The sequence below is a fragment of the Triticum aestivum genome, chromosome 6B, assembly GCF_018294505.1.
Source record: "Triticum aestivum cultivar Chinese Spring chromosome 6B, IWGSC CS RefSeq v2.1, whole genome shotgun sequence".
NCBI classification, from domain to species: Eukaryota; Viridiplantae; Streptophyta; class Magnoliopsida; order Poales; family Poaceae; genus Triticum; species Triticum aestivum.
In genome coordinates, this window is record NC_057810.1 from 566,895,092 (window position 1) to 567,012,609 (window position 117,518).

Here is a 117,518-nt window from a genome sequence, read left to right on the forward strand (position 1 = left end):
AGCCCCCTTGCTTGGGGGGCAAGCCACCCCTCCCTGGCCGCCGCCCCCTCTAGATCCCATCTAGAGGGGCCGGTCCCCCCTTGCCCCTTCCCCTATAAATGGAGGGGTGAGGGGAGGGCAGCCGCACCATAAGCCAAGGCGCAACCCCTCCCCTTCCCAACACCTCTCCTCCTCCACGTGCTTGGCGAAGCCCTGTCGGAGTGCTGCTTCTCCACCATCATCACGCCGTCGTGCTGCCGGTGGAGCTGTCTTCCTCAACCTCTCCTTGCTCCTTGCTGGATCAAGACGGAGGAGACGTCGCCCGTACCGTACATGTGTTGAACGCGGAGGTGCTGTCCGTTCAGCACTTGGTCATCGGTGATCTGAATCACGTCGAGTACGACTCCATCATCACCGCTCCCTCGAACGCTTCCGTACACGATCTACAAGTGGTATGTAGATGCAAACTCACTCCCTTGACTCGTTGCTTAGATGAACTCATAGATGGATCTTGGTGAAACCGTAGGAAAAATTTTAATTTTCTGCAACGTTCCCCAACAGAAATTACCCACGATGAATAGGTACAACTGCGGTTTCAGGAGCTCGACGCCCTTGAAGAGGGGTGGCTTCATGCCCTACAGAACCTAGAGCTTTACCGCCAGAATATGGTGAGAGCTTACGACAAGCTCGTCAAGCAACGCGTCTTCCGAAAAGGCGAGTTGGTTCTTGTGCTCAGGCGACCGATTGTCATGACGCACAAGATGAAGGGCAAGTTCGAGCAAAAGTGGGAAGGGCCATACGCCATCGAGCAAGTCTACGACGGGGGAGCATACCAGCTCGTCGATTCCCATGGAATCCGACCTATGCCCCCAATCAATGGAAGGTTCCTCAAAAAATATTTTTCTTAAAATTTTGCCTCTTTTGCTGCCTTTTGGATTTTCATTGGGGAAACTTTTTCTGTGGGCTATCGGATCCATGATGCATTCTCCTTAGCATTTCGTGGATATATCTAGTTTTCCCCAATTTTTACGGACTAAGTCCAACAAAAAAATGGCTTCCCCCTATCGCACTATGTTGTTGATTGAAGTTTAGGCTACCCTAGGACTTGTTGGAGGGCGGCACAATGTGTCGATTTGCAGGTGGAGCGGCTCCTACACCCACAATGCACGACACGTACCAGGTGTATGCTTCCGGAGGCAGCGGAGATGATTACTTGGGCACTTCTGAGTATTGAGACCCCGCGCTCTTCATGTTTCCCGGCATGCCTCATGTTCACAGAGGCTCGCACTCCAGGGAAGACCATAGGAAAAGATCATGGAGGGCTGCCTGACCCAACACAAGTTGTTTCGGTGCGTAGTCACATGGCAACCCTGGGGTGCGCTACTAGAAGCCCCAGATAAAGTGCTAGAGGGTTTTTCCTAGTCCACGGAGGTGAACAGTTTCCTTCCAAGTTCCCAAGGTGGGTCCCAAAGAATCCTGGAAGAAGAGCCCCCAAGAAGTTCGAGCTGAATGTCAAAAAAAAGTCCATGAAGTCCGCGGCCAATCAATCATCCGTGTGAGCAATCAAGATGAAATTCCGAAAGTCCAAGAAGCAAATTCAACAAAGAAAATCCCAACAGTCCAAGAAGCAATCAAGTGGTCCCAAGCAGTAAGGGACCCACTGGAAGGAAGGCGGGAGGTAGCTGTTCACCACCCCTCAGTATGCATGAAGAAAAATCATCAAGCTATTGTCCCAAAACCATTTACCCTAAACTTATCACACCCAAGTCGCTGGGCTCATGGGGCGTGTGCAGGGGGCATGTTGAGCTGTGGGGGGCCTCGGTATGATGATGGGCTAGAGTATGAATTTTTGTTGCCTCTCAGAAGCATCCCGAAACACGGCGTCTTCCTACACGTACACCAAAACTATTTAATTTGTTGAGTTGCAATCGTTAAGGTCTTTCGACGGTTCCCAATGACAAGTCCTTCGGTAGTCTTCTCGGATATCACTCCTATAGCTGGTGTATAACGGGAAAGCCAACATTTTAAAACCCGCAAATAATTTTTTTTCTCTGTCTCTTTGTCGCCGATTTTCGTTTGGTGTTCCTGGTTGTGCTCCTCCAACATCTTTGCAGCCATGGAGAGGCACTCCCTGTCATCGTCGACGGATTTCCGACAATAACCACTACATCAAACTACGTCTTGGGTGTTTGGGTGCAGCAATACCCATGCGTCCCTGACAACACCGATGCCAGCCCGACAACCAATGGTCTACATCGACACGCATGATGGGCGCCGGAAGTCAACACCGGCGCTCACAAAGGTGGAGCCGATTCGTCTCCGCAACCCCGTCTCCAACAACAATGAAGCATGGGGGCAACGTCAACTCCTCGATTATTCGTAAGGCCGATGGCGTCCCGGTGCACCACCAGAATTGTCACACCATAGATGGTGTGACGGTTCGCTCAACGAAGGGGAGCTATCGACGGTCTACCGGTGCCTCGCCTACATCAACGCAAAGAGGTCACGGGAGCAGTGCAACGCGCCAGTGCGGCTAGCGTGAATCTGTGAAACTCTCCAATCTAGTTGGCTGGCACCGTAGCAGCTAGACGGTCGCGGCGAGATTGGTAAAATTTTATTTTTAGTTTTCAGGACAAGCCATGTTATTTTGCCATGGAATGAAGACGAGACAGGGTTGCTTCGTTAACTAGTATCGTGGTTGTTATACGATCCAACGAGCTCCCTAAAGAACACACTTGTGGATGGACATACCTACACTAAGACATGTTGTTACTAATCAATCATCTTCGGAATGGCGCACACCTCGTCATGGAGATGTGAACTCTGAACTGGTTCTTCAGGCTGCATATGAATCATGCGCCAAGAAAAGAGAGAGAAATTTTCGTCGAGTCAAGCTCGATTTGCTTCACACTCAAGCTCAACTCGACGAGGGGGCATTTGTTTGACGAGTTTTTGTGCACTATTGCATAAAATATATTTTTAATTGAGTTTTAACGCAGGCTAGATAAACAATGGCAAGTCAAAATATAAAGCTCGCGTACGTACCTAAATACCACAGGTGTATTGAAACATCTCGTTAGTTCAAAATGGACTAGATGAGTTGATTAACATTTTAGCATTGCATGCATTGCCAAGATTCCCATGCACGTACGTACTAGTACATGCATGCAACACATTCTGGTGCACGTCCTGGCGGGGCTGAACGCGGTTTAAAATTTGTACACCAGTGTATACGTACGTATATTCAAGTATGTGCAGCCAGCCAGCAACCTCATAATCGGTATGTATTTATATATCCTATATATACATACACCATATGTATGCGTATTCGGTTATCTGTGGCCGGCCGGCAAGCACCCTCGTACATGTCTCTGTACCCACAATACGTGATTCTTATGGATTTTATTTGATCTTCATGCGTATATGGAAAGTGAATGAAAGGAAAGCCAGCACATCCTTGTGCGGCACGATACAGAGAGTTGGCAAGTCTTCGATTATTGGATGTGTATCAGTTTTGTTTCCTTTCTTTGTACAGACTTGGGAATCAAGAAGGGAAAACTGCGGCCGTGTTCAGCGTTGGCACCAATCCAACACTCCCGGCTGGCTATATAAAGCAAAGCCGAGGAGGCAACGGGAGCACAAGAAAAACCCACCAGCCGCCGCGGCAAGAACAAGGAGGTAGACCCAGGAGGAGATGCACCCGTGGCGGCAGAGAAGACGACGCGCCTAGCGGAGGAAACCAGAGGAGCGCGATGGCGCCCTCGCACACACGCCCATGAACGACGAGGATGCATGTTAAGCTCGGTGGATACACCAGCGACGACGACGATGGAGATCTTCAGGACATCCATATACATATATGCATCGTTATTATGCATGGTGGGTTTATGGTACGCATATGTTTTATATGATGCATCAGGTGCAATGGGGCGGCGCCACGCACCAAGAAGGCAGTCAAGACCTCACATACGCACGCACAAGACGAAGAGAAGACGAGGGCTCACGGGCGGGGACCAACCGGATGAAGAACAAGCTAGCCACGCACGTCGCAGGCTAGGACCAGAACCTGGTGACGTGCCCCGGCGGCAGCGTCGAGGTGGAGAAGACGCGCCCCTAGCGGCAGCATCGTCGACGAAGATAGGCAGGAGGCGCCGCAGCTGATCAGAAGCGGCGGCCGAGATGACTGGATGCATGCAGGAGGTGTTTCTCGCTGCAGGCATCAACTATGTTTTGTTTCTTTGTTTTATCAGGTTTCAAAGAACGCACGCATTAGAAGGATGGAACGGACGAGCTAGTGCAACTCGCGCACCAAAGAGATGACAAATCCATCAAGCAGCAGGAGGACGGAGCCATCCAGGCGAGAAGGTGCCGCACAAAGAGAGCAAAAGAGGGAGACAAAGGCAGCCGGCGAGGCAAAAGCACCTCCCGTAGGCTCCTGCACACATAGAAAGACGAGGAGACGCGCCCCTGGCGGCAGCGTCGAGAAGATCGGAGAGCGCGCCCATGCAGCGGCGCGTGCGCCAAGGGGATGCAGGCATGCGGCGACGACATCCTCACACGGAAGCAAAGCAGAGACGAGCAGATGAAAGTGCCCGCGGGAGGACTTCCGGCGGTGCAATAATCTTGTTGTTTCTCTATGTGTTATTGCAGGATGGCCAAAGGACATGTTGAGTTCATGATGTACGTATGCATCACTACCGTCTTGCGGCGAGGCGAGAACACATCCACGAAAGCCAGCAACAAGCACACATCCGCAGGCTCCCGCACGCGCAGAGAAGACGAGGAGACGCGCCCCTGGCCACAATGTCGAGGAGATCGGAGGGCGCACCCATGTGACGGCGCGTATGCCAAGGGGACGCAGTGACGGCATCCTCACATGGAAGCAGAGCATCGACAAGCAGATGAACGTGCCCGCCGGAGAACTTCCGGCAGTGCAATAATCTTTCATTTTCTATGGTTATCATCTATTTTGGAGATGACCTCCGCACACGCGCCTAGCAGAGGTGCCCGAGGACGATGGAGCACTCTTCTCCGATTTGAGGAGGCGAACGACAGCCCAACGGAGGTGGCCGTGGACAAAGAGGCGCTTTTCTCGTACCAGGTGTTGTCGAGGCGGCGGACGACGTGCCCGGCGGTGGTGGCCGCCGACGAAGCGACACTCTTTCTCGTACCAGATGCAATGAAGACGGCGGGCGACGCAGGACAAGGAGACTGCATCAACACCGTCAGGCCCATAGCCAACATCATCAACCCAGTCCCGGAGGCGCGGAGCTCGCAAGGATTCCGCCGTGTGCGCGGAGGATGCCGCCGTCGTGCCGCAGTGGATCGCGGCGCGGAGTTCGCCAAGATGACGCCGGTGTCAACTTCATCAAGCCGGCGCCATGGAGGATGAAGGCATGGAGGCTAGGGAGGATGCCGCCGGCGTAACGCGGTGGATGGCGCCATGGAGTTCACCAAGATGACGCCAATGTCAACATCATCAACCAGGTGCCGCAAGGATCGTGACGGGGAGCTCACAAGAAGGACGTCGGCCATCCACTTCGTCATGTTGGAGCTAGAGGACGGAGACGTGGCGCCCATTGAGGATGCCGCCGACATCTACTTCGTCAAGATGGAGCCCGAAGGCGCGGAGCTTGCAGGGATGGTGCCGCGTGCTGTGGAGGATGGCGAGATGGATCTCGCTAGGACGACGCCCGTCCTCTTCTTTATCAAGTCGGCGCCATGGAGGACAAAGGCGTGGAGGCTCGCAACGATGCCGCCACCGTGCCGCCTTGGATGGCGGCGCGGAGCTCGCCAAGAGGACGCCCATCGCCAACACCCGGTACCGCAGAGAATCGTGGCGTGGAGCTCGCAAGGAGGACACCACCAACGTCAACATCATCAAGCTGGACCGGAGGCATGGAGCTCCCGAGGATGCCACCGCGTGCCGCGAAGGACGACGGAGGCATGGAGCTCGCGGGACATCACCTCGTCAAGATGGAGCCCGCGACACGGAGCCAAGAAGATAACACACACCCTCGATGTTGTCTGCAACACGGAGCCGGGATGCGGTGCTGTGTGTGACCTGGAGGAGAAGATGGTGCCATATGACGGTCTCCACGACCCGGAGCCCATGAAGATGAGGCATGATGGCGAGGAGGCAACGTGACTTTGCCAACACTAACTTCCGATGGCCCCGTGAGGCGGCGCCCTTGTCTTGGAGGACCACCGTAAACACGGCGTCCAGCAGAGACGAGGCGCCAACCACACCGGCATTGCCGATACGAGCGAGCGTTGGATTTACACCAACACCGGTCTCCATAAGAATACTTCCGCGAGGCGAACCCCTTGCATACCCGACGAAGCCGCTACATCGTCAAGAAGTCCGAGCAGAGCAGGACCCATGCAACTTCAACACCGACTAAATCAACGTTGTCAAGACCGGCGAGGCGCAACGGTGAGGGGAACGTGGCCAGCAAAAAGCCATGTTTTGAGCGGCACGTGTACCGACGAGGACACGGCTTTGCCGCCGCCCACACCACACACACACACACCAGCATCATCATGCATGGAGAACTCGAAGCGAAGACGACGAAGACAACCACACGCTTAATCGGAGGTATCTCACGGAGCAACCCGCGGGAGTAATTAACCGGGAGCTTTTCGAGGCCCCGGAAACCAGGAGACCGCACATCGCCATAGTCAGGCAGGCCGCGCTAGTAGGCCATGGAGCGCATTCCTTTTTTATGGGATCTTGTAATTTTGTTTATCCGATGAGATTAATGAAATACTTGCTTCCCATACCATTTTTTTGTGTACTATGTACACTGGCACGCCCGCACACTTTTCTTTTCCCCGGCGCATGAGAGAAATTCATACTCCTCTCTTCCCTTCTCATGGAGTGCTTATAAGATTTTTCTCGTGTCAAACACTCGTGTTAAGTGAAACTATAGCTTGATTAATAATATGAAAAAATAATTGACCATAAATGACTCCTCTGCTAATTGTGAAACACTAGATGGATCATCTGCGCCCTCATCATATTGCCTTTTTCTCTTAATTTTACGCTTGCGGAACTCTGGATTAATATTCATCTCCATTGCTTTTTTTGCACCTTCCAATGCTTTTGAAAAGCTAGTTTCTCTATACATAGTGAAGAAGGAAATCAAGCCCTTTACAAACTCAATTGCAATATCAATAAGCATATCCTTTGACCGTAACTCTTTGTTGATCAAATTAACAGTTCATATTATTTCATACCATATGATTATTGACACTAAGAATTCAAAGTCACAAAGATCATTTTGTGCCAATGATTGAGCTTCACTACTTGTCCATGGATCTTTATCATTTCCAGCCACTTGTAGTAAAGCCTCCCTTATTTCTGGTAGCTGAATCCTTATAGCCCTAACACTATCAACATGACTCTCCCAATGAGTATATGACAATGACTTGAGAGTCACTCCTGAAGTTATTTTTTATAAGAAAAAGTCTGCCACTACAAGCAATCATGCATGTGAAAATACCCAAGCATTTCTATTCTATTACGTTACTTGTATTTAATAAATATAATTTATTTTAGTTTTAGTTCTCATGATATTTCATATAATCAATTCTCATTAGAATATATTGCAACCAATTTACGTAATAAGACGCAAGGTAGCATTTAGTTTTCTTAACTGTAGGAGCCAATTTTCACCTCTATAATTTCCTGCAAAGAAATAAGCTACTCCCACCGATCCGAATTAATTGACACAAGCTCTATACAAGTATATTATATTACAGGTACGCCTACACATGGCACTTTTCCATAGAACGGCGAGTCAGATATGAACGGAGATACCATTTCCCGATCAACAGCCATCAGATCAAGCGGAAAACACCAGAAAGCTGATTTTCATCCATGATTTAAACAAGATTTTTTGCCGTCAGGATCTGCAACGACGGTATAGCATATGTTTCTGTTTCCACCATATTATTACGGAAAGTTTTAGCCAAAAGGAAGAGAGAAACAACAGCAACTAGCTACGGAATGCCTCCTAAACCTTTGCCTGAATCTGCTTAGAGAGGTCATCTGTACTGGCTATGACAAACAAACTGGACGAATGACCCTCAAGTTTAAGGAGTTGTTGGAAGGGTTAAAATTTTAGAGGAAGAGCTGGAGGTGTTTTAACATGTTGCCTACACAGAATTACAACGATGTTTAACATGCGGCAGCGTTCTGTCTCCCGAAGTCGCGAGTGGCCAAAGCCATCCATATAAAGCATCCGAGCCGGAGCTGTGAGCATCTAACTAGCAAGTGTCGATTTCCTTGCGCCACAAAGCTGACAGCTAGCCCACGGAGGCTGGGCACACGGGAATAGTGAGGAGGTGCGCACGACCGCCGGCACCGACCATGCCAGAGCCTGCCCCGGTGATCAGGCGGATCCGCAAGGAGCTGAAACAGCTCTGGATGGACCCGCCGGCGTTCTGCCGGCCCGGCGCGTCGCCCGTGACGGACCTGTTCCACTGGGAGGTGATCATTGACGGCCCCCACGGCAGCCCCTACGCCGGCGGCACGTTCCCCGTCGACGTCGCCTACCCCAAGGACTACCCCTTCAAGCCCATCAAGCTCACCTTCAAAACTAAGGTGAATCGGCACTGGCCGCCTCTAGCTGCATGCATGCTTCCTCCAAACAAGATCGCTCGATCGATCGACCGGCATTTGTTTGACCGCTCGTGTTCATGCCAAACGATACCCAGACGTACGCGTCTCTGCACTGCAGGTGTACCATCCCAACATCGGCCCGGAGGGGAAGATGGCGCTGGACATCTTCGGGAGGGGGTGGTGGCCTTCTCTCACGATAAGGACGGTCCTCCTGTCCGTCGTCTCCGTCCTCTACGACCCCCTGCTCGACCTCCCCGTCCGCCACGACGCCTCCCGGCTGTACAAGCGCGAGCGGGGTCTCTTCGAGCAGAAGGCCAGGCGCTGGATTCGCAGGTACGCCTCGGCGCCGGCCGTCTCCTTCTATCCGGCAGGGACCGAGCTGTTCGAGGAGCAGCTGGAGGAGGCGGCGACCAGTGGGGCAGTGGCACGCCGTCGTTCTTGTGGAGCAGGGAAATGGCGTTTCTTCGGGGGCCGCCGCCTCGGCGCCATCTAGTACGCGCATGTGTTCAGCCATGCATGCACGGCGATGATCGCTGAATAAGACTATTGAGCACAAGTTAAGTTCACCGGAAGAATGCTTGGACGATGTCCACTGAGTATCTAGTACCTCCCTCCGTCCCGAATTAAGTGAAGCGACGGTGTATTTGCAAAAACAACCCCGCTGTTTGACTTAACCACGAACGAGTTCCTCCACCCCTGCAGTCACTCCTCTCCTTCCTGCGTCACTCCTCTTCCCCTTCGTCAGTCCTCGCCCCCGTGTCCTCTTCGGAAAAAAATTCGGTGAAGACTGTGAAAGTAAAATGAGAGAGAGGAGCAAATGATGGAATAGTTACTTCCATTGATGAAGTTTGGGGTATATATACCCGGATACAAAGGCGGTTACAAAGAGCGGTTGCCAATAGTGGAACCGACATAAGCAGGGATTAACCCTTTAATTAAACTAATTAATTAATTCCTAACACTCCCCCTAATCAATGCTTGTCTTTGTGAATATACACCATCTTGATAAAGAACCGTCCTTGTAAGTGTTTGCCTTTGAAAATGTTCATCATCTTCATCTTGAGAAAGACTTGTATAATCCTTAAAGTCTCCTCCAAAAACCCTATGGGAAAAATATGAGGAGAATAGTGTAGATATGTTGCTAAAACTCCTTTAAACCCATTGGGAAAAATTAATAAGGAGAAAAATTATGCAACATATAATGATTATTGTCTCTTGATAACTCATACAAGGAAAACCTTCGAGGAAGGATAAAACTCATTGGTGAGTGTAGAGAACAGTAAATATGCTTTGTAAACTTTCTTTTAAAAACCCGATGGAAAAAATTGAAAGTATAGCATATGATCTTAAAATGATGTTGCCTCATTAAAAACCGTTATGAGAAACTTTGAGAGAAAACTCATAAGGGAAAAGAGCGCAATCTGATATGCCACTGAAAACTCTCTTAAAACCCAGTGGAAAAAATATAAGGAGAAAATGATATGGCATATACATACACTTGTGTTTATATTGTCTCATAAAACCTTTTATGAGAAACCATTAGGGAAAAACTCATCAAAGAGAAAAAAAGAGTACAATATATGCAATCTGATGATTGTTAACAGGTTATAATTTGGGAGATTACTCCCACTGAACTTTGCAAATCTGGAGGATGTGTCATACCAATTTCATTGACATGATCATGACATTGTGAACAATCTATAGGATTATTTCCTCACTTTTCTATAGTTCGTGAGGATAAGTAATTTCGAGCAATGTGTTTTTATGATATTGCTCTTCATATAACCTGTAGGTATTGAGTAACACAAGTGGAAGCATCTTAATAAATCAAGTTATGTGATTCTGATGAATGTCAACCACATGATATAGAGTGTGGTTTATCATTCTGCTGAGCCATGCATATTTTGCAATGCTTTTAGATAAAGCAATTATGCTAGAATGATAAGTGGAAGTAGTCATTAGAGTTAATTTAGATGACTTACATGAGAAGACTATTCTGACGAATTCAGTCATTGATGTGGCATTGTTGGGATCAAATAAAGAGCCAATATCATTTCATATATCATGGTCATATCTTGATTTTCCTGATGGAATTGCCCAAGATTTATTGTGAGCTTGAGATATAAGTTAATATTTCTTATATCGACCATATACCTTTTATTGGTATGATATATCCACATTGAACTTCTCATATATGTTTGGATATATGTAGACTGATATGTATTCTTGAGAGAATGCTCAAGTTGTAAACTTAAGCTAAATTTGGTTGAATCCAAATTTCCCGTCTTGAGATGATTTTGTGCATGTTTAGGTCTTGTATAGATATTGATGATGAGGTCATCAATATACATTGAGGTGATGAAAGGAAATGAAATTTGGGATTCCTTTATTACACATGTAAATAATCATCATTATTCGAGTAATCCTTTTGAAGAAGAAACTCATTTAGTCGGTAGTACCATATGATTTCCAGCTATTTCAAGTCATAGAGTGACTTATGAAGTATTACACAAAACTTGTTGCGATTTATTTTTGGATTCGGAAGTATAAGCCCTTCAGGGACTTCAATAGAGATTTCCGAAATGAGCGACTCATATGAGTATGTAGTCACTGCATCCATTAACTGCATGGATATTATTATTATTATTTTATTGCCAATGATATTCAGTATCGAAACATAAATCCACCCATACCAAGAAGGTATGTTACATCATAATTGATGTCGGGTCTCTGCGTGAACCCTTTTGCTACAAGCCTCACTTTCTCACCACCTCATTGACTTTGTATATGAATGAGAAGTTTTAGTATTCCATATGGAAGATACTTATGAGGAGTAGGTATTACTATGGTAAATACCACTCATTTGCAGAGCGAGTGCTATTCTTCCTTACTTGCTTCCTTTTATGTGAACCAATATGAGTGCAAGAGGCACTCTACCATGGATTTTGGTTCAGGGCCCAAAAGATTTTAGCAATTTGAGAAGAAATATATGTCGACAAATGTAGTATTTAGTTTATATGATTCTGATGGAATAATTGAAGTTTGTGGATAAAATATTTATTCCTTTTTAACTCCTTGTGATTTCCTACAACAAATGGAGTCAAGGTGTTCCGATGTCCCGGCACCAAAACATTTGTGCACATCTATGCCGGGCTTTGGATGATGACCATCCAATGAGGTGTCTTTCAACTTGATGTTGAATTACATTTACTGGTTGAGGATTTTTGATTTTCTCTGTTTCCGCGGAAGCATATGAGAAGTTATATCTCGTGTTGTCAGATTTTCTCCCCCTCTTGCTCTCATTTGGGGATAAGAGTGGTTTATCAGGTACCTCCACTCTTTCTGACACTTAACTGCAGGAATGTAGAATTTAGTGACACCTTGTCATCAGTAAATGTATGTGGCAAATTTGCAGTGTGTTGCAAATATATGATTCTCTAAACTTGTAGTTCAGATTCTTTGAGTACGTGGATATAAGGATTGAATGTCAATAACATTTCTAATTTATTTCTCGGCATTCTTTGTGGTACTTATCTCCCCCTAATGCCGAAAAATATCCTTATTACTGATGCAATCAGCATACGGGCTATGAATGATTTTGATTGATAGACAAATTGTTATTCCTCACATAGATCCCTAATTTTCGTGAGTGCCTATTGATGTACGCTGGAGTGGTGATATCGGTATGTAACCGAATTATCGCAGATGGGAAATACTTTGCTGATTTCCACGTAGTAACTACAAGGGGAAAGTAGTATGATCTGCAGTTAGTATGATTTAGATCATATTTACAGTGTGTAAGGCCGTATGTGTCCAGCAGGAGGCTGGTAAATTTACAATTCTTTATAAGTGGTCATGTAATTCATTTAACTCTCTTTGATAAGAAATTTAGCTAAACCATCTTGGTATGCACATAAAGTAATTAATGCAAAAAAATATGCTCATTGAATGAGTTCAACAACATTGTTCATTCGAATGGGTTTATAGATCCTGTTTTCAGGAGAATTTGCTCTTACTTTGATAAGTTGAGCAATTTATTTAGTAAGATCATGCATGGTTGTGTGTGATAAGAGACACACTGAAAAACATTTTATCAATGTGTATATGAGTACCATGAAGTATCTAAATAACCCCAGATAATGGTTAAGCAATCCAGACATATCTTGTGAATGTGTTCAAGGAAGAAGAAGTGTCCTTCTTAGAATTTTAAGGTGAGAGTGCCTTAAAACTTATTTCCCCTATGGCACATGCGGTGCACATAAAATCTGATGATTTGGGGAAATTTGTAACTTGATAAGTTGTGATCAACAGGATTGTCAATAATTTTCTAATCATCCCCAAACCAAGATGGTTAAGGCTACCAAGCCAAATATTTAATTTATTAAGATCTAGAAAATTATTGTGTACGCAACAATATTGAGTATGACTTGACTCATACATTCAAAATTTATCGAATATCATGTCCGAGAAATAAGATATTGAACATCACACTACTTGTAGTACAACAAGTATAGGTTAATAATATTTTGGGATAATTAAGAGATTACATGAGGTCTCCAATATTATTGAAAAATTTATTATGCATATCGTCGTTGCAATGGAATTCACCATCCTTTTTATTGCACTAGATTTTTGGTTGTCACCTTCTGATGAAGATTTGAAAACAATCATTTACCAGAACATTTTCTGGTTGTAAGTTTGCAAATCTTAAAATTTATCCCAAATGTGTGGTGTGGTTTGACTATGTATTTGAGGGTTTGGTAATCATAGGTACAATGTTTGTATAACCACACATTTGACAAACTTGAGAGTTGTCTTTGTGATTGTTTGAAAACGATTTATTCCCTATTAGAGGTAATTTTGTCTTCAGTTGCCTCCACTTTACTTTGAATTCCTCATGGTTCTATTTTGTGAGCACCAAGTTGCACAAAATAGTAAATACTAGCAAGAACTACAAATAATGGAATAGAACCTGTTGGGTGAATCTGATGATTTTAAGAAATTACATGTTTCTCCATCATGGAAAATGGTAATACCATCATATGAGGATGTAAAGGGTATTAAGGGCTTTTCAACCGGATTTACATATGAAAATATTTGAACATAGGATCTCAACATGAAGTTGATTAAATGACAGAATTGTGATCTGTGATAGACTTGAGGTCTTGAAAAATGAATGGGTGATCATTCGCGATGTGCTCATGGCAGCATGTTTCTCTTAAGTAAAATATTCGAGATGAATAAATATTCATCCATTGTGTACTTAGTTTGAGAACTAAGTGAAGTTGGTGACTTATAAATTCCATATGTGCATATTTAGCTATCAATAGAATAGCCATGTGTTACATGAAATGATCATGCACTATTTAATTTACTTCTTGGAGTAAAAGATCTATATGGATGAAATGATCTTGTTGAGAACAATCCGCCAAGGTGATGCTTGGTGAACATGGGGTGTAAACCTTCAAGTGCATGCGATGAAATCGTTACTAATGTTTTGGGCTTCTTTCTTGAGGAAAAAGGTGTGACTTTAGAGTCACGACCAAAACATGGACTTTGTAATTTTAACATTGGTTAGGTAGTATGTAAATAACAACCACAATGTGATGTGGATCTTGCAACCATGTTTGAGACACTCGATCGTTGCAATAAATTATTGTATCCATCTTGATGGATGGATGACACTATAATTAGAAATAGTGACATAGGCTCAACTGCCATGTATTTAATAACCAATATAATAGAAGATATTACCGTGGTATGCATATATTTGCGCAATTCTCTACGACTTATCCAAGCAAAATGAGGCTTGAATAATTGATATTGATAGATAATATCATTCAACATGTAATGACCATGCATGAATTTGCTATGATAGTAAATCATTTTAGTGAACAACAACAATTGCTTCAGAGGAGCAATTTTTGTTTTTTTATAGAAAGCTGGTGCTTTTATAACCATATGTGTAGACCTCAATTTATATAGGATAACAATTTGAAGATAATCACCAATATGGTGTAGATCTCACAGTAATAGAAAACATAGTCTGACTTTTGTCAGTAGATGTTCATATCTCTATTACCTTATGTTATGCTATAATTAAGAAAATCACTTTGAAGGTAATCATCTGACAGAGTGACATGATGTAGACCTTGCAGTAATAGTGGATAATCTGCAAAATTTTGCAGTAGATGCCAATATTACCTTATGATATCTTGAGGTAGTCACATCTATTATTAATATTTGGAAGAGACCCCGCAAAAAAAATTAAATTATTTGGAAGAGCACTTTGAAGGTAGTCATCTTGTTAAAGTGACAAGATGTAGACCTCACAGTAGTGGTGGATAATCTGCAAACCGTGCAGTAGATGCCACTCATACCTTGTGATTCACAAATAAAATTTTGGGCTAGTCATATTAAGTATGACAATTTATATAATTCTTATTAGAATTTCATTAAGATTTGCAAGAAAATAGATTTCTATTGCAAAATCGTAGTTGTTGTCACAAATCGCATGTAGATTTGCATGCAATGCTAAGGGTAAAGACATAGATGATGTCTTCAATTCCGTAGGAATAGGGTCTTAGATATAAGTAAAGTATCATACCACAATAGTATTACTGAGGTAATACATGTAAATATAAAATCATACATATTCATGTAACCTATGAAGACATGTGAGCTTCAAAAGGTATCTTTATATCATGTAAATTGATGTATAATTATATTTTATGCAATTTGAAGACATGATCGTCCGACATTCGTAATTTCAGTAAAATATAGTGAGGCAAACGGCTGCACTACAAAGTTCTATTAAGCTAGCTTAAAAAAATCTATTAAGCCAGAGGTATGAAAAACGAAATCACTTGACTTATACATGATTAGCACAGGATCTGTAGGTAGTGCCTAATCCGTGAATAAGTAAACTGTAAGGGCTAAATTGAGAAAAAACAAACAGATAAGGTTTGCCCAATTCCCATCCCGTGGGTGCGTGTGATTTCTAGCCATTGAAACCAACCTCGCCGTTGCTTGCTAAGGCACGGCGCCTCGCCGCTGCCTTGAGAGGGGCCAGTCGTGCCGTCGCTTGGAGGAGCAGGGTCGTGGGCGTCCGATGCCGCTGCAGTGCTGCGGTACGGGAAGCGCCATGCATATGGTCGCGGCCTGGTGCGCCGGAGGGCGCCGCCGGCGTCGAGATCTGGTCCTGCCGCCGGAAGCAGTGGTTCCGAGGGTGGCCGGGCCGTGGGCTGAGCGCTGCGCGCCGTAGTGCAAGGAGCCGGAACAGGAGGGGTGCCTCACAAACACCGTCTCGGCTGGCCGCTGCGTCGTCACTCGTCAGTGGCCATGGCCGATTGGCGTCGGCTGTTGGTAAGGGAGTTGGCCGTTGGCCGGGTGTCTTGCACGTCGTGCACCGGTGCGACGTCGAGGCTGGGCTCTCCGCTGCAAGCAGGTACGTCGCCTGGATTGGAGGTTACTAGTACGTATTTGTCTAAGAACAAAATTTGGAATAGGATCACCTGATGATGTAACGATTAAGATCAAGAGTTCTGGTCTTTAAGGCTGATTCGGGATGCTTGCTGTTTGTGACTTTATCTCTTGATCTTTGCGTTGTGCTTCCTGATTCTTGTTCGACTGTTTTTCCGCTCTTCCAGTTATTGTTCTTCAGATGTGTGTTCGTCATGGTAGATGCAAGAAATTGTAAATTCTCAGGATTTTGTGCTTTCTTCTCATGGTGGCCTTCTTACTCTTTGCATCTGAGATGAAAAGGAATCTAAGATTGAGAAGGAACTGCCAATTTAATTGGTTGATGATTGATGGGTAGATCGTCGTAGAGGACGACGGGGTCGACGAAAAGAAGAAACGAGGAGAAGGTTGTTCCAGCGTATCCGGAGAAAGGAATTCATCGGAGTTCTTCGTCGAGGCTCTCGGCATAGGCGTGCTGATAACATGTGAAAGTAAAACGAGAGTGGCAGGAGCAAATGATGGATGATGAAGTTTGGGGTATATATACCCGAATACAAAGGCGGTTACAAAGAGCGGTTGCTAATAGTGAAACCGACATAAGCAGGGATTAACCCTTTAACTAAACTAATTAATTAATTCCTAACAGAGACCTCCTGCAAACCTCCTCCCGTGCGTAGCCGATCGCATCTGCTGACACCTGTACGTTCCCAACATCCGACGGTATCCCTCGTCCCACCCGCTCCACGCGTTCCCTCGGCTCGCGCGCTGACTCTCGGCTCCAGATGAGTCGGCTCAGGCGCGCTCCTTTCCCTTCTCCCAGTCGCTCGCTCCGTTCGTCCGCCGCCGCCGCAATCGCCTCCGCGGCCCGCCGCCGCCGGCTCCCTCGTCCGCTTCCACAGTTGGAACTTTCGCACCCCCATTCGCTACCGCGGTCACCTCTTCTGCCCCGCCCCCTCGTCTGCCACGGGGTAGTGACAGCGGCCGCCGGCCACACGACGCAGATGCGGCTTCAGTTCCTTGTCCCTTTGGTTTGCCCACTGATTCTTTTTGAGATTCATTTGGGTGCTATGCAGTTGATCTGTCCATTGCTGGGTTTGGTTTGTTGATTTGTATTTCGGTTCAACTTCTATTGTTCTTGCTGATGAACTGCTGTTGTTATATAGTGTTGCGTCAGGAGACAAGCACTGCCCTGACCCGGTTGTAGGTAAGCATTGGATAGGTAACACATTTTTGTAGGTGATAATGAACATATACATGTGAGGAACTTCCTGTGCTTCCAATACTAAGCAACAAATCAGCATACAGGTAGTTGGTGTAGTTGAATTGGGCCTTCAGGAAATACTGCATTTGTAACTGTATCATAAATAAAAAGAGAGCTATTATAGATTCATTTTCAGATACCCATGAAGTATCGTTAAAATACATTTTGTTGAGTTCTTTAAAGAGGAACCTTTGTATAGAATTTACAAGATTACAGTTTGCATTGACAAGTCGCATGTTGGTTCGATGGTTTACATGGATAAGGGGAAATATTAGAGTAGATTTCAGCTTAGGGCAAAGAAGATGGCAAGAGTATGAAATGTGTTTCTTTGCAACAACTAAAACTGACAATATGGACCCAATGTTTTCTTAGCATGGTACAGTTTTGAGGATCGGATTTTTATTTCGCTGACATTTTCTTCTCTTTGCCCTGTATAAAGTCAATTTGAGAAAAACCTTGACTGGAGTTACAAGATGTTTAAGCCTGGTTGAAAGGACATCTTCTGAATGAATCAAAGTGAGCTCGAGGCCGAGATATAAAAGGTTTCTCAAGATTCTACTCTTGGCCCAAGGATGAAAGCATATGTAAGCAGGGTGGCTATCTTTGACATCGACGGAGCCCTCCCTAGAGGCAGGAGCCTCGGCGACGGAAGAACAAAGGGGAGGCCTCCTCGCTGCGCAACAACAAAGCTCCACCGTCCGTCTCCTAGACGAAGACCCTCAAGTACAAAACTGTCGTGGAAACCATTGGAGAAGATGGAATTATTGTTGATTTCGTCAACTTTTAGATAGACTAAATGTTAAGTCTTGCAACTTTGGAGTTGAATTATGACAAATATTGTAGGAATCTAGAGTTGATTTCTCTCCCTGGCAATGTACAACGTATTTTCTTATCTAACACATATATATGAATGATTTGAAATCTTCAATTTGATGGTAAAAAGTGTGATTGTTTCTCTGATCTGCTATACATATAGAAGTACTTTTAGTAGTGATCTAAACGCTCTTATATTTCTTTACAGATGGAGTATCTTTTAATCTATAGAATCAAGATTCCAAATAAATACATTTTTTCGAAACTTCGCAAAATGAGCTACAACTTTATGGAGGATATTATTCTTGTCTTTTGATTAAGTAGGACTTCAACTCAAGTAAAAGAACACAATCTGTTTGAAAATTCAGACAATTTTCCTTCATTGTTTTTGTAGCTTCCAAACCAAAAGCACAAAAATCATACAATTTTACTGGAGCAAGAACCTTTTCATCCTATATTACTCTATAAATATTTTTGTCTTGAGGAAACCTCATTAAGATGGCTAAGAGCAAGACTCAACTATGAATCATGTCAGCCTTTCAGGACAACCAACTTGGAATACATATCTTCTAAACCATCAGTTCACAAATCTTGAAACTTGATCCTGTGACCCAATCTACAAATAGCTCATTGCATACATCGTACGTTGATATTTCAACCTGTCAATAAGAAATCTCTGTACATGTATAATTTGATCTCGACAAAAAAAATTATCTATACTATTTGATCAATATATCAGCAGGCTTGATCCACAATGTCTCCCTCTGTAGGTGAAGTTGCAAATAGTCGGTGGCTTGGAGAACCCAGACTGGACACAACATACCTTCCGCAAACCATAAGTTCGACCATTTTCTGGACCAACAGTAGTATAAATCACACCTTGACTTTGAACCCATAGCAGATTTCTTCGCTTCATTGCAGTGAAAAGCTGTCCCTTAGAAGGAAGTTTGAGTGTGCAGTGCAAGTGATAACTAATGCATTATCAAAATTCAGTGATGATATAATAAGTGTACAAGTAAGAATATTTACATACATATTTTGGTCATGTAGATGATTAACTTGTGCTTCTAATTGTCTCTTTCTGCCATTAAGTGTGGCAACTTTTTCTTTCCGTTCACGAATTATGAGATATTGACATTACTTGTTTACATTTCCTATAACTAAAACTATGTTCACAGTTGTGTCCATAATCGATATAAAGGTATTTGCTCTGACAAGTGCTGTATGGATATACTAGACAAGCCAGCGCCAGCAAAAGCAACAACAGCGGGGACGCGGTTGTTCTGGTCGCGAGCACAGGTGCTCGCGTTATCAGGACGGCTCGATAGGGCTTTGAGATTTGTCTCTCGCCAGCTGTTCCTTCCTTATTAATTCACGGGAGGAAAGAATACCGTATGGGTCTGCGGCGTACGAACCGTCGGTGACGGAGGCCGTGGTTGGGGCCGTGACGGGAGATTCCCTAAGCCGTGGCTCGAGTCTGCGTTCTACTCCCGATCCGTGGCTCAGGTAATGGATCTCCGGTAGGGGGCAGTGGGCAGCGTAATAAATGACAAGTCAGATGGAAGAAGGAGCTCTCTCCCGCCCGTGGCCACGTTATCCTGCAGCGCCATTGACGCCCGCCGAGGTCTGCGGCGGAAGGAAAATGCGGCGGCGATTCCCGAATGGAGTTCCTCATGCAACCGATTAGGAGGTAATCCAAATCCCTCAGCTTCGTTCCACCCCCACCACCACCCCGCCCCTCCCCATCTCAATAGAGTTCCTGTTGGTGGATATGTGCCTCTCATCCATGGATTTGGTGGACTGCAGGACCGCGGTGATGGAGGAGGTGAACGACAACGAGCTACCAATGGAGCCTCTGCTCTACCCAGCTGTGGCGATAGGAGCCGAAGAGCTGCCCCCAATGGCCATAGGTAACACTGACGGGCGGATTTGTGCGGCGGATGTGACAGTCGCGGCAGAGGGGGGTGATGAACCGCAAGCATCTAAGCAATCCATAGGTCAAATTGATCCAAAAACTCCTGGCTAGACTCGCAGGTAATCTATTGGCTAATGGTGTTTGTCCACTTTGAAGTATACTTTGCAAGTGCCACATTCTGACTTATGTGTAGTCAGGCCAGTTTAGCAGTAGGTTGTATATGGATTTTTTGGATAAAGAAGATGCTCTGAAAATTGGAATAGTTGTATACAACATTTTGGAAAACGCTTGTGTGCTTCCCTCATAGGTAGTACTTTGCAAACTAGCAGGGACAGATGGTTAATATAAAGCATAGCAGTGTTGCTATTTGTTTATGGATACTGGATTCTGATACTAGGGGATAGATAGCGGAATTGAGCTGGGAACTAGTAGTTCGAAAATTAGATCATGGAATATAGGGAAAGTAAGAATATAAGTTAGAGCATGGACTAAAAGGCGGGCTTGTTTGACATGATAAATAAAAATTGGCCATTCATGAAACATAAATATAATTTAAATTTGGTAAACATGTCATGTTGGCAGCCTTAACCTGGGTGCCTACCAGTAGGTATACTAGGATAACAAAAAGGCAAAGCAGTCCTGGATCAGGATACCACAATTTCGTTGGGAAGGTTTCTGATATGCAGCTTGAGGGGGACAAAGAAATGCTAGGGATAGTGGATTGTGGATAAAGCGAATGAGTATGAGATTGAAATGTTGAAAACTCAGGATGTAGGCATAAGCAGGATATCGTTGACTTCATTCCAGTACACATACAAGTTGTGACATATTGATCTATAAAAAATGCAGGGTTAGAATTGGAGCTGATGCTCCTGGGAGGGCGCCTTGCCCTGGGCCACCCAGCGCCCTTGAGAAGGCAATAAGGGGGTTTGCTGACAAGCCAGGCAGCATTGTAATCATGCCAGCACCGGGGACAAGCTTTGATACACTTGGGGAGACCTATGCTTTTTACAATCTCTACTCATGGGAGAAGGGATTTGGAATAAGGTACGGGAAGAGTAGGCTGAATGTGGAGAGAACAAAATGCATGCAGGAAATCGTTTGTGGATGTACGGTATGTATTTGTACCCTCCTGGATTATTTCATAAATTTGGTCTGCTTCTTGAGTCTGTGAAACCTGATTTTTGCATGTGCTTGTATGATTGGTGTTTTGCAGGGCAAAGCAGGGGTGGAGAACACGAGATCGTGCCGATGCGAATGCCCAGCATTAATAAGGTTGCTCTATTTGAAGGACAATGGTTGGTACATATCTGAACATCGTGAACAACACAATCATTCGCTATCTCCAACATATGGGCACACGATTCACTGGCCGTCCCACAATCACATTGATGCCTATAGCAGAGACTTGGTAGAGCAGTTACGGCAGAACAATGTGAATTTAGCCAAAGTACACAGTATAATTGGGAGCTTTTTTGGTTCAATGGAAAAGGTGCCTTTCACAAAAAGGGCTCTGAAAAATTTGTGTGGTAAAATCAGCAGAGAGCAGGTAGAGGATGATGTGAGGAAAACGATGGAGGTTTTTGCAGATCTGGGTTCAAGAGATCCACACTTCACGTATCGTGTCCAGGCGGACCAGGATGGGCGGATAACGACTCTTATGTGGGCAAATGGGAGTAGCAGGCTGCAGTACACATTCTTCGAAGATGTTGTTACCTTCGATACGACATATAGAACAAACCTATACAACATGCCATTTGGTCTGTTTGTAGGTGTGATAATCATTTCCAGTGCATCATCCTATCTGGGGTTTTGGTCCGTAGTGAGAAGATTGAGACATTTGAGTGGGTTTTCACAGAATTTGTTAGGATGATGGGTGGAAGTGCACCAAAAACCATTCTGATAGGTGTGAATCCATACTGTACATACTCTATGTATGACAAATGTTTGTATTGATGTTACAAAAGCATGCTTGTCTAATATAATCTGGTGATGTTGTGCAGATCAAAACCGAGCGATGGAGGTTGCCATTAAAAATGTGATGCCTCAAACGGCACACCGATGGTGCAAGTGGCATGTGCTGAAGAAGGCGAAGGAATCACTCGGCTTGTTGTACACCAAGAAGAGCGAGTTCAGGGCAGAGTTCCACAAGGTAGTAAATCACATGCTTACAATCGATGAATTCGAGGAAGGTTGGAGGATATTGGTGGAGAAATATAACCTGAAGACACACGACTACATGATACAACTGTATGACATAAGACACAAGTGGGCGAAGCCATATTTTAAAGGTGTTTTCTGTGCTAAGATGACCAGCACCCAGCGTAGCGAAAGTGCGAATCACATGCTGAAGAACTATGTCCTGCCTGGTTGTCCAATGCATTTGTTTGTGAAGAAATACATGAGGCTTCAGTTTGACAGGGAAGCTGAGGAGAACTACGAGGAGAAGCGGACACGAATAGTAAGATCTTTTTCATAATTTGGCACCAGATGTGCAGTAGTAATTTTTGGTCACTAATTTGGTACATCTAATATTTCAGTGCAGATCACTGTAGAAAGCAAACTTAGCTATTGAGAGACATGCTGGCAAGATATACACACGAGCTATGTTTGAGCAGTTTGGGCATATTCTCTATGAGTGCGGCGCGTACCAAGTGGAGGAGCTCGAGAAAGGGAAATTGTATCTTGCAATTCATATGGAAGCCGCACGGAGAGAAAAATGGTGTAGGGTATCATATAAGGTGAATGTTCTTGAAGGAGGTGAGGAATTTGACTGCGAGTGCGGGCAATTTGCACACATGGGGCTCCTTTGCAGCCATGTTCTGAAGGTATGGTTTCTGAAAAAAATGAAGAATATGCTTTTGAGATGTGTATACACTATGTGCAGTCTGTGATGCACTAAATGAGCAATTTGAAAAATACAGGTGCTGGATTTCATCTGTATTACGAAAATACCACAGAAGCACATTATCAAACGGTGGACCAAGGACGCGCGTGACGTATTACCACCTCACCTTACTCAATATCAAAGAGATAATGCACATAAAAATCCATTCAGCTTCAGGCATTTTAATATGTATATGCATGCCATGGAGTTGGTGCGGATGGGTGATGCAAGTGTCGAAGCATATGAGAAATTCAGTGTTCTCATTAAGAACTGCATGGTGGAAATGCAACCATTTGCAGAAATTAGGGATGGCTGGGTTTGGAGGACAGGGTAGCTGAACATGGAGATGTTGTTAATCAACTACCAGTACAAATACCTCTTGCTGCAGCAAGTGGCGGTGCAGTTATGGCTACGGTGAATCATGATGCTACTTCTGCAAATGAGAGTGGTAACAGACTCGCTGGTTTTTTGGCACCAAAGAAGAGGAAAGAAATGGGGCGCCCAACCACCAGCCGTGAGAAGGCACCGTATGAGGGGCTCAGCAAACAGACAAGGTTCTGCAGCATATGTCGGCAGCAGGGGCACAAGAGGACTACGTGCCCGGACAGGGGTGATGCCCCGAAGCCTGTTCGCAAGCCAGCAAGGGGCAAAAATTGTGGAATCGAAGGGCGCAGGTGAAACAACTGCAACAAAGTGGGTGATCTACGGATGATTGGGTTGTGAGCAATTGCAAGAATCTGTTTGTTTAGACTATGAACCTGTAGAATTTCATGTGTGCGTTGGTAGTTCCATCACTAGAACTTCTTTATTTCCATGCTTGCTAGGTGTATTCAGCTGTTGTTGTGCCAACTATGTATAATCTGAAGCTACTGTATGCTACAAATGGTTTGGAACTGTGTGTATGAGGGTTCGTCGGTAGTTCCGTTAGTATAACTCATCTACTGTCATGATTTCTGAATTTTGTGCCACAATGGAGCTTCTGGACTGTCATGATTTTCTGAATTTTGTTCCAATGTGATGATGCATTATGGAATTTTGATTACTGTGAAACATGTCTTGGTTTCTGAATTATGTTCCACAATAGAACTCTTGCACTGTAATGATTTCTGGATTATGTTGCAATGTGAGGATGCATTATGGACATTGGATGACTGTGAAAATGAGTCTTGGTTTCTGAAATTTTGGTGTCTGTATTTCTGAATTTTGTTCCAATGTGATCATGCATTATTGCAATTTGATGACTATCAAACGTCTTGCTTTCTGAATTTTTGTAGATCATTGCTTGCATTATGGTCTCTTGAAGAGCACAGACATAAATTCATGACTGTCAAATGTGTCTTGCTTTCTGAATTTTTGAAGATAATTGCTTGCATTATGGTTTCTTCAAGAGCACAACCATGAAAGTCTGAAATTTCGTAGAGACCGGGGAGTGCATTCAGAATTGCTGAGTATAATCACAATGTGGTGCATGAATTTAATAACCGGTCTGGATTATGTATTGTGAGAACTACATTACCCATCCGGAGTATAGTGTGTGTTGATAAGAAAATCAAATCTGAGATAAATTTTGGCATGCTTGCCCGTTGAGATATTCCACACAGGTGAGTGATTGACATGTAGTACCACTATGCAAAGTAGATAGGTGCGTGCTGTCTGGGATGCCACGCGCCCATTGTTGTGGCAATCCCTTTCAAATTTCAAAGTCTGTGAGCGGGAAGATGAGCAGCAGCAAGTAGATAAGGAGCGGAGCAGACTGCCTGGGTTGAGCCATTCCTCTGTACTGGTAAAACAGAGACTGACCATTAGAAGGCAGCTCTCGCCATGGCTCCAATCATGCTATCTCTCTTGTTGACTGGGCTTACAAAATCAGATCCAAGTGACGAGGTGGATGGAGTATCCGCAGAGGTTAGTTTCTCCTTGATCTAATCTAAGTTTAGCAAGCATTGGAAGCAAGCTATTTCTAACACTGCACTAAATTAAGTGCAGCGTAGAATGAGCGAGAGGGAAGGGGATGAATGAATCGTGATGGGTAAGGTAGTGAAGCGGCACAATAGTAAAAGAGCAGCAGCCAGCGTTGGCCCAGAATCGGCGCAAAAACGACCCACCCCATTTGCGTACGTCTAAGCCAGAGCCCAGGTGCCTCACGGCGTTGGAAGGCCGTGCGGGCAGACGTGGGCCATGTGAACTGTTCAAAAAACACTATACGTGAATAATACCTGGGCCTGTACGCTCATGTTTCTGGATCACAAGGCGATCGAGCAGGGGGATACCGCAACCACATGTGCTCGCGCTCAGAAGATCACTTTCGCAACAGCGGCATATATACATAGCAAGCACTTGAGTACGGAAGGTGGACAGCTGGGTGGGGAAACAATCCTTGCCGGTGGGAGTTTCCGAGACGGGCGGCGTTGATGGAGGCGACTGCAGGCGACGGCGGGGCCAAAGCCAGGCGGCAGAGGAGGCGAATCCAGGCAGCGGCGGCGCGCTCGTGAACCGGTCGCGGCAGTGAGGATCGAATCCCCAACGCTAACAAAGGAGCCGAGCCGAGCCGGGAGCTGCGCAACGCTTGGGAACTGATGCGGAGGAGACGATCCATACGATCCTGAGCTTGTCCACGTGGCGCACATCGAAGGTGGGGCTGCACAGGAGGAGGTTTGCAGCCGCTCTCCACCGAATTTTTTCCGTCCTCTTCCCGTCCTCCTCGCCGCCGTCCTCCTCCCCGCCGTCCTCCCGTCCTCCTCGCCTCCTTCCTCCTCCCCGCCTCCTCCCCTCATGGCTCTGTGGAGCTGCACCTCGCCCCCACCTCACCTCACCTCGCCTCGTGCTCCACCTCCAGCACTTGGTGGCTGAAAAAGCTTCAATTTTTCGGCGCATCCGGTGGCGGAAGTGCCAGATCCTGTGGCGGCGTTGTAGATCCGGTGGCGGGGAAGCTCGATCCGGTGGCGCGTACTCGGCGCTTCCTGGTGGTCCTCCTCGACGCCCGTGGTGTTGGCGTGATGCAGTCACCTCCTCCTCGCCGTGCAGGGACGGCGGCGGTGCTCTCTCTATTCATGGCTACTGCTGGTGTTGCTGCTGGTGGCGCGACCGATCTGTGTTCTGCATCGGCTACAGCCACTGTTGGTAAGTTCTTCCTCCCACTCCTCTGTTCTATGGCTCGAACTCATGTGCTGCTGCTCCTGTTTATGCATTACTGCTTCTGCTGAGTACTGCTGCTGCTGGTGTACCTAGGATGCTTTGTTTACTCCTAGTTGCTGCTAGCACAATCAAGTTAATTGCTGCTACCTGCATACGTCCACACCACCCTAAAACTGAAACTGAAGAAATCGGCAACATTCAGTTTCAAAACCACAAACTGACCTGCCAGTTTTCAGTATATTTTGGCTCCATTCATTTGCACAAGGAAGAAAGATTACATGGGGGATAATATAGGGAGGAATGGGAGTACAATTTTCTGAAGTTCAGACGATCTATTCGCGGTCCATTAAGCTCAGTAGAACATGACGTACTTTTGCAAAGTACAGAATGGTTCAGTTGGCAGGATAGCAAGGATAAGTTTATCAACTCCAGCGCCACACCACCACATTGATCAAACACCTGCAACTGCAAATTCCAAATGTTTGATGATGCAAGTAGTGGCGCATGGCGGCGACTGACCGTGCGGCGCGACATGTAGGGCTGCGAGCTCCACCGCTTGGCCCAGCCCAGCTCCTTGAGCTGGTCCAGCGACATGTAGGGAGGGAGTTCACTTTTTAGGTTTGTGTGTACTGCTATGATGGCCTTGTGTGGTGGATCTTCTGTTTACTCCTGGATGAGTAAAATTACTAGGCTAATTACTGTGTGCAATGCTGCTGCTCCTGGATGCTCTGTTTATATGAGTAAGTTCAATGGAGTAGCACTGTCCATGAGTAGATAATCATCAATATCCAATACTCCAAATTCTAATAAATTCCAACAAATTTAAATAAATTCAAATAAACAAGACAAGACATGCACAATGCTCCACATTTCTCCAATTATCTGAATACGACAATACACAAGATAAAACTCCTCTCTCTCTCTCCTTCCCTCACTCCTCTCAATCTCTCATTCCCTCACTCCTCTCTCTCTCCTTCCTCTATAAGGGTCTTGGTCTCAGCAACTAGCCGAGCATCGCAAGATAGAAAGATTGCTGGCCTTCCTTCATTTTGATGGCGATCTTTATGCAAATGCGGGAGTGTATACTCATTGCCTCCTTTATTTTTCATAACCTCAATCATAACTGCCTGGAGTGTCACGAAGCTTCTAAACAACTTCTGAACCTCATAGTTCTCGAACTGTTCCTCCACACCTTCTACCAATTCCTGAATAGTTTTAGGTGATAAGCTATCAGTTAGGGATTGAAGAGAATTGTGCAAGCATAGGTCTAAAACGTTCATATCGGGGCTGTTGGGTGGTTGTTGCAACAACCGAATATCAAGATCCGTTTGTGCTACAGCCTCTTGAAAACCCACGTCATTAGGCAGGACATGTGGCTTGGCATTATCCTGCTGTATATAGATGGTTCTTCCAATATCTTCGTCAGGCCATTTGTCTTGTATAGCAGGGATCACCTTGTTGCATAGATAATCCCTCATCACATTTCTGGTCACTTTCACATTTTTCAGTTCTTTAGTTCCTCTAATTCTGTTTTGACTCGTTCTGACAGCCGCCTTCTCTTCGGCGAAGGCCCAAGTCCCGATCTTGCCATCAAATATGACCTCCCCATCATCACTATATCTTGGCTTGGCCACGGCTGTCAGGAACATGACCTTGCCAATGCAGTTCGTATTCGGCACGGGGCGCTCGGGTGTACGTTCTTTTGGGAGTAGATAGTACGTATTCTTCACTCGTGTCATATCATACCATTTCTCATCTATATGGACCATGTCTGTCATTGGCTTGAAAAGAGGAGATGGAGTTGAGATCCAAAGCTCATCGAGCATGGACATGCAAAATTTCAGTCTTGCAATCTTATTATTTGGCTTGATGGTAGGCTTCACGGTGCTAGTGACACGCTTCAGCTCACCTAACTTGAACCTCCTATGTAGGGTCGAGCGGGGAATACCAAGAGACCTTGCTAGAGCTTGAACCATTCTCTTTCTGTTGAGTGGGATTGTCGATGCCCTTGATAGATCCAAGTATAAGGAGGTTGGCCAGTAGGATCTAGTGCTAGCTTAGCAATTAGATCAGCACATTTAGTGTCTCCTTTGTAACTGTTCACCACTTCAGAAATCCAAGAAGGAATTGCAGAGCTAGAGCCCAGGGCATTCAGGGCATATTTAACTCTAGAGAGAGCATCAGCTACTCTATTTTCCTTGCCTTTCTTATACTCCACTGTGAATTTGTACCCCATGAGTTTAATGAGAAGTTTGTGCTGCACCCCTTCAGTTATCTTTTGCTCCTGTATGTACTTTAAACTCTGCTGGTCAGTTCTGATGATTAGAGAGGATGAAGCAAAGTAATGTTTCCACTTCTTAAGTGCTTCAATGATGGCTAGTGCTTCTTTGTCATATGTGGACCAAGCAGCAGCTTTAGGGCCTAGAGCTTTGCTCATATAAGCAATGGGTTGTCCCTTCTGCATTAACACTGCTCCAATTCCATATCCAGAAGCATCAGCTTCGAGGACAAAGGGGAGGGAGAAATCAGGCAAGGCCAGGACTGGTGCAGAAGTCATCCTGGTCTTTAGTTGTTGGAAAGCAGTCATTTTCCTGTCAGTCCATTGAAATCCTTCCTTTTTCAATGCAACAAACGGTGGCTTGCAAATCAATCCATAATTCTGAATAAACCTCTTGTAGTACCCTGCTAGTCCCAAGAAACTCCTCAGGTGTGTCACATTCTGAGGTGTGGGCCAGTTTACTATGGCTTCTATTTTTGCAGGATCTGTGGATACTCCCTTGTCTGTCACCACATAACCCAAATACTCCACTTTGTTTTGTGCAAAGGTGCACTTAGAGAGCTTAGCATAGAGCTGATGTTTCCTGAGTGCTTCTAATACTAGGGCTACATGTTCCAAGTGTTCTTTGTAGGTCTTGCTAAAGATGAGGATATCATCAAAGAAAACTAGCACACAGTGTCTCAGTAATGACCCCAATACAGTCTGCATGAGTTCTGTAAAGGAGGGAGGCCCATTTGTCACTCCAAAAGGCATGATTAAGAATTCAAACAGACCAATGTGTGTGCTAAAAGCAATTTTCTCTATGTCCCCTTCTTTCATTCTGATTTGATGATACCCACTTCTCAGATCAAGTTTGGTGAAGATTTTTGGTCCATTCAATTCATCCAAGAGGTCTTCTATCATGGGTATGGGATATTTGTTTTTGATTGTGTGTGCATTTAGTTTCCTGTAATCAATACATAACCTCCAAGGCATGTCCTTTTTCTTAACCAAAATAGCAAGGGAGGAATATGGACTGTGACTTAATCTGATAATTCCTTTATGGAGAAGATCTTTAATGATTTCTTTCAAGGCATTTTTCTGATGATGTGGTAATCTGTATCCTCTCTGATTTATAACTAGAGCTCCAGGTTCAAGGTTGATTGCATGGTCACATTCTCTTTGTGGAGGTAACCCAGTGGGCTCTGTAAAAACATCTTTGAAGTTTTCCAATAAGGTAGTAATTCCAGGTTTTTGGACAGAGTCATGTGTGGTTTCCAACTGCACTGGTTGCATCCACATCAAAGCTCCAGTGAGCATGTTATCAAGTATGTTTTCCATGTCTTGCAGTATAGGAGTGCAAGAACTAGTGGGTAAACTCTCATCCAGGAAGATGGTTTGTTGCCCATTCGGTTGTCTGATCCCCAACCTCATATTAGGCAGATCAAAAGTGACAGGGCTGTGCTAATACATCCAGTCAGCTCCCAATATGATATCATATCCAGTGAGTTTCAACAGCCTGAAATCAGACACCAATTCTACTCCTTGGATGTTGTACTTGATTTTGTGTAGAGAAAAATCACTGTATAATTTGCCCCCATTAGCTACTGTCACTTGGACTTGTTTTACCGGTGTGACAGGGCAACCAGATTGTAAGGCAAGAGCAGGGGAGATGAAAGTGGTAGTGCTTCCACTATCCACCAAGGCTAGGCCCACTGTTTTTCCAATTTGGACCTGGAGTGTAAAAGTGTGTTTCTTTTTATCTTCAGGTACTCCTGTAGCTGCATGCATGGAGATTTTTAGTTCTTGGTTATCAGGAGGTTCTTCATCCCCATCTGAATGTAGCTCCTCTGCATCTACTATGTAGATAATTTCAGGGTTTTCTCCTTGCTCTTGCAGTGCCAGAACTTGTGCTTTTGGTGACATCTTGCACACTTGCTTGTGCCCTGGAAACCATGGTTCTTTGCATTTATAACAAATGCCTTTTTCTCTAGCTTGTTGTATAACAGCAGCAGGAGATGTGCTGGCAGGAAGGACAGGTTTAGATATTTCTCCTGTAGTTCCTCTTCTGTAGTTGGGCACATAAGGCTTCTGAGTGATGGTAGGGGGACAGGACTTTTCAATTCGTCTGGCTAACCACATAGCTTTGTTCATGTCCGTAGGTTCACATTCCAGGTGACTTTGGATGTAAGGGTGTAGCCCAGCAATGAAACTATGCATATAATAGTCATCAGGTACTGCAGGATTGTCCCTCCTCATCAAGTTCATGTGTTGTTCAAACTCTATAATATACTGAGCAACTGAAGTTTGTTGTGTTAACTTGTGAAAGGCCTTCACATTCTCACACACAGATGTTACCGCAAATCTTTGTGTGATCGCAGAGCAGAACTTGTGCCATGGAGTATGGTGAACAATAAACCCTGTACCTCTCCACCATTGGATAGCTTCTCCTTTTAAGTATGAAACTGCTATCTCAGTTCTTTGCTCAATTGGGGTTCTTGCAGCTGAAAAATATTGTTCAATATTTTGTATCCAAGAGTCTGCATCAACTCCATCAAACTCAGCAATGTTTAACTTAGCAGGTTTAACACAAAGGATATTTCTTCTAACTTCGGGTGTATAAGTTATGTTCCTTTCTCTTCTGACCTCTGCTTCAGGTAATTCGTCCACTATCAGGATATGTTTGGTGCCTTGACCTTGTTGTTGCTGAGGGGTGTGGAAGTCTTGCTTGTTTGCTGTATGATTAGGGTGCCTGTAAGGGACCTTTGGCGTGCCATCCATGTTTAGCTCTCTGCATGTTGCTTTGTCAACAAGAACAGCAGATCCCCCAGTAGCAGGTTCATATTTCTCAGTGGCAAGGTGGTTGTTTGGTAGCTGCTTTGGCCTTCATGGAGGGACAGCCGCGCTTCCTTGCCCTGACAGCGGATCTGGTATTTCTTCCTCCTCTTCTTCTTTGTCAACTGACTGCTCTGTTGTTAACTTTATCAAGGAGATCTGAATTTTCTTGAAATTCTTCTGTATGCTAGCGAAGTTCTTGTTGACAGATTCTGTGAAATGGTAGAACTCCTTCCTGTCATCTTCGCGTTCTTGCCGGAGTGTTTTTATGTCAAGTTGCAGCAATTCAAGCTCCAAGCAATCAGTATCTTGCGTCTCACCTACCATGTCTTCAGGTATTTTGTTGGTCATTCCTGAAGATCCGGACCGAGGACGAAACTGGGAGGGAGTGGGAGGGATTTTACGCCGGGTGCCCAGCAACCAACCACACAATCTTGAATTTCTCCATCCGCTCGGTGTAGAACTGCGTCGCCGAAAGGAATAGCACAGAAGGCAGGGTTGGGTGGGATTTTATACTGAAGAAGTTTTCTTCAGAAACAACTGCTCAATCTTCTGCTGCCGACGATCTCCGCCGCCAATCGCCACCAAACACCGCCGCCGCACCCGATCGGAGCCCCGATTGGATCTGGGACTCAGATCTCGCCTCCAAGGACTAGAACCTACGCTCTGTATACCACTTGACAGACCCTACTGGTGGCTGTCATGGAATTCTACTCGAACAGAGAAAAAAACAAGCAACTTAGGTGGAAATTTTGAGATCGATTCACCCAGATCCAGGGCAGGGTAGCTAGGGTTCTTGCCAGCCGGTACACGGCGGCTACAAGGGCCAAGCCCAGATTAAGCTCAATGCCCTCTCCACAAGCCGGAGGAGGGTTTATAAAGAGAATTCAGAGCTAAAAGTAGAAAGCGACAGGTTCAACAGGTAAAGAAAAGCAGTAACTTTTTAAAAGTAAGTTGACAACGATCTGAACCGTCTAGATGGAGATCTACGGCTGAAATCGCAGCTCGGCAGTGAAGCGGTAAGTTCTTCTAAGCTTCGTTGGATCATAGATCAACGGCTGACACGCAACCAGGCAAACTCAATGTCACTGTGCTTCATCAGGTGATCACCAACAGTTACCAGGCCTGACATGCCACAGGGACGATGGACGCCGACGAGGCTCCAACTGCTGAGATTCCTGATGGAGGAGAAGGGGCGTCGGCGGCTGGTGGAGCTACCGACAAAGGGCGGAGCTTGGTTAGGCTGCCACCGCACGGGGTGCGGGAATGGGCGGCGCGTGGGGTGGGTGATGCCGGCGCAGATTGGATCGGGAGGTTGGAGAGGGGAGGTGGGGAGATGGCGGCGTGGGAATATATTGGAGCCAAATTTCAAGTCAGACGCGGGGATTATTAGGCGGTAAAGAAAATAAAATTTGGAGCGCCAAAATTTCTTAAGAGAAAAATAATCCGGAAACGCAAAATTTGATTAACGATTTTTTTCAGAAGCGCTAATAACCATATATGATTAAATAAATAGTATTTTGAGGTTACTTTTAATAGATCAATCTGTATTTTTGAGGTTTACTTTTAATAGGAGAATATATATGGAAAATGCTTTAAAACAGTCGGATGATTTTCAGGCGTCGCCAGCCGGGTCCTGCGCCATCCGATCCCACCCGATCGTGTGGCGCAGCGCCCCTGTGTCTGGCACGTGAAGGTAGTGCATCTATCTTACTCTTTGCCACCCGCATGAAGCTGAGTGGTCCCCGTGACAGCCTTTTGTCCTTTTTTACACCTATACTTCACAGGCAATGCTTGCACGTACCTATCTCTACTCCTAACGAAGTAGTTGGTAGTCTCCACCGGTCAATTTTCGTCCCATCACTTTCGTCCGGGTTTTTTTCCTAGATTAACCTTCGTAGATTTTTTTAGTCCACCACCTCTCCTCCGCTGGTTTTACCGTCGCGACAGAACCAATCCCTCGCTAGCCCTACCTCGTCTCTCGTGTCCAGTCGCAGCCGCCGCCGCACCCCAATCCAACCCCGCCGCCGGCGATCTCCTCGCCCCCCTGCGCCGCCGCCCCCAACCTTCTATTCCTCTCCCAAGGGAAACCCAAGGGAAGGGAACGCCGGCAATCTCCTCGCCCCCCTGCGCCGCCGCCCCCAACCTTTTATTCCTCTCCCAAGGGAATCCCAAGGGAAGGGAAGGGAAGGGAAGGGAAGGGAGAGGGAGCGCCCAGATCCACGGCGGCATCAGCAAGCCATCGTCGACCAGATCCGCGTCCGTCCTCGAGGGAGGCCGGTCATGGAGGTCCGACCTGTTGGGGAACATAGTAATTTCAAAAAAATTCCTACACACACGCAAGATCATGGTGATGCATAGCAACGAGAGGGGAAGTCTATCTTCATACCCTTGAAGATTGCTAAGTGGAAGCGTTTATCAACGCGGTTGATGTAGTCGTACGTCTTCACGATCCGACCAATCCAAGTACCGAACGCACGGCACCTCCGAGTTCTGCACATGTTCAGCTCGATGACATCCTCGCCTTCTTGATCCAGCAAGACGTGCGAAGTAGTAGATGAGTTCCGGCAGCACGATGGCGTGGTGACGGTGTTGGTGAAGAACAATCTCTGCAGGGCTTCGCCTAAGCACTACAGAAACTATGACGGAGGATAAACTAGAGGGGACGGGGTTGCCGGCACACGGCTTGGTATTTCTTGATGTGTCTTTGGTGCTAGCCCTTCCCCTCTATTTATATGTTGAGCCTTGGGGTCGAAACTTGGAGTAAAAGCCTCCACAAAGTCGGTTTCACCCGAAAGGCAAGAGTCCTTCTCGGACTCCAGGGCCAGACGCCAGGGTTCCCGGCGTCTGGACCCAGACGCCAGGGACCCTGGCGTCTAGCCCCTGGACTCCGCAAAACTTCCTTTTTGCACTTACCAAAAACCTTGTGGGCTTTCCCCTTTGGCCCAAATAATGTGTTCTCGTACCCAAGCATTTCGAGAAACATCCGGAACCCCTTCCGGTGAATTCCGGAACCCTTCCGGAGATCAAACACTATTATCCCATATATCAAACTTTATCTTCGGACCATTCCGGAGTTCCTCCTCATGTCCATGATCTCATCCCGGACTCCGAACAACATTCGGTTACCAACATACATAACTCATATAATACTATATCGTCAACGAAACGTTAAGCATGATGACCCTATGGGTTCGAGAACTATGTAGACATGACCGAGACACGTTTCCGGTCAATAACCAATAGCGGGACCTGGATGCCCATATTGGCTCCCACATATTCTACGAAGATCTTTATCGGTCAAACCGCATAACAACATACGTTGTTCCCTTTGTCATCGGTATGTTACTTGCCCGAGATTTGATCATCGGTATCTCAATACCTAGTTCAATCTCGTTACCGGCAAGTCTCTTTACTCGTTATGTAATGCATCATTCTGTAACTAACTCTTTAGCTACATTGCTTGCAAGGCTTATAGTGATGTGCATTACTGAGAGGGCCCAGAGATACCTCTCCGACAATCAAAGTGACAAAACCTAATCTTGAAATACGCCAACTCAACATGTACCTTTGGAGACACCTGTAGCGCTCCTTTATAATCACCCAGTTACGTTGTGACGTTTGGTAGCACACAAAGTGTTCCTCCGGTAAACGGGAGTTGCATAATCTCATAGTTGTAGGAACATGTATAAGTCATGAAGAAAGCAATAGCAACATACTAAATGATCAAGTGCTAAGCTAACGGAATGGGTCATGTCAATCACATCATTCTCCTAATGATGTGATCCCGTTAATCAAATGACAACTCATGTCTATGGTTAGGAAACATAACCATCTTTGATTAATGAGCTAGTCAAGTAAAGGCATACTAGTGACATTAAGTTTGTCTATGTATTCACACATGTATCATGTTTTCGGTTAATACAATTCTAGCATGAATAATAAACATTTATCATGATATGAGGAAATAAATAATAACTTTATTGTTGCCTAGAGGGCATATTTCCTTCAGTCTCCCACTTGCACTAGAGTCAGTAATCTAGATTACACAGTAATGATTCTAACACCCATGGAGTCTTGGTGCTGATCATGTTTTGCTCGTGGAAGAGGCTTAGTCAACGGGTCTGCAACATTCAGATCCGTATGTATCTTGCAAATCTCTATGTCTCCCACCTGGACTTGGTCCCGGATGGAATTGAAGCGTCTCTTGATGTGCTTGGTCCTCTTGTGAAATTTGGATTCCTTTGCCAAGGCAATTGCACCAGTATTGTCACAGAAGATCTTCATTGGTCCCGATGCACTAGGTACGACACCTAGATCGGAAATGAACTCTTTCATCCAGACTCCTTCATTTGCTGCTTCCGAAGCAGCTATGTACTCCGCTTCGCATGTAGATCCCGCCACGACGCTTTGTTTAGAACTGCACCAACTGACGGCTCCACCGTTCAATATAAACACGTATCCGGTTTGCGATTTAGAATCGTCCGGATCAGTGTCAAAACTTGCATCGACGTAACCATTTACGACTAGCTCTTTGTCACCTCCATAAACGAGAAACATATCCTTAGTCCTTTTCAGGTATTTCAGGATATTCTTGACCACTACCTAGTGATCCACTCCTGGATCACTTTGGTACCTCCCTGCTAAACTTATTGCTAAGCATACATCAGGTCTGGTACACAACATTGCAAACATGATAGAGCCTATGGCTGAAGCATAGGGAACATCTTTCTTTTTCTCTCTATCTTCTGTTGTGGTCGGGCATTGAGTCTGACTCAACTTCACACCTTGTAATACAGGCAAGAACCCTTTCTTTGCCTGATCCATTTTGAACTTTTTCAAAACTTTATCAAGGTATGTGCTTTGTGAAAGTCCAATTAAGCGTCTTGATCTATCTCTATAGATCTTGATGCCCAATATGTACGCAGCTTCACCGAGGTCTTTCATCGAAAAACTTTTATTCAAGTATCCCTTTATGCTATACAGAAATTCTATATCATTTCCAATTAATAATATGTCATCTACATATAATATCAGAAATGCTACAGAGCTCTCACTCACTTTCTTGTAAATACAAGCTTCTCCAAAAGTCTGTATAAAACCATATGCTTTGATCACACTATCAAAGCGTTTATTCCAACTCCGAGATGCTTGCACCAGTCCATAAATGGATCGCTGGAGCTTGCACACTTTGTTAGCACCTTTTGGATCGACAAAACCTTCCGGCTGCATCATATACAACTCTTCTTCTAGAAATCCATTCAGGAATGTAGTTTTGACATCCATTTGCCAAATTTCATAATCATAAAATGCGGCAATTGCTAACATGATTCGGACAGACTTAAGCATCGCTACGGGTGAGCAAGTCTCATCGTAGTCAACCCCTTGAACTTGTCGAAAACCTTTCACAACAAGTAGAGCTTTGTAGACAGTTATATTACCATCAGCATAAGTCTTCTTCTTGAAGATCCATTTATTCTCGATGGCTTGCCGATCATCGGGCAAGTCAACCAAAGTCCATACTTTTTTCCCATACATGGATCCCATCTAGGATTTCATGGCCTCAAGCCATTTTGCGGAATCTGGGCTCATCATCGCTTCCTCATATTTCGTAGGTTCGCCATGGTCAAGTAACATGACTTCTAGAATAGGATTACCGTACCACTCTGGTGCGGATCTTACTCTGGTAGACCTACGAGGTTCGGTAGTAACTTGATCTGAAGTTTCATGATCAATATCACTTGCTTCCTCACTGATTGGTGTAGTTGTCATAGGAACTGGTTCTTGTGATGAACTACTTTCCAATAAGGGAGCAGGTACAGTTACCTCATCAAGTTCTACTTTCCTCCCACTCACTTCTTTCGAGAGAAACTCCTTCTCTAGAAAGGATCCGAATTTAGCAACAAAAATTTTGCCCTCAGATCTATGATAGAAGGTGTACCCAATAATCTCTTTTGGGTATCCTATGAAGATACATTTCTCCGATTTGGGTTCGAGCTTATCTGGTTGAAGTTTATTTACATAAGCATCGCAGCCCCAAACTTTAAGAAACGACAACTTTGGTTTCTTGCCAAACCATAGTCATAAGGCGTCGTCTCAACGGATTTTGATGGTGCCCTATTTAATGTGAATGCGGCCGTCTCTAAAGCATAACCCCAAAATGATAGCGGTAAATCAGTAAGAGACATCATAGATCGCACCATATCTAGTAAAGTGCGATTACGACGTTCGGACACACCATTTCGTTGCGGTGTTCCGGGTGGCGTGAGTTGCGAAACTATTCCGCATTGCTTCAAATGTAAACCGAACTCGTAACTCAAATATTCTCCTCCACGATCAGATCGTAGAAATTTTATTTTCTTGTTACAAGATTGGAAAAAGAGGTAGGCGTAAGCGAGGCGGTTGGCTTTCGCCTAGTGCCTAGGCGGTGCCTAAGCGCCCTAGGCGTGGCCTAGGCGGTAATATAGTTTTTACTCGTAGTGTATTCGTGATTATTATATGGGTGTTGATATTTGTTTAGGGCATATAAGTAAGTTAATTACCATCTACTACCACTGGAATATAACCCGTTTGGCATACTAGTGCAGTCTGTGGCATGATTTCTTGCTTGCGTAGGCAATTCCTTGCTTGCCCTGCCTAGACCTCCATTTATGCCCTAGGCGAGGCGTTTGGCCATTGCCTAGCGCCTAGGCGTGCCTAAGCGCCTCCTAGGCACTGCCTTTTCCAACAGAGCTTGTTACGATGATTTTCCACTTCACTCTGAAATTCTTTGAACTTTTCAAATGTTTCAGACTTGTGTTTCATCAAGTAGATATACTCATATCTGCTCAAATCATCTGTGAAGGTGAGAAAATAATGATACCCGCCACGAGCCTCAATATTCATTGGACCACATACATCAGTATGTATGATTTCCAACAAATTAGTTGCTCGCTCCATAGTTCCGGAGAACGGTGTTTTAGTCATCTTGCCCATGAGGCACGGTTCGCAAGTACCAAGTGATTCATAATCAAGTGATTCCAGAAGTCCATCAGTATGGAGTTTCTTCATGCGCTTTATACAAATATGACCCAAACGGCAGTGCCACAAATAAGTTGCACTATCATTATCAACTCTGCATCTTTTGGTTTCAACATTATGAATATGTGTATCACTACTATCGAGATTCAATAAAAATAGACCACTCTTCAAGGATGCATGACCATAAAAGATATTACTCATATAAATAGAACAACCATTATTCTCTGATTTAAATGAATAACCGTCTCGCATCAAACAAGATCCAGATATAATGTTCATGCTTAACGCTGGCACCAAATAACAATTATTTAGGTCTAAAACTAATCCTGATGGTAGATGTAGAGGTAGCGTGCCGACCGCGATCACATCGACTTTGGAACCATTTTCCACGCGCATCGTCATCTCGTCCTTAGCCAATCTTCGCTTAATCCATAGTCCCTATTTCGAGTTGTAAATATTAGCAACAGAATCAGTATCAAATACCCAGGTGCTACTGCGAGCATTAGTAAGGTACACATCAATAACATGTATATCACATATACCTTTGTTCACTTTGCCGTCCTTCTTATCCGCCAAATACTTGGGGCAGTTCCGCTTCCAGTGTCCAGTCTGCTTGCAGTAGAAGCACTCAGTCTCAGGCTTAGGTCCAAACTTGGGTTTCTTCTCTTGAGCAGCAACTTGCTTGCTATTCTTCTTGAAGTTCCCCTTCTTCTTCCCTTTGCCCTTCTTCTTGAAACTGGTGGTCTTATTGACCATCAACACTTGATGCTCCTTCTTGATTTCTACCTCCGCAGCTTTTAGCATTGCGAAGAGCTCGGGAATAGTCTTGTCCATCCCTTGCATATTATAGTTCATCATGAAGCTCTTATAGCTTGGTGGCAGTGATTGAAGAATTCTGCCAATGACACTATCATCAGGAAGATTAACTCCCAGTTGAATCAAGTGATTATTATACCCAGACATTTTGAGTATATGTTCACTAACAGAACTATTCTCCTCCATCTTACAGCTATAGAACTTATTGGAGACTTCATGTCTCTCAATCCCGGCATTTGCTTGAAATATTAACTTCAACTCCTGGAACATCTCATATGCTCCATGACATTCAAAACATCTTTGAAGACCCGGTTCCAAGGCGTAAAGCATGGCACACTGAACTATCGAGTAGTCATCAGCTTTGCTCTGCCAGATGTTCTTAACGTCGTCAGTTGCATCTACAGCAGGCCTGGCACCCAGCGGTGCTTCCAGGACGTAATTCTTTTGTGCAGCAATGAGGATAATCCTAAGGTTACGGACCCAATCTGTGTAATTGCTACCATCATCTTTCAACGTAGCTTTCTCAAGGAACGCATTAAAATTCAACGGGACAACAGCACGAGCCATCTATCTACAACAAACATAGAAAAGCAAAATACTATCAGGTACTAAGTTCATGATAAATTTAAGTTCAATTAATCATATTACTTAAGAACCCCCACTTAGACAGACATCTCTCTAGTCATCTAACTGATCACGTGATCCAAATCAACTAAACCATGTCCGATCATCACGTGAGATGGAGTAGTTTCAATGGTGAACATCACTATGTTGATCATATCCACTATATGATTCACGTTCGACCTTTCGGTCTCCGTGTTCCGAGGCCATATATGTATATGCTAGGCTCGTCAAGTTTAACCTGAGTATTCCGCGTGTGCAACTGTTTTGCACCCATTGTATTTGAACGTAGATCCTATCACACCCGATCATCACGTGGTATCTCAGCACGAAGAACTTTCGCAATGGTGCATACTCAGGGAGAACACTTCTTGATAATTTAGTGAGAGATCATCTTAAAATGCTACCGTCAATCAAAGCAAGATAAGATGCATAAAGGATAAACATCACATGCAATCAATATAAGTGATATGATATGGCCATCATCATCTTGTGCTTGTGATCTCCATCTCCGAAGCACCGTCGTGATCACCATCGTCACCGGCGTGACACCTTGATCTCCATCGTAGCATCGTTGTCGTTACGCCATCTATTGCTTCTACGACTATCGCTACCGCTTAGTGATAAAGTAAAGCAATTAACAGCACATTTGCATTTCATATAATAAAGCGACAACCATATGGCTCCTGCCAGTTGCCGATAACTCGGTTACAAAACATGATCATCTCATACAATAAAATATAGCATCACGTCTTGACCATATCACATCACAACATGCCCTGCTAAAACAAGTTAGACGTCCTCTACTTTGTTGTTGCAAATTTTACGTGGCTGCTACGGGCTTAGAAAGAACCGTTCTTACCTACGCATCAAAACCACAATGATAGTTTGTCAAGTTGATGTTGTTTTAACCTTCGCAAGGACCGGGTGTAGCCACACTCGGTTCAACTAAAGTGAGGGAGACAGACACCCGCCGGTCACCTTTAAGCAACGAGTGCTCGTAGCGGTGAAACCAGTCACGTGTAAGCGTACGCGTAATGTCGGTCCGGGCCGCTTCATCTCACAATGCCGCTGAACCAAAGTATGACATGCTGGTAAGCAGTATGACTTATATCACCCACAACTCACTTGTGTTCTACTCGTGCATATGACATCTACGCATAAAACCTGGCTCGGATGCCACTGTTGGGGAATGTTGTAATTTCAAAAAAAATCCTACGCACATTCAAGATCATGGTGATGCATAGCAATGAGAGGGGAAGTGTATCTTCATACCCTTGAAGATCGCTAAGCGGAAGCGTTTATCAACGAGGTTGATGTAGTCGTACGTATTCACGATCCGACCGATCCAAGTACCGAACGCATGGCACCTCCGAGTTCTGCACACGTTCAACTCGATGACGTCCTCGCCTTCTTGCTCCAGCAAGACAGGCAAAGTAGTAGATGAGTTCCGGCAGGATGACGGTGTTGGTGAAGAACAATCTCTGCAGGGCTTCGCCTAAGCACTACGGAAACTATGACGGAGGATAAACTAGAGGGGACGGGATTGACGGCACACGGCTTGGTGTTTCTTGATGTGTCTTTGGTGCTACATCTACCCCTCTATTTATATGTTGAGCCTTGGGGTCGAAACTTGGAGTAAAAGCCTCCATAAAGTCGGTTTCACCCAAAGGCAAGAGTCCTTCTCGGACTCCAGGGCCAGACGCCAGGGTTCCCGGCGTCTGGACCCAGACGCCAGGGACCCTGGCGTCTGGCCCCTGGACTCCGCAAAACTTCCTTTTTGCGCTTTCCAAAAACCTTGTGGGCTTTCCCCTTTGGCCCAAATAACGTGTTCTCGTACCCAAACATTTCGGGAAACACCCGGAACCCCTTCCGGTGAATTTCGAAACCCTTCTGGAGATCAAACACTATTATCCCATATATCAAACTTTATCTCCGGACCATTCCGGAGTTCCTCATCATGTCCATGATCTCATCCGGGACTCCGAACAACAATCGGTTACCAACATACATAACTCATATAATACTATATCGTCAACAAAACGTTAAGCATGCTGACCCTACAGGTTTGAGAACTATGTAGACATGACCAAGACACGTTTCCGGTCAATAACCAATAGCGGGACCTGGATGCCCATATTGGCTCCCACATATTGTACAAAGATCTTTATCGGTCAAACCGCATAACAACATACGTTGTTCCCTTTGTCATCAGTTTGTTACTTGCCCGAGGTTTGATCGTCGGTATCTCAATACCTAGTTCAATCTCGTTACCGGCAAGTCTCTTTACTCGTTACGTAATGCATCATTCCGTAACTAACTCTTTAGCTACATTGCTTGCAAGGCTTATAGTGATGTGCATTACCGAGAGGGCCCAGAGATACCTCTCCGACAATCGGAGTGACAAAACCTAATCTCGAAATACGCCAACTCAACATGTACCTTTGGAGACACCTGTAGAGCTCCTTTTTAATCACCCAGTTACGTTGTGACGTTTGGTAGCACACAAAGTGTTCCTCCGGTAAACGGGAGTTTCATAATCTCATAGTTGTAGGAACATGTATAAGTCATGAAGAAAGCAATAGCAACATACTAAATGATCAAGTGCTAAGCTAACGGAATGGGTCATGTCAATCACATCATTCTCCTAATGATGTGATCCCGTTAATCAAATGACAACTCATGTCTATGGTTAGGAAACATAACCATCTTTGATTAATGAGCTAGTCAAGTAAAGGCATACTAGTGACATTAAGTTTGTCTATGTATTCACACATGTATCATGTTTTCGGTTAATACAATTCTAGCATGAATAATAAACATTTATCATGATATGAGGAAATAAATAATAACTTTATTATTGCCTAGGGCATATTTCCTTCACGACCCGGCCCGGCAGCAGCCATGGACGGACGGAGACGCCCCAAACCCTACCCTCAAGGACGACGCCTCCTGCTCAAACCCACCCCTGAGGTCAGCCCTAGCTTTAATCCCTCCTCCCCAAGTGCGAATCAAGAGGTTGATGAGTTCTGAGTTCTGAGAGGGGTTTGGTTTCCTCAACGATTGGATTATTTGCTCTACACTTCTGCTTATACAAGTTATATGAATGTCGTGGGTGATCTACATGATCGACCACTTCTGCGTCTGCATCGATCTTTCAAAAAAAAAAGACTACTTCTGCGTCCACTTTGGTTTCCGGCATCAACCCGTGAGTGTAGTACCTGACTGCATGTATTTTGATTCCAAAACTTTGACAAATTGATGAAAATCAGTTCATGGTTTTTTCACACCATTGCAGCATATGTGCCACATGTCAGCCTCCTATATGGGGATCTAATTAACAGACGAGGAAAAGGAAGCAACAAGGAAAAAGGTAGAGGAGATTGACACCTGATCTGCAAGTTCCTCAATTCCAATGTTTATTGCATCCTGCTGTGTTAATATTGGCTGCAGCGATTTTGCAACTCCGGGAAGAGCTTCTGCGGGAGGGCATCACCTGCGGCATCACTTGCATCGACCTCTCACCGATCACCGTCCCGAGGATGCATGACAGACTGGCGGAGCAGGGCACCAGTGATTGTTTCACCAATTTGCTCGACTCATAGTTCCCTTCCTCTGTCCACGCGACGTTGTCCATTGTTGCTAAGTTGTTAATTCATCAGGCCCATTATTGCGGCTACATAGTCTATTCATCTTGCCTGCCTTCTTAGGAGAAACCAATTTAATTTACTGAATGTAACTATTCTTTATTTACATTTATTTGTTTCTTCCTGCTACATGCACGATTTGCTTCAGAAATATTCTGACTACTTGCATGAATTTTAGATCCTACTTGCACAGTTGCTTGCATTTTGTGTTGAGAAACATCTGCTACTTAAATGTACATTAATACTTGCAAGTTCTATTTGTTGACTGTGCCATGATAGCTTTAGGCTTTGAGTTGTACAAAACTACCAAAGTAGGTGACAACCACCTGCAGCTCAATCCTTGTTTTACTCGACAGACAAGCTAAAGTAAATGCGGAGCCAAGATAAATTGTTGTAAGCCTTTTACTGACTACGAATGAGGGGTTGTAGGAAGGAACACTGCACTATGAGTATGCCCTTTGTTAGCTCTTTTCCCTTTTCTGTAACACTAGCCTATAGAAGGATGAATGGTGTCAAGCTCCGAGCAACAAGTAGGATTATCTCAGTAGTCAGCAGTCAGCACCACTTCTGAGATTGCACATTTACGACCGTGGTGGCACATAGAAAAGGAAGCTTGGTCTGAAACAAATTGCCAAATGCTAGGATCAACATTTCTTTTCTAGAGCATCTCCTTTTCGGGAAAGTTGTTGTCCAGAACTCAGCTGATGTGTTCCTTTATTTTCAAGAAACTCTATATAGACCTTGATAGCTTGAATATAATGTTTTAGTATGGTGTATTTGTAAGGTACAATCCATTCATAATTATTGGTAGTAACATGTGTGTATGTGTATCTTTAAACTTACTGTCGCTAGATCAAAATTTGGACATACATAGATAGCTCCAGATGTAGCCTAAATGTTTTTTTACTCCCCGTATAATCACTATTGTGAATCCTTGTGCGGTTGTGCCTAGATATATCTAAATGCATCTGCTGCCATATCTCTCAATACTCAATAGCACGGTTTCATGGCGAATCAGTGCCACTGTTATGTGTGTTTATGTTTGGACCGAACCAGCGATTTATTAGAACTTATATTGTTTCTTGTATAGGATGTCGGTTTTCCAAATCATAAGAATATTTCCTTTGCTTTGGCTTTTATATTTGCAGGTTGGCAATTCCGAAGTTATTGCCTTTCTACTTCAAACTGAAATAATTCCTCTTTGTCTTTAATATGGAGATGGGCACTGAACGTTACCAAACAGTATGAACTCAACCCCTTCTGTAAATCAAATATTTCATTTGCGGGGACGACGTGAGGCTCACATCGAGCACTTCACCTGCAATGGGTGTGGCCTTCTCTGTCTACCAAACATGCTACAAGTACGAGCACCACGAGGGAACTGCCTGGAGTGCAAGACCCGCCACAAGCTCCTCAAGGGTCAGTCAGCCTCCACCCACGGCCCAAGGCATTTGCAGATGTGAAGAATATCCATGTCCAATTACATCGCCAAAAAGCAAAAACCATGAGAGGCCACACTAATCATCAAGGTAAAAAAATTCCCGTAGTCTTTTCTAATATTTCATTTGTATGTTGGTTTGGTAAACTTAGCATGCTGCAGAGCTATTTTTAAGAAAGTTCAGTCATACCTGATGCTGCTCTGAAAAATACATGTTAGGACTATTTACATGCCTATAATTAGTCCAGTCCCGCCAGTTTGGATGGCCAACAATTGCAGCTGCGAAGAATAGGATATCTTCACGATCTCAGGGATCAGCACATCTGATCTTTTGTTTGATTGGGGTTGCGGTTTTGTTGGGCATATAAGTTTGTGCTGGGTATATGATCATATTTTTGCTGGCACTGATGTATGGCCTCCCTTATGGTTATTTTTTATAAAAATAAATTGTGTCAGTTTTGCCGTCGATGATAGTAATAGTATCAAGTTAATATGGTAAAATAACTGATATGAAATACTCCCTCGGTTTAGATCTATTTCATGAAGGTCTCGTATTAACACCTATGAGTGGGAGCTTCATAATATAGAGTTACTTATAAGATTGGATACTATTTTTTGATCTGAAAATATCTATTGCCGATAAGAACTATTTCACTTAATATATTGCTGGTTCATGCTGGAGCTTGAAATGTATTCCTTTTTCTGTAGGGATTTTCGAAACGAGCAGAAGATTAGTAACTTCTACGACATCAAAGATCTGACCTTTTAGAGTATGCACCATATTGATTTACTTATTGATTTATTCACACTATATCAGATTTGTCTTGAACGTGATACTTTATTGACTGTACTAGACACGGGAAGTTAACTGTTTTCATTATATAGGATTAGTCTGCACCAATTGCTGCATAAGTTCTCCTTGATACCAATTTACATACTTGCGCTACTAGGCCTTTGGACAGTTTGCAACTGGTATTCTAGACATGTACGAGTATTCTCAAGGTACTTTTATATGTTTTAATTAGTACCAGATGGAATTTGGGAATTAGTCTTACAAAGAGAAGAGAAAAGGAATCATTATTCATGAGTTTGCAGGAATATGGAAACTCAAGGTAGTCTGTTAGCATAAGTAAAAAATGTTTTTCATTTTATTTCTTGGTTTGACCAAATTATATTTTATTCGAGCGTATGGATGATCGACACAATGGACGTACGTAGTTTCTGGTTAGCACTACTCGGATAACAATTATGCCTACTATTACCATTTTTGTGCATTGTTTGGTCTTATGCATTTTAGTTAAATACATCCTTTGTGACGAATAATGATTTTTGAGCATACTATCTTCTTCTCATGTGGTGGAGATCACTGATAGAAAAGAAAATGGTGTTTCTGATATGTTATGCTTATTTCTAAGTGCTTCCAAGTTCCAACTACTAGGTATGCAGCCTTAGATGAACAACTACCTCTTTATTTGCTTGAGGATGATTTGATTGTGCAATTAAGACTACATAATTTCACTTTTGATTTATATTTATTGGTGAGGGCGAGCTGGCGGCGGCATGGCGCGTTGGTGCGCGCAACCGCGGGTTCGGCCAGGGTGCGAGCGGATCTGGAATGTTTGCTGGCGAAGTAAGGCGCAGAGGTGCTCCGGCCGGCTGGGTGCGTTGGTCCGTGGCGGAGGTGCGAGGTGGGTGTGGATCTGGCGCCTAGCATGCGCGAGGGAGGACAGATGGGCGTTGGTGCGTTTCTTCTTGGCGGGAGGTGTGACTGTGCTGCTCTGTAGATTGATGACATTGTCCTCCTCGTTTCGTGGATCTGCAGCGGGGCAGCCGGTGGCTGCGGTGCCATAGAATGCTGGGGCAGCGGCCTCGGGCTGATGGATGCTATGGCATGGGCTGCTGCAGCGGCTCAAGATGGTGGATTTGGAGCGATGCACTGGCAACCGCGTCGTTTCTATGTAGCATGAGTTGTTGCAGCGGTCGTCGCGTGAGGGCCATGCCGGCTGACGGCAGGGGGTGCCCTACACAATGTGCTTAGCTCTGATGGCCTGGGTATCATTGCATGACCAGATCTGCAAGCAAGCTCACTGATAGGAGATCAAGGACTTGGGCGAAATCTCCGTGACCTTCTTAGAGGCATAGTCGTAGACATCTTCCTATCCTTTCATGTGCTTGGGCTCTCTAGGTGAGAACCTAAACTCCAGCTTTCTAGAGTGGGTGGCGGCGGCATTTACGTCGTAACCATCTTCGGAGGCGTCGCCTTGGAGGGCCAGCCTTTGGATGTCGTGTGGGGCTCTTCCGTTTTCAAGGGCGGTGTATGTCGGGGCTGCGGCTCCGGGATCTTCTATTACGTGTCGAGGCTACGGCCTCGGGCAGTAGTGCGACGACAGCTCCAGGAGGTAGGGCTGCTTGTTGGCATGGCTTGGGGGAGGACCTTGAGGTGCGGAAGCAGCAAGGCTGTCAGCTCCGTCGATGCGCCCCAGTGGGGAGTGGGGACTGTCGGACGACATGTCAGGGCAGCGGCCCAGGATGTGGTGTAGCGTTCGTGGTCTACGTGGGGTTGGCCTGAGCAGCATGAGCTGCGGGTAACTGTATCGTTCGGCGTTAGTGCTCGAGGGACAGCGGTGGCATGTTCGGGTGGCGGCGCCGGAAGGTGGTGCGGCATTCGTGGTCTATGTGCGGCTGTCATGAGCAGTGTGGGCTACGGTTAGTTGTATCATGCGGTGTTGCTGCTCCAGGAAGAGTGGTGGCATGTTGGGGTTGTGGTGCCGAAAGGTGGCGTCGGTAGAGTGCGTAGGCCGTGGAGAAGCAGTGGATGTCGAGGCGGCAGCCTTGAGAGATTTTCAGCTTCGAGGGCATGGACCTTGTGTCGTGTGGGCGACGTGGTTGCCATCGGTGTTGGTCGTCAGCATGTTGGTTGTTGCACCTACCGCAGGGCTATGGAGTGCTTGCCTTCTCATCTCTGCGGGTGAGTCCCCGGTCTGCTCCTCCCTTAGCAGTCATGACTTCTTTTCGGCAGTGATGAAAGGTCAGCTTGATCGGTGGAGCTCCCCTCCTCCCCATGTTGGTGTGTGCTTTGGTTGGTTGACATTTGCTGTGGTATTCGACATGTTGTTGAGGGTGTGCTTTGCCCTGTGTGTTGCAGTCTTTGGAGTGGGCTTGGCCCTTGTTGTTCCGGGTTTCGCTCGGTTTTGTGTATGCCGGTGACAAATTCACTGCGGTACGTGGCGTACTTCAGCATTGAAATTGCACTGCTATTTGAGTGAGATTAAGATACATAGTAAGCTAATGCCGGTGACAAATTCATTGGGGTACGTGGTCTAATTCAACACCGACAAGGACGACGGCAGCGACGACGACAGGGAACAATGTACATAGTAAGCTAATGCTCCTCTTTTGGGGCTCTATGATTTGAATTTCGGCCACCAGGGATCACAACCTCCTTCCTCCCCCTCTTACCTTTTTACTTGTTTCCATCTCGTGTATAGGAGAAGTGTGGATGTGATGGCACTGAGGCAAAGCAGGAGGCCAGCGGCATAAAGATCGCCGGTGAGCTTTTTTCATCTCAGTTTTACATCATTGTTACCTTTCCAAGGACGCGTGTGTGCTTTCATGAGTCGATGCATGTAGTTTATTATAATGTTTACTTCTACTCTTGATATTTGTTTTCATTTTAGTATTGTTTGCCCTTCTGTTTTGTTATTGATCGCACCGCCATACATTTTTCCATCCGGCGTTGACCTTTATTCCTAAAACAATAAATGTTTATTGGATGGTTTGCCTTTTCTGGGTGAAAATAGATTGTTTTCTAAGTGGATAAACATGCATTTTTATCAGATTTATCATGTCCATGTTGTACCGGTGACTTGATATATTGTCTTTTCTGGGTGAAAATAGATTGTTTTCTAAGTGGATAAACATGCATTTTTATCAGATTTATCATGTCCATGTTGTACTGGTGACTTGATATATTGTCTTTTTAATCACACTGCCGCCTATTTCTCTATTTAGAGTACAGTGAGGAAAATATCAACCTCCTGCAACCAACCATGCAGTAATTTACTATTTTTGAGCTCTCTGGATATCATATATAGATGTACATTTCAGTGTCTTTCTTTTCTGGACTACACTACTTTTCAGATTTCAAGTGTCTGAATCTTCCGTACAAAAGATAGTCAAGCTTATATGGTGTTTCATAGGAGCATTGGTACCGATCATTGAGAATATACCTCTCTGCTACATGTATGTGATTGTCATAGTACCTAGATTCAAGAAATGTTTTTTAATGGTGCTAGAGTCCGGGAAGTAAAAACGGAACCTTTTATGGTGAAGGATCATCGCGGAGAAGGTGAATTTACGCCTCTACTTTATCTGTAACTGTTTCTTCGTGTTAGTATTAAGCCGCCATGGAAGTTTCAAGAAAAATGTGCTTTGAAGTACCATATTATGCAGTTAGCTCAGGGATACAACGATACAGTTATCACCATCCTGAGATGTCCTCCTAACTACTATACTCATTCATGTGCTCTATGGCACACCTGGAACGGGGACGATATTGCTTGATAGAGCCACCGCCCATTATGAAATGAATTGGATTGGATTACACATTATCGTGTGCTTTATCATGAGTTGTGTAAGTACTAATTATGCCAACCTAGGGCAACACTCTAATGGTTTCTCCACAAAGGATGCCTCCTGGAGCTCTACTTCTCTCCCACCCCCAACACCTGTATAGTATGAAAATCCTATTACTAAATAGCTTACTGTTTGATGCTTATGTTTGTTGGTGTAGTAATCTTTTTTGAAGGTCCAGTCCCGGAGGATGTTACTCGAGGCTTCCGTATAGTCGAGTGATTTTGCTTTTGCATGCTAATAATACAATATAGATGGATATAATTACCAGTTATTAGTGCATATTATTTTGTCTCGATACCATAAATTCAATGTAACGGTTTGCATTATTATTGTCGAATCTAAATTACAGTGCAGACTTGAACAGGGAATGATGCCTCTTTTAACTGATTGGTGTGCTTTTTTAACTCTCTTTAATGAGTAAATCATAGTGTAGTTGCATCTTATATTTTGTTTGGGCATGTAGGTGTGTGCTTCCTCGCTTTTCCCTTTCTTATAAGTTGTCCTCATTTTGTTGCTTCTATTTAGGTTTGGATTTTCTTCAACCCGCAAGGCCCATCCAGTTGTGAGCTACAATGAATTTGTTAAGAAGTTGGAGGAGACAACATTGCACATCAGAGGTACGCTGAATGTAGCGAGGCAACCACGAATTGGGTATGTTCACACGAGGGATGGGAGAGGAGAGGAACATTAACATTTTTCATGCTTTGGATGAAAATTTCAATTCATAGTTTCTCTGTATGTGCCAACACACTAGCGGTACTGATGGGCTTAGGAGGAAAGTAGCGCCAACAGAATCAGTAGGTTGGATGGGAAGGCGGTTGTTGCCCTTGTCCCTTGGTGCTAGCCTACCGTGGCGGCCTCACTAACTTGCCCACTGCGAATACGAGTTCGTGGGGTCGCGAGTTGCTGCAGATTTGTTTTTATCACTTTTTACAATATTTTTTATGTATCCCTAACTTAACGAGTCATTTTTAGCTTTGATTTTCCATATATGCCAGCCTAAATTTATTGCAACATCGTGTTAGTCATCCATGATCTCCAAAAGGATTTTCTACTAACAACAGAATAATTAGTACCACCAGTAGCCCTTCTATCTAGCCACCTTCAGGATAATTGTAAATGGCATTTGGTCGTTCATGTATAACACCAGTAGGACTCGGGATTTATGGATTGTCAATAGCCTCATCTGATTGCTTGATGTACTTATATCGTGTTCTTTTTAGTCTCCATTTCATCTGAGCAGGGTGGTGAGGGACAGAACTGGTCATGTTGAAAGTCAGTTTAGTGCATCAAGGATGGGAGGTTCTGAGATTTGCAAGAGGTGATGGAGGATGGTTAGTTATCATGGCTCATCATATAGTAGTGAAAGATGAGTGCAAGCATAAGCTTATTCAAAATTTGCAGTTCTTGACTACATGGGACATACATATTTTGTAATATTTTTCATTTCTTCTAAGAGGATCAAATATGTTTTGTTCTTCCCAATGTTCTGAAGGACGATGTTGGCATTGATATAGTATAACATACATTTACAATTATGAGTGCTCTCGATACTTGGTTCAAGACTTCTTGAGGAAAGATTAGTTCGTGAACTTTGCATCTTTAGCTCTTCAATTAAAACCATCAATGATTAACGAGATCAACATTTATCAAGAAGATTCTGGAAATGCCGAGTGGAGGAGAAGCAATGCAGGGGGTTGGTGGGTTCAACTATGGGTTGCAGGGGTCATCAAATTAGGCACGCTATACGTTCGTGGGCGTGTCCCGGACAATGACAGGTCACCTCTCGAATCGTCGCGTCCATAGCCTCGATCTTCATATATGATACCCCAAATCCATACTATGCATGCAACATGAAACAAACTACTTTGACCATCAACGAAACAAACAGACATATAATTCTACATAATTGGGACATAGATATCCACATAATCTGACATAGATCAAAAGAGCACCACAGTTAGCCGATGAACATAGTTCTAAACAAATGTTACTAAAAATTGTAACAAAGTCGAAGAGAAGGACGCACTTCTTCGCCACTTCCTCATTGCTACGGATGTAGCCGTCAATGTAGGCGTCCATGGTAGGAGAGGGGGCCTCGCAGCCGTCGATGATATTGGGGGAGTCAATCTAGCCAACCATCCTTCGAACGACGCTGTTTTGCTGCCTCACGAGCTTCGCCACTTTCGCATCCGTTGCCGCCCTCTTCTCCGCCTCGCGCACCGACTGATCGAGCCCGAGGCGGAGGGCCTTGGCGTTCTTCTGATGGATCCGACGGGTGTCTATCTCTGTCGTCATCAGGGAGCTGTCTGTAGATATCTATCAGGAGCTACTCATCGGTCATCACTGACAATCGGCGACGACACTGAGAGGACTATGCGACCGCCTCCTATGTCGGCGGCCTCTCCTTTGCACGTTGCCTCTCGCGGCGGGCTGCTGGTGCCTCTTTTTTGGACATCCGCGTGCGTGTCGCCGGTGGGGCGAGAACGAGCACCCACTGATAACCTTTAGGAGCTATGGAGATGAGGGTTAGGAGGGCGACGGTCCAATGGCGCGGAGCTGGATGAGCGCGCGAAACTCTGCGTGGTGCCGAACGGGCCCGTGCTGGCATCCACGCTAAAATGGCGGGTTACAGGTGGTGGAGTTGAGCCCGAGCTGCCGCCCATGTCGCCCTCCGTCTCGCGAATGAAGGCGTTCCCAGTCGTCCTCTTTGGCAGATCTGTCGCCTCCAATACCGCCGATGCTCGACATTAGGAAGGACAACAGGATGGACATGGGCTGGAGGGGAATCAATGGAGTGTGGATCGAAAGTGAAGTGGAACTAGGATTTGTTCCGGGTGGGGATTTTAGTGGGACGGAGTGGAGTCGATGTGGGCCAACATGGACTGGGCTGATGTGGTGTACACGTCTGGGTGCGCCCAGGCCTCCCTATATTTTTTCCAGATTTGGGTTGGATATGATGGATGCGGGACTGCCAGGCGTATAGGGTTGTTATGAGGCATCGGTCAGCGTCGTCTTTTTGACCCGTTAGTGACCGAGCCATGCAACCAGTCTTATAAGGGCGGTTTGGGGTGCTCGGGATGTAGATACTCTCAGGTGGGGTGTAATGGAGGTGGTTGGATCAACGGATGAAGAAAGAAGGAAAACATTTGGAGGAAGAACAGCGGCAAGCGAGTTTGACTAAAACATAAATTTCTTTTAGTTCGCTTAGGCACTCCTTTCAAATTTCCATGCATTGGGACCATAATAATACATTTTATTTGTACTATCAGTATATTCGAGATAACATTAATTTACAAAATTGGAGAGATTTTTCTGGCTCCTTTTTTATGCTCACGTGGAATGGTAAAGAATTAGTAAACCCAATTTGTACGGCGAGTATTCTCTATTATACATTTTAAGACCTTCGACGTGAATTATTCGTGCCAACTGCATATATTGCTTGTGCATGACATGTATGAGTTGAGGAAGTCGTTTTTTATTATACTTGCTCAAATATTGTGCCAATGAATAAAGTCAACATTTTTGATATTGTGCAAGAATTTTTTTAAGAGCATCAAATAGATCTTAATTTGTAACCGATTTTTAATTGGATCATCATTCTATATTGTATTCATTGTCAAATTGCCTTTTTGTTATCAATTTACGTTGCAAGGGAAGTGGTTTAAACTCCTATACGATTGTGGTCGTACTATCTTTTCTCTACATGTGAAATTGTACATAATAATTGTTTACATAACTCTCTAAAATATTTGAAAAGTCTGTGGCAACGCACGGGCATTCTACTAGTACATGTAATGAAACAAATAATCTCAAGAGGGGCGCATAGCAAGCACCAAATGAGGATTGTAGAACGCCATCTTCACAGGTGTTGGTTTGACCTGATACTAGCAAGCTCATGTAGTAAGGTTGTTTGGATTTAGCGCTACCACAATTCCGCATAAATTTGTGGCTCCTTTCTTACATCCCCACCCCTCTAGCAATACTCAGAGCAGCGTCCTAACGCTGCCGCCCGTGGGCCGTCATTGCCATCGCAACATCACTAGAGGCAGGCGGGTCGTCATTGCCACATCGTCACGGTCGTCAAAGAATGGTGTCGCAACATCGTCGAAGCAGCCATGTTGTCGTCGCAACACTGTCGTGATCACGAAGAATGCCATCTCAACACCGCGGAAGTAGTCGGGCCTCCGTCGTAGCATCGCCGAGGTCGTCAAAGCACGACATCGCAGCATCGCCATGATTGTTGTTCGTCAGAGCATGACGTCGTAGCATTCATCAGTCGTCGAAGCACACCACGGGCATTCGAACATGTCACCGTGCCGTCGTCGCGGCCGTCACAACACGCATCATAGCATCGCCGCGGCCATCGAAGCATGTTGTCACTGCATCGCCACGGTCGTCGAAGGAGACCACGGGTATTCAAAGCATGTCACCATGGGGTTGTTGCGACCGTCACAACACGCATCGTACCATCACCGCGGCCATCAAAGCATGTCATCACTGCATCGCCACGGTCGTCGAAGCACACCACGGGCGTTCAAAGCATGTCGTCGTGCCATCGCCACGGTCTTCGTAACATGTCTCGTAGCATCACTGCAGTCGTCAAAGCATGTCATCGTAGAATCATCAATGCAGCCAGGATACTGTCGCGGTGGCAGCGTGAGGCTCGTCCGGCGTTGCTGCGACGGTGCCGCCGAGTCGTAAAATAATGTTGCGACGGTGGGGCTCAACTACGCGATGGATGCTGCGACGGTGGCTTTGGCAGCGACTGCGATGTTTGCGATGGTGGCTCGGGCTGGTTCGACGATGCTGTGACAGAGCCACCATGTTGCGAACCAGTGCTATGACAGCGACTCAACAAGCAGCACGACAGTGCTGCGACGGCGGTTCGAGATACTCCAGCGATGTTGTGACCGGACATGGTGCTGCGAGGACCGGCGATGTGCTGCGACAACGCCGTCGTGCTTCAAGCCGATGTTGCGAGCCTTCGACAACCGGCGGCGTGTTGTGGGGCAGTGCTGCGACGGTGCCGCCGTGCCGCAAGGCCGATGCTGCAAACCATGCGGCGACACTCCGGCGAGGCTCCGACGAAGCTTCGATCTGGTGCCGCTGGGATGCTGTCGTGCTGTTTGTTGTGAACAAACTTAGCTAGAGAAAAGACGACTTAGTCATGGGCTCGTGGGTGTAGGAGCTTGAAAGGATGGCTGAGATGGCGTGCATGCAACGGCTGACTAGGCGGATGTTGTTTCGTTGCATGGCATCCGGATGACGCCTAGCGGCTGCCATATAATATACATAGAAGAATATTACATATGTGAATATTATAGAGGGCATGACTATGGTCACAATCAAATAACAAAGTATGATCCCCAAGGAGATATCACTGGCACGGCGTTCACTGGAAACAGACCAACTTCTTGGCAGCTATCGAGCATGGCTTGGAACTGCTAAAGCAAAGATATATATGGCGAGTGGGCGACGGCGCTAGCATACGCGTGTGTCGAGACCCATGGATCCTAAGAGGGCTGGCGTTCAGGCCGATCACTCCAAAGAGAAGGTGCAGACCGAAGTGGGTTGTTGATTTTATGCAAACTGACCCTTTGACAACATTTCTTTCCGGTCGACGTTGATGAAATACTGAAAACCAAACCCTCTAGTAGAACGGAAAAAGACTGGGTTGCTTCGCAGCCAGACAAGCATGGAATGTTCTCTGTCAGATCAGCATATAGAATGGCTCAAGATCGTCTCATGGCAACACAGGAGATTGGCGAGTCGAGTGGCCGTCCAGATGGGTCAAGACTGGCTTGGAAGTTGATGTGGAGTTGCGGCGCCCCACCTAAAGTTCGGGTGTTCGCGTGGAAGGCTGCCAGAGGGGCCTTGGCCACCAGGGAAAATAAGGGGCTGTTTGGTTCTAGGCCTAGGAGTGCCACACTTTGCCATACAATGTTGCCAAACTTGCCCAAGGTTAATTCTTCAAAATGAGAGCCACAAGTTGGCAAGCCTAAGGGAATCTTGCCACACTTTTTGAGTGCATGTGATGTGGGACCCTAGTGTGGCTTGCCTAAGATGTGGTTTGAACCAAACACACACATAAGCTGGTCAAACTTGCCTAAGCTTAGGTATGGCAACCTTAGTCTCAAACCAAACAGCCCCTAAGTTGCGCCATCACCTTGATCATGATGCGATCTGTACCATCTGTGGGCAAGAGAGTGAGACGACTTCACGCACTCGTTCAATGCCCACATGTATGTAATCTCTGGACTGTGATGAGATTAGTTCGGGACCTTCCTGCTGATGACTCACTCAAAGGTGTGGAACCGGAATGGCTCCTTCTTTGCCTCCAGCAATTAGATGAGACCCAGTGTATGCTCCTGCTTATGCTACTATGGCGTGTATGGCATGTTCGAAACGAACTTACCCATGACAAACCACTGATCCCGGTCGAGGCATCAAAGAAATTTCTATATAGTTATGTCGATTCCTTGCTACTCATCAAACAGGGGCCAGAGGTGGACATCATCAAGGAGAAGCAACCAGCTCTTTTATCCAACAATGGTGCTCAACATAAGCTGGAGCCTAGTGTACAACCCAGTTGGATTCCTCCCCCATGCGGTGTTGCAAATCTCAATTTTGACGGTTCGTTTGTATAGGCAGATGGAACGGTCGGTGCCGGTATGATCCTACGTGATCACACATGTGCGGTTATCTACGTGGCATGCAGATGGATCCGGAACTATCCGGGCACACTGGAGGCAGAGATATCGGCATATGAGGAGGGCCTAAAGCTGGCGTTGCACTGGACTCCCTTGCCTATCCAGGTGGAGAAAGACTATGTAGAGATCTTGAAGCTCCTTGAATTAGATTCCAAGGAAAGATCAAGGAATATATTTCAAGTGGCGGCCGTCTCGAAGATGTTGCAAAAAAGTTCAACGCAAGTCACAAAAATAGGTAGATCAAATAATAAGGTTGCACATGCTATGGCAGCGATGGGTCGTGGTCAACATCGTACGACTTATTGGTTAGCAAATTCCCCCCAGGAGATTAGCACTGTCATTTCAAATGAATGTACTCCCACTATTGATTAAATGAAATGAAATGCTTTCCCCCTGCAAAAAAAATAACGTAGTATGATTATCCAAAGTTTAGCACAACTATTTTAATAATTATTCAAGTTGAAAATATGATTATTTAAGGTTTTAAATATAAGATAAAAATAGAGTCGCACACTCTCACAAATTGTCTCTAAGTTAATTAAAATTACATAGTTATTTTCTAAAAGGCTAATAACAAAAAATTGTGGCATTATGTAAACGTCTTGAGAAATGTCTTTAGGTTGCCAGTATTTATGGACATAGAGACGAATGAAATAGCGCCCAGAAAATCGATTGTACGTGGTGTTTTCGTTGTAGTGTGTGTACCTTTGTTAACTAAAATTTGCATTCTCTATCATGTAAATATGCATTTTCTTGACCAAGAATATGTGTTTTAACATCTCGCCGAATCTATACCCATTGCCTTTTCAGTTACCATGCATAAATTTGAACGAGAAGACCCTTTTCTTAGGGTCAAATTATTCAAGTATTTGAATAATTTTGTCGATGGCCTCACCATGTACCGTATCATCGACAATAACATACCTTTCTGTTATCCTTACAATATGATCTTCAGGAATAGCCCGATATTCCAAAGTGCGGCTTGCTCGCATATTTGGCCTTTCAAAAACTAGTTTATCTTTTGACTTTAGGGCCACATATCTTTCATAGTGTCAATAATACTATCAATCTTGCAATTGGAGCGGCAAAAAAACTAAATAGTTGTGTGTAGTAGTCTATTTTAGATTGACAAATCCCAACTTGAAACATACTCATGAGTTCTAAAATTACATGCATGCTGAGGGGGTCCATAAGCCACCATTGGATTGGATGTCTAATCCTTGTTGCTCCCTAGCCTGGGAGCACCCCAGCCCCTGGAGCACGTGATACTGAACGAGATTGAACCTATTCTTGCCTGATAAATCCATACCATAGGAATGCAAAATGCCGTGGGTGTCTGTAATTGATCTCTTTAATGCAAATATTTCGCATACGGTGTCCTCGACATGGCTGGGTGTGGGAGGGGCAAACTTAGGAGGAATTCTTTTCCAGACAACATTACATGTTAGAGCTACATATATTCTTTTTTTATGCCTGTAATACTCCCAGCATGGCTTGAATCATACAACATCTCATGTGCAGGTCTATGCGATGACTGCTTGGTTTGGAATGTCATTCTTTAACATAGTAATAAACACTCCAAGTGCAAGCATCATAGTGTTACATTTTCAGATCATGTCTTATTTCTAAAAATCAACACATATTTGTTGATCATATTTATTTTGACAGACACCATGTCACCCTATTTTGTTCATATTTTTATACCAAACATTTTTACTTATTAAAATGTGTTTTTATTGTGTTAAAATCTATTGAGTATAATTTCTATTATTTAGTTGACATAGTTAACCACATAACGAAGTTCTTTGTGTGGTAGAACCACATAGCAATGTTTTTTGTTAATTTTATTGTTCTCTCTTATATATTCATGCAAAACAAAATTGTAATATAAATCAATTGAAACTTTGATTTGAATAAATTTAAATTGTGTGTTGTAGCAAAATTATCTTTGAATAACTTATGTAAATTTCATAAAGTGTGTGTGTGTGTGTGTGTGTGTGTGTGTTTTCTTCATGTATATTTTAATATCATTAACTATAAAGATAGAGATATCTAAAGCTTAATGTCTAACTAGTATCTGAAAAGTGTTTTCTAGTGTACTGTTTAGTTTATTTATAGAATCTTCCAGACTATAAAATTGAACCATGTGTAAATGTGTTACATGTTAGGTTAGGTTCAGTAATATTTTGCCAATATGTGCATGCTCCATACATAACACTGAAATAACACCAACTACCGACAAGTATAACATGTCATCGATTTAATTTTAAATACGTATAAATTTTTCCTTAGATATGCTCTTCTGAATACATGATTTCTTTTTCTGACAATTTCTAATATAAAAGATATTACACGAAACTAAACACGGACGTGGGTGGACTAACTACACTCATTGTCACCTATCAGACTAAGTTGTTCCTACATACTATTGGCTCATGGTACGAACTTGCTCTTGCGGATTTTGGATTTTAAAATCAGTAGTTTCATGATTTTCTTTAACTATAGTTTCATACTTAATATCTACTATTAAAGGGGGGTCTGTATTTGTTTCGTACATTTGACAGACATGCATTGATGCCAAAAATTGTCCAACTATCTTTTTCCCAATCTCTGCCTCGTGCACAACTACATGCAATTAATTATCTAGGCTATTAATTGTGTGTGTTAATTACCTAGAAATTTAATTATATGTGTAGTTTATTAGGAAGGACCATGTTAATTATGGAAAGTGTCATCAAGCGGTGAATGGGAGGATCATGTTAATCATGTTAATTATGAAGAGTATCATTCTTTGGAAGAAGGATCACGATAATTATGAAAATTATTATTCTTTGGATGGGAGAATCTGATTAATTATGATAAGTATCATCGACTGTTGGACCAAAGGATCACATTTATTATGGAAAAATATCATCAAACGGTGGATGGAAGGATCACTAGAATATGTATGCCCCTTGCAAACCACATGCAAGCTAGTGATATTAATTTAGTGGTTAGTGTCAGGGGAATACCCAACCGGGTAGACCAACAAGACAAAGAGAAACCAGCAGGTGCCTGAAGACCTCGCTTGAGGAGAATACCCGACCTGGAGATAAGTCGGCTCTAGTGGTAAGTCGGCTCTGGAGATAAGTTGGCTCTCGAGATAAGTAGGCTCTCGTGATAAGTCAGCTCTAGAGATAAGTCAGTGCTCGAGATAAATTATCTCTGGAATCACCAAAGCCGGCTTGTGATGGGCCAGAAGAAAACCCGGCCCAGGTGGTCAAAGGTCGGCTTATCGGAGGTCATGCTTAAGTTGGATACAACTAAACGTAAAAGACACATAAGGTCTAGTTTAGGACTCCTTAGGCGAGTAGAACCCAAAAACTGTTGTAAACAAGGGGACCCGGCCTATTATATAAAAGGGGGTTCTTGGGTCATCAAAAGGACATAAATTTTGATAGCTCTTGGGACTTAGGTAGCGAAATAGCACCCTTGTAATTGAGATCATCATCATCAATAGCAATCTAGAAGGAGTAGGCTTTTACCTCACCAAAGGGGTCGAACCTGGGTAAACTCATGTCTCTCATTACGATCAAACCATCCAACCTTTCACCTAGCAGCTATGCCATCACAACTTAGTTCTCCTATGACAACATCTGCCGTGACAAAATCATGCCAGTTGGCGCCCACCATGTGCCTTGCGTACAAAGGTGTTGTCTTCTTAGAGGGAGACCTCCCAGGGATTGAGAAAGCTCATAGACATCCGGGTGAGGAAGAGCCAATTGACGACTCAACTTGGGGTCCCAAGACCGACTCGCCAGAGTTAGGATTCCGGGTCACCCTTCAGCAAAATCAATAACTTTGTAGGCTTCATCGGAGGAAATGCGGCATAAGGAGAGACGGCCATAGAGGAGTTGGACCTGGAGGAGAGAAAAAAATTAAATAAACTGGCTTCACCTTTGAAAAATTCTGGCTGTGCCTCCAAAAAGTGTCGGCTTCCCCTTTGAAAAGTGTTAGCTTTGCCTTCAAAAAATCTGGCTTCACCTCCAAAAAGTTTTGGCTTCGCCTACGAAAAATTGCAACTTCACCTCTGAAAAATTCCGCCTTTGCCTTCGAAAAGTGTCGGCTTTGCCTTTGAAAATTTTGGCTTCGCCTTCGAAAAGTGTCGACTTTGCCTTCAAAAAATGTCGGCTTCACCTTCGAAAAGTGCCAGCTTTGCCTTCGAAAAATCTGACTTCGCCTTCAAAAAGTGCCAGCTTGCCTTCTAAAAGTACCGGCTTGGCCTCCGAAAAATTCCAGTTTTGCCAAAAAAAATCGGCTTCTACTGCTGGCTCGAACCTTCAGTTGGGTTACTAACTTGCGACTTCTATGTGGTCATCTACAACCTCGAAGTGATCGATCCTCAAACCTTCGTGGGTTTATACTACATCATCAAATGCCGAGGTATAAAAATGGCTCAGTCATCTCTTCGCCGAACTAGTGCACCTATACAATTTACCATTGTATTTGGTGTGTTGGGGACACAAGAGACTTTTTGTTATTTGATTGCAGGTTGTTTGAGAGAGACCATATTCATGCTACGCCTCCCACGTATTGATAAATCTTAGATCATCCACTTGAGGGAAATTGCTATTGTCCTACAAAAGTTTGTATTTGGAGGCTCAACATGACTCTAAAAGAATAAAGTTGTTTAGTAGACATCAGCCATTATCATCACCACCAACCCTCTCATCATGGGAGAACCAATCTTCATCAACATCTTCACCAACACCATCTCATCTCAAACCCTAGTTCATTTTTTGTATTCAATCTTTGTATCAAAACCCCAGATTGGTACTTGTGGGTTGCTAGCAGGGGTGGAGACAGGGGGTGCGAGCAGGGGTCAGACACCCCCCATCGCCTCGCCCCCTTGTAAAGTTTTGTTGCCAGGTAGTATTACTACTCTAGCCCAAAGGGGAAGTAGTCACGCTAATGACATCTGGACTTTCCATCCCAAAGGCCCAAATTATGTGCATCTGTTAGATCAAGTAGGAAAATTTCCTATCCTTCCCGTAATCACGTTCGTGGCTTCTAGGTCTGTTGGCTCCGAACGTCCTGCGCCATTGCTCGTCGCCTCTCGCTGCTACCGCCGTCGTGGGGATGAGCCGCGGAGGGGTCCAATGCTCTACTCCAGCCGTAATTCAATCCACAAGAGAGGCCATACCTGCTTATCCGCTTTGGCATCATATACATCAACCTGTTAACTTCAAAGAATCAAGGTACGTGACTGTTAAATCTTTATGAATTAGTACACTTTGTTTGAAGCAATGCTTAGTTTACTAATTAGATGCAGGGAGATTGTGATTTTGAAATCTAATTTCACTTATTATTTAATGTTTCAATAACTGGCGGATGAGGAGGAAGAACAAAAACAAAAAAAGAAACATTTTTTCAAGCGGCTCAAATATTACTGAGTATGCAAGTCAACTTGAGGGGCAACCTATTGTAGATGATATTTCTAACCACAATCCAGTTGCTACGCAAACAGATGATCAGCATATTGTGGTACCACTAGAAATTTCATGACAAACTAGAATTGGAAGCACAAAATATAAGAGAAATCATGGTACAGTTTCGAGACTATATTTTGTATTGTGTCTCTAAAACGAAAATTATCTTGCTCGACCCCCTCATGCCCAAATCTTGGCTTTGCCCCTGGTTGCTAGTAGTGTTGATTACATCTTGCTCGCCCCCCTCATGCCCAAATCTTGGCTTTGCCCCTGGTTGCTAGTAGTGTTGATTACATCTTGTAGTTGATGCTCGTTGGTTTATTTGGTAAAACTAACAAACTATGTTCTCAGTCAACAAGGCAATTACAATTCATCATCTTTTCAGGAAGGGTCTCATGTGGGAGCTTTTGTTTAGCAAGTCCACATACTCAACTATCATTTAGTATTATATGATTGCTGACACTCACGACATACATACATCGAGCAAAAGTTTCAGCCAGATAGATAGAAAGATAGGGGCTTATAATTTTGCCTCCCAACTCATTTACCTCAAGTGTAATGTCAACAATAATCACTCATGATCACTCATATTCAACTAGATATATATGCCTAGATCTTTCCCCAACACATGATGCTTGCAAAAGAGAAAAATAAAAAGGAATAGAGGAGAAAATTATTGACTCTTGCATGAAAAGTAAATAAATCAAAAGTTAAAGATAGTCCCTTCGCAGAGGGAAGCAGAGGTTGTCATGCGCTTTTGATTTTTGTATGTGCAAGCTCTCAATGTAAAGGAATGTCACTTTATATTGCCCTTGTGATAGCAACCTTTATTATGTAGCCCATCGCTTTTATTTCTTTACCATCACAAGATCATACAAAGCTTATTTTCCCTTACAATAAAAGTTCATACATATTTAGAAGCAATTTCTATTCAATCCATAAGTAGGTATCGTAGACTCTCATGACATGAAACTCGGTTTAAGGGTTTTTGGATGCACAAGTAGTATCTCTACTTGGTGCAAATGTTTGGCTAGCAAAGGTATTGAGCAAGCACCACATGTTGGAGTATCTATAACAATATAACTTCTATGTGAATATAAGCAAACACACGCATTACGTTGTCTTCCTTGTCCAACGTCAACAATTTGACATAAAATACTTAATGAGGGCTCACAATCATAAAAGATGTCCAAGATAGTATATTTATATGTGAATCTTCTCTTCCTTATTAATTCTTTCATGAATTGCATCATTGACCAATGTTATGTTTGTTAACTTCCAACAAATTTTACCACTTACACTTTTCCTTATGTAATGTCATTACTTTCCATAAGATTAGCATATGATCTTTCCATTATTTTTATTGCTAAAATTGAAACATAAAAGTAAAGAAGCAAAAACTCAAACTACTCTTTATTATATAACTCTCAACTCGATTACGTAGATAGATAGATCAAGAAACTAGCACTCGAAAATAGATCATACTAAAATTTTATTCAACTGAATCATGAAATAGCTAAGGATCAAACTAAAAAAGGTAAAGATAATAAAAGTGATGGTGATACGATACCAGGGCACCGCCCCCAAGCTTGGCACAAGCCAAGGAGAGTGCCCATAACCTCGTACTCAAGTTTCTTTCTTCGGTGATGATGGTGGTGATGAAGTAGTAGGCTTGTCCCCCATCTTCCATGGCAACCTCCTCAGTTCCCTCTCGCCTTAAGTCCATATACAACACCCAAGCATCGTATTCTACGTTCTTGGAGGAGGAAGAAGACATGATGCCTAGCCTAGGAAATCTAACAGAAAACAGCACAAAACAACAACAGAGGGTATTTTTGCGATACGGTGGTCAAAACGTCTCGGAGTATATATAAAGAATTTTTATCTTGCAAAACAAGTATTCCAGAATAAAATGGAGTCGGGAAGACTCATGAGGGGCCCATGAGCCACCATGGTGTGCCCAGGGTGGTGGGTGCGCCGTGGTGCCTCCTAGGCAGCTCGTGGGTTCCCTCGGTTGTTTCTTATTTTTGTATTTTTTTCTAATATTTCAAAACTGACAGAAAATATTTTTATGAAATTTTTGGAGTCGGTTTACTTACTGTAATCACATACCTATTCCTTTTAGGGTTCTGGAGTGTTCTGGAAGGTCTCTCTTATGTATTCCTCCGGTGTCATAGTTTGAATAATGTTAGTTTCAACATTAATAAGTGTACCTGATATATCATGCTTAATTCTTTGTCCATTGACCACCTTCAGATTAGCCTTCGGAGTTATTGATCTTAATAGATCCAGAACGATACACTTTTTTGACGATATACGGTCCTTCCCATTTAGATAGAAGTTTTCCTGCAAATGAGAATTGTACAATAGAACATACTCATCCACTTTGAATTCCCGTTTTTGAATTCTTTTATCATGCCATCTCTTAACTTTTTCTTTAAACAACTTGGCATTTTCATAAGCTTGGGTTCTCCATTCATCTAGCAAGCTAATATCATATAACCTCTTCTCACCGGCAAGTTTGAAATCATAATTGAGTTCTTTAGTTGCCTATGCTTCATGTTCTAACTCAAGAGGTAAATGACATGCTTTCCATAAACCATTTTATATGGAGACATACCCATAGGATTCTTATAAACGGTTTCTGTAAGCCCATAATGCATCATCAAATTTCTTAGACCAATTCTTTCTAGATCTATTAACGGTCTTTTTCAAAATTAGCTTTACTTCTCTATTGCTCAATTCAATTTGACCACTAGATTGAGGATGATAAGGAGATGCAATTCTATGGTTGACATCATATTTAGCAAGTATTTTACGAAAAGCACCATGAATAAAATGTGAACCACCATTAGTCATTAAATATCTAGGGACTCCAAACCTCGGGAAAATAACTTTTTTAAGCATTTTAATAGAGGTGTTATGATTAGCACTACTAGTTGGAATAACTTCTACCCACTTAGTAACGTAATCAAAAACAACTAAAATATGTGTATACCCATTAGAGGAAGGAAAAAATCCCATATAATCAAATTCCCAAACATCAAATGGCTGAATAACAAGTGAATAATTCATAGGTATTTCCTTATGTCTACCAATGTTACCAATTCTTTGACATTCATAACAAGATAAGACAAACTTACGAGCATCCTTAAAAAGAGTAGGCCAATAAAAACCAGATTGTAATACCTCGTGTGCAGCTCTATCTCCAGCGTGGTGCCCTCCATAAGCCTCGGAATGACACTTATATAGGATTTGTTCTTGTTCATGAAGGAAATATGCCCTAGAGGCAATAATAAAGTTGTTATTTATACTTCCTTATATCATGATAAATGTTTATTATTTATGCTAGAATTGTATTAACCGGAAACTTAGTACATGTGTGAATACATAGACAAAACAAAGTGTCCCTAGTATGCCTCTACTTGACTAGCTCGTTAATCAAGGATGGTTATGTTTCCTAACCATAGACATGTGTTGTCATTTGATGAACGAGATCACATATTAGAGAATAATGTGATGGACAAGACCCATCTATTAGCTTAGCATTATGATCATTATAGTTTTATTGCTACTGCTTTCTTCATGACTTATACATGTTCCTCTGACTATGAGATTATGCAACTACCGAATACCGGAGGAATACCTTGTGTGATATCAAATGTCACAACGTAACTGGGTGATTAAATATGCTCTACAGGTGTCTCCAAAGGTGTTTGTTGGGTTGGCATAGATCAAGATTAGGATTTGTCACTCCGTGTATCGAAGACGTATCTTTGGGCCCTCTCGGTAATGCTCATCACTATAAGCCTTGCAAGCAATGTGACTAATGAGTTAGTTATGGGATGAAGCATTACAGAACGAGTAAAGAGACTTGCCGGTAACGAGATTGAACTAGGTATGATGATACTGACGATCGACTCTCGGGCAAGTAACATACCGATGACAAAGGGAACAATGTATGTTGTTGTGCGGTTTGATCGATAAAGATCTTCGTAGAATATGTAGGAGCCAATATGAGCATCCGTGTTCCGCTATTGGTTATTGATCGGAGATGTGTCTCGATCATGTCTACATAGTTCTTGAACATGTAGGGTCCGCACGCTTAACGTTCGATGACGATTTGTATTATGAGTTATGTGTTTTTGATGACCGAAGTTTGTTCGGAGTCCCGGATGAGATCATGGACATGACGAGGAGTCTCGAAATGGTTGAGAGGTAAAGATTGACATATTGGAAGGTGGTATTAGGACACCAAAAGTGTTCTAGAGTGTATCGGGTACAAAGCGGAGTACCGGAAGGGTTACCGGAACCCCCCGGTGGAAGATATGGGCCATATGGGCCATGGGAGGGAGGCTAACCAGCCCACAAGGGGCTAGTGCACCCTCACAAGGGAGGAGGCCGAATTGGACCAGGGAAAGGGGGCGCCACCCCCCTTTCCTTCTCCTACTCCCTCTCCTTCCCCCTTTCCACCTCCGTAAGAAGGAAAAAAGGAGGGGGGCCGAATCCTACTAGGAGTGGAGTCCTAGTAGGACTCCCCCCTCCCTTGAAGCGCCCCTTGTGGCCGGCCTCCTCCTCCCTCCTTTATATACGGGGGCAGGGGCACTCCAAAGGCACAACATTGTCTTAGCTGTGTGCGGTGCCCCCTCCATCATTTACTCCTATGATAGTATCATCATAGTGCTTAGGTGAAGCCCTGCGTGGATCACATCATCAACACCGTCATCACGCTGTCGTGTTGACAAAACTCTCCCTTGACTCTCTGCTGGATCAAGAGTTTGAGGGACGTCATCGAGCTGAACGTGTGCTGAACTCGGAGGTGTCGTACGTTCGGTACTTGGATCGGTTGGATCGTGAAGACGTTTGACTACATCAACCGCGTTAACTAAAGCTTCCGCTTTCGGTCTATGATGGTACATGGACACACTCTCCCCTTCTCGTTGCTATGCATCTCCTAGATAGATCTTGCGTGATTGTAGGATTTTTTTTAAGTTTCATGCTATGTTCCCCAACAGTGGCATCCGAGCCACGTCTATGCGTTCATGATATGCACGAGCAGAACGCAAAGAGTTGTGGGCGATAATAGTCATACTTCTTAACACCAACGTCTTACTTTGATTCGACGGTATTGTTGGATGAAGCGGCCCGGATCGACATTACATGAACGCGTTCATGAGACTGGTTCTACTGACGTGCTTTGCACACAGGTGGCTGGCGGGTGTCTGTTTCTCCAACTTTAGTTGAATCGAGTTTGACTACAACCGGTCCTTGTTGAAGGTTAAAACAGCACACTTGACGAAAAATCATTGTGGTTTTGATGCGTAGGTAAGAACGGTTCTTGCTACAAGCCCGTAGTAGCCACGTAAAACTTGCAACAATAAAGTAGAGTACGTCTGACTTGTTTTTGCGGGGCTTGTTGTGATGTGATATGGTCAAGAAATGATGAGATATAAATTGTTGTATGAGATGATCATGTTTTGTAACAGAGTTATCGGCAACTGGCAGGAGCCATATGGTTTTCTCTTTATTGTATGAAATGCAATCGCCATGTAATTGCTTTACTTTATCACTAAGCGGTAGCGATAGTCGTAGTAGCAATAGTTAGTGAGACGACAACGATGCTACGATGGAGATCAAGGTGTCAAGCCGGTGACGATGGAGGTCATGACAGTGCTTTGGAGATGGAGATCAAAGGCACAAGATGATGATGGCCATATCATGTCACACATTTTGATTGTATGTGATGTTTGTCTTTTATGCATCTTATTTTTCTTAGTACGACGGTAGCATTATGAGATGATCTCTCACTAAATTTCAAGGTATAAGTGTTGTCCTTGAGTATGCACCGTTACTACAGTTCGTCATGCCGAGACACTATGTGATGATCGGGTGTGATAAGTTCTACGTTCGCATACAACGGGTGCAAGCCAGTTTTTTGCACGTGTAGAAGGTTAAACTTGACAAGCCTAGCATATGCAGATATGGCCTCAGAACACTAAGACCGAAAGGTCGAATGTGAATGATATAGCAGATATGATCAACATTGAGATGTTCACCATTGAAAACTACTCCATCTCACGTGATGATCTGACATGGTTTAGTTGATATGGATCACGTGATCATTTAGATGACTAGAGGGATGTCTATCTAAGTCGGAGTTCTTTAGTAATATGATTAATTGAACTTTAATTTATCATGAACTTAGTCCTGATAGTATTTGCAAATTATGTTGTAGATCAATAGCTCACATTGTAGCTTCCCTATGTTTTTTTGATATGTTCCTAGAGAAAACTAAGTTGAAAGATGATAGTAGCAATGATGCATACTGGGTCCCTGATCTGAGGTTTATCCTCATTGCTGCACAAAAGAATTATGTCCTTGATGCACCTCTAGGTGACAGACCTATTGCAGGAGCACATGCAGACGTTATGAATGTTTGGCTAGCTCAATATGATGACTACTTGATAGTTTAGTGCACCATGCTAAAATTGTATTAACCGGAAACTTAGTATATGTGTGAATACATAGAGAAAACAAAGTGTCCCTAGTATGCCTCTACTTGACTAGCTCATTAATCAAGGATGATTATGTTTCCTAACCATAGACATGTGTTGTCTTTGATGAATGGGATCACATCATTAGAGAATGATGTGATGGACAAGACCCATCTGTTAGCTTAGCATTATGATCGTTACATTTTTATTGCTACTGCTTTCTTCATGACTTATACATGTTCCTCTGACTATGAGATTATGCAACTCCCGAATACCGGAGGAACACCTTGTGTGCTATCAAACATCACAACATAACTGGGGGATTATAAAGATGCTCTACAGGTGTCTCCGAAGGTGTTTGTTGGGTTGGCATAGATCAAGATTAGGATTTGTCACCCGTGTATCGGAGAGGTATCTCTGGGCCCGCTCGGTAATGCTCATCACTATAAGCCTTGCAAATAATGTGATTAATGAGTTAGTTATGGGATGAAGCATTACGGAACGAGTAAAGAGACTTGCCAGTAACGAGATTGAACTAGGTATGATGATACCGACAATCGAATATCGGGCAAGTAACATACCGGTGACAAAGGGAACAAAGTATCTTGTTGTGCGGTTTGACTAATAAAAGATCTTCGTAGAATATGTAGGAGCCAATATGAGCATCCAGGTTTCGCTATTGGTTATTGATCGGAGATGTGTCTCGATCATGTCTACATAGTTCTCGAACCCGTAGGGTCCGCACGCTTAATGTTTGATGACGATTTGTATTATGAGTTATGTGTTTTTGATGACCGAAGTTTGTTCGGAGTCCCAGATGAGATCACGGACATGAAGAGAAGTCTCCAAATGGCCGAGAGGTAAAGATTGATATATTGGAAGGTGGTATTCGAACACCGGAAAGGTTCCAGAGTGTATTGGGTACAAAATGGAGTACCGGAAGGGTTACCAGAACCCCCCCCCCCCCCGATGGAAGATATAGGTCATATGGTCCATGGGAGGGAGGCTAACCAGCGCACAAGGGGCTGGTGTGCCCCCACAAGGGAGGAGGCCTAATTGGACTAGGGAAAGGGGGCGCCACCCCCCTTTCCTTCTCCTACTCCCTCTCCTCCCCCCTTTCCACCTCCGTAAGAAACATACATCTTATCAAAATATCGAACGGATACCAAATTCACATAACTACTAATAGCAAGACTTCTCCCTTGTCCTCAGGAACAAACGTAACTACTCACAAAGCATATTCATGTTCATAATCAGAGGGGTAATATTGTGCATAAAGGATCTGAACATATGATCTTCCACCAAATAAACCAACTAGCATCAACTACAAGGAGTAATCAACACTACTAGCAACCTACTAGCACCAATCCCGGACTTGGAGACAAGAATTGGATACAAGAGATGAACTAGGGTTTGGAGATGAGATGGTGCTGGTGAAGATGTTGATGGAGATTGCCCTCTCCCGATGAGAGGAGCGTTGGTGATGACGATGGTGATGATTTCCCCCTCCCGGAGGGAAGTGTCCCCGGCAGAACAGCTCTGCCAGAGCCCTAGATTGGTTCCGCCAAGGTTCCGCCTTGTGGCGGCGGAGTCTCTTCCCGAAAGGTTCTCTTCTATTTTTTTCTCATCGAAAGACTTCATATGGGAGAAGATGGGCGTCGGAGAGCCACCAGGGGGGCCACGAGGTAGGGGCGCGCCCAGGGGGCGCCCCCCACCCTCGTGAGCAGGGTATCGGCCCCCTGGCCTTCATCTTTAGCGACGATTTTTCTTTATTTATTTTAAGATATTCCGTGGAGTTTCAGGACTTTTGGAGTTGCGCAGAATAGTCCTTCAATATTTGCTCCTTTTCCAGCCCAGAATTCCAACTGCCGGCATTCTCCCTCTTCATGTAAACCTTGTAAAATAAGAGAGAATAGCCATAAGTATTGTGACATAACGTGAAATAACAGCCCATAATGCAATAAATATTGACATAAAAGCATGATACAAAATGGACGTATCAGGGCGCCATCCACGCCATTGGAAAGGAAGCTTTCCTGAGGTGGGAACAACGTTGACCCCGTCGCCGACATAGAGCTCGCCTAAAGGGAGCCGACATCCGCACCAACATAGAGCTCGCCCAAGGCGGGCGCACCTTCTACGCCGCCACTGAGGCAGAGCTCAATCTCTACACTTTTGCTGACATGAAGCCCGTCCAAGGTCACCTTGCATGGTTTCATGCTAATCCTGCGTTGCCGCTTGTTGAGGCGGCAACATCGTTGACATCTACCCCAACATCCACACGACGCACGTCCACAACATCGCCCAAGCACCGGCAAGGCGAAGCTATACTCCACCGACATGTCATTCTCCACTGAAGCAATCCATATCTTGCTGGGCACCAATGAGGCAAAGGCAAGTCAACCAGTCTGACACCGACATGGCGTACACCACTAGGTCGGGCACCGACGAGGCGAAGGCCACACACCTCATCATCGGATAATGACAAGGCAGAGGAATATTGCTAAGCATAGCCGGAGCGATGGGCGTACCGCTCTCCCCTTCACTTCATCACCACATCCCCACCATCTACGCCAAGCCAATGAGGCAACCGAAGCTTTCAACAAGAGGCTCAACAAGATACTCACGAAGACGGTGACTAGGAACAACAGAGACTAGCATGACCATATCTTCGAGTCCTTATGGGCGTACCGCGTCACGGTCCGTACCCCAACAAAGGCGACTTTATTTTCTCTCGTTTACGAGAGTGAGGCAGTCCTACCACTGGAGGTCCAGTTACCCTCTTTGAGGGTGGCTATCCAAGATGAAATTGTTGGAAATATGCCCTAGAGGCAATAATAAAAGTGTTATTATTATATTTCCTTGTTCGTGATATTTGTCTTTTATTCATGCTATAACTGTATTATCCGGAAATCGTAATACACGTGTGAATACATAGACCATAACATGTCCCTAGTGAGCCTCTAGTTGACTAGCTCGTTGGTCAACAGATAGTCACGGTTTCCTGACTATGGACATTAGATGTCATTGACAACAGGATCACGTCATTAGGAGAATGACGTGATGGACAAGACCCAATCCTAAGCTAGCACAAGATCGTGTAGTTCGTTTTGCTAGAGCTTTTTCAATGTCAAGTATCTCTTCCTTAGAACATGAGATCGTGTAACTCCCGGATACCGTAAGAGTGCTTTGGGTGTACCAAACGTCACAACGTAACTGGGTGACTATAAAGGTGCATTATAGGTATCTCCGAAAGTGTCTGTTGGGTTGACACGGATCGAGACTGGGATTTGTCACTCCGGATTACGGAGAGGTATCATTGGGCCCACTCGGTAGTGCATCATCATAATGAGCTCAAAGTGACCAAGTGTTTGGTCACGGGATCATGCATTACGGCACGAGTAAAGTGACTTGCCGGTAACGAGACTGAACGAGGTATTGGGATACCGACGATCGAGTCTCGGGCAAGTAACATACTGACTGACAAAGGGAATTGCATACGGGGTTGATTGAATCCTCGACATCGTGGTTCATCCGATGACATCATCGAGGAGCATGTGGGAGCCAACATGGGTATCCAGATCCCGCTGTTGGTTATTGCCCGAGAGCCGTCTCGGTCATGTCTACGTGTCTCCCGAACCCGTAGGGTCTACACACTTAAGGTTCGGTGACGCTAGGGTTATTAGGAAGACTTGTATGTGACTACCGAATGTTGTTCGGAGTCTCAGATGAGATCCCGAACGTCACGAGGAGTTCCGGAAGGGTCCGGAGGTAAAGATTTGTATATGGGAAGTTGTCAAACGGACACCGGAAAGTTTCGGGGTCATACCGGTATTGTACCGGGACCACCGGAGAGGTTCCGGGGGTCCACCGGGAGGGGCCACCCCTCCCGGGGGGCCACATGGGCTGCGTGGGGATAGCAGCCAGCCCTTGGTGGGCTGGGCGCCCCCCCCCCCCCTTGGGCCCATGTGCCTAGGGTTGGGGGGGAAACCCTAAGGGGGGCGCACCCCCCTTGCTTGGGGGGCAAGCCACCCCTCCCTTGCCGCCGCCCCCTCTAGATCCCATCTAGATGGGCCGGCCCCCCCTTGCCCCTTCCCCTATAAATAGAGGGGTGAGGGGAGGGCAGCTGCACCATAAGCCAAGGCGCAGCCCCTCCCCTCCCCAACACCTCTCCTCCTCCACGTGCTTGGCAAAGCCCTGTCGGAGTGCTGCTTCTCCACCATCATCACGCCGTCGTGCTGCCGGTGGAGCTGTCTTCCTCAACCTCTCCTTCCTCCTTGCTGGATCAAGACGGAGGAGACGTCGCCCGTACCGTACGTGTGTTGAACGCGGAGGTGCTGTCCGTTCAGCACTTGGTCATCGGTGATCTGAATCACGTCGAGTACGACTCCATCATCACCGCTCCCTCGAACGCTTCCGTACACGATCTACAAGTGGTATGTAGATGCAAACTCACTCCCTTGACTCGTTGCTTAGATGAACTCATAGATGGATCTTGGTGAAACCGTAGGAAAAATTTTAATTTTCTGCAACGTTCCCCAACAGTGGCATCATGAGCTAGGTCTATGCGTAGTTCTCTATTGCACGAGTAGAACACAATTTGGTTGTGGGCGTAGATCTTGTCAACTTGCTTGCCGCTACTAGTCTTATCTTGCTTCAGCGGTATTGTGGGATGAAGCGGCCCGGACCAACCTTACACGTACGCTTACGTGAGACCGGTTCCACCGACTAACATGCACTAGTTGCATAAGGTGGCTGGCGGATGTCTGTCTCTCCCACTTTAGTTGAAGCGGATTCGATGAAAAGGGTCCTTATGAAGGGTAAATAGAAGTTGACAAGATCACGTTGTGGTTATTCGTAGGTAAGAAAAATGTTCTTGCTAGAACCCAATTGCAGCCACGTAAAAGATGCAACAACAATTAGAGGACGTCTAACTTGTTTTTGCAGCAATTGTCATGTGATGTGATATGGCCAGAAGTTGTGATGAATGATGAATGATATATTGTGATGTATGAGATCATGTTCTTGTAATAGGAATCACGACTTGCATGTCGATGAGTATGACAACCGGCAGGAGCCGTAGGAGTTGTCTTTATTTTTTGTATGACCTGCGTGTCTTGAAGAACGCCATGTAAACTACTTTACTTATTGCTAAACGCGTTAGTCATAGAAGTAGAAGTAGTCGTTGGCGTGACAACTTCATGAAGACACGATGATGGAGATCATGATGATGGAGATCATGGTGTCATGCCGGTGAAAAGATGATCATGGAGCCCCGAAGATGAAGATCAAAGGAGTTATATGATATTGGCCATATCATGTCACTACTCTATATAATTGCATGTGATGTTTATTATGTTTATACATCTTGTTTACTTAGAACGACGGTAGTAAATAAGATGATCCCTTACAACAATTTCAAGAAGTGTTCTCCCCTAACTATGCACCGTTGCTAAAGTTCGTCGTTTCGAAGCACCACGTGATGATCGGGTGTGATAGATCCTTACGTTCACATACAACGGGTGTAAGACAGTTTTACACATGCAAAACACTTAGGGTCAACTTGACGAGCCTAGCATGTACAGACATGGCCTCGGAACACGGAGACCGAAAGGTCGAACACGAGTCGTATGGAAGATACGATCAACATGAGAATGTTCACCGATGATGACTAGTCCGTCTCACGTGATGATCGGACACGGCCTAGTCGACTCGGATCGTGTAACACTTAGATGACTAGAGGGATGTCAAATCTGAGTGGGAGTTCATTCAATAATTTGATTAGATGAACTTAATTATCATGAACTTAGTCTAAAACCTTTTTGCAAATATGTCTTGTAGATCAAATGGCCAACGCTCATGTCAACATGAACTTCAACGCGTTCCTAGAGAAAACCAAGCTGAAAGATGATGGCAGCAACTATACGGACTGGGTCCGGAACCTGAGGATCATCCTCATAGCTGCCAGGAAACAATATGTCCTAGAAGGACCGCTAGGTGATGCTCCCGTCCCAGAGAACCAAGACATTATGAATGCTTGGCAGTCTCGTGCTGATGATTACTCCCTCGTTCAGTGCGGCATGCTTTACAGCTTAGAACCGGGGCTCCAAAAGCGTTTTGAGCAACACGGAGCATATGAGATGTTCGAGGAGCTGAAACTAGTTTTCCAAGCTCATGCCCGGGTCGAGAGATATGAAGTCTCCGACAAGTTCTATAGTTGTAAGATGGAGGAAAACAGTTCTGTCAGTGAGCACATACTCAAAATGTCTGGGTTGCACAACCGCCTGTCCCAGCTGGACATTAACCTCCCGGACGAGGCGGTCATTGACAGAATCCTTCAGTCGCTCCCACCAAGCTACAAGAGCTTTGTGATCAACTATAATATGCAGGGGATGGTGAAGACCATTCCTGAAGTATTCTCAATGCTGAAGTCAGCAGAGGTTGAAATCAAGAAAGAACATCAAGCGTTGATGGTCAATAAGACCACTAAGTTCAAGAAGGGCAAGGGTAAGAAAAACTTCAAGAAGGACGGCAAAGATGTTGCCGCGCCCGGTAAGCCAGCTGCCGGGAAGAAGTCAAAGAATGGACCCAAGCCTGAAACTGAGTGCTTTTATTGCAAGGGGAAGGGTCACTGGAAGCGGAACTGCCCCAAATACTTAGCGGATAAGAAGGCCGGCAACACTAAAGGTATATTTGATATACATGTAATTGATGTGTACCTTACCAGTACTCGTAGTAACTCCTGGGTATTTGATACCGGTGCCGTTGCTCATATTTGTAACTCACAGCAGGAGCTGCGGAATAAGCGGAGACTGGCGAAGGACGAGGTGATGATGCGCGTCGGGAACGGTTCCAAGGTCGATGTGATCGCCGTCGGCACGCTACCTCTACATTTACCTACGGGATTAGTTATGAACCTTAATAATTGTTATTTTGTGCCAAGTTTGAGCATGAACATTGTATCTGGATCTCGTTTGATACGAGATGGCTACTCATTTAAATCCGAGAATAATGGTTGTTCTATTTATATGAGAGATATGTTTTATGGTCATGCCCCTATGGTCAATGGTTTATTCTTAATGAATCTCGAGCGTAATGTTACACATATTCATAGTGTGAATACCAAAAGATGTAAAGTTGATAACGATAGTCCCACATACTTGTGGCACTGCCGCCTTGGTCACATTGGTGTCAAGCGCATGAAGAAGCTCCATGTTGATGGACTTTTGGAGTCTCTCGATTATGAATCATTTGACACATGCGAACCATGCCTCATGGGCAAGATGACCAAGACTCCGTTCTCCGGAACAATGGAGCGAGCAACCAACTTGTTGGAAATCATACATACCGATGTGTGCGGTCCAATGAGCGTTGAGGCTCGCGGAGGATATGGTTATGTTCTCACTCTCACTGATGACTTAAGTAGATATGGGTATGTCTACTTAATGAAACACAAGTCTGAAACCTTTGAAAAGTTCAAGGAATTTCAGAATGAGGTAGAGAATCAACGTGACCGAAAGATAAAATTCCTGCGATCAGATCGTGGAGGAGAATACTTAAGTCACGAATTTGGTACACACTAAGGAATTGTGGGATCGTTTCACAACTCACGCCGCCTGGAACACCTCAGCGTAACGGTGTGTCCGAACATCATAATCACACTTTATTGGATATGGTGCGGTCTATGATGTCTCTTACCGATTTACCGCTATCATTTTTGGGATACGCTCTAGAGACAGCTACATTCACTTTAAATAGGGCACCGTCTAAATCCGTTGAGACGACACCATATGAATTATGGTTTGGGAAGAAACCTAAGCTGTCGTTTCTGAAAGTTTGGGGATGCGATGCTTATGTCAAGAAACTTCAACCTGAAAAGCTCGAACCCAAGTCGGAAAAATGCGTCTTCATAGGATACCCTAAGGAAACTATTGGGTATACCTTCTACTTCAGATCCGAAGGCAAGATCTTTGTTGCAAAGAACGGATCCTTTCTGGAAAAAGAGTTTCTCTTGAAAGAAGTAAGTGGGAGGAAAGTAGAACTCGATGAAGTACTACCTCTTGAGCGGGATAGTAGTGCAGCTCAGGAAGATGTTCCTGTGATGCCTACACCAACTGAAGAAGAAAATAATGATGATGATCAAGGTACTTCGGATCAAGTTGCTACTGAATTTCGTAGGTCCACAAGGACACGTTCCGCACCAGAGTGGTACGGCAACCCTGTCCTGGAAATCATGTTGTTAGACAACGGTGAACCTTCGAACTATGAAGAAGCGATGGCGGGCCCAGATTCCAACAAATGGCTTGAAGCCATGAAATCCGAGATAGAATCCATGTATGAAAACAAAGTATGGACTTTGACTGACTTGCCCGATGATCGGCGAGCGATAGAAAACAAATGGATCTTTAAGAAGAAGACGGACGCGGATGGTAATGTCACCATCTATAAAGCTCGACTTGTCACTAAGGGTTATCGGCAAGTTCAAGGGATTGACTACGATGAGACTTTCTCTCCGTAGCGAAGCTTAAGTCCGTCCGAATCATGTTAGCAATTGCCGCATACTGTGATTATGAGATATGGCAGATGGACGTCAAAACGGCATTCCTTAACGATTATCTTAAGGAAGAGTTGTATATGATGCAGCCAGAAGGTTTTGTCGATCCTAAGAACGCTAACAAAGTATGCAAGCTCCAGTGATCCATTTATGGGCTGGTGCAAGCATCTCGGAGTTGGAACATTCACTTTGATAAGATGATCAAAGCGTTTGGGTTTATGCAGACTTATGCAGAAGCCTGCGTTTACAAGAAAGTGAGTGGGAGCTCTGTAGCATTTCTCATATTATATGTAGATGACATACTTTTGATGGGAAATGATATAGAATTCTTGGACAGCATTAAGTCCTACTTGAATAAGTGTTTTTCAATGAAGGACCTTGGAGAAGCTGCTTATATATTAGGCATCAAGATCTATAGAAATAGATCGAGACGCCTCATAGGTCTTTCACAAAGCACATACCTTGATAAGATTTTGAAGAAGTTCAAAATGGATCAGTCCAAGAAGGGGTTCTTGCCTGTATTGCAAGGTGTGAGATTGAGCTCGGCTCAATGCCCGACCACGGCAAAAGATAAAGAAGAGATGAGTGTCATCCCCTATGCTTCATCCATAGGATCTATTATGTATGCCATGCTGTGTACCAGACCTGATGTAAACCTTGCCGTAAGTTTGGTAGGAAGGTACCAAAGTAATCCCGGCAAGGAACACTGGACAGCGGTCAAGAATATCCTGAAGTACCTGAAAAGGACAAAGGACATGTTTCTCGTTTATGGAGGTGACGAAGAGCTCGTCGTAAAGGGTTACGTCGACGCTAGCCTCGACACAGATCTGGATGACTCTAAGTCACAAACCGGATACGTGTATATGTTGAATGCTGGAGCAGTAAGCTGGTGCAGCTGCAAGCAGAGCGTCGTGGCGGGATCTACATGTGAAGCGGAGTACATGGCAGCCTCGAAGGCAGCGCATGAAGCTATTTGGGTGAAGGAGTTCATCACCGACCTAGGAGTCATACCCAATGCGTCGGGGCCGATCAAACTCTTCTGTGACAACACTGGAGCTATTGCCCTTGCCAAGGAGCCCAGGTTTCACAAGAAGACCAGGCACGTCAAGCGTCGTTTCAACTCCATCCGTGAAAATGTTCAAGATGGAGACACAGATATTTGCAAAGTACATACGGATCTAAATGTCGCAGATCCGTTGACTAAACCTCTCTCCCGAGCAAAACATGATCAACTTCAGAACTCTATGGGTGTTCGATTCATCACAATGTAACTAGATTATTTACTCTAGTGCAAGTGGGAGACTGTTGGAAATATGCCCTAGAGGCAATAATAAAAGTGTTATTATTATATTTCCTTGTTCGTGATATTTGTCTTTTATTCATGCTATAACTGTATTATCCGGAAATCGTAATACACGTGTGAATACATAGACCATAACATGTCCCTAGTGAGCCTCTAGTTGACTAGCTCGTTGGTCAACAGATAGTCACGGTTTCCTGACTATGGACATTAGATGTCATTGACAACAGGATCACGTCATTAGGAGAATGACGTGATGGACAAGACCCAATCCTACGCATAGCACAAGATCGTGTAGTTCGTTTTGCTAGAGCTTTTTCAATGTCAAGTATCTCTTCCTTAGACCATGAGATCGTGTAACTCCCGGATACCGTAAGAGTGCTTTGGGTGTACCAAACGTCACAACGTAACTGGGTGACTATAAAGGTGCATTACAGGTATCTCCGAAAGTGTCTGTTGGGTTGACACGGATCGAGACTGGGATTTGTCACTCCGGATTACGGAGAGGTATCACTGGGCCCACTCGGTAGTGCATCATCATAATGAGCTCAAAGTGACCAAGTGTTTGGTCACGGGATCATGCATTACGGCACGAGTAAAGTGACTTGCCGGTAACGAGACTGAACGAGGTATTGGGATACCGACGATCGAGTCTCGGGCAAGTAACATACCGACTGACAAAGGGAATTGCATACGGGGTTGATTGAATCCTCGACATCGTGGTTCATCTGATGAAATCATCGAGGAGCATGTGGGAGACAACATGGGTATCTAGATCCCGCTGTTGGTTATTGCCCGAGAGCCGTCTCGGTCATGTCTACGTGTCTCTCGAACCCGTAGGGTCTACACACTTAAGGTTCGGTGACGCTAGGGTTATTAGGAAGACTTGTATGTGACTACCGAATGTTGTTCGGAGTCTCGGATGAGATCCCGGACGTCACGAGGAGTTCCGGAAGGGTCCGGAGGTAAAGATTTGTATATGGGAAGTTGTCAAACGGACACCGGAAAGTTTCGAGGTCATACCGGTATTGTACCGGGACCACCGGAGAGGTTCCGGGGGTCCACCGGGAGGGGCCACCCCTCCCGGGGGGCCACATGGGCTGCGTGGGGATAGCAGCCAGCCCCTGGTGGGCTGGGCGCCCCCCCCCCCCTTGGGCCCATGCGCCTAGGGTTGGGGGGGAAACCCTAAGGGGGGCGCAGCCCCCTTGCTTGGGGGGCAAGCCACCCCTCCCTGGCCGCCGCCCCCTCTAGATCCCATCTAGAGGGGCCGGTCCCCCCTTGCCCCTTCCCCTATAAATGGAGGGGTGAGGGGAGGGCAGCCGCACCATAAGCCAAGGCGCAGCCCCTCCCCTCCCCAACACCTCTCCTCCTCCACGTGCTTGGCGAAGCCCTATCGGAGTGCTGCTTCTCCACCATCATCACGCCGTCGTGCTGCCGGTGGAGCTGTCTTCCTCAACCTCTCCTTCCTCCTTGCTGGATCAAGACGGAGGAGACGTCGCCCGTACCGTACATGTGTTGAACGCGGAGGTGCTGTCCGTTCAGCACTTGGTCATCGGTGATCTGAATCACGTCGAGTACGACTCCATCATCACCGCTCCCTCGAACGCTTCCGTACAAGATCTACAAGTGGTATGTAGATGCAAACTCACTCCCTTGACTCGTTGCTTAGATGAACTCATAGATGGATCTTGGTGAAACCGTAGGAAAAATTTTAATTTTCTGCAACGTTCCCCAACAGAAATCACCCACGATGAATAGGTACAACTGCGGTTTCAGGAGCTCGACGCCCTTGAAGAGGGGTGGCTTCATGCCCTACAGAACCTGGAGCTTTACCGCCAGAATATGGTGAGAGCTTACGACAAGCTCGTCAAGCAACGCGTCTTCCGAAAAGGCGAGTTGGTTCTTGTGCTCAGGCGACCGATTGTCATGACGCACAAGATGAAGGGCAAGTTCGAGCAAAAGTGGGAAGGGCCATACGTCATCGAGCAAGTCTACGACGGGGGAGCATACCAGCTCGTCGATTCCCATGGAATCCGACCTATGCCCCCAATCAATGGAAGGTTCCTCAAAAAATATTTTTCTTAAAATTTTGCCTCTTTTGCTGCCTTTTGGATTTTCATTGGGGAAACTTTTTCTGTGGGCTATCGGATCCATGATGCATTCTCCTTAGCATTTCGTGGATATATCTAGTTTTCCCCAATTTTTACGGACTAAGTCCAACAAAAAAATGGCTTCCCCCTATCGCACTATGCTGTTGATTGAAGTTTAGGCTACCCTAGGACTTGTTGGAGGGCGGCACAATGTGTCGATTTGCAGGTGGAGCGGCTCCTACACCCACAATGCACGACACGTACCAGGTGTATGCTTCCGGAGGCAGCGGAGATGATTACTTGGGCACTTCTGAGTATTGAGACCCCGCGCTCTTCATGTTTCCCGGCATGCCTCATGTTCACAGAGGCTCGCACTCCAGGGAAGACCATAGGAAAAGATCATGGAGGGCTGCCTGACCCAACACAAGTTGTTTCGGTGCGTAGTCACATGGCAACCCTGGGGTGCGCTACTAGAAGCCCCAGATAAAGTGCTAGAGGGTTTTTCCTAGTCCACGGAGGTGAACAGTTTCCTTCCAAGTTCCCAAGGTGGGTCCCAAAGAATCCTGGAAGAAGAGCCCCCAAGAAGTTCGAGCTGAATGTCAAAAAAAAGTCCATGAAGTCCGCGGCCAATCAATCATCCGTGTGAGCAATCAAGATGAAATTCCGAAAGTCCAAGAAGCAAATTCAACAAAGAAAATCCCAACAGTCCAAGAAGCAATCAAGTGGTCCCAAGCAGTAAGGGACCCACTGGAAGGAAGGCGGGAGGTAGCTGTTCACCACCCTCAGTATGCATGAAGAAAAATCACCAAGCTATTGTCCCAAAACCATTTACCCTAAACTTATCACACCCAAGTCGCTGGGCTCATGGGGCGTGTGCAGGGGGCATGTTGAGCTGTGGGGGGCCTCGGTATGATGATGGGCTAGAGTATGAATTTTTGTTGCCTCTCAGAAGCATCCCGAAACACGGCGTCTTCCTACACGTACACCAAAACTATTTAATTTGTTGAGTTGCAATCGTTAAGGTCTTTCGACGGTTCCCAATGACAAGTCCTTCGGTAGTCTTCTCGGATATCACTCCTATAGCTGGTGTATAACGGGAAAGCCAACATTTTAAAACCCGCAAATAATTTTTTTTTCTCTGTCTCTTTGTCGCCGATTTTTGTTTGGTGTTCCTGGTTGTGCTCCTCCAACATCTTTGCAGCCATGGAGAGGCACTCCCTGTCATCGTCGACGGCTTTCCGACAATAACCACTACATCAAACTACGTCTTGGGTGTTTGGGTGCAGCAATACCCATGCGTCCCTGACAACACCGATGCCAGCCCGACAACCAATGGTCTACATCGACACGCATGATGGGCGCCGGAAGTCAACACCGGCGCTCACAAAGGTGGAGCCGATTCGTCTCCGCAACCCCGTCTCCAACAACAATGAAGCATGGGGGCAACGTCAACTCCTCGATTATTCGTAAGGCCGATGGCGTCCCGGTGCACCACCAGAATTGTCACACCATAGATGGTGTGACGGTTCGCTCAACGAAGGGGAGCTATCGACGGTCTACCGGTGCCTCGCCTACATCAACGCAAAGAGGTCACGGGAGCAGTGCAACGCGCCAGTGCGGCCAGCGTGAATCTGTGAAACTCTCCAATCTAGTCGGCTGGCACCGTAGCAGCTAGACGGTCGCGGCGAGATTGGTAAAATTTTATTTTTAGTTTTCAGGACAAGCCATGTTATTTTGCCATGGAATGAAGACGAGACAGGGTTGCTTCGTTAACTAGTATCGTGGTTGTTATACGATCCAACGAGCTCCCTAAAGAACACACTTGTGGATGGACATACCTACACTAAGACATGTTGTTACTAATCAATCATCTTCGGAATGGCGCACACCTCGTCATGGAGATGTGAACTCTGAACTGGTTCTTCAGGCTGCATATGAATCATGCGCCAAGAAAAGAGAGAGAAATTTTCGTCGAGTCAAGCTCGATTTGCTTCACACTCAAGCTCAACTCGACGAGGGGGCATTTGTTTGACGAGTTTTTGTGCACTATTGCATAAAATATATTTTTAATTGAGTTTTAACGCAGGCTAGATAAACAATGGCAAGTCAAAATATAAAGCTCGCGTACGTACCTAAATACCACAGGTGTATTGAAACATCTCGTTAGTTCAAATGGACTAGATGAGTTGATTAACATTTTAGCATTGCATGCATTGCCAAGATTCCCATGCACGTACGTACTAGTACATGCATGCAACACATTCTGGTGCACGTCCTGGCGGGGCTGAACGCGGTTTAAAATTTGTACACCAGTGTATACATACGTATATTCAAGTATGTGCAGCCAGCCAGCAACCTCATAATCGGTATGTATTTATATATCCTATATATACATACACCATATGTATGTGTATTCGGTTATCTGTGGCCGGCCGGCAAGCACCCTCGTACATGTCTCTGTACCCACAATACGTGATTCTTATGGATTTTATTTGATCTTCATGCGTACATGGAAAGTGAATGAAAGGAAAACCAGCACATCCTTGTGCGGCACGATACAGAGAGTTGGCAAGTCTTCCATTATTGGATGTGTATCAGTTTTGTTTCCTTTCTTTATACAGACTTGGGAATCAAGAAGGGAAAACTGCGGCCGTGTTCAGCGTTGGCACCAATCCAACACTCCCGGCTGGCTATATAAAGCAAAGCCGAGGAGGCAACGGGAGCACAAGAAAAACTCACCAGCCGCCGCGGCAAGAACAAGGAGGTAGACCCAGGAGGAGATGCACCCGTGGCGGCAGAGAAGACGACGCGCCTAGCGGAGGAAACCAGAGGAGCGCGATGGCGCCCTCGCACACACGCCCATGAACGACGAGGATGCATGTTAAGCTCGGTGGAGATCTTTAGGACATCCATATACATATATGCATCGTTATTATGCATGGTGGGTTTATGGTACGCATATGTTTTATATGATGTATCAGGTGCAATGGGGCGGCGCCACGCACCAAGAAGGCAGTCAAGACCTCACATACGCACGCACAAGACGAAGAGAAGACGAGGGCTCACGGGCGGGGACCAACCAGATGAAGAACAAGCTAGCCACGCACGTCGCAGGCTAGGACCAGAACCTGGTGACGTGCCCCGGCGGCAGCGTCGAGGTGGAGAAGACGCGCCCCTAGCGGCAGCATCGTCGACGAAGATAGGCAGGAGGCGCCGCAGCTGATCAGAAGCGGCGGCCGAGATGACTGGATGCATGCAGGAGGTGTTTCTCGCTGCAGGCATCAACTATGTTTTGTTTCTTTGTTTTATCAGGTTTCAAAGAACGCACGCATTAGAAGGATGGAACGGACGAGCTAGTGCAACTCGCGCACCAAAGAGATGACACATCCATCAAGCAGCAGGAGGACGGAGCCATCCAGGCGAGAAGGTGCCGCACAAAGAGAGCAAAAGAGGGAGACAGAGGCAGCCGGCGAGGCAAAAGCACCTCCCGTAGGCTCCTGCACACATAGAAAGACGAGGAGACGCGCCCCTGGCGGCAGCGTCGAGAAGATCGGAGAGCGCGCCCATGCAGCGGCGCGTGCGCCAAGGGGATGCAGGCATGCGGCGACGACATCCTCACACGGAAGCAAAGCAGAGACGAGCAGATGAAAGTGCCCGCGGGAGGACTTCCGGCGGTGCAATAATCTTGTTGTTTCTCTATGTGTTATTGCAGGATGGCCAAAGGACATGTTGAGTTCATGATGTACGTATGCATCACTACCGTCTTGCGGCGAGGCGAGAACACATCCACGAAAGCCAGCAACAAGCACACATCCGCAGGCTCCCGCACGCGCAGAGAAGACGAGGAGACGCGCCCCTGGCCACAATGTCGAGGAGATCGGAGGGCGCACCCATGTGACGGCGCGTATGCCAAGGGGACGCAGTGACGGCATCCTCACATGGAAGCAGAGCATCGACAAGCAGATGAACGTGCCCGCGGGAGAACTTCCGGCAGTGCAATAATCTTTCATTTTCTATGGTTATCATCTATTTTGGAGATGACCTCCGCACACGCGCCTAGCAGAGGTGCCCGAGGACGATGGAGCACTCTTCTCCGATTTGAGGAGGCGAACGACAGCCCAACGGAGGTGGCCGTGGACAAAGAGGCGCTTTTCTCGTACCAGGTGTTGTCGAGGCGGCGGACGACGTGCCCGGCGGTGGTGGCCGCCGACGAAGCGACACTCTTTCTCGTACCAGATGCAATGAAGACGGCGGGCGACGCAGGACAAGGAGACTGCATCAACACCGTCAGGCCCATAGCCAACATCATCAACCCAGTCCCGGAGGCGCGGAGCTCGCAAGGATTCCGCCGTGTGCGCGGAGGATGCCGCCGTCGTGCCGCAGTGGATCGCGGCGCGGAGTTCGCCAAGATGACGCCGGTGTCAACTTCATCAAGCCGGCGCCATGGAGGATGAAGGCATGGAGGCTAGGGAGGATGCCGCCGCCGTAACGCGGTGGATGGCGCCATGGAGTTCGCCAAGATGACGCCAATGTCAACATCATCAACCTGGTGCCGCAAGGATCGTGACGGGGAGCTCACAAGAAGGACGTCGGCCATCCACTTCGTCATGTTGGAGCTAGAGGACGGAGACGTGGCGCCCATTGAGGATGCCGCCGACATCTACTTCGTCAAGCTGGAGCCCGAAGGCGCGGAGCTTGCAGGGATGGTGCCGCGTGCTGTGGAGGATGGCGAGATGGAGCTCGCTAGGACGACGCCCGTCCTCTTCTTTATCAAGTCGGCGCCATGGAGGACAAAGGCGTGGAGGCTCGCAACGATGCCGCCACCGTGCCGCCTTGGATGGCGGCGCGGAGCTCGCCAAGAGGACGCCCATCGCCAACACCCGGTACCGCAGAGAATCGTGGCGTGGAGCTCGCAAGGAGGACACCACCAACGTCAACATCATCAAGCTGGACCGGAGGCATGGAGCTCCCGAGGATGCCACCGCGTGCCGCGAAGGACGACGGAGGCATGGAGCTCGCGGGACATCACCTCGTCAAGATGGAGCCCGCGACACGGAGCCAAGAAGATAACACACACCCTCGATGTTGTCTGCAACACGGAGCCGGGATGCGGTGCTGTGCGTGACCTGGAGGAGAAGATGGTGCCATATGACGGTCTCCACGACCCGGAGCCCATGAAGATGAGGCATGATGGCGAGGAGGCAACGTGACTTTGCCAACACTAACTTCCGATGGCCCCGTGAGGCGGCGCCCTTGTCTTGGAGGACCACCGTAAACACGGCGTCCAGCAGAGACGAGGCGCCAACCACACCGGCATTGCCGATACGAGCGAGCGTTGGATTTACACCAACACCGGTCTCCATAAGAATACTTCCGCGAGGCGAACCCCTTGCATACCCGACGAAGCCGCTACATCGTCAAGAAGTCCGAGCAGAGCAGGACCCATGCAACTTCAACACCGACTAAATCAACGTTGTCAAGACCGACGAGGCGCAACGGTGAGGGGAATGTGGCCAGCACAAAGCCTTTTTTTGAGCGGCACGTGTACCGACGAGGACACGGCTTTGCCGCCGCCCACACCACACACACACACCAGCATCATCATGCATGGAGAACTCGAAGCGAAGACGACGAAGACAACCACACGCTTAATCGGAGGTATCTCGCGGAGCAACCCGCGGGAGTAATTAACCGGGAGCTTTTCGAGGCCCCGGAAACCAGGAGACCGCACATCGCCATAGTCAGGCAGGCCGCGCTAGTAGGCCATGGAGCGCATTCCTTTTTTATGGGATCTTGTAATTTTGTTTATCCGATGAGATTAATGAAATACTTGCTTCCCATACCATTTTTTTGTGTACTATGTACACTGGCACGCCCGCACACTTTTCTTTTCCCCGGCGCATGAGAGAAATTCATACTCATCTCTTCCCTTCTCACGGAGTGCTTATAAGATTTTTCTCGTGTCAAACACTCGTGTTAAGTGAAACTATAGCTTGATTAATAATATGAAAAAATAATTGACCATAAATGACTCCTCTGCTAATTGTGAAACACTAGATGGATCATCTGCGCCCTCATCATATTGCCTTTTTCTCTTAATTTTACGCTTGCGGAACTCTGGATTAATATTCATCTCCATTGCTTTTTTTGCACCTTCCAATGCTTTTGAAAAGCTAGTTTCTCTATACATAGTGAAGAAGGAAATCAAGCCCTTTACAAACTCAATTGCAATATCAATAAGCATATCCTTTGACTGTAACTCTTTGTTGATCAAATTAACAGTTCATATTATTTCATACCATATGATTATTGACACTAAGAATTCAAAGTCACAAAGATCATTTTGTGCCAATGATTGAGCTTCACTACTTGTCCATGGATCTTTATCATTTCCAGCCACTTGTAGTAAAGCCTCCCTTATTTCTGGTAGCTGAATCCTTATAGCCCTAACACTATCAACATGACTCTCCCAATGAGTATATGACAATGACTTGAGAGTCACTCCTGAAGTTATTTTTTATAAGAAAAAGTCTGCCACTACAAGCAATCATGCATGTGAAAATACCCAAGCATTTCTATTCTATTATGTTACTTGTATTTAATAAATATAATTTATTTTAGTTTTAGTTCTCATGATATTTCATATAATCAATTCTCATTAGAATATATTGCAACCAATTTACGTAATAACACGCAAGGTAGCATTTAGTTTTCTTAACTGTAGGAGCCAATTTTCACCTCTATAATTTCCTGCAAAGAAATAAGCTACTCCCACCGATCCGAATTAATTGACACAAGCTCTATACAAGTATATTATATTACAGGTACGCCTACACATGGCACTTTTCCATAGAACGGCGAGTCAGATATGAACGGAGATACCATTTCCCGATCAACAGCCATCAGATCAAGCGGAAAACACCAGAAAGCTGATTTTCATCCATGATTTAAACAAGATTTTTTGCCGTCAGGATCTGCAACGACGGTATAGCATATGTTTCTGTTTCCACCATATTATTACGGAAAGTTTTAGCCAAAAGGAAGAGAGAAACAACAGCAACTAGCTACGGAATGCCTCCTAAACCTTTGCCTGAATCTGCTTAGAGAGGTCATCTGTACTGGCTATGACAAACAAACTGGACGAATGACCCTCAAGTTTAAGGAGTTGTTGGAAGGGTTAAAATTTTAGAGGAAGAGCTGGAGGTGTTTTAACATGTTGCCTACACAGAATTACAACGATGTTTAACATGCGGCAGCGTTCTGTCTCCCGAAGTCGCGAGTGGCCAAAGCCATCCATATAAAGCATCCGAGCCGGAGCTGTGAGCATCTAACTAGCAAGTGTCGATTTCCTTGCGCCACAAAGCTGACAGCTAGCCCACGGAGGCTGGGCACACGGGAATAGGGAGGAGGTGCGCACGACCGCCGGCACCGACCATGCCGGAGCCTGCCCCGGTGATCAGGCGGATCCGCAAGGAGCTGAAACAGCTCTGGATGGACCCGCCGGCGTTCTGCCGGCCCGGCGCGTCGCCCGTGACGGACCTGTTCCACTGGGAGGTGATCATCGACGGCCCCCACGGCAGCCCCTACGCCGGCGGCACGTTCCCCGTCGACGTCGCCTACCCCAAGGACTACCCCTTCAAGCCCATCAAGCTCACCTTCAAAACTAAGGTGAATCGGCACTGGCCGCCTCTAGCTGCATGCATGCTTCCTCCAAACAAGATCGCTCGATCGATCGACCGGCATTTGTTTGACCGCTCGTGTTCATGCCAAACGATACCCAGACGTACGCGTCTCTGCACTGCAGGTGTACCATCCCAACATCGGCCCGGAGGGGAAGATGGCGCTGGACATCTTCGGGAGGGGGTGGTGGCCTTCTCTCACGATAAGGACGGTCCTCATGTCCGTCGTCTCCGTCCTCTACGACCCCCTGCTCGACCTCCCCGTCCGCCACGACGCCTCCCGGCTGTACAAGCGCGAGCGGGGTCTCTTCGAGCAGAAGGCCAGGCGCTGGACTCGCAGGTACGCCTCGGCGCCGGCCGTCTCCTTCTATCCGGCAGGGACCGAGCTGTTTGAGGAGCAGCTGGAGGAGGCGGCGACCAGTGGGGCAGTGGCACGCCGTCGTTCTTGTGGAGCAGGGAAATGGCGTTTCTTCGGGGGCCGCCGCCTCGGCGCCATCTAGTACGCGCATGTGTTCAGCCATGCATGCACGGCGATGATCGCTGAATAAGACTATTGAGCACAAGTTAAGTTCACCGGAAGAATGCTTGGACGATGTCCACTGAGTATCTAGTACCTCCCTCCGTCCCGAATTAAATGAAGCGACGGTGTATTTGCAAAAACAACCCCGCTGTTTGACTTAACCACGAACGAGTTCCTCCACCCCTGCAGTCACTCCTCTCCTTCCTGCGTCACTCCTCTTCCCCTTCGTCAGTCCTCGCCCCCGTGTCCTCTTCGGAAAAAAATTCGGTGAAGACTGTGAAAGTAAAATGAGAGAGAGGAGCAAATGATGGAATAGTTACTTCCATTGATGAAGTTTGGGGTATATATACCCGGATACAAAGGCGGTTACAAAGAGCGGTTGCCAATAGTGGAACCGACATAAGCAGGGATTAACCCTTTAATTAAACTAATTAATTAATTCCTAACACTCCCCCTAATCAATGCTTGTCTTTGTGAATATACACCATCTTGATAAAGAACCGTCCTTGTAAGTGTTTGCCTTTGAAAATGTTCATCATCTTCATCTTGAGAAAGACTTGTATAATCCTTAAAGTCTCCTCCAAAAACCCTATGGGAAAAATATGAGGAGAATAGTGTAGATATGTTGCTAAAACTCCTTTAAACCCATTGGGAAAAATTAATAAGGAGAAAAATTATGCAACATATAATGATTATTGTCTCTTGATAACTCATACAAGGAAAACCTTCGAGGAAGGATAAAACTCATTGGTGAGTGTAGAGAACAGTAAATATGCTTTGTATACTTTCTTTTAAAAACCCGATGGAAAAAATTGAAAGTATAGCATATGATCTTAAAATGATGTTGCCTCATTAAGAACCGTTATGAGAAACTTTGAGAGAAAACTCATAAGGGAAAAGAGCGCAATCTGATATGCCACTGAAAACTCTCTTAAAACCCAGTGGGAAAATATAAGGAGAAAATGATATGGCATATACATACACTTGTGTTTATATTGTCTCATAAAACCTTTTATGAGAAACCATTAGGGAAAAACTCATCAAAGAGAAAAAAAGAGTACAATATATGCAATTTGATGATTGTTAACAGGTTATAATTTGGGAGATTACTCCCCCTGAACTTTGCAAATCTGGAGGATGTGTCATACCAATTTCATTGACATGATCATGACATTGTGAACAATCTATAAGATTATTTCCTCACTTTTCTATAGTTCGTGAGGATAAGTAATTTCGAGCAATGTGTTTTTATGATATTGCTCTTCATATAACCTGTAGGTATTGAGTAACACAAGTGGAAGCATCTTAATAAATCAAGTTATGTGATTCTGATGAATGTCAACCACATGATATAGAGTGTGGTTTATCATTCTGCTGAGCCATGCATATTTTGCAATGCTTTTAGATAAAGCAATTATGCTAGAATGATAAGTGGAAGTAGTCATTAGAGTCAATTTAGATGACTTACATGAGAAGACTATTCTGACGAATTCAGTCATTGATGTGGCATTGTTGGGATCAAATAAAGAGCCAATATCATTTCATATATCATGGTCATATCTTGATTTTCCTGATGGAATTGCCCAAGATTTATTGTGAGCTTGAGATATAAGTTAATATTTCTTATATCGACCATATACCTTTTATTGGTATGATATATCCACATTGAACTTCTCATATATGTTTGGATATATGTAAACTGATATGTATTCTTGAGAGAATGCTCAAGTTGTAAACTTAAGCTAAATTTGGTTGAATCCAAATTTCCCGTCTTGAGATGATTTTGTGCATGTTTAAGTCTTGTATAGACATTGATGATGAGGTCATCAATATACATTGAGGTGATGAAAGGAAATGAAATTTGGGATTCCTTTATTACACATGTAAATAATCATCATTATTCGAGTAATCCTTTTGAAGAAGAAACTCATTTAGTCGGTAGTACCATATGATTTCCAGCTATTTCAAGTCATAGAGTGACTTATGAAGTATTACACAAAACTTGTTGCGATTTACTTTTGGATTCGGAAGTATAAGCCCTTCAGGGACTTCAATAGAGATTTCCGAAATGAGCGACTCATATGAGTATGTAGTCACTGCATCCATTAACTGCATGGATATTATTATTATTATTTTATTGCCAATGATATTCAGTATCGAAACATAAATCCACCCATACCAAGAAGGTATGTTACATCATAATTGATGTCGGGTCTCTGCGTGAACCCTTTTGCTACAAGCCTCACTTTCTCACCACCTCATTGACTTTGTATATGAATGAGAAATTTTAGTATTCCATATGGAAGATACTTATGAGGAGTAGGTATTACTATGGTAAATACCACTCGTTTGCAGAGCGAGTGCTATTCTTCCTTACTTGCTTCCTTTTATGTGAACCAATATGAGTGCAAGAGGCACTCTACCATGATTTTGGTTCAGGGCCCAAAAGATTTTAGCAATTTGAGAAGAAATATATGTCGACAAATGTAGTATTTAGTTTATATGATTCTGATGGAATAATTGAAGTTTGTGGATAAAATATTTATTCCTTTTTAACTCCTTGTGATTTCCTACAACAAATGGAGTCAAGGTGTTCCGATGTCCCGGCACCAAAACATTTGTGCACATTTATGCCGGGCTTTGGATGATGAGCATCCAATGAGGTGTCTTTCAACTTGATGTTGAATTACATTTACTGGTTGAGGATTTTTGATTTCCTCTGTTTCCGCGGAAGCATATGAGAAGTTATATCTCGTGTTGTCAGATTTTCTCCCCCTCTTGCTCTCATTTGGGGATAAGAGTGGTTTATCAGGTACCTCCACTCTTTCTGACACTTAACTGCAGGAATGTAGAATTTAGTGACACCTTGTCATCAGTAAATGTATGTGGCAAATTTGCAGTGTGTTGCAAATATATGATTCTCTAAACTTCTAGTTCAGATTCTTTGAGTACGTGGATATAAGGATTGAATGTCAATAACATTTCTAATTTATTTCTCGGCATTCTTTGTGGTACTTATCTCCCCCTAATGCCGAAAAATATCCTTATTGCTGATGCAATCAGCATACGGGCTATGAATGATTTTGATTGATAGATAAATTGTTATTCCTCACATAGATCCCTAATTTTCGTGAGTGCCCATTGATGTACGCTGGAGTGGTGATATCGGTATGTAACCGAATTATCGCAGATGGGAAATACTTTGTTGATTTCCACGTAGAACTACAAGGGGAAAGTAGTATGATCTGCAGTTAGTATGATTTAGATCATATTTACGGTGTGTAAGGCCGTATGTGTCCAGCAGGAGGCTGGTAAATTTACAATTCTTTAAAAGTGGTCATGTAATTCATTTAACTCTCTTTGATAAGAAATTTAGCTAAACCATCTTGGTATGCACATAAAGTAATTAATGCAAAAAAATATGCTCATTGAATGAGTTCAACAACATTGTTCATTCGAATGGGTTTATAGATCCTGTTTTCAGGAGAATTTGCTCTTACTTTGATAAGTTGAGCAATTTATTTAGTAAGATCATGCATGGTTGTGTGTGATAAGAGACACACTGAAAAACATTTTATCAATGTGTATATGAGTACCATGAAGTATCTAAATAACCCCAGATAATGGTTAAGCAATCCAGACATATCTTGTGAATGTGTTCAAGAAGAAGAAGTGTCCTTCTTAGAATTTTAAGGTGAGAGTGCCTTAAAACTTATTTCCCCTATGGCACATGCGGTGCACATAAAATCTGATGATTTGGGGAAATTTGTAACTTGATAAGTTGTGATCAACAGGATTGTCAATAATTTTCTAATCATCCCCAAACCAAGATGGTTAAGGCTACCAAGCCAAATATTTAATTTATTAAGATCTAGAAAATTATTGTGTACGCAACAATATTGAGTATGACTTGACTCATACATTCAAAATTTATCGAATATCATGTCCGAGAAATAAGATATTGAACATCACACTACTTGTAGTACAACAAGTATAGGTTAATAATATTTTGGGATAATTAAGAGATTACATGAGGTCTCCAATATTATTGAAAAATTTATTATACATATCGTCGTTGCAATGGAATTCACCATCCTTTTTATTGCACTAGATTTTTGGTTGTCACCTTCTGATGAAGATTTGAAAACAATCATTTACCAGAACATTTTCTGGTTGTAAGTTTGCAAATCTTAAAATTTATCCCAAATGTGTGGTGTGGTTTGACTATGTATTTGAGGGTTTGGTAATCATAGGTACAATGTTTGTATAACCACACATTTGACAAACTTGAGAGTTGTCTTTGTGATTGTTTGAAAACGATTTATTCCCTATTAGAGGTAATTTTGTCTTCAGTTGCCTCCACTTTACTTTGAATTCCTCATGGTTCTATTTTGTGAGCACCAAGTTGCACAAAATAGTAAATACTAGCAAGAACTACAAATAATGGAATAGAACCCGTTGGGTGAATCTGATGATTTTAAGAAATTACATGTTTCTCCATCATGGAAAATGGTAATACCATCATATGAGGATGTAAAAGGTATTAAGGGCTTTTCAACCGGATTTACATATGAAAATATTTGAACATAGGATCTCAACATGAAGTTGATTAAATGACAGAATTGTGAGCTGTGATAGACTTGAGGTCTTGAAAAATGAATGGGTGATCATTCGCGATGTGCTCATGGCAGCATGTTTCTCTTAAGTAAAATATTCGAGATGAATAAATATTCATCCATTGTGTACTTAGTTTGAGAACTAAGTGAAGTTGGTGACTTATAAATTCCATATGTGCATATTTAGCTATCAATAGAATAGCCATGTGTTACATGAAATGATCATGCACTATTTAATTTACTTCTTGGAGTAAAAGATCTATATGGATGAAATGATCTGGTTGAGAACAATCCGCCAAGGTGATGCTTGGTGAACATGGGGTGTAAACCTTCAAGTGCATGCGATGAAATCGTTACTAATGTTTTGGGCTTCTTTCTTGAGGAAAAAGGTGTGACTTTAGAGTCACGACCAAAACATGGACTTTGTAATTTTAACATTGGTTAGGTAGTATGTAAATAACAACCACAATGTGATGTGGATCTTGCAACCATGTTTGAGACACTCGATCGTTGCAATAAATTATTGTATCCATCTTGATGGATGGATGACACTATAATTAGAAATAGTGACATAGGCTCAACTGCCATGTATTTAATAACCAATATAATAGAAGATATTACCGTGATATGCATATATTTGCGCAATTCTCTACGACTTATCCAAGCAAAATGAGGCTTGAATAATTGATATTGATAGATAATATCATTCAACATGTAATGACCATGCATGAATTTGCTATGATAGTAAATCATTTTAGTGAACAACAACAATTGCTTCAGAGGAGCAATTTTTGTTTTTTTTATAGAAAGTTGGTGCTTTTATAACCATATGTGTAGACCTCAATTTATATAGGATAACAATTTGAAGATAATCACCAATATGGTGTAGATCTCACAGTAATAGAAAACATAGTCTGACTTTTGTCAGTAGATGTTCATATCTCTATTACCTTATGTTATGCTATAATTAAGAAAATCACTTTGAAGGTAATCATCTGACAGAGTGACATGATGTAGACCTTGCAGTAATAGTGGATAGTCTGCAAAATTTTGCAGTAGATGTCAATATTACCTTATGATATCTTGAGGTAGTCACATCTATTATTAATATTTGGAAGAGACCCCGCAAAAAAAAATTAAATTATTTGGAAGAGCACTTTGAAGGTAGTCATCTTGTTAAAGTGACAAGATGTAGACCTCACAGTAGTGGTGGATAATCTGCAAACTGTGCAGTAGATGCCACTCATACCTTGTGATTCACAAATAAAATTTTGGGCTAGTCATATTAAGTATGACAATTTATAATTCTTATTAGAATTTCATTAAGATTTGCAAGAAAATGGATTTCTATTGCAAAATCGTAGTTGTTGTCACAAATCGCATGTAGATTTGCATGCAATGCTAAGGGTAAAGACATAGATGATGTCTTCAATTCCGTAGGAATAGGGTCTTAGATATAAGTAAAGTATCATACCACAATAGTATTACTGAGGTAATACATGTAAATATAAAATCATACATATTCATGTAACCTATGAAGACATGTGAGCTTCAAAAGGTATCTTTATATCATGTAAATTGATGTATAATTATATTTTATGCAATTTGAAGACATGATCGTCCGACATTCGTAATTTCAGTAAAATATAGTGAGGCAAACGGCTGCACTACAAAGTTCTATTAAGCTAGCTTAAAAAATCTATTAAGCCAGAGGTATGAAAAACGAAATCACTTGACTTATACATGATTAGCACAGGATCTGTAGGTAGTGCCTAATCCGTGAATAAGTAAACTGTAAGGGCTAAATTGAGAAAAAACAAACAGATAAGGTTTGCCCAATTCCCATCCCGTGGGTGCGTGTGATTTCTAGCCATTGAAACCAACCTCGCCGTTGCTTGCTAAGGCACGGCGCCTCGCCGCTGCCTTGAGAGGGGCCAGCCGTGCCGTCGCTTGGAGGAGCAGCCACCACGCTGAGAGGGTCGTGGGCGTCCGATGCCGCTGCAGTGCTGCGGTACGGGAAGCGCCATGCATATGGTCGCGGCCTGGTGCGCCGGAGGGCGCCGCCGGCGTCGAGATCTGGTCCTGCCGCCGGAAGCAGTGGTTCCGAGGGTGGCCGGGCCGTGGGCTGAGCGCTGCGCGCCGTAGTGCAAGGAGCCGGAACAGGAGGGGTGCCTCACAAACACCGTCTCGGCTGGCCGCTGCGTCGTCACTCGTCAGTGGCCATGGCCGATTGGCGTCGGCTGTTGGTAAGGGAGTTGGCCGTTGGCCGGGTGTCTTGCACGTCGTGCACCGGTGCGACGTCGAGGCTGGGCTCTCCGCTGCAAGCAGTACGTCGCCTGGATTGGAGGTTACTAGTACGTATTTGTCTAAGAACAAAATTTGGAATAGGATCACCTGATGATGTAACGATTAAGATCAAGAGTTCTGGTCTTTAAGGCTGATTCGGGATGCTTGCTGTTTGTGACTTTATCTCTTGATCTTTGCGTTGTGCTTCCTGATTCTTGTTCGACTGTTTTTCCGCTCTTCCAGTTATTGTTCTTCAGATGTGTGTTCGTCATGGTAGATGCAAGAAATTGTAAATTCTCAGGATTTTGTGCTTTCTTCTCATGGTGGCCTTCTTACTCTTTGCATCTGCGATGAAAAGGAATCTAAGATTGAGAAGGAACTGCCAATTTAATTGGTTGATGATTGATGGGTAGATCGTCGTAGAGGACCACGGGGTCGACGAAAAGAAGAAACGAGGAGAAGGTTGTTCCAGCGTATCCGGAGAAAGGAATTCATCAGAGTTCTTCGTCGAGGCTCTCGGCATAGGCGTGCTGATAACGTGTGAAAGTAAAACGAGAGAGGCAGGAGCAAATGATGGATGATGAAGTTTGGGGTATATGTACCCGGATACAAAGGCGGTTACAAAGAGCGGTTGCCAATAGTGAAACCGACATAAGCAGGGATTAACCCTTTAATTAAACTAATTAATTAATTCCTATCAGAGACCTCCTGCAAACCTCCTCCCGTGCGTACCCGATCGCATCTGCTGACACCTGTACGTTCCCAACATCCGACGGTATCCCTCGTCCCACTCGCTCCACGCATTCCCTCGGCTCGCGCGCTGACTCTCGGCTCCAGATGAGTCGGCTCAGGCGCGCTCCTTTCCCTTCTCCCAGTCGCTCGCTCCGTTCGTCCGCCACCGCCGCAATCGCCTCCGCGGCCCGCCACCGCCGGCTCCCTCGTCCGCTTCCACAGTTGGAACTTTCGCACCTCCATTCGCTACCGCGGTCACCTCTTCTGCCCCGCCCCCTCGTCTGCCACGGGGTAGTGACAGCGGCCGCCGGCCACACGACGCAGATGCGGCTTCAGTTCCTTGTCCCTTTGGTTTGCCCACTGATTCTTTTCGAGATTCATTTGGGTGCTATGCAGTTGATCTGTCCATTGCTGGGTTTGGTTTGTTGATTTGTATTTCGGTTCAACTTCTATTGTTCTTGCTGATGAACTGCTGTTGTTATATAGTGTTGCGTCAGGAGACAAGCACTGCCCTGACCCGGTTGTAGGTAAGCATTGGATAGGTAACACATTTTTGTAGGTGATAATGAACATATACATGTGAGGAACTTCCTGTGCTTCCAATACTAAGCAACAAATCAGCATACAGGTAGTTGGTGTAGTTGAATTGGGCCTTCAGGAAATACTGCATTTGTAACTGTATCATAAATAAAAAGAGAGCTATTATAGATTCATTTTCAGATACCCATGAAGTATCGTTAAAATACATTTTGTTGAGTTCTTTAAAGAGGAACCTTTGTATAGAATTTACAAGATTACAGTTTGCATTGACAAGTCGCATGTTGGTTCGATGGTTTACATGGATAAGGGGAAATATTAGAGTGGATTTCAGCTTAGGGCAAAGAAGATGGCAAGAGTATGAAATGTGTTTCTTTGCAACAACTAAAACTGACAATATGGACCCAATGTTTTCTTAGCATGGTACAGTTTTGAGGATCGGATTTTTAAGTCAATTTGAGAAAAACCTTGACTGGAGTTACAAGATGTTTAAGCCTGGTTGGAAGGACATCTTTTGAATGAATCAAAGTGAGCTCGAGGCCGAGATATAAAAGGTTTCTCAAGATTCTACTCTTGGCCCAAGGATGAAAGCATATGTAAGCAGGGTGGCTATCTTTGACATCGACGGAGCCCTCCCTAGAGGCAGGAGCCTCGGCGATGGAAGAACAAAGGGGAGGCCTCCTCGCTGCGCAACAACAAAGCTCCACCGTCCGTCTCCTAGACGAAGACCCTCAAGTACAAAACTGTCGTGGAAACCATTGGAGAAGATGGAATTATTGTTGATTTCGTCAACTTTTAGATAGACTAAATGTTAAGTCTTGCAACTTTGGAGTTGAATTATGACAAATATTGTAGGAATCTAGAGTTGATTTCTCTCCCTGGCAATGTACAATGTATTTTCTTATCTAACACATATATATGAATGATTTGAAATCTTCAATTTGATGGTAAAAAGTGTGATTGTTTCTCTGATCTGCTATACATATAGAAGTACTTTTAGTAGTGATCTAAACGCTCTTATATTTCTTTACAGAGGGAGTATCTTTTAATCTATAGAATCAAGATTCCAAATAAATACATTTTTTCGAAACTTCGCAAAATGAGCTACAACTTTATGGAGGATATTATTCTTGTCTTTTGATTAAGTAGGACTTCAACTCAAGTAAAAGAACACAATCTGTTTGAAAATTCAGACAATTTTCCTTCATTGTTTTTGTAGCTTCCAAACCAAAAGCACAAAAATCATACAATTTTACTGGAGCAAGAACCTTTTCATCCTATATTACTCTATAAATATTTTTGTCTTGAGGAAACCTCATTAAGATGGCTAAGAGCAAGACTCAACTATGAATCATGTCAGCCTTTCAGGACAACCAACTTGGAATACATATCTTCTAAACCATCAGTTCACAAATCTTGAAACTTGATCCTGTGACCCAATCTACAAATAGCTCATTGCATACATCGTACGTTGACATTTCAACCTGTCAATAAGAAATCTCTGTACATGTATAATTTGATCTCGACAAAAAAAAATTATCTATACTATTTGATCAATATATCAGCAGGCTTGATCCACAATGTCTCCCTCTGTAGGTGAAGTTGCAAATAGTCGGTGGCTTGGAGAACCCAGACTGAACACAACATACCTTCCGCAAACCATAAGTTCGACCATTTTCTGGACCAACAGTAGTATAAATCACACCTTGACTTTGAACCCATAGCAGATTTCTTCGCTTCATTGCAGTGAAAAGCTGTCCCTTAGAAGGAAGTTTGAGTGTGCAGTGCAAGTGATAACTAATGCATTATCAAAATTCAGTGATGATATAATAAGTGTACAAGTAAGAATATTTACATACATATTTTGGTCATGTAGATGATTAACTTGTGCTTCTAATTGTCTCTTTCTGCCATTAAGTGTGGCAACTTTTTCTTTCCGTTCACGAATTATGAGATATTGACATTACTTGTTTACATTTCCTATAACTAAAACTATGTTCACAGTTGTGTCCATAATCGATATAAAGGTATTTGCTCTGACAAGTGTTGTATGGATATACTAGACAAGCCAGCGCCAGCAAAAGCAACAACAGCGGGGACGCGGTTGTTCTGGTCGCGAGCACAGGTGCTCGCGTTATCAGGACGGCTCGATAGGGCTTTGAGATTTGTCTCTCGCCAGCTGTTCCTTCCTTATTAATTCACGGGAGGAAAGAATACCGTATGGGTCTGCGGCGTACGAACCGTCGGTGACGGAGGCCGTGGTTGGGGCCGTGACGGGAGATTCCCTAAGCCGTGGCTCGAGTCTGCGTTCTACTCCCGATCCGTGGCTCAGGTAATGGATCTCCGGTAGGGGGCAGTGGGCAGCGAATAAATGACAAGTCAGATGGAAGAAGGAGCTCTCTCCCGCCCGTGGCCACGTTATCCTGCAGCGCCATTGACGCCCGCCGAGGTCTGCGGCGGAAGGAAAATGCGGCGGCGATTCCCGAATGGAGTTCCTCATGCAACCGATTAGGAGGTAATCCAAATCCCTCAGCTTCGTTCCACCCCCACCACCACCCCGCCCCTCCCCATCTCAATAGAGTTCCTGTTGGTGGATATGTGCCTCTCATCCATGGATTTGGTGGACTGCAGGACCGCGGTGATGGAGGAGGTGAACGACAACGAGCTACCAATGGAGCCTCTGCTCTACCCAGCTATGGCGATAGGAGCCGAAGAGCTGCCCCCAATGGCCACAGGTAGCACTGACGGGCGGATTTGTGCGGCGGATGTGACAGTCGCGGCAGAGGGGGGTGATGAACCGCAAGCATCTAAGCAATCCATAGGTCAAATTGATCCAAAAACTCCTGGCTAGACTCGCAGGTAATCTATTGGCTAATGGTGTTTGTCCACTTTGAAGTATACTTTGCAAGTGCCACATTCTGACTTGTGTGTAGTCAGGCCAGTTTAGCAGTAGGTTGTATATGGATTTTTTGGATAAAGAAGATGCTCTGAAAATTGGAATAGTTGTATACAACATTTTGGAAAACGCTTGTGTGCTTCCCTCATAGGTAGTACTTTGCAAACTAGCAGGGCCAGATGGTTAATATAAAGCATAGCAGTGTTGCTATTTGTTTATGGATACTGGATTCTGATACTAGGGGATAGATAGCGGAATTGAGCTGGGAACTAGTAGTTCAAAAATTAGATCATGGAATATAGGGAAAGTAAGAATATAAGTTAGAGCATGGACTAAAAGGCGGGCTTGTTTGACATGATAAATAAAAATTGGCCATTCATGAAACATAAATATAATTTAAATTTGGTAAACATGTCATGTTGGCAGCCTTAACCTGGGTGCCTACCAGTAGGTATACTAGGATAACAAAAAGGCAAAGCAGTCCTGGATCAGGATACCACAATTTCGTTGGGAAGGTTTCTGATATGCAGCTTGAGGGGGACAAAGAAATGCTAGGGATAGTGGATTGTGGATAAAGCGAATGAGTATGAGATTGAAATGTTGAAAACTTCGGATGTAGGCATAAGCAGGATATCGTTGACTTCATTCCAGTACACATACAAGTTGTGACATATTGATCTATAAAAAATGCAGGGTTAGAATTGAAGCTGATGCTCCTGGGAGGGCGCCTTGCCCTGGGCCACCCAGTGCCCTTGAGAAGGCAATAAGGGGGTTTGCTGACAAGCCAGGCAGCATTGTTGTAATCATGCCAGCACCGGGGACAAGCTTTGATACACTTGGGGAGACCTATGCTTTTTCAATCTCTACTCATGGGAGAAGGGATTTGGAATAAGGTACGGGAAGAGTAGGCTGAATGTGGAGAGAACAAAATGCATGCAGGAAATCGTTTGTGGATGTACGGTATGTATTTGTACCCTCCTGGATTATTTCATAAATTTGGTCTGCTTCTTGAGTCTGTGAAACCTGATTTTTGCATGTGCTTGTATGATTGGTGTTTTGCAGGGCAAAGCAGGGGTGGAGAACACGAGATCGTGCCGATGCGAATGCCCAGCATTAATAAGGTTGCTCTATTTGAAGGACAATGGTTGGTACATATCTGAACATCGTGAACAACACAATCATTCGCTATCTCCAACATATGGGCACACGATTCACTGGCCGTCCCACAATCACATTGATGCCTATAGCAGAGACTTGGTAGAGCAGTTACGGCAGAACAATGTGAATTTAGCCAAAGTACACAGTATAATTGGGAGCTTTTTTGGTTCAATGGAAAAGGTGCCTTTCACAAAAAGGGCTCTGAAAAATTTGTGTGGTAAAATCAGCAGAGAGCAGGTAGAGGATGATGTGAGGAAAACGATGGAGGTTTTTGCAGATCTGGGTTCAAGAGATCCACACTTCACGTATCGTGTCCAGGCGGACCAGGATGGGCGGATAACGACTCTTATGTGGGCAAATGGGAGTAGCAGGCTGCAGTACACATTCTTCGAAGATGTTGTTACCTTCGATACGACATATAGAACAAACCTATACAACATGCCATTTGGTCTGTTTGTAGGTGTGATAATCATTTCCAGTGCATCATCCTATCTAGGGTTTTGGTCCGTAGTGAGAAGATCGAGACATTTGAGTGGGTTTTCACAGAATTTGTTAGGATGATGGGTGGAAGTGCACCAAAAACCATTCTGATAGGTGTGAATCCATACTGTACATACTCTATGTATGACAAATGTTTGTATTGATGTTACAAAAGCATGCTTGTCTAATATAATCTGGTGATGTTGTGCAGATCAAAACCGAGCGATGGAGGTTGCCATTAAAAATGTGATGCCTCAAACGGCACACCGATGGTGCAAGTGGCATGTGCTGAAGAAGGCGAAGGAATCACTCGGCTTGTTGTACACCAAGAAGAGCGAGTTCAGGGCAGAGTTCCACAAGGTAGTAAATCACATGCTTACAATCGATGAATTCGAGGAAGGTTGGAGGATATTGGTGGAGAAATATAACCTGAAGACACACGACTACATGATACAACTGTATGACATAAGACACAAGTGGGCGAAGCCATATTTTAAAGGTGTTTTCTGTGCTAAGATGACCAGCACCCAGCGTAGCGAAAGTGCGAATCACATGTTGAAGAACTATGTCCCGCCTGGTTGTCCAATGCATTTGTTTGTGAAGAAATACATGAGGCTTCAGTTTGACAGGGAAGCTGAGGAGAACTACGAGGAGAAGCGGACACGAATAGTAAGATCTTTTTCATAATTTGGCACCAGATGTGCAGTAGTAATTTTTGGTCACTAATTTGGTACATCTAATATTTCAGTGCAGATCACTGTAGAAAGCAAACTTAGCTATTGAGAGACATGCTGGCAAGATATACACACGAGCTATGTTTGAGCAGTTTGGGCATATTCTCTATGAGTGCGGCGCGTACCAAGTGGAGGAGCTCGAGAAAGGGAAATTGTATCTTGCAATTCATATGGAAGCCGCACGGAGAGAAAAATGGTGTAGGGTATCATATAAGGTGAATGTTCTTGAAGGAGGTGAGGAATTTGACTGCGAGTGCGGGCAATTTGCACACATGGGGCTCCGTTGCAGCCATGTTCTGAAGGTATGGTTTCTGAAAAAAATGAAGAATATGCTTTTGAGATGTGTATACACTATGTGCAGTCTGTGATGCACTAAATGAGCAATTTGAAAAATACAGGTGCTGGATTTCATCTGTATTACGAAAATACCACAGAAGCACATTGTCAAACGGTGGACCAAGGACGCGCGTGACGTATTACCACCTCACCTTACTCAATATCAAAGAGATAATGCACATAAAAATCCATTCAGCTTCAGGCATTTTAATATGTATATGCATGCCATGGAGTTGGTGCGGATGGGTGATGCAAGTGTCGAAGCATATGAGAAATTCATGGTTCTCATTAAGAACTGCATGGTGGAAATGCAACCATTTGCAGAAATTAGGGATGGCTGGGTTTGGAGGACAGGGTAGCTGAACATGGAGATGTTGTTAATCAACTACCAGTACAAATACCTCTTGCTGCAGCAAGTGGTGGTGCAGTTATGGCTACGGTGAATCATGATTCTACTTCTGCAAATGAGAGTGGTAACAGACTCGCTGGTTTTTTGGCACCAAAGAAGAGGAAAGAAATGGGGCGCCCAACCACCAGCCGTGAGAAGGCACCGTATGAGGGGCTCAGCAAACGGACAAGGTTCTGCAGCATATGTCGGCAGTAGGGGCACAAGAGGACTACGTGCCCGGACAGGGGTGATGCCCCGAAGCCTGTTCGCAAGCCAGCAAGGGGCAAAAATTGTGGAATCGAAGGGCGCAGGTGAAACAACTGCAACAAAGTGGGTGATCTGCGGATGATTGGGTTGTGAGCAATTGCAAGAATCTGTTTGTTTAGACTATGAACCTGTAGAATTTCATGTGTGCGTTGGTAGTTCCATCACTAGAACTTCTTTATTTCCATGCTTGCTAGGTGTATTCAGCTGTTGTTGTGCCAACTATGTATAATCTGAAGCTACTGTATGCTACAAATGGTTTGGAACTGTGTGTATGAGGGTTCGTCGGTAGTTTCGTTAGTATAACTCATCTACTGTCATGATTTCTGAATTTTGTGCCACAATGGAGCTTCTGGACTGTCATGATTTTCTGAATTTTGTTCCAATGTGATGATGCATTATGGAATTTTGATTACTGTGAAACATGTCTTGGTTTCTGAATTATGTTCCACAATAGAACTCTTGCACTGTAATGATTTCTGGATTATGTTGCAATGTGAGGATGCATTATGGACATTGGATGACTGTGAAAATGAGTCTTGGTTTCTGAAATTTTGGTGTCTGTATTTCTGAATTTTGTTCCAATGTGATCATGCATTATTGCAATTTGATGACTATCAAACGTCTTGCTTTCTGAATTTTTGTAGATCATTGCTTGCATTATGGTCTCTTGAAGAGCACAGACATAAATTCATGACTATCAAATGTGTCTTGCTTTCTGAATTTTTGAAGATAATTGCTTGCATTATGGTTTCTTCAAGAGCACAACCATGAAAGTCTGAAATTTCGTAGAGACCGGGGAGTGCATTCAGAATTGCTGAGTATAATCACAATGTGGTGCATGAATTTAATAACCGGTCTGGATTATGTATTGTGAGAACTACATTACCCATCCGGAGTATAGTGTGTGTTGATAAGAAAATCAAATCTGAGATAAATTTTGGCATGCTTGCCCGTTGAGATATTCCACACAGGTGAGTGATTGACACGTAGTACCACTATGCAAAGTAGACAGGTGCGTGCTGTCTGGGATGCCACACGCCCATTGTTGTGGCAATCCCTTTCAAATTTCAAAGTCTGTGAGCGGGAAGACGAGCAGCAGCAAGTAGATAAGGAGCGGAGCAGACTGCTTGGGTTGAGCCATTCCTCTGTACTGGTAAAACAGAGACTGACCATTAGAAGGCAGCTCTGGCCATGGCTCCAATCATGCTATCTCTCTTGTTGACTGGGCTTACAAAATCAGATCCAAGTGACGAGGTGGATGGAGTATTCGCAGAGGTTAGTTTCTCCTTGATCTAATCTAAGTTTAGCAAGCATTGGAAGCAAGCTATTTCTAACACTGCACTAAATTAAGTGCAGCGTAGAATGAGCGAGAGGGAAGGGGATGAATGAATCGTGATGGGTAAGGTAGTGAAGCGGCACAACAGTAAAAGAGCAGCAGCCAGTGTTGGCCCAGAATCGGCGCAAAAACAACCCACCCCATTTGCGTACGTCTAAGCCGGAGCCCAGGTGCCTCACGGCGTTGGAAGGCCGTGCGGGCAGACGTGGGCCATGTGAACTGTTCAAAAAACACTATACGTGAATAATACCTGGGCCTGTACGCTCGTGTTTCTGGATCACGAGGCGAGCGAGCAGGGGGATACCGCGACCACATGTGCTCGCCCTCAGAAGATCACTTTCGCGACAGCGGCATATATACATAGCAAGCACTTGAGTACAGAAGGTGGACAGCTGGGTGGGGAAACAATCCTTGCCGGCGGGAGTTTCCGAGACGGGCGGCGTTGATGGAGGCGACTGCAGGCGACGGCGGGGCCAAAGCCAGGCGGCAGAGGAGGCGAATCCAGGCAGCGGCGGCGCGCTCGTGAACCGGTCGCGGCAGTGAGGATCGAATCCCCAACGCTAACAAAGGAGCCGAGCCGAGCCGGGAGCTGCGCAACGCTTGGGAACTGATGCGGAGGAGACGATCCATACGATGCTGAGCTTGTCCATGTGGCGCGCATCAAAGGTGGGGCTGCACAGGAGGAGGTTTGCAGCCGGTCTCCACCGAATTTTTTTCCGTCCTCTTCCCGTCCTCCTCCCCGCCGTCCTCCCGTCCTCCTCGCCTCCTTCCTCCTCCCCGCCTCCTCCCCTCATGGCTGTGTGGAGCTGCACCTCGCCCCCACCTCACCTCACCTCGCCTCGTGCTCCACCTCCAGCACTTGGTGGCTGAAAAGCTTCAATTTTTCGGCGCATCCGGTGGCGGAAGTGCCAGATCCTGTGGCGGCGTTGTAGATCCGGTGGCGGGGAAGCTCGATCCGGTGGCGCGTACTCGGCGCTTCCTGGTGGTCCTCCTCGACGCCCGTGGTGTTGGCGTGATGCAGTCACCTCCTCCTCGTCGTGCAGGGACGGCGGCGGTGCTCTCTCTGTTCATGGCTACTGCTGGTGTTGCTGCTGGTGGCGCGACCGATCTGTGTTCTGCATCGGCTACAGCCACTGTTGGTAAGTTCTTCCTCCCACTCCTCTGTTCTATGGCTCGAACTCATGTGCTGCTGCTCCTGTTGATGCACTACTGCTTCTGCTGAGTACTGCTGCTGCTGGTGTACCTAGGATGCTTTGTTTACTCCTAGTTGCTGCTAGCACAATCAAGTTAATTGCTGCTACCTGCATACGTCCACACCACCCTAAAACTGAAACTGAAGAAATCGGCAACATTCAGTTTCAAAACCACAAACTGACCTGCCAGTTTTCAGTATATTTTGGCTCCATTCATTTGCACAAGGAAGAAAGATTACATGGGGGATAATATAGGGAGGAATGGGAGTACAATTTTCTGAAGTTCAGACGATCTATTCGCGGTCCCTTAAGCTCAGTAGAACATGACATACTTTTGCAAAGTACAGAATGGTTCAGTTGGCAGGATAGCAAGGATAAGTTTATCAACTCCAGCGCCACACCACCACATTGATCAAACACCTGCAACTGCAAATTCCAAATGTTTGATGATGTAAGTAGTGGCGCGTGGCGGCGACTGACCGTGCGGCGCGACATGTAGGGCTGCGAGCTCCACCGCTTGGCCCAGCCCAGCTCCTTGAGCTGGTCCAGCGACATGTAGGGAGGGAGTTCACTTTTTAGGTTTGTGTGTACTGCTATGATGGCCTTGTGTGGTGGATCTTCTGTTTACTCCTGGATGAGTACAATTACTAGGCTAATTACTGTGTGCAGTGCTGCTGCTCCTGGATGCTCTGTTTATATGAGTAAGTTCCATGGAGTAGCACTGTCCATGAGTAGATAATCATCAATATCCAATACTCCAAATTCTAATAAATTCCAACAAATTTAAATAAATTCAAATAAACAAGACAAGACATGCACAATGCTCCACATTTCTCCAATTATCTGAATACGACAATACACAAGATAAAACTCCTCTCTCTCTCTCCTTCCCTCACTCCTCTCAATCTCTCATTCCCTCACTCCTCTCTCTCTCTCCTTCCTCTATAAGGGTCTTGGTCTCAGCAACTAGCCGAGCATCGCAAGATAGAAAGATTGCTGACCTTCCTTCATTTTGATGGCGATCTTTATGCAAATACGGGAGTGTATACTCATTGCCTCCTTTATTTTTCATAACCTCAATCATAACTGCCTGGAGTGTCACGAAGCTTCTAAACAACTTCTGAACCTCATAGTTCTCGAACTGTTCCTCCACACCTTCTACCAATTCCTGAATAGTTTTAGGTGATAAGCAATCAGTTAGGGATTGAAGAGAATTGTGCAAGCATAGGTCTAAAACGTTCATATCGGGGCTGTTGGGTGGTTGTTGCAACAACCGAATATCAAGATCCGTTTGTGCTACAGCCTCTTGAAAACCCACGTCATTAGGCAGGACATGTGGCTTGGCATTATCCTGATGTATATAGATGGTTCTTCCAATATCTTCGTCAGGCCATTTGTCTTGTATAGCAGGGATCACCTTGTTGCATAGATAATCCCTCATCACATTTCTGGTCACTTTCACATTTTTCAGTTCTTTAGTTCCTCTAATTCTGTTTTGACTCGTTCTGACTGCCGCCTTCTCTTCGACGAAGGCCCAAGTCCCGATCTTGCCATCAAATATGACCTCCCCATCATCACTATATCTTGGCTTGGCCACGGCTTCGTCATGTTGGAGCTAGAGGACGGAGACGTGGCGCCTATTGAGGATGCCGCCGACATCTACTTCGTCAAGCTGGAGCCCGAAGGCGCGGAGCTTGCAGGGATGGTGCCGCGTGCTGTGGAGGATGGCGAGATGGAGCTCGCTGGGACGACGCCCGTCCTCTTCTTTATCAAGTCGGCGCCATGGAGGACAAAGGCGTGGAGGCTCGCAATGATGCCGCCACCGTGCCGCCTTGGATGGCGGCGCGGAGCTCGCCAAGAGGACGCCCATCGCCAACACCCGGTACCGCAGAGAATCGTGGCGTGGAGCTCGCAAGGAGGACACCACCAACGTCAACATCATCAAGCTGGACCGGAGGCATGGAGCTCCCGAGGATGCCACCGCGTGCCGCGAAGGACGACGGAGGCATGGAGCTCGCGGGACATCACCTCGTCAAGATGGAGCCCGCGACACGGAGCCAAGAAGATAACACACACCCTCGATGTTGTCTGCAACACGGAGCCGGGATGCGGTGCTGTGCGTGACCTGGAGGAGAAGATGGTGCCATATGACGGTCTCCACGACCCGGAGCCCATGAAGATGAGGCATGATGGCGAGGAGGCAACGTGACTTTGCCAACACTAACTTCCGATGGCCCCGTGAGGCGGCGCCCTTGTCTTGGAGGACCACCGTAAACACGGCGTCCAGCAGAGACGAGGCGCCAACCACACCGGCATTGCCGATACGAGCGAGCGTTGGATTTACACCAACACCGGTCTCCATAAGAATACTTCCGCGAGGCGAACCCCTTGCATACCCGACGAAGCCGCTACATCGTCAAGAAGTCCGAGCAGAGCAGGACCCATGCAACTTCAACACCGACTAAACCAACATTGTCAAGACCGACGAGGCGCAACGGTGAGGGGAACGTGGCCAGCACAAAGCCATGTTTTGAGCGGCACGTGTACCGACGAGGACACGGCTTTGCCGCCGCCCACACCACACACACACACACCAGCATCATCATGCATGGAGAACTCGAAGCGAAGACGACGAAGACAACCACACGCTTAATCGGAGGTATCTCGCGGAGCAACCCGCGGGAGTAATTAACCGGGAGCTTTTCGAGGCCCCGGAAACCAGGAGACCGCACATCGCCATAGTCAGGCAGGCCGCGCTAGTAGGCCATGGAGCGCATTCCTTTTTTATGGGATCTTGTAATTTTGTTTATCCGATGAGATTAATGAAATACTTGCTTCCCATACCATTTTTTTGTGTACTATGTACACTGGCACGCCCGCACACTTTTCTTTTCCCCGGCGCATGAGAGAAATTCATACTCCTCTCTTCCCTTCTCATGGAGTGCTTATAAGATTTTTCTCGTGTCAAACACTCGTGTTAAGTGAAACTATAGCTTGATTAATAATATGAAAAAATAATTGACCATAAATGACTCCTCTGCTAATTGTGAAACACTAGATGGATCATCTGCGCCCTCATCATATTGCCTTTTTCTCTTAATTTTACGCTTGCGGAACTCTGGATTAATATTCATCTCCATTGCTTTTTTTGCACCTTCCAATGCTTTTGAAAAGCTAGTTTCTCTATACATAGTGAAGAAGGAAATCAAGCCCTTTACAAACTCAATTGCAATATCAATAAGCATATCCTTTGACTGTAACTCTTTGTTGATCAAATTAACAGTTCATATTATTTCATACCATATGATTATTGACACTAAGAATTCAAAGTCACAAAGATCATTTTGTGCCAATGATTGAGCTTCACTACTTGTCCATGGATCTTTATCATTTCCAGCCACTTGTAGTAAAGCCTCCCTTATTTCTGGTAGCTGAATCCTTATAGCCCTAACACTATCAACATGACTCTCCCAATGAGTATATGACAATGACTTGAGAGTCACTCCTGAAGTTATTTTTTATAAGAAAAAGTCTGCCACTACAAGCAATCATGCATGTGAAAATACCCAAGCATTTCTATTCTATTATGTTACTTGTATTTAATAAATATAATTTAATTTAGTTTTAGTTCTCATGATATTTCATATAATCAATTCTCATTAGAATATATTGCAACCAATTTATGTAATAACACGCAAGGTAGCATTTAGTTTTCTTAACTGTAGGAGCCAATTTTCACCTCTATAATTTCCTGCAAAGAAATAAGCTACTTCCACCGATCCGAATTAATTGACACAAGCTCTATACAAATATATTATATTACAGGTACGCCTACACATGGCACTTTTCCATAGAACGGCGAGTCAGATATGAACGGAGATACCATTTCCCGATCAACAGCCATCAGATCAAGCGGAAAACACCAGAAAGCTGATTTTCATCCATGATTTAAACAAGATTTTTTGCCGTCAGGATCTGCAACGACGGTATAGCATATGTTTCTGTTTCCACCATATTATTACGGAAAGTTTTAGCCAAAAGGAAGAGAGAAACAACAGCAACTAGCTACGGAATGCCTCCTAAACCTTTGCCTGAATCTGCTTAGAGAGGTCATCTGTACTGGCTATGACAAACAAACTGGACGAATGACCCTCAAGTTTAAGGAGTTGTTGGAAGGGTTAAAATTTTAGAGGAAGAGCTGGAGGTGTTTTAACATGTTGCCTACACAGAATTACAACGATGTTTAACATGCGGCAGCGTTCTGTCTCCCGAAGTCGCGAGTGGCCAAAGCCATCCATATAAAGCATCCGAGCCGGAGCTGTGAGCATCTAACTAGCAAGTGTCGATTTCCTTGCGCCACAAAGCTGACAGCTAGCCCACGGAGGCTGGGCACACGGGAATAGGGAGGAGGTGCGCACGACCATGCCGGAGCCTGCCCCGGTGATCAGGCGGATCCGCAAGGAGCTGAAACAGCTCTGGATGGACCCGCCGGCGTTCTGCCGGCCCGGCGCGTCGCCCGTGACGGACCTGTTCCACTGGGAGGTGATCATCGACGGCCCCCACGGCAGCCCCTACGCCGGCGGCACGTTCCCCGTCGACGTCGCCTACCCCAAGGACTACCCCTTCAAGCCCATCAAGCTCACCTTCAAAACTAAGGTGAATCGGCACTGGCCGCCTCTAGCTGCATGCATGCTTCCTCCAAACAAGATCGCTCGATCGATCGACCGGCATTTGTTTGACCGCTCGTGTTCATGCCAAACGATACCCAGACGTACGCGTCTCTGCACTGCAGGTGTACCATCCCAACATCGGCCCGGAGGGGAAGATGGCGCTGGACATCTTCGGGAGGGGGTGGTGGCCTTCTCTCACGATAAGGACGGTCCTCCTGTCCGTCGTCTCCGTCCTCTACGACCCCCTGCTCGACCTCCCCGTCCGCCACGACGCCTCCCGGCTGTACAAGCGCGAGCGGGGTCTCTTCGAGCAGAAGGCCAGGCGCTGGACTCGCAGGTACGCCTCGGCGCCGGCCGTCTCCTTCTATCCGGCAGGGACCGAGCTGTTCGAGGAGCAGCTGGAGGAGGCGGCGACCAGTGGGGCAGTGGCACGCCGTCGTTCTTGTGGAGCAGGGAAATGGCGTTTCTTCGGGGGCCGCCGCCTCGGCGCCATCTAGTACGCGCATGTGTTCAGCCATGCATGCACGGCGATGATCGCTGAATAAGACTATTGAGCACAAGTTAAGTTCACCGGAAGAATGCTTGGACGATGCACAAGTTAAGTGAAGCGACGGTGTATTTGCAAAAACAACCCCGCTGTTTGACTTAACCACGAACGAGTTCCTCCACCCCTGCAGTCACTCCTCTCCTTCCTGCGTCACTCCTCTTCCCCTTCGTCAGTCCTCGCCCCCGTGTCCTCTTCGGAAAAAAATTCGGTGAAGACTGTGAAAGTAAAATGAGAGAGAGGAGCAAATGATGGAATAGTTACTTCCATTGATGAAGTTTGGGGTATATATACCCGGATACAAAGGCGGTTACAAAGAGCGGTTGCCAATAGTGGAACCGACATAAGCAGGGATTAACCCTTTAATTAAACTAATTAATTAATTCCTAACACTCCCCCTAATCAATGCTTGTCTTTGTGAATATACACCATCTTGATAAAGAACCGTCCTTGTAAGTGTTTGCCTTTGAAAATGTTCATCATCTTCATCTTGAGAAAGACTTGTATAATCCTTAAAGTCTCCTCCAAAAACCCTATGGGAAAAATATGAGGAGAATAGTGTAGATATGTTGCTAAAACTCCTTTAAACCCATTGGGAAAAATTAATAAGGAGAAAAATTATGCAACATATAATGATTATTGTCTCTTGATAACTCATACAAGGAAAACCTTCAAGGAAGGATAAAACTCATTGGTGAGTGTAGAGAACAGTAAATATGCTTTATATACTTTCTTTTAAAAACCCGATGGAAAAAATTGAAAGTATAGCATATGATCTTAAAATGATGTTGCCTCATTAAGAACCGTTATGAGAAACTTTGAGAGAAAACTCATAAGGGAAAAGAGCGCAATCTGATATGCCACTGAAAACTCTCTTAAAACCCAGTGGAAAAAATATAAGGAGAAAATGATATGGCATATACATACACTTGTGTTTATATTGTCTCATAAAACATTTTATGAGAAACCATTAGGGAAAAACTCATCAAAGAGAAAAAAAGAGTACAATATATGCAATCTGATGATTGTTAACAGGTTATAATTTGGGAGATTACTCCCCCTGAACTTTGCAAATCTGGAGGATGTGTCATACCAATTTCATTGACATGATCATGACATTGTGAACAATCTATAGGATTATTTCCTCACTTTTCTATAGTTCGTGAGGATAAGTAATTTCGAGCAATGTGTTTTTATGATATTGCTCTTCATATAACCTGTAGGTATTGAGTAACACAAGTGGAAGCATCTTAATAAATCAAGTTATGTGATTCTGATGAATGTCAACCACATGATATAGAGTGTGGTTTATCATTCTGCTGAGCCATGCATATTTTGGAATGCTTTTAGATAAAGGAATTATGCTAGAATGATAAGTGGAAGTAGTCATTAGAGTCAATTTAGATGACTTACATGAGAAGACTATTCTGACGAATTCAGTCATTGATGTGGCATTGTTGGGATCAAATAAAGAGCCAATATCATTTCATATATCATGGTCATATCTTGATTTTCCTGATGGAATTGCCCAAGATTTATTGTGAGCTTGAGATATAAGTTAATATTTCTTATATCGACCATATACCTTTTATTGGTATGATATATCCACATTGAACTTCTCATATATGTTTGGATATATGTAAACTGATATGTATTCTTGAGAGAATGCTCAAGTTGTAAACTTAAGCTAAATTTGGTTGAATCCAAATTTCCCGTCTTGAGATGATTTTGTGCATGTTTAAGTCTTGTATAGACATTGATGATGAGGTCATCAATATACATTGAGGTGATGAAAGGAAATGAAATTTGGGATTCCTTTATTACACATGTAAATAATCATCATTATTCGAGTAATCCTTTTGAAGAAGAAACTCATTTAGTCGGTAGTACCATATGATTTCCAGCTATTTCAAGTCATAGAGTGACTTATGAAGTATTACACAAAACTTGTTGCGATTTACTTTTGGATTCGGAAGTATAAGCCCTTCAGGGACTTCAATAGAGATTTCCGAAATGAGCGACTCATATGAGTATGTAGTCACTGCATCCATTAACTGCATGGATATTATTATTATTATTTTATTGCCAATGATATTCAGTATCGAAACATAAATCCACCCATACCAAGAAGGTATGTTACATCATAATTGATGTCGGGTCTCTGCGTGAACCCTTTTGCTACAAGCCTCACTTTCTCACCACCTCATTGACTTTGTATATGAATGAGAAATTTTAGTATTCCATATGGAAGATACTTATGAGGAGTAGGTATTACTATGGTAAATACCACTCGTTTGCAGAGCGAGTGCTATTCTTCCTTACTTGCTTCCTTTTATGTGAACCAATATGAGTGCAAGAGGCACTCTACCATGATTTTGGTTCAGGGCCCAAAAGATTTTAGCAATTTGAGAAGAAATATATGTCGACAAATGTAGTATTTAGTTTATATGATTCTGATGGAATAATTGAAGTTTGTGGATAAAATATTTATTCCTTTTTAACTCCTTGTGATTTCCTACAACAAATGGAGTCAAGGTGTTCCGATGTCCCGGCACCAAAACATTTGTGCACATTTATGCCGGGCTTTGGATGATGAGCATCCAATGAGGTGTCTTTCAACTTGATGTTGAATTACATTTACTGGTTGAGGATTTTTGATTTCCTCTGTTTCCGCGGAAGCATATGAGAAGTTATATCTCGTGTTGTCAGATTTTCTCCCCCTCTTGCTCTCATTTGGGGATAAGAGTGGTTTATCAGGTACCTCCACTCTTTCTGACACTTAACTGCAGGAATGTAGAATTTAGTGACACCTTGTCATCAGTAAATGTATGTGGCAAATTTGCAGTGTGTTGCAAATATATGATTCTCTAAACTTCTAGTTCAGATTCTTTGAGTACGTGGATATAAGGATTGAATGTCAATAACATTTCTAATTTATTTCTCGGCATTCTTTGTGGTACTTATCTCCCCCTAATGCCAAAAAATATCCTTATTGCTGATGCAATCAGCATACGGGCTATGAATGATTTTGATTGATAGATAAATTGTTATTCCTCACATAGATCCCTAATTTTCGTGAGTGCCCATTGATGTACGCTGGAGTGGTGATATCGGTATGTAACCGAATTATCGCAGATGGGAAATACTTTGTTGATTTCCACGTAGAAACTACAAGGGGAAAGTAGTATGATCTGCAGTTAGTATGATTTAGATCATATTTACGGTGTGTAAGGCCGTATGTGTCCAGCAGGAGGCTGGTAAATTTACAATTCTTTAAAAGTGGTCATGTAATTCATTTAACTCTCTTTGATAAGAAATTTAGCTAAACCATCTTGGTATGCACATAAAGTAATTAATGCAAAAAAATATGCTCATTGAATGAGTTCAACAACATTGTTTATTCGAATGGGTTTATAGATCCTGTTTTCAGGAGAATTTGCTCTTACTTTGATAAGTTGAGCAATTTATTTAGTAAGATCATGCATGGTTGTGTGTGATAAGAGACACACTGAAAAACATTTTATCAATGTGTATATGAGTACCATGAAGTATCTAAATAACCCCAGATAATGGTTAAGCAATCCAGACATATCTTGTGAATGTGTTCAAGAAGAAGAAGTGTCCTTCTTAGAATTTTAAGGTGAGAGTGCCTTAAAACTTATTTCCCCTATGGCACATGCGGTGCACATAAAATCTGATGATTTGGGAAAATTTGTAACTTGATAAGTTGTGACCAACAGGATTGTCAATAATTTTCTAATCATCCCCAAACCAGGATGGTTAAGGCTACCAAGCCAAATATTTAATTTATTAAGATCTAGAAAATTATTGTGTACGCAACAATATTGAGTATGACTTGACTCATACATTCAAAATTTATCGAATATCATGTCCGAGAAATAAGATATTGAACATCACACTACTTGTAGTACAACAAGTATAGGTTAATAATATTTTGGGATAATTAAGAGATTACATGAGGTCTCCAATATTATTGAAAAATTTATTATCCAAACATATCGTCGTTGCAATGGAATTCACCATCCTTTTTATTGCACTAGATTTTTGGTTGTCACCTTCTGATGAAGATTTGAAAACAATCATTTACCAGAACATTTTCTGGTTGTAAGTTTGCAAATCTTAAAATTTATCCCAAATGTGTGGTGTGGTTTAACTATGTATTTGAGGGTTTGGTAATCATAGGTACAATGTTTGTATAACCACACATTTGACAAACTTGAGAGTTGTCTTTCTGATTGTTTGAAAACGATTAATTCCCTATTAGAGGTAATGTTGTCTTCAGTTGCCTCCACTTTACTTTGAATTCCTCATGGTTCTATTTTGTGAGCACCAAGTTGCACAAAATAGTAAATACTAGCAAGAACTACAAATAATGGAATAGAACCCGTTGGGTGAATCTGATGATTTTAAGAAATTACATGTTTCTCCATCATGGAAAATGGTAATACCATCATATGAGGATGTAAAGGTATTAAGGGCTTTTCAACCGGATTTACATATGAAAATATTTGAACATAGGATCTCAACATGAAGTTGATTAAATGACAGAATTGTGAGCTGTGATAGACTTGAGGTCTTGAAAAATGAATGGGTGATCATTCGCGATGTGCTCATGGCAGCATGTTTCTCTTAAGTAAAATATTCGAGATGAATAAATATTCATCCATTGTGTACTTAGTTTGAGAACTAAGTGAAGTTGGTGACTTATAAATTCCATATGTGCATATTTAGCTATCAATAGAATAGCCATGTGTTACATGAAATGATCATGCACTATTTAATTTACTTCTTGGAGTAAAAGATCTATATGGATGAAATGATCTGGTTGAGAACAATCCGCCAAGGTGATGCTTGGTGAACATGGGGTGTAAACCTTCAAGTGCATGCGACGAAATCGTTACTAATGTTTTGGGCTTCTTTCTTGAGGAAAAAGGTGTGACTTTAGAGTCACGACCAAAACATGGACTTTGTAATTTTAACATTGGTTAGGTAGTATGTAAATAACAACCACAATGTGATGTGGATCTTGCAATCATGTTTGAGACACTCGATCGTTGCAATAAATTATTGTATCCATCTTGATGGATGGATGACACTATAATTAGAAATAGTGACATAGGCTCAACTGCCATGTATTTAATAACCAATATAATAGAAGATATTACCGTGGTATGCATATATTTGCGCAATTCTCTACGACTTATCCAAGCAAAATGAGGCTTGAATAATTGATATTGATAGATAATATCATTCAACATGTAATGACCATGCATGAATTTGCTATGATAGTAAATCATTTTAGTGAACAACAACAATTGCTTCAGAGGAGCAATTTTTGTTTTTTTATAGAAAGCTGGTGCTTTTATAACCATATGTGTAGACCTCAATTTATATAGGATAACAATTTGAAGATAATCACCAATATGGTGTAGATCTCACAGTAATAGAAAACATAGTCTGACTTTTGTCAGTAGATGTTCATATCTCTATTACCTTATGTTATGCTATAATTAAGAAAATCACTTTGAAGGTAATCATCTGACAGAGTGACATGATGTAGACCTTGCAGTAATAGTGGATAGTCTGCAAAATTTTGCAGTAGATGCCAATATTACCTTATGATATCTTGAAGTAGTCACATCTATTATTAATATTTGGAAGAGACCCCGCAAAAAAAATTAAATTATTTGGAAGAGCACTTTGAAGGTAGTCATCTTGTTAAAGTGACAAGATGTAGACCTCACAGTAGTGGTGGATAATCTGCAAACTGTGCAGTAGATGCCACTCATACCTTGTGATTCACAAATAAAATTTTGGGCTAGTCATATTAAGTATGACAATTTATAATTCTTATTAGAATTTCATTAAGATTTGCAAGAAAATGGATTTCTATTGCAAAATCGTAGTTGTTGTCACAAATCGCATGTAGATTTGCATGCAATGCTAAGGGTAAAGACATAGATGATGTCTTCAATTCCGTAGGAATAGGGTCTTAGATATAAGTAAAGTATCATACCACAATAGTATTAGTGAGGTAATACATGTAAATATAAAATTATACACATTCATGTAACCTATGAAGACATGTGAGCTTCAAAAGGTATCTTTATATCATGTAAATTGATGTATAATTATATTTTATGCAATTTGAAGACATGATCGTCCGACATTCGTAATTTCAGTAAAATATAGTGAGGCAAACGGCTGCACTACAAAGTTCTATTAAGCTAGCTTAAAAAATCTATTAAGCCAGAGGTATGAAAAACGAAATCACTTGACTTATACATGATTAGCACAGGATCTGTAGGTAGTGCCTAATCCGTGAATAAGTAAACTGTAAGGGCTAAATTGAGAAAAAACAAACAGATAAGGTTTGCCCAATTCCCATCCCGTGGGTGCGTGTGATTTCTAGCCATTGAAACCAACCTCGCCGTTGCTTGCTAAGGCACGGCGCCTCCACGCTGAGAGGGGCCAGTCGTGCCGTCGCTTGGAGGAGCAGCCACCACGCTGAGAGGGTCGTGGGCGTCTGCAGTGCTGCGGTACGGGAAGCGCCATGCATATGGTCGCGGCCTGGTGCGCCGGAGGGCGCCGCCGGCGTCGAGATCTGGTCCTGCCGCCGGAAGCAGTGGTTCCGAGGGTGGCCGGGCCGTGGGCTGAGCGCTGCGCGCCGTAGTGCAAGGAGCCGGAACAGGAGGGGTGCCTCACAAACACCGTCTCGGCTGGCCGCTGCGTCGTCACTCGTCAGTGGCCATGGCCGATTGGCGTCGGCTGTTGGTAAGGGAGTTGGCCGTTGGCCGGGTGTCTTGCACGTCGTGCACCGGTGCGACGTCGAGGCTGGGCTCTCCGCTGCAAGCAGGTACGTCGCCTGGATTGGAGGTTACTAGTACGTATTTGTCTAAGAACAAAATTTGGAATAGGATCACCTGATGATGTAACGATTAAGATCAAGAGTTCTGGTCTTTAAGGCTGATTCGGGATGCTTGCTGTTTGTGACTTTATCTCTTGATCTTTGCGTTGTGCTTCCTGATTCTTGTTCGACTGTTTTTCCGCTCTTCCAGTTATTGTTCTTCAGATGTGTGTTCGTCATGGTAGATGCAAGAAATTGTAAATTCTCAGGATTTTGTGCTTTCTTCTCATGGTGGCCTTCTTACTCTTTGCAT

At 44.5% G+C, this 117,518-nt stretch overlaps 2 protein-coding genes, 2 long non-coding RNA genes and 3 pseudogenes across 5 annotated transcripts; 6 read left to right on the top strand and 1 right to left on the bottom strand.

Moving 5' to 3' along the window:
• The first annotated feature begins 8,353 nt into the window (after positions 1–8,353).
• Positions 8,354–9,678, top strand: LOC123134428 (ubiquitin-conjugating enzyme E2 2-like; annotated as a pseudogene).
• Positions 9,679–19,531: 9,853 nt separating this feature from the next.
• On the top strand, positions 19,532–23,662 carry LOC123134429 (protein FAR1-RELATED SEQUENCE 5-like; annotated as a pseudogene).
• A 1,557-nt stretch (positions 23,663–25,219) lies between these two features.
• Positions 25,220–87,159, top strand: LOC123138034 (uncharacterized). The gene is made up of 2 exons (XR_006468786.1): positions 25,220–26,062; positions 86,790–87,159. It is a non-coding gene; the product is annotated as an uncharacterized lncRNA (long non-coding RNA).
• Positions 87,160–87,203: 44 nt separating this feature from the next.
• Positions 87,204–88,232, top strand: LOC123139385 (ubiquitin-conjugating enzyme E2 11-like). Its single transcript, XM_044559192.1, has 3 exons — positions 87,204–87,227; positions 87,340–87,633; positions 87,770–88,232. Exons 1-3 carry the CDS (start codon positions 87,204–87,206, stop codon positions 88,142–88,144), a joined length of 693 nt encoding a protein of 230 aa, XP_044415127.1. The 3' UTR covers positions 88,145–88,232.
• Positions 88,233–94,496: 6,264 nt separating this feature from the next.
• Positions 94,497–95,624, bottom strand: LOC123138041 (uncharacterized). The gene is made up of 2 exons (XR_006468797.1): positions 95,495–95,624; positions 94,497–95,411 (listed from the first exon to the last, which is right to left on the bottom strand). It is a non-coding gene; the product is annotated as an uncharacterized lncRNA (long non-coding RNA).
• Positions 95,625–100,184: 4,560 nt separating this feature from the next.
• Positions 100,185–102,298, top strand: LOC123139387 (protein FAR1-RELATED SEQUENCE 5-like; annotated as a pseudogene).
• Positions 102,299–104,296: 1,998 nt separating this feature from the next.
• On the top strand, positions 104,297–112,152 carry LOC123138036 (ubiquitin-conjugating enzyme E2 11-like). Of its 2 annotated transcripts, XM_044557928.1 has the most exons (3): positions 104,297–105,069; positions 108,949–109,779; positions 109,893–110,864. In XM_044557928.1, the coding sequence occupies exons 2-3, from the start codon at positions 109,546–109,548 to the stop codon at positions 109,995–109,997; spliced, it is 339 nt and encodes a 112-aa protein (XP_044413863.1). In that variant the 5' UTR covers positions 104,297–105,069; positions 108,949–109,545; the 3' UTR covers positions 109,998–110,864. The 2 variants fall into 2 exon arrangements, with proteins under 2 accessions (XP_044413863.1, XP_044413862.1); XM_044557927.1 differs by having other exon boundaries at positions 108,949–112,152.
• The last annotated feature ends 5,366 nt before the right edge of the window (positions 112,153–117,518 follow it).

Bases quoted from the DNA above. Each gene is read 5' to 3' on its own strand.
- LOC123139385 (XM_044559192.1), top strand. From the start codon at position 87,204: ATGTTTAACATGCGGCAGCGTTCT. The intron at 87,228-87,339 runs GTCTCCCGAAGT...GCTGACAGCTAG, and splicing joins TTAACATGCGGCAGCGTTCT to CCCACGGAGGCTGGGCACAC. The intron at 87,634-87,769 runs GTGAATCGGCAC...TCTGCACTGCAG, and splicing joins AGCTCACCTTCAAAACTAAG to GTGTACCATCCCAACATCGG.
- LOC123138036 (XM_044557927.1), top strand. From the start codon at position 109,546: ATGCCGGAGCCTGCCCCGGTGATCAGGCGGATCCGCAAGGAGCTGAAA.